This window comes from Aulonocara stuartgranti (genome assembly GCF_965226115.1).
Source record: "Aulonocara stuartgranti genome assembly, chromosome: 7".
Lineage (NCBI taxonomy): Eukaryota > Metazoa > Chordata > Actinopteri > Cichliformes > Cichlidae > Aulonocara > Aulonocara stuartgranti.
In genome coordinates this window covers 18327809-18446507 of record NC_138945.1, presented here as the reverse complement: position 1 = coordinate 18446507, position 118699 = coordinate 18327809, and the positions used below count along the sequence as shown (strand labels likewise).

At 40.6% G+C, this 118699-nt stretch overlaps 3 protein-coding genes and 1 long non-coding RNA gene across 12 annotated transcripts; 2 read left to right on the top strand and 2 right to left on the bottom strand.

Moving 5' to 3' along the window:
- Positions 1 to 10154: 10154 nt before the first annotated feature.
- On the top strand, positions 10155 to 15317 carry ptges (prostaglandin E synthase). Of its 3 annotated transcripts, none has more exons than XM_082540559.1 (4): positions 10155 to 10258; positions 13026 to 13217; positions 13348 to 13430; positions 14574 to 15317. In XM_082540559.1, exons 2-4 carry the CDS (start codon positions 13110 to 13112, stop codon positions 14821 to 14823), a joined length of 441 nt encoding a protein of 146 aa, XP_082396685.1. In that variant the 5' UTR covers positions 10155 to 10258; positions 13026 to 13109; the 3' UTR covers positions 14824 to 15317. The 3 variants fall into 3 exon arrangements, with proteins under 3 accessions (XP_082396685.1, XP_082396687.1, XP_082396686.1); XM_082540561.1 differs by having other exon boundaries at positions 10159 to 10258; positions 13170 to 13217; XM_082540560.1 differs by having other exon boundaries at positions 10163 to 10258; positions 13029 to 13217.
- A 3696-nt stretch (positions 15318 to 19013) lies between these two features.
- Positions 19014 to 98280, bottom strand: garnl3 (GTPase activating Rap/RanGAP domain like 3). Of its 7 annotated transcripts, XM_082542714.1 has the most exons (32): positions 97772 to 98280; positions 97504 to 97641; positions 69149 to 69218; positions 52681 to 52755; positions 50813 to 50912; positions 48702 to 48820; positions 46635 to 46699; positions 45743 to 45806; positions 45552 to 45578; positions 45130 to 45205; positions 43518 to 43616; positions 43306 to 43409; positions 40505 to 40613; positions 40292 to 40337; positions 40099 to 40205; positions 39890 to 40005; positions 39335 to 39457; positions 35127 to 35201; positions 34799 to 34913; positions 34643 to 34669; positions 34418 to 34522; positions 33531 to 33647; positions 31637 to 31794; positions 31273 to 31431; positions 30810 to 30876; positions 30428 to 30535; positions 29849 to 29967; positions 29340 to 29475; positions 27306 to 27365; positions 24293 to 24511; positions 22334 to 22454; positions 19014 to 22247 (listed from the first exon to the last, which is right to left on the bottom strand). In XM_082542714.1, the coding sequence occupies exons 2-32, from the start codon at positions 97599 to 97601 to the stop codon at positions 22082 to 22084; spliced, it is 3150 nt and encodes a 1049-aa protein (XP_082398840.1). In that variant the 5' UTR covers positions 97602 to 97641; positions 97772 to 98280; the 3' UTR covers positions 19014 to 22081. The 7 variants fall into 7 exon arrangements, with proteins under 7 accessions (XP_082398840.1, XP_082398839.1, XP_082398841.1 ...); XM_082542713.1 differs by having other exon boundaries at positions 97504 to 98279; XM_082542715.1 differs by having other exon boundaries at positions 39335 to 39439; positions 97504 to 98276.
- On the top strand, positions 40776 to 41478 carry LOC309711528. Its single transcript, XR_014278000.1, has 2 exons — positions 40776 to 41221; positions 41306 to 41478. It is a non-coding gene; the product is annotated as an uncharacterized lncRNA (long non-coding RNA).
- A 1857-nt stretch (positions 98281 to 100137) lies between the features above and the next one.
- On the bottom strand, positions 100138 to 115662 carry LOC309712106 (uncharacterized protein). Its single transcript, XM_082542707.1, has 4 exons — positions 115585 to 115662; positions 101405 to 101855; positions 100998 to 101280; positions 100138 to 100864 (listed from the first exon to the last, which is right to left on the bottom strand). Exons 2-4 carry the CDS (start codon positions 101737 to 101739, stop codon positions 100754 to 100756), a joined length of 729 nt encoding a protein of 242 aa, XP_082398833.1. The 5' UTR covers positions 101740 to 101855; positions 115585 to 115662; the 3' UTR covers positions 100138 to 100753.
- Positions 115663 to 118699: the final 3037 nt, after the last annotated feature.

The window sequence follows — 118699 nt, the reverse complement described above, 5'->3', positions numbered from 1 at the left end:
AGAACTTCTTGCTAGCAAGGGCAGTCTCCAGACTGAGAGACTCGCGCTGAGCACTGCCCCGGTCTTTATTTTGTACTTCTGTGTGTGTGTGTGTGTGTGTGTGTGTGTGTGTGTGTGTGTGTGTGTGTGTGTCCTGCTGATCAAAGGGTTATGAAAGCACAAAAGCTACATCCTTGGTCACAAAGAGGGTAGTCTCCCCCACCCTAGATGGTTCACCCTAGATAACACGGTGAGGAAGTCCAGCAGTTAAAACACTTAGACTAGAACAGACGTAGCTACGTTAATCCTACCATAAAACAATAAAACAAGGTACGAACTCTCATGCTCCTAGGATGTGGGGGTGAACACCCTAGAATGTTACAGACCTCCTAGGATGAGACATCCTTTCAATATGCCACCAACTATATACTTCTACATACAAATAATTACATGCAGCATTCTACCATATGCAAACTTATATCATTAAAAGATTATACTGACTACTAAGTACAATTTTCCATTGACAGGCTTAATAAAGAAACAAAAGAAAAAAAAACTCTAAATCTGTAAAAATGCTCACACACAAGGATTGGAGTGAAAACGAGTGAAAAAGCAGCCAGTGTCGTCCGTCCGTCCGTCCCCCCCCCCCCCCCCCCCCCCCCCACGTCTGGCTCCTTGAGGCAAAATATAAAGAAATGAGGGTGGTTCAAGACTTTTGCATTACTGTGAAGCAGGCTACACCGATAAGGCATAACATTATGACCAATGACAGGTGAAGTGAATAACACTCATTATCTCTTCATCATGGCACCTTTTAGTAGGGTCAAGGACCAACAAGGACCTAATTTTCAACTTCCTTATTCAGAAGGACAGTCGAATGAGGAAGTCGTTTTCATGGTTCTGTTAAAGGTACATCACATGTTAAATGTTTGGATGTGCTTGCATGAGTGCGTTCCCTCCCTACCAGCACATACCCTCTAATAATCACATTATCTACATTTTAAATTTGTACAAAAATGGACATTAAAACCTAATTTGCTCATTGACAAAGCACGGCTCTTTCTGCTGCTTTAAGTATTAATGCTAAGCTAACCTAAACAGATCAAGCTTGGAGTGGCATCAACCTTCCTATCGTCCATCCATCCATCCATCCTAGCTGTCAGACCTTCTTACTATAAGGAAGCGAATTTTCCAAATCTTTTGCTTTGTAAAGATTTATGTTTGCTAAACAGAGGTTTATGCAAAAAAAATGCATTGAATGATGAGCAGTGAAGTTTCCATGCTTTTTAAGGGATGAACCAGTGATGGATTTCAAATGTAGCCACTTGGGATTGTGCCAAAATAATTACTTAAATGTGTCATTATTAGATTAAAATATCAAAACATTAAATTATTTAATGGTTTCTGTGTTGCAGTGCATCATAAATCTATTTAATCTAATCTAAACCTCACCCTTCAAAGTCAGGGGGCGGGGCTAACTCCAGGGTGGTCCAAGCCATTGCATTTTCTTTTTTCATTTTTTTTAAATACACATTTTCCCCAGTGTTTCTAGTTGTTTCTCAGTTCCAAGTACACAGAGTTTGTATTTGTGTACAAATACTTCCTGCCTGGCAAGTTGAAGACTCCAGACTTCTGAGGATGGCAGGACGCAGCCCACACGTTGATAGCAGCATATTTGATAACTAGAGCTTGGCTTCACTGTGCACTTCACTACCTTTTCATGCTTATGATTAATAGCTCTAATAGAAATAACACATAATTGACTGTATTACTTGTGTTCTTTTAAAATGTATGTGCAATTTTAAAGGCAAGAACTCAGCTATAGAAGGCACATGAATGTAAAATTATTTTGAGAGCCCAAAAATGCTAGACTGATTGGGAAGAAGGTGGTAAAGAACTGTACACCAGTATATTAAATTTGATGAAGACTGTTCACACAGATCAGATTAAAAAAAAATAAAAAATTCTAGTAAACTTTTAACAAACAGCTGCCATCTAGAAGACAGATAATTTGATAATTTCTGGAGCAGGCTTGACAGCGCTCTTCAGGGTATCCATGCAGATACCCTCAGTGTGCTAGATCAGATGTTTCTGTTCTCGGTAAAATATTCTCATTTTCTTCCCTCCCTATGTTAATTTTAATTGAAAATATGTTTGATTATTTTTTTCAAATACGTATAACACAATTGAACATGGACAAACAAATGATTTAGTTCAAAGTATACTGACAGCACTGCAATGAGACTCCATGCAGTTTAAATTATTGGATGATTCACCTCACCGCATTAATGCAGTTATGGCGTTAACGCGGCACATCTCTGTTAGCAAGTTGGCGCGGATCGCCCCGTGCGTGGGGCTGCACGGCGCTAACGCATTGACGCCGTGCTGCCCCACACATGGGGCGATCCGCACTAACTCGCTAACAGAGATGTGCCGCGCTAATGCGGTTATGGCGTTAACATAATTTTAACGAGATTAACGCTGACAGCACCAAATATTTTTAAATAAACACATAATTTTACTAAATCTTCATTTAATTATGCCTTTAATAGATTACATCCAATTTTAAACAAGTTAAATAATTATTTACTTTATTCATTTAGACACTCTTGGCATGATCTTTATGGGATCAAACTCAAATGAGCTGGGGGCCACTGCTGGCACTGTCATCTCACTGGAGGGCCACTCTAGTGTTTGACTAAAAAAAACCCCAAAAGCTGCACTTACTTTGCAAATATAAATTACAAAAGAAATGGTTGCCTTAATTGTGGAAAAAGCTAACAAAGTAATTCAAGACCCAAATTGCATGAGATTTTTTTACATCAGTATATTTTAATGTGCTAAAACTATTGCAAATGCCACAGAAAAATGATGCATAGACTTTATTATTTTTGTTGTTTTTACCTTCTGCTGTATGCCAAAAAAATATAAGCATGAGAGAGAGACGAAAGAATCGCCCGTTTTAATTTTAGGAAGAGAGCTGCTCTTAAGTACGGAGGTGTGATGTCATCTCAAGTCCCGTACATATACTGAGCTCTGCCGACTCCAAGCCCAGACAGAGACGGAGCAAGAGGGAAACACGCCGGGCTGCTCCAAGGATATCACGCACATACTGATTCATGCAGATGGGAGAACCGACACACCGTATTCAGGTAAGAGCCAAAATGTGTTTTAGGGGGTTGCCTTGAGCACATATAGCTATACAAACACACAGAGCAGCATGTGCAGCATCCATCCTCATCACAGGAACACAACACTGGCATGATTCCTGCACTACGCGTGTGTCTGAACATGAATACACACAGAGCTTTGACATCATTACGGATGTGAAGGTTAAATTGAAGCTGGGATGCATTTCTTGAGACACCACATGTATTGATGAATAATTAAGTGTCCCGTAGGAGCAGTTGAATATAAACCAGTATCAGTACATTGACAAATGAGGACAGCAGAGGAGTCTTAAAGCCTGGCTTTAAAGAGGGTGGCCCCTGCTGTGTCCATTCACTGGGATGGGATGGGTGTGGCATGTAGCAGCAGACCACTTGTCCTCATCATAACAGGCATTTTTTTTTCACCCTTGGAACTAATGGCTCTCTGTGCACCACCCAGATTCTGCTGATGGAGCTTTGACAGTAGATTCGGGTGGTCTGGTACAGAAGAAAATTTCACTCGAGCATGGAAATATGAATGTCGACATTCATATCACGAACAGCCTGGGTCAGCTGCACAGATTTAGTTTATTTTTGGTTGTAAATTGTGTTGTTATTTTATAGAGTGCACAGAAACAACATGTTTTTCATTATATGAAAGCAGCAATGTAATGTAATTAGCCAGAATCACTCTTGTAGGAGTGCCCTGTGTTTTTTTCCCATAGCTATAAGGAAAAAACCTGGATCCTGCCTGGTTCATGCATGTATTTTTAATTCAGATTACGAACACTTGAGCGGTTACCCCATTTCTGCTGTCCTCACAGCACCCCTGTAGGTGTATATTTGTTTTTGCAGAACCTTCATGTTTTTCAGACATACAGTTATGTAAAAACAAAAATACAGCCTCTTACATTTCTAAGATTTTTACATATCAGGACATAAAAAAAATAATTTGGGCTTCATCAGGTTCTACAATTCCTCAAATATAACTTTAAACACTCTACAGTGTTGCTGCAGTTCATTGGGGTTTGTGGGTATTTGTTCATGCACAGTTCTCTTAAGGTGCCACCACAGCGTTTCAGTCAAGTTGAGGTCTGGACTTTGACTGAACCACTGCATGACTTAGAGTCTTTCTTTTTCAGCCATGTTGTAGATTTGCTGCTGTGTTTGCAGTCATTATGCTGTTGTTCTGTTGATCGAAGCTTTAGCTGTCAGACAGATGGCTTCACATTTGACTCTAGAATAATTTGGTACATAGAGGAGTTGATGAGCGACTCAGTGGCTGCAAAACAAGGCGAAATCATCACGCCTCCACCACCGTGCTTGACACTTGGGGTGTCCTGATATGCTGTGTTTGATTTTCATTAAGCGTGGAGCTGTGCATTACAGCCAAACACCTCCAGTGGACATTGTTCCAGAAGTCTTGTGGTTTATTCAGATGAAGCTTTACAAACTTGACCCATATTGACCCATCAGTCTTTTTCTATTAATATAGTCATAAACTTTAACATTTAAAATGCTAACCAAGCCCTGTAAAGTCAGAGATGTAGCTGTTGGTTTGTTGTTTTTTTTTACTTAATTTGAAGTTTCTCTGAGCATTGCATGTTCTGAACACTCCAGGGAAGATTGGCAGCTGTCTTAAATGTTTTCCACGTGTGAATAATCTTTCTAACTGTAGATGATAGACCTTAAAGTGTTTAGAAATAGTCTTTTAAGCCTTCCCAGATTAATGGGGAGACACAGATGCTTCTCCAAGATCATGGCTAATATCTTTCCTCCCTTGTGCTGTGTTAACACACATCTGAATGATTGGGACCAGCAAACTGCCAGATCTTCAGTTTATCAAACTTCATTTGATTATCAGCTTCTGGCTGTTACCTGTCCACTTGATCCCCATGGAAGCAGTCAGGGTGTAGGCCATTTTTATACACTGCTTCTGCCACTTGGTTTAGTTTTTGTTACGTAAATAATAAGGTGGTGTAATATGTCATCTGTTCTTGTTCATCAGAGGTTGCTTTTAAAGAGCCTGCTAAGGACCAGATTACTGGATTTTTATTTATATGGGATATAAAACATTACAACTGAAAGAGGCTGTACTTGTAACATAAATATAAACCAGAAACTGAGTCACATCTCCTTTTTTTTATCTGTTAGTTTTTGTCTTGATTTTCCTTTTTCCATTTCATATTTGTCTACTTTTGTATTTATCTTAGTCTCACAGAAATTATTTCATTGCTGATTGAGTGGTGTACAAAAAAAAAGAATATTTTGCCCCTAAACTTAAAATTATATTTTTATCTGCCGCTCGCTAACCTCTCATCCATTTCTCTCTTCACACATTTTTCAGATCTGCAGTGACAGCTCTGCTTAATCAAGTTAAAAGGCATCACACAGGAAGGCTTTCATTTATCAAATCATCAGTGTGAAGACGCCCTGTGGCCAAATCAAAGTGCCACCAGTTCGAAGAGCACGTCACCAGATGAACTGTTTCTTCTGAAATGAGTGCGATTTGCTGGAGAGAAAGAAGCTCACTGACTCATCTCTGTGTCTGACTTCTCTCTGTGAACTCTTCTTTTTTTCCCCCCTTTCCAAAAGCAACCGCAGTAAATATTTACATGCCGTGTCTGGCAGCTGTATGAGATGGAGAACACCAATTATGATTCTGGCTTTTTGCTTCGTGGTTAAGCCTTTCGAGCCTTGCAGGCAGGGTTGCATGTGAATCTGTTGTGTATCTGTGCGGTGCATGCAGCTTGACAAGTAGCTTCACTTTTGGTTTTACGTCATTTTTTGGCGAACCACCCTTTTTGCCACTTATCTATTTTTTTTCACTGCCTTTTATAGAAGAAAATACTGATTCACATTCTTGGGAAACAAGCATAGGGGTTTACAGTGACGCTGATGGTGTTTTACACTCATTAGCAGAAATTCGATACTCGAGAGCTCCTCTTCAGAAACATGACATAGAATAACTATTCAAATGTATTTAACACTGCAAATTCATTTTGCATTTTACCTGCATAATTTATGATGATGATAGTATTTATATTTTTATGCCAAAACCTGAACAAAAAAAATACACCGTGCACTTTGAAGGCAGAAAAAACACGGGAACCAAGACAAGGCATGGAAATGATTGATGTTGATACGTCTTAGGTCCTGTCTGCACCTGCCAAGTGTGTTGGTGAGTAAGTCACTATTTACCCTGAGACCTGCGTTCTTGTATAGAGTCACTGTGCATATCTGTGTAATCTGTCACCTCCACTGTTTGGAAACACCATGGGCTGTGCCATGTGTACGCATCTGGTTGACATGTGGACTGTGAGGGTGAGCAGGACTGGCCGCAGGGCTATGGAGCTCACCGCCTATCCGCAGATGCTCCAGGGAGACTACCATAGAGTGACGGGCCTCCACTACATGTCGTCCTTCTCTGATGCCGAGGACTGCTGCGACGACACCAGCTCAGGCAGCTCAATCACGCTGGACTGGCAGACACAAGGAACAGGCGGCTGACCCTCATCCAAGAAGTGTTATAATCCAAACATGTAAATAAACGTGGAGTCGTGCACAGAAAATGTGTATTTACAGTAAATGTGATGATGCTTCCTGTTTTCTTTCAAATCTATACTCTCAGACAAAAGGAAAAATATGATGTCCAAACATTTGTCTAAAATCTTAAAAGCAAATGAAGGTTTTACATGTTTTTAGTAATTAATACAGGTTTTAGACTAAGACTCCTTTAACATTAAGTTAGTGTTTACTTATTAGAGCACCAGAGATAATATAATAGCAACTCAATGTATTCAAATATGACAACGTGGTCAAGATGTCAGAATGGGTGAGAAGGGGAAAGATCAAAGTGACATTGAATGGCTGGTGAACCCAGAAGGGCTGGCTCTGAGTATTTCAGAAACAGGTGATTTACTGGGATTTTCCTGTCCCACCATCTCTTGGGTTTACAGAGAATCATCTGAAAAAGAGAGAATTCTGTAGCAGCAGACGAGCACACCGCTCCTGTCAGCTAACAGCAGCAAACTGAGCCTAGAGCTCACACAGCCTCACAAACGTAGGAAAATAAAAGACTGGGAAAAACATTGCTTGGCGTGATGGGTCTCCATTTCTTCTGCAACGTTCAGAATTTGGTGTGGCATGAAGACATGGATCCATATAGTCTTGTAGCAGCAGTTCAAGTGACTGAGCGTACCGATCTCCTGATGACTGCTTACAGAGAGATAACGCACCATGTCACGCAGATTCAGACAATCTGCTTCCTTGATGTATAGATATAGTAAATGGTACTTATATAGAGCTCTTGTCTAACATCCATAGAGACACAGTATGAAAAGATACAGTTATTTAAAAAAGTAACTCCCTAAGCATGCAATATTTAATTATAAAGTATTAGAGAACAAAGTAAAACAGTAAAAGTAGCTCCAAACACACTTAAGTGCAGTATTAATTCATTAAAAAACAAAACAAAACAAAAAACTTGTCTATGTAAAATGATGACTAATCATGGTGTTGAGCAACTAGGCTACGAACAGAGGGCACAGCTGGATTGCATCAGAAATGTTCTGTTGTAACCTCTGATGGCGTATTTTGCTAGCAGTCCTACAGGAAGTAATTATCTTTAAAAAGTTCATAGCATGTTTTTTTTTTTTTTGAAGGAGTCACATAACATGACTCAGTTTCAGATCATTCTGTGGAGTACACTCTTTCAAAAGAGTTGAACCAGAGCCATCCATAATTGAGTGAAAAAAGTAATTGGTGGGGGTGAGGACAGGCAGGGACAGTTTTAAATATAAAGCTGTTGGTGTTGGATATATCGGAAAAAATTAATTGCATTTATTGTGTGATAGATGAATGCTAACAAGTTTAAATATCTCAATAAATCTTTATAAACAGTGGACCTATTATGCCCCCAAATCTCCACCCCCCTGTGTCAGCTGCAAAACAGACAAAAAACAAACTAAAAACCAGCAAAAAACGATTTAAACATAAAAAACAAAATCACAAAGAAAGAACAATGCAGTATCCACATCTCCACCACAGAGTAAAACAGTGCAATGTGGATTATTAAACATTAGGTCTCTCATTCAAGTCTCTGTTAGTAGCCTACAGCGGCCCCCAACACCCGGGCCGTTTGGTACGGGGCCGTGAGAGTTGAGGTTCGGGTGTGAAATTTATGGTTTTCAGGGTTTTTATCGTTAACTCATTTTCCCTGGGTCTTTTCCCGTGTTGTAGTTGTGTGTCTTATTTTGAAAGAAATATTTACGCGTTACCATAGCGACCGGAGAGCATTAAGGGGCAGAGAGGAGGACGTTACTCTCAATGTTGTTGGCGCATTTAAGGAGGACGCTGCTAATTAAGTTACACTGTAAATATAACAATAAACACAAATTCACTAAGTACCAATACAGTTTTTGTCTTGGTCGTATCATTTTATGTTGTTGTATTTATCCGCGACACCTTAAAGACATGAAAATATTGTCTGACATTAAACCGTCCGTGATGCAAAAAAGGTTGGGGACCGCTGTGTTAGTACATGAGTTAATAACTTGATCAACAAATCGATTTACTCTGCCTTATAGAAACCTGCTCACAGCAGGATGATTATGTTAGCTTAAATGAATCAACACCCCCAAATCATAATAACTATCAGAATCCTCAAAGCATAGGCTGAGGACGTGGTGTGGCAGCAATTTTCCACACCAGGCTATTAATCAACCAAAGACCAAGACAGACATAACTCATTTGAAAGCCTGATGCTTAGTCTTGTCCACCCTAGCTAGAAAACACAAAAACCAGTCTTATTTGTTATTATCTATCGTCCACCTGGGACTTACACAGAGTTTCTGTCTGATTTCTCAGACTTTTTATCTGATTTAGTGCTCAGCTCAGAAAATAAATAATTATTGTGGAAAATTTTAACATTCATGTAGATGCTAAAAATGACAGTCTCAACACACACTGTCAACACAGATGGTCGCCCCTCCCTGAGCCTGGTTCTGCCGGAGGTTTCTTCCTGTTAAAAAGGGAGTTTTTCCTTCCTATTGTCACCTAAGTGCTCGCTCATAGAAGGTCATATGGGTTTTTCTCTGTATGTATTATTATAGGGTCTACCTTACAGTATAAAACGCCTTGAGCTGAGTTTCGTTGTGATTTGGTGCTTTATAAATAAAACTGAATTGAATTAGAAGAAAACAGGGCCAAAAATATTGGACAAACTCCTGTAAATGGTTCCCATGAAGCTAATATCGGTGTGTCGTGTGTTTTGATCATTTCAGTAGTTTTTGTGTTGCTTTTTGGTTAATTTTTTTTGTTTTGTTTTGCCGTTGTTTAGCGACCCTTTGAGGTCATTTTATATCCATTTTTTAGGCATTTAGTCCCATTTTATGACAGTTTTCCATCCCTCTCATTGTGGTCTTTTGATTGATTCTCAGAGAAGAAGATTTGGCCCAGAGGTTTAGTTATTCACTCATTACACTAAAATAAAACAACAACAAAAAACCTCTGCCTCTTTCTGACTCCACACTGCTTTTGTTAGAAAAACTCAGTTCTGTTTGTTGTTAGGCGTTGTTTCTTAGTGTTTCAGTATGCAGAGCATTTTAAAGTACGTGGGTCTGGGAGGGGAGGCTGTGTAAATACAACAGTGATCAGTAGTGGGCATGGTTTTTTTTGTGGGTGCTAGGATCTAGCAGAAAATGAAAAACAGCAACAACAAAAGAGTGATTAGGAGGTAAGACTGTCTACATTAGCCTACTTATTTAGCTTAAAGCATGGTTGTTATGGGAACACTGCAACTAAAAAAAATATTATTTCATCACTTGTGTTTAGACATTAGTTTAGGGTTTATTCTTCTTCAGATACCGGCTTCTATTCAAGAAAACTAATAATACAATATAAGAGGATCAAGTAATCTAAAACTCAACATTTTGCTGACTAATAACAACTTTTGATTAATTCAGTACATGTTGTTTTGGCAGTGAACATAAAAGGAGGAAACGTGACACGCTTCAGCAGAGATCCACCCAGTCGTTATCCACACCTGAGGGAAATCAAGCCGGTGCACCAATCAAATCCTCCCATTCTCCCTGCAAAGCTCTCAGACCACAAGGACAAACTGTCTCAACGTAAGTAACAAGTAATTTTTCAAAGTTTAAGGGCGGGTAGAAAAGAGTGAGGCAACACATGAATCATGCAAATTAGAATCAAGTGCAGCAGATATCTGAAACAATCTTTCAAAAGTTAATAGGGGAGACCGGGGATAGTTGTAACGTGGGTCAGTTGTAACACTTCAAATTTCTCCAATCAGGGCTAAGTTTCAAATGATGTGACTCATCCTGTGCATGCCCAATTCAGTTCTGCTATCACATGTGAAAAATCAGCACATTTTGTCAAAAACAGACAATTTAACACCAAAAAAAGTAATTTGTATGCCAAAAAGTAAGTTTTTCTACTTTATTTCAATTTCTAATAGCATTATCTGCTTTGCAGTTAAAGTCATCAAACTTAAATTATGTTATTTGTATGTCTATGGGGATATATTCTGTGTAGGTCTTTAGTGCTAATGTTTTAGCCGTTGGCTGTAATGTTAGCTAGTTCATGGCTATAGGAGTCTGGGTCAGTTGTAACAGCAACAGTCTGGGTTAGTTGTAACAATAATGCAGATGTTACAACTTACCACACTATTACTTTAACTTATATTAAACAAGTTGGGGCAACGACATCAGCAGAGAGAGGTTCACTGGTCGCATTTGTATATGTGGTTAATGCCATTGGCAACACAATTCCTCCACTGTTTGTGTTCCCACACATACATTATGCAGACCTCTGTGTCAGAGATGGACCAGTAGGAAGTACTGGTAGTGGAAATAAATCAGGATGAGTGCAAGAAACAGATTTCCTCATCTTTCTGAAGCACTTTGCAAACCACACCAAGGTATGATAAAAAGTAATGGAATTGCGATGCTGGTGAACAACTACATTTTTTCAGCTTCATTGTTATGTTCAAAATTGGTGCAAGAGTTGTAGGTTATAATGCCCACTGAGCCAATGAGGCCAAACTCAAGGAAGACCAACCAAAATTAATGAAATATTCAGTTGCAGAAAATTCCATAATTTGTCTTTTTTGGGGGGTTGGAATATGTTCAAAAGCTAGATTTCTGCATTCTGTCACACACACACACAGCTACATAAATGGATGTAAGTGCATTCATGTGTTGAATAAACAAAGATTACATGTTAATATTTTGTTAGTACCCTTATTTCATTGTGTTACATTTCACCCCAGGATATGTTACAACTAACCCAGACTATGGGGTTAATTGTAACATTTCACTCTTTGTGTTTGAGACCATACCATGCAATGGGTAATTGTGCTGCAGAGAAAATAGCTGTACTATTTAATAGCAGAGACATGTAAATACTTTGCATTACATTTTGAATCCACTACCTTAAAAGAGCTCCAATTTACAGACAGAAATGTCAAAAATGTTACAACTATCCCCGGTCTCCCCTACAAGTGGCAAAAACGGTATGTCCAGCCAATGTTTAAAAAGAAAATAGCCACAGGAAATTTCAAAATCTGACCATTGTTTTCATCTAAGAAACAGCTGCAGAATTTCATCCACTGGATAAATTACAGAGCATTAACTCTGACTAAAAGTGGGTCAAATTTCTTAATCGAAAAACTTCGTCAGTGTTCCGTCTAATGATGTTACGGTAATTCTAGTTGCACAGTTTTGTGGAATTCCATTTTAAGCCTTTGACAGCACTGTGACGTATACAGCTAGGTTCAGACATTCACCAATGGCAATAGAGTTACTGTTTCAAAAACATTCATGTATTTGACACGTAAAATTTCCTTTACCCTTGATTCAGCTGCCTCATGCCCGCACCGAGTTCATGGCAGCCTATCCCACACACTGGGTGAGATATCAGATATACCGTGGACGGCCGGCATATTTACCTCCACAGCTGCTATAGAAACACAATTTAACCTGAAAAGCAGGTCTTTGAACAAGTTCAGGATTAAAACCTTCTTGCTGCAAAGCAACGTTTGCACCACAGTCTCTACTCCTATCAACTCCAACCAGTTGCGACAGATAGCCGCCCCTCCCTGAGCCTCGTTCTGCTGGAGGTTTCTTCCTGTTAAAAAGGTTTTTTCCTTCCCACTGTCACCAAGTGCTTGCTCATATTGTGGGTCATGTGATTGTTGGGGTTTTCTCTCATTATTATAGGGTCTTTATCCTACAAGGCAACTTTTGCTGTGGTTTGGTGTTATATGAATAAAATGAAGATGAACTGAACCACAGTGCTGCGAGGCTTCTCGTTATATTGGCTAACTCGTACTCATACCCCAAGTTGGGCCACACGTCTAATCTTCTGTGAGAATGAATAAGTTGGATTTTTTTTTTTCCATCATCACACTGCAACCTGCTATCACAAACACAGTTTTTAGACTCTGACACATTCATGCACATACATCAGGAGGGACTTAGGGTTGGGTGTCTTGCCCAAGGACACTTCAACATACAGACTGCAAGGAGCTGGGGATCAAACCTGACCCTCTAAATAGTTGCAAACCTGCTCTAAATTCTGGGGGAAAAAGGTAAAAATCATACGTGAACATGTCAAATTTTGGTATTTATCCTCCAAGATAACGGAAGGAGAAAACTATCAGGCTCAATTTGAATGATTAAATGTGCTACCTGTTTCCAAGCAGAAGAACAAAACGTACCTCCACCATCTGAACATGTTAAGTGTAGCCTCCAGGAAGCAATTCTGGAATTCACAGAAGTTGTGCATGAATGAGAGTGCTTTCATCATTACCGTGAGTGGGTGGAGGCAGTGCTACAAAACGGCCTGCCCTCATTCTCACTCTCCCTTTTATTTCAGCAGCACGCTGCAATCTCAGAGTCCTCCTTTAAGTGCTTTTTCCTCCCCTGCTCTCGCTGCAACTCTGCGTGGATTACAGCAGTCATGTTAAGAAACTCTGTTTTCTCCTGCTTTGTTTTCTACGGCGTGCTGCTGGTGTTAAAGATGTACGTAATAGCGGTCATAACGGGACAAATAAGACTGCGTAAAAAGGTGAGTGAGCTCCTGTATATGCAGCTTGAAGTTAAATGCTGTGTAAGTTTCTTTTCTTCCTGTTTGTTCTCTGGTGGAAAGCTTTTTTTTTTTTTTTTTATTGTTTGTTTTTTCGCTTCTTCCCTGAAAGGCTTTTGCCAACCCCGAGGACGCGCTGAGACACGGAGGTTTACAGTATCACAGAGCAGATCCATATGTGGAAAGATGCCGGAGGTGAGCGTGCAGACGGGGTATTTTTTGTAAGGCTAGACTGCTTGTGTTTAGGGGGATGGAGGGTCGCAGGAGGATGATTTAAAAAAAAAAAAAAAAAAAAAAGGAAAGGGGAAAAAAAGAGAAAGTTTTGGATTGGATTTAAAATCCAAAAACTTTTTGGATTTTAAATCCAAACAACAACAACAACAAATAAACTCCCTTGTATTTGCTGCTTATGGCAAGTATTAGTTATACTATGCATTCCCTTTGCATAGCTTTTACTTTTTGATTTAAAAAGGAATTCAGTACACTGCATGAAAACTGGTTCACTCAGGTAGATTTCAAATGCGCACAGCATTGAAGTACTCGAGTAAAATACCCTTGCATCATAAAATGAAAATTTTTCTACAGAACATGAATGACGTGCCGCAAGTTTTCTCCCGCGCAGATATCTGTCGCAAACCCGATAAAGTGTAGATTTATTTCCAGCGGATTTGTTCTCTTTTCTTGTGGGCTCCTCCTCCACTGATGGTTCAGTAGCTTGTAGCACTGTGTGCGACAGATTTGTTTAAACTTGTCAGAATATGATCTGAGACAGGGGAGAGCAGATGTTTTTCTTACTAGTAAACTTTCCCCTCTGTCTGTCCTGAAATGTTTTTTTTTCTTTTCTTTTTTTTTTTTCTCCTGAGAGCTTGTGGTGGGAATCAACTCTGCACCAGGGGGAAACACATTTAAAATTTCCATTAATAACTAATAAAAATGGCTGCAGCACGACGTATTCCATGTCCAACCTTAATCATGTCTTTTATGTGCCCTTTTTTGTTTGTTTTCTGGGCAAAAGGGGATTATGATGGCGAGTGTCCTAGAACAATATTGTTTAAAAAGCTGCTTCAAGTGGGTGGAGGGGAAACAGGAAAGAGGTGATTAGAGAAGGTTGCAGAGCCCTTGCTTTGGCTTGAGATAGTGCTAGTGTGGGTTAAATGCATATTATTTTAGTCACCCTGAATATAAATCTTCCAGGAATATCACAGGAAATCATTACCCCGTATCATAGTCACTCATGCGATGTAGTCACTTTACTGCATCATAGGTAGCTGAGTCACACAACTGTGGAAAACAGTTGTGTGTCAGCCTCCGTGTGCTGACTTCTGTCTTTCTTTTCAGAGCTCATATTAATGACATGGAGAACATCCTCCCTTTTCTCTTCTTGGGCGCCATCTACTCCATGACCGGACCTTCACTGTGGGTGGCACGGCTTCACTTCCTCGTCTTCTTCATCTGCCGTGTGCTGCACAGCGTTGCCTACCTGCTGGCCCTGCAAGCACCGACCCGGTCCGTGGCCTACACCTTAGCTCAGATTCCCTGTGTGTCCATGGCCGTACAGATCCTGATGGCAGTCAAATCATATGCCTAAAAACACTAATAAATCAAAAACAAAATAAATCCAGGAACAAGGGACTGAACTAACAGCTGTGATCTGAGACTCAAGACGGCTCATTATGTGTGACCTGTGTCAGAAAGTAGTGGGAGAAGGATTCCTGTTGCACTTCCTGTAAAGACAAGTGGAACTGCAATACAAGGTCTCTGATAACACCAGTGCTGGGTTTTGAGATTGATTATCAGTATTTTTTTTTCTTCTGTCTGTTCAACAACAGCATGATGGATCCTGGTATGATGATTGATATGCTGAAAGTTTAAATACACTTGATGCTCTTTGTGTGTGTGTGTGTGTGTGTGAGAAACGGGTTCAGAGTACACGCCTTGCAACAACCTTCTGAGGAATTTTCTAGCGTATAATTGTGTGTAAATGTATCTGTGAAGGCACTTGGTGAGTTTTGTAATTTATTCAATTTAATGTTTTTGAAAGGAAAACTTGTAGACAATAAAAACTATGCACATCTAAGCACACCCAGCCTCTACCTTCACTTTGTGCTAAATGAGTTGTTCTTTTAGATAGCCTTGTGCTGCAGAATTGGTATGTTCTGGGGATAGGGGGCCCCACTTTATGTGCGAGAGTGAGATGATCCAAAAGGCACCGGCAGAGTTCCAGCATTCCTTTGATTGTTATGTAAGACCTTCTGCTATGCTGTGCTCATTTTCCCTTTCTTTTTATTTTCACCCTGAGGCCAGGAGGGAGGTGCTGGAAGGCCATATAGAAATATTTACAGAAGGTGCCCAGTCATGCTTCCACACTGAGGAAAATGAAAGTTTGTGCGCCAACATAAAATGTTTTTCCATCAGTGATTACGCTTGATTTGGCTTTTCTCACTCTGGCGTGAAACCTTTTGCCCAATTCTCAGATGATGTAATTTCGTTTCCAGTGATTTTTTTTTTTTTTTTTTTCTTTCTCCAACCCAGTGATCATGACTAAGCTCGAACTTACAGGAGCTCAGGTGTTTTTGTGATTTAAACAAAATGACTGACAAGGTGGGAGGACGGGGAAAATCCTTGGCTTTTAATAACAGAGCATTAACAATATGTGTAATCTGGTTGAAACATAAAGCTGGCATGCCAGTGACAGGGGTGTGTCTGTATCCTTGCATGCGTCAGTGTTGTCATAGTCTCAACGTGCCCCCCCCAGCCCTCGAGGGTAAAAGGAAATGTGGTTCCTGACCTCCTACCTACACTTCTCACTGTAATACATAATTTCCCCTAGTGATCAATAAGGTATTCTGATTCTGAATAAGATCAGTGTGAAGTAAAATATTTTTCGTTTCCCATGCATGCTGTTTTTTTTTTAAACTTCTGGATTGGAGGAAAACTCTGACAAAAGCTCTGTTTTTGCTGCTGTTCGCTGTTAAGGGAGATCAGTTTACTTTGGACCAAACTTTCTTTTGTTTTAGAAGTGCAGGCTCTCCTGTGTGAGATTAAAAAACAAACTGGTCATTTTAGTAAAGCTACATAAATATTTACCCCCACCTTGTGGACACACAGAGCACTTCTCAGCCAGATCTTTTCAGCTTTCACTCTTCAACCAAATGGCGATCGTGGCTCAAAGAGTTGGCAGTTTGTCTTGTAACCGGAAGGTTGCTGGTTCCAAGGTTGCCGGACCCAACGACAGTCTCGATCGTTGTGTCCTTGGGCAAGACACTTCACCTGCCGCCTACTGGTGATGGCCAGAGGGGCTGATGGCGTGATATGGCAGCCTCGCTTCTGTCAGTCTGCCCCAGGGCCTCCACCAGTGTGTGAATGTGAGAGTGAATGAATAGTGGAATTGTAAAGCGCTTTGAGGGTCCCGAAAAGCGCTATATAAATGCAATCATTATTATTATTATTATTATTATAAATTTTTGACTTTGACTAGTAACAGTACATAGACACCTATTAGAGTTATTAAAATAATAGTTCACACCAGCTAAATAATTATCTAACACTTTTCTAACACCACAGAATCTAAACTTGTATAACTATGATGTTCCACTGTTCTGTGTCTTATTTCAGTTAAACTGATTTATTTAACTTTACATATTAATGTCAATATAGGCAACATGTGGGCCTGAAAGGGCCCAATGCATAGTAACTTAAAAAAACACCAGTACATGCAAACATAGTGTTAAAGCACACAAAACACAACGGAAGTTAAATAAAACACAACGGAAGGAGAAAAAACATTGCTCACAAAAAATGGGGATTTTGAGGAGACAATAATGTGACGGACCAGCTGCGGATGGGCAAGCTAACAGTAAACGGCTAATAGCAAACATCTATCTGCAGTATTATATGAACTATGTGATTAAAATACAATTATGTTTCACCTTTTTCTGAGTCACAGATGAATTGCACGCTTCTTTTAATCATGTCTCTGCTCAGTCCTTCGCATGTTTTGGTTTCTGTCACTGCTGCAGCTGTTCTGTCACATTAATGTCCCCCCGGAAACACTTCCGCTGTGTTTTGTGTTCTTTCATAGCGTTTTCCTGCTAGTGTTTTATGAGATTTTCTCTCAGATTCACTGTAGTCATAACCAAAAAATGCAGAGATTTTGGTCTGAGTGGGTATGACGGTATCACACAGCTGCTGCAGATTTGTCAGATGTGACTCCATGATATGAATCTCCCCTTTATGACATGGCATGCTCTCCTGTTGGAATCAGCCATCAGAAGATGGGTACCCTGTGGTTATAAAGGGTCGGTGTTTGACCTCCTAGGACCTGGTGTCTAGACGAAAATACTTAATTTTTCTCTACAAGGGCCTGATATTCACTTGTGAGGACATTATACTGCCACCGTTCTATCAGAATTTAAAACCAATGTCCTCATACGTGGATCTCATTTGTATCAGAAACAAAAATTAGGTAAATAAATAAATAAAAATCTGGTAATTTTTTGTTTTTACATTCCTCAGGTCCCAATCAACCCAAATAGCAAAGAAAATTTTAAAATGCATGCCATGAAAGAGTTTGGGTCTTAGGAGGTTAAACAAGGCTCAGTTGTTAGTGTGCCAAGAAAATATTCACCAAACCATTACAGTATCTGCAGCAGCTTGAACTGTTGATAGAAATCAGAATCCAGCTTACATGCTGTTTAGATCAAATTCTGACCTTATCATATGAATGATGCAGCAGAAATGTGAGACTTATTAGACCAGGGAATGTTTTTCTATTCTCCCATTATCCAGTTTTGCTAAGCCTGTGTGAACTGTGGCCTTGGTTTCTTGTTCTTTGCTGACAGATGTGGCACTCAGTCTGGTCTTCTGATGCTGTAGCCCATCTTCAAGGGCTAACATTGTGTGCATTTAGAAATTCTCTTCTGCATACCTTGGTATGACTTACTGTTGCCTTCCTATCATCTCCATGCTGTCTGGCCATTCTCCTCTGACCTCTAACATCAGCCGTAATCGCACAGAAAACTGCTGCTTACTGGATATTTTCTCTTTTCCCGACAATTCTCTGTAAACCCTAGAACTGGTTGTGCAGAAAAATCCCACCAGATCAGCAGTTTCTGAAATACTGAGAACAGTCCAGCACCAGGAGTCATGTCATTCCCATTCTAATGCTCAATTTGAACTTCAGCAGGTCAACTTGAATGCATTGAGGAGTTGCTACACCAGTTGAACAGGTGTATCTAATAAAGTGTTGTGTATGTATGATCCTACAAAAACTCTATGTAGGCTGTAGTAGAAAGGTGTCTGAATGCATAATAATGCATCCCACCCCGTTGATTTTGGGTCTGGTCAGCGAGTCTGTGCTGAGCCCCAAAACCACAAGGGCTGACGAAGCAACAGAAAGCAGCATTGGCCACGTTGTGATGGGCGTTGAAAAGGGCAAGTGAGTAAAAGGTGGTGTGATGCTAGTATTGGTGTTCTGCTGGGCTTTGGTAGTTGTGTGTACTTCGCAATGTACTACAAAGGTAAACATTTACATTGAACCTCATAATCAGATTATTGCTGGGTTAAAAATCCAAACAGAAAGAAATGCTCCATTTAAACAACTCAAGACTAAACAACCCCAGACCTATGACTCAGTCAGCTACAGAAAAGAGAGTTAAAGCAGAAATGTATGTTGGCATTTAACCTTAACATTACTTACATTGCTTTCAGCCTGCATATATCTATATCTATGTGTGTGTGTGTGTGTGTGTGTGTGTAAGCCAAAGAAACCACCCAACAGAAATTTCATAAATATTTATTACATATCAATGAACAAAATCAACTACTTTCACAGCAGTGGTCTACAGCACTTGTTTAAAATAACTGCTCAAATAATATGAATATTAATAATAATATAGTTCAGTTTCCTTTGAGGCCACATTTGATACACAAACATTTACAAGTATTACTTGGCATTAAAAACGATGGCGATACAATATTTTAAGACACTTGGTGTTTTTTTTGTCAATTTTCTGTCATTTTGATATCACAGAGAGGTTCAGCAACAGTCTAAACAGTAAATATAGATTCAAATACAAAACCCCCCAAAACAAACTAAAATACCAACCAAAACAAACAAAACAGTAAAAATGCCAAGGGGAGGTAGAAACTAAAGACAAAAATACAGAAGGAATCGTAACAACGCAAAGCGGGAGAAGCAGCATTCCCCGAGTCATCCACCCTCATTTAGACACTAAAGAAGAGTAAAAATCCATCCCGGTTCCTCCTCCTCTTTCTTCTTCTTCTTCCTCTACCCCTTTTTCTGAGTTACGTTTTGCTGTTAGAGGGATTCACGCAGAGGCAGGCAGGAGAACAGAGCAAAGGTGTGAAGAAATGAGAAAAGAAGAGGCTCATGCTCAATCTGAAGGCTGCTATGATGTGAAACAAGCATACAGAGATGCACTAACACCTACATCAGGCTAGTCACCTTTGCCAAACATTTCCCTTTGTATTACTGTCACTTTGATTAGCTTTTACATTGACACAAAGCACCATTTAACCTTTTCAGTGCTGTAATTAGGTGTTATAAAGTGGATTCTTACTAAAATTAAATGAGAAGTGTAGTTGACCCTTTGTGTTAGAACGGATTGTGAGATTCTGTATGAAACTTTTTCTAGATAAAGTAATCCTGATAAAGGTTATTAGTGTTGGAGGTGCATTTACATCACAAGTGGGGTGGATGGTACAGATGTGGAGGTTTCCCATGTTGAACCTGTGGTGGTTAAGTTTTGTCTCCCTCCTCTGGCTGTGACAGTAATTACACAAAGTTTGTTTGACCATGTTTGACCTTTTTTAAAACCATGCACTCTCACTTGCCAAGTTTCTGCTCTCAGAATTATTTTTATGATTGCTCTAACGCCCAAAGGTGCTCAAGCTGGGTTTAATCATGTGGAATGTCACCCTTTAGCTGATGTGGTGCATCCTTAGCTGTTTGGCATCCCAGACTGATGTAATAATAAGAGCCATTGTAGATACTGATGTTTCCCTGTTGTCAACTCTACAGTAACTGAGCATTAGTGGTTTTATTTTTAATGGATTGCTTTACTCTGTAATCTGAATGTGTGGAGTATAAAATGAGGAGACATTTAAAAGGCCGAGAGGGTTTAATGAAATGAAGGATTGTTTTTAGAGCATATGTAATATTAGAGACTTATCAGTCTCTTTTGAGCCCTCCAAATTTATGGACTAGATTTTTATCTGTATGACAATAACAAAAGATTTTCCAGATGGGCAGCCAATTAACAATCTGATCATAAACCTCTACACTCAGTAAGGAAAGGATATCTAAACTGTGAATTTAACCGTGTGCTGCAGTGAGTTATCCCCTAACCGATAACCCCAGCTGTAAATCAGTGTATTTCTGGACCTCGAGGTGAAAATCAGCAGGGCTTCTGGGCCTTGAAGTTCCAAATTAGACTCAGTGATTTAAACAGCGCTAGCATGGTTATGCTTTCCAAATATACTAATTGTATAAATACATTTAGTATTTTTTAATGAGATGTTTTGTTTTGCACTGTTAAAATTCTTAGTTTCATTTAGGCTTTAATTTTAGTTCAGTAAAAGTCTAATTTTTCCTAAAGATAAAACTATCTTTTAACTAAGTGCACATTTTACTCTACAAAATAAAATACTTTTTCATTCCACACACAGAAAAAGACAAAGTAAAAGTAATTCACACTTTTGGTTTTGTTTTTATCATCCCTCCTCTATCCATCTAGCCACCGTCTTGTTATAGATACTCCTGTACTTTTTTTTTCTTGTCTCAGTTTGTTGTTTCTTTACTTTGTTCGGAATTTGGTATCATGTTACAGATCGCACTGTTTCCAAAGAAGTGATTTCTTTGCTGCAAAAAACACAACACTTGCAAGTCATGCAAATTTAAGGTCAGGTCTTTGTTATGGGATAAAATGATTTGTGCATGTGCCTTTGAGATTTTGCCGCCAGCAAGTGAAATCACCCGAGCTGATTGCAGTCGTTGGTTACCACTGTAATCGAACATGGACTACAATCATGGCTGCTACTGACAGACACCAAAATCTGGTGGCTGTTGGACGTCTACTTGAATGGAGGACAGTGGCAGACGGCACTTGTGGGAGACTTCTTCCAGGTCTGTCTAACCTGTTTACGACAGATAAGGGGAACAATATGGGCGAAAATGTGCAGAGCATAAAATCAAAAATCATACTTTTACTAAATATGGGAATAAAATTGATTTTTATAATATATCTATAAATATGCATCACAAGCCAGACAGGCATATACGCCTGCATGTGTGCACTTTTGTGTATAAACAGATGTACACATATGCATATCATACAATACTTGAAAGTGGATCGGAAATAATCACATAATATACAACACATAAGCTCTTGCAACGTCAGAGGGAGTTGAGAATGCAGAGAGTTTTCTCATGCCTTGGTGCACAGATTTACATTCAGTTTGTGGTTTAGGATCAAACCGGCATCTCAAAGCTCTTGCAGAAGTCTGAATGCACCACGGCATCTTACGCAACCTCTTTGGGTTATCTGCTGCGGGGCGACACAAACAGCTGACACACGGCGGCTGAGGGGGGGCACTGCTCATGAAAAAAGTCACACACGCACACAAACATGACTTCAAACCTCCACTGCACCCATCTCGTCCGCTGAACGGGGGCTCAGAATCCCAGGGTATGTAGGAAAAAGCGCCAAGGTATCAGAGCTCAACAACAGAAAAAAACAAAAAAGAAAAGAAGACCAACCAAAACAACAGAGTAAAGGTGACAGTACAGAAGTGGGCGGGCAGAGAAGTGCACGATGGGATTGTCTTCACTTTAGGTCCAAGACATCTTCTTCGAAGGATGTGGAGAGGGAGAACGCACTGGTAAGGGGCGGGCTCTCTGGCTGCAGCACCGCCTTCTCTGGCTCCGCCTCCGAACTGGATGAACAGTGCAGCTGGACATCCTGATCCACTTCGCTGGACTGTGAGGCTAGCCTGTTGTGCACAGAAAGACTCATGTCTCAAGCTCAAGCTAGCATTAAGCAAACATCAAACGTGCAGCTGCTGTTCAGATTTATCACCTGTCGCTGTTTGTGGACGTCAGCGCTCGTACTTTGGGCTCGTCCTCTGTGTTCTTTTTGCTCATCTTTCTCTGTTTCACTGATCCGCTGTCTGATTTCCCACTTGGTTCCTCTGTCAAGCCTTTGTTGGTAGGAGACAATGGAAAATGCATTGGAAAACTCAGAAATATGCTTTTTTTTGCCTTCCTTCTGAGAGCAGGATGGTCGATATCCCATTTATAATTATGAGCTAGATGATTTCAAACCAAAAGTAGTAATTTTCTTGGATTTCATTTAATTTTTTAAACTTTTCAGTTTAATAAATCCAAAGTATATGAATATGAAATTTGAAAGTATTTGAAGGTGGGGACGGATAGAAATGGCTTCTTTAGACAAAAGAGTAAATGTTTCTCCATATGTTAAGCTAATGTTGCTGTAAGTTTACATTTAGTGTAAAAGTACCACATGACAGTGGGATGAATCTCCTCACACAACAGGAAGGCCAATAAGCACATTTTTCCAAATATCAAACTTTTGCTTTTTGCCTATGTTAAAAAAAACACCCAAAACAGGTCTACTTCAGAATTGGAAGGTACACATTGTTTGGGATCTTCTCCTACAAAGCCAAATGTGTAAAGCCATGTGGTGACTTCATATCTCAGATATAGTCTCTAATGCTACAGTCTCGCTGGCGAAAACAGTAGTTAGAGATGCTGCACAACCAAAATGAATGTAACTGTGTGATCTCTGTGGTTTTGAGTGCTGCTTTTAACCACAGTTCACGTCTTGAAAGCAACTTTGGTGCATCAAGATAGTCAGAAAACAGCAATAAGTCGAAGTCAGTCTGCTATCAGTTTGTGACTGAATAAGGTCAGCTTGGAAACTGTATGATACGATTAACTGTAAATCGTTGAAAATCACAAATGTGTCGCCAACTACATACACAGAAATGTAACATTTAACAGAAATTCACATTAACTATTTACATTCAGAATCCAGCAATTTAACTGCAAAATGACACAGGTGCTTTTATATAGGAATATAACCAGAATACAACCAGCTGGAAACCAGTTGAGGCAGGTCCGCTATTAAAAACACACACGTAGATGATGTGTCCAGACTGACTCACACTGATTACAACCTGTTGCCAATCTGTCTCCAGGGAACCTGTGCAATCACTGTGTGGTCAACTACAGGTTGTGGGTTTTGCATTCTTAACCTCTGGGTTACCAGTTGGTCAGTGCAACTACTTGTAATCGGCTGCTAAATTTCAAAATATTCAATGGACTCACTGGGCAACCACCAATTTTTAGTAGTTGCAAGGAGGTTTATATCATATCTTTGCTCTATTGTGACTGAGCCACTAAACTGCAATAGCATCTGAGACCAATACTGGAGAGTACTTCAAAGATTTTAGAATTAGCACAGTGATGTCTCCCAGAAAGTTGATTCTGTTTATCTGGACGTAGCCTTTCCACTGGGAGGCTGTGAGGTCACTTTCTTGATCACTGATCAACAGCTATTGATCAATGAACATGAACCACTCACAGGGAGTTGGGCAATGGCTGCCTGTCCTGCCTTAGACATCGAAGATACCACATATAATGTAATAACTGAAACAACACAACCAGAAATGAATAAATAAACAGATAAAAGATTCTTAATAGGAGCCTGTTGAGATTCTATATAGCTGTTCTTGCAAACCAAAATGTGTTTGTGGAATTAGCTTTTTTGAGGAAGATTTTAGAATGAAACACAGAGACGACAACTAGATCTAACTAAAAATAAAGGAATCTCTGTGTGTGTTTTTGACTGACTGTGATCACGTCATGTAGCTTTGCTGTTGCAAGTATGCTCAAATGTAGCCGTACCATGAAGGAGCAGGTATGTGAGGGATAATCCAAAACTGCACCAGTGGGCACTAGTTCCATAAAAACAACTTAAATTTCATATATGGTGCAAAATAATTTTTCCGTTTACCCAGCAGCTCCTTCCGTGTGCGACTGGCTATTTCTTTGATCTCCATGCGGGATAAGGAAAGCGAGTGTGTTGCAGAGATGAGGGGAGCTGGGGCCACCATGGTGGGGGCTGGTGTCGTCAGCACTTTGTTGACCAGAGGGGACTTCAGGGGTCTTTCGATGCTGCGGCCCACCAAGTTACACAGAGGGATCTTAAAAATGTGCTTGCATGTCGCTTCACCTAGGAGGAAGCCAGAGGAAGAGGTAGCAGTGAGGAAGAACAATTGTGGTAGATGACATGAGAGCACACAAAATGAAAACAAAAAAAGAAAGAAGGCTTGGCTTTAGTTCTTTAGAAATTCAAAAACATACCATATATTTTCAGATTTTACAACTAGCAATTGAACCTTTTATTTTTATCAATATTTCAACACTTTTGTATGGCAGTGCAATGAAAATTAAATACTTTATTTTTGACTATTTGGCTGCATAAGTTACCACTGGGAAGCTACTGCTTAGCTTAACGTAAAGATGATAAACAGAGGGAAAGAGCTGCCTGTGCTCTTGATTTTTTTTTGAAAATCTGTACAAAAACCCAGGTGGTAAAACATTAACATGTGACTACATTAGTGGTTTCCAAATTTCTACCTCTCATACAGTACTGTGCAAAGATTTTGAAGCATCCCACATTTCTTTGTGGTTTGCTTCTCAGGGCCAGATTGTCTTTCTTTAGTTCCACTTGACTCAAACCTTGGCATATTTCATCATGGTATGCATAGATTTCTTCAAACATTTCCCATTTCCTAGTAAAATATAAAGAAATGAGGGGCTGGCTCAAGCCTTTTGCACAGGCTATATATATTAGGATCACTAATATATGCACTATATATTAACTTGAACTAAATTTACAATACATCACACTCACATACATATCATCTGCAAGCATTTTCAGTGCAGCTTTAGGATACTCCAAAACTCTCACCTGACTCAAAGATTAGGCTTTTTTGAAATTCTGCTGTTGGGTATTATGAAACATACTCTTACCTCTGAGACTCTAATGCAGCGAACGGCATTACACGAGATGCACATTTGTAATCTTTACACTAAACACACTTGAAATAACCAGGGACTGGCGTCAGACATGTAAATATTGGCATCTATCTTGTATATAATCTCTAGAGGCATATTTCCGCCTTTCCGGTGCATTCAGGGACTCTCAAAGATTCAACTTATTAACATTGCTCTTGCATTCTGTGTGCCAGCCACTCCAACTCCAACATGTTGTCGATTTTGTAAAGGTATAATAAGAAATAATTTTATTTCACTGGAAATAAAAGTCTTTGAATGCACCAGTAAGGACCAGTAAAAAACAGATAATGACAGCAAAAGCAAAAGCTTACAAAACCTGAAAAAGCAAAGGTGACACAGCTTGATCAAGTCTTTAACTTTTGTATTTTCGTAGCGCAGTAAAACATCTATGACATCACATGTGGCATGCGTTGCAAAACAGTCAGCTGTAATATTAATTCTGTACATAATTAGGACTCTATGAATGCTGATACAACAGAATCAAACATCCACATTTAAATGAAGCCACTTTAAAGTGATTTATAGCGCTATTTATTGAAACAGCACGCAGTCTTAAAATTAATCTTCCTTACAACAGCGAGCTAATGTAACTGTTCAGTAGACATTTATAGCAGGCCATCTATTATTCAACAGAGACAACAAAGTCTGCTCGAGATGCATTGAATGGATGTTTGGAAGTTTTCAAGTGACACAATCTGCCCGCAAAGCTGCAGTGTGCCCACTGGCAGTGCCCAGCCATTCCACTTGGGAGCAGTGTTGGAGTTCAGAAACTGCACACTGCTCCGATGAGGCAGGCTGGTGATAGTGAATGAGAGTGAATCGAGGCAGAGACTATGCTGCAAAAAAAAAGGAAGGGTCTGTCTCATCTGAAATGTCAGCGGGTGAGAGGAGAGTTAAAGAGCCACTGTGAAAAACAAAGGGTCACTGCTGATGCTTGACAGGTACACTGTGTTAGTGCTGTTACAGATCAGCTCTCACTTGCCGCTGTGTCGTCCGACGGCAAAAGGAAATAGCCAAAGATGCGGCAAGGCATGCAAGTATTTGGAATATATAGTTGCAGAGATCAATATATTCCACATGCGTTTCTGGACCAGGGGAAGTGTCACACTCCTGCACACTGGCAAAAAAAAATCAAAAATCAAATAAACAGTTGTCAGGGATGTTTTTAGTACTAAACAGAGTCAAATTCATCAGAACAACGTGGCGTCTTTAAGCCAGTGGAGGTGGATGGTGGCTAGCAGCCACATCAGTGACATCTTGCTCGCATCACTGATGTGATTACGTCAGATGAAAACCTTCCCAAGGAGCAGATACGGCAGGCGCACAGGCAGTTAAGAGGATGGGATTTTTGTCAGCACCCTTCCACCTTTCTCCACCCCCCCACTCTCCAAACACCCCGCCCGACCACCCACCCACCATCAGACTGTAGCACCGCTGTTTGGACTACTTTGGATCGAAAAAGAGGGCTGACAAAAGTCTCCATGGCGACAGTGCAATCTGTAAATCATGCTGCAGCAGACGTGTCTTCTCCTTCCCTCTTTCCCTTTTCTTGCTCCTTTTTTGCACCCCCCAAAGCCTCCATAACCCCTCCCTTTCCGCTCACACTGCCTGCATACCTATTCTTCCTCCCCCCCTTCCTGGTAATTTCATAACTCTCTATCTTCATCACCTCTGCCTCACTTTTGTACTTTGAGCTCTAGCACCTTCCTTTCTCCCTTCTCATTCTCCCCTCGCGCTAATGCTTTAATTAGTCGGCAGACAGAAAGGGGGGTGAGTGGGGGTGGGGAAGACATAATGTTCACTTAACATTCAACCAACGTTCAAGTCAACATGCTGCTTCGGAGCAGACAGGGGTGATACACTCTGGGTGCACGTGCATGTTAGTAGGGCAGCGTTATGAGTGTTTTTATGGACAGAGGACAAGTTGTGGGAGAATCCTAAAGTACCTTCAGCATCCTTAGACATGTACAGGGAAAGCTTGGTACCATAGGGGATCCGTATAGAATCTGAACCAGGGATGAAGAAGAGGGTTACACAAACTGAACACACACACAGTAACATACATTTAGGAGCACACGCACACACCCACACACATACATAGTAGGTTCTCTATTATGCCTACATCTTCCAGTAATGCAGAATTATTTGCAAAAAAAAAAGAGAATTCCTTTAATAAAAATGACATACATAAGCAGAAATCCTGCACTTGACTAATTGCAGCAGCAACAGCCAGACCTTCCTCCCCGTTAGCTTTAATGGAACCTGTAAATACCCACTTCCATCAGGAAAAGACTGCCTGGATGGTGCAGCAGCAGCAGGAACACAAGCTTTTTATTTTTCCTAAGTCTCACTCTTTTCTGCAGTTCAGACTTACATGGAAACCTTTGTGTGTCTTTAACAGCTAGACTGCACTGTCCATCAGTCAGCTGACAGACAGTGAATGACAATCTTGTACAAGCTGTATTAATCTGGAGGAGATCAGGAACAGCAGGATGGGGAGGCGGTGGTGCTGGTGGGGGTGTGTGTATTAAATGGTCAAACATACAATGAAAGATGTCTGGGAGAGTGTGCGTGCTATATTGTAATTATATTGTAACTATAATTCGCAATCGAAAAGATCACAATGATGCTTTTAAATGTTCTTGTCCTTCAACTACAAATCACATTTAGCTAAGGTACAAGCTTTTTTTCCATACACCTCATACTACATATGGGTATAAAATCATATGATGCTTGAAAGTAAGGAACGTCGTATCTCAGTAAAAAGTTTGTCCCCTTGATCTCTTGGCAGTATGTCGATGAACGGGAGGCCATGTGGATGCCTGTTTTGAAAAAGGGTGTGTTCAAGGATCCTCCAAAATTCAAGAGTTCACTGCCTGGTGACAACCTTAAAACAAAAAAGGGATTCTCAAACTGTCAGGTCTGAGACAGAAACACTGGAGAGTGTGGTGGACAACCAGTGGGAAAATAAGGAGTGAAACTTTAGTAGAATAAGGAGGAAGGAAGGAATAAAAAGGCATACATTTTGGAGTTTTAACTATATTTCCACAGGTTTTGGAGCGTGATAAAGACCTCCCCCATGGGCATAATACACCAAAGAAAATATATGAATATATAAATAATTAACCGACAGGAAATTCTCTTTTTGTTTTTTCCCCAGTGGGTTTACAAATAAAGGGCAATGACAGAACCAGAATGTTTTAGGCCATTTTACACATTTCTTACACTTTAAGCCAAAGGTTTTCCAGATTTCTTTTATTTACAACAGCAACATTTCTATATCATATAGAAAAACTGAGATGTGTTGTTGAAACTGCACTCCTTTTTCTTATATTAAACTATTCCAGGGATTAAATGTGTAGTTAAAGTTCTTTACACTAACAGAAAGGGTTTCTGTCCGGCCCACTTAAGATCAAAGTGGGATGTATTTGGTTCACAATGTAAAATACATTTTTGACATCCCATCCCTGCCCTTCAACATAGATTAGCAAATTTAATCTAAAGCAAAGTTTCAGATTATGAGTAGGTCCTTGAACACACCAACAGGCAACATTTTTGTACCGGTTTTGGCTTGGTAACAAAGATAATTAAACAAAGGCACCTAAGTCTTTCTACCTCATGTTTAAGTGCCGCAAAAGTCATTTTTTAAGCATAAAATTTGTTGAATGAATGACTTTTTCCTCTGAAATAATTGTAAGAAAGAAGGTCGGTAATAAATAAAAGTAACCACATTTGTAAGTAAAATTAGGGGTTAAAGGGCCGTTGACAGGATACCTATTTGTCTACTGCTACTCTAAATACCCAGCAATGAGGACATTATAATGTTTCTCATAAAAAAAAAAGATGATGGCAGAAGTGATTAAAGAAAAACTTACTGTCACAGAAAACTGCAGGTTATCAACCTGAACTAACGTACACAAATGTTGCAGCGCTTGAAGCTAAGAGAGACTCCAAAGTCAAACATCCTGTGTGGGTCTTACCATCGCCGAGCGGCGAGGGGAACATGGGCATCTCATAGCCGGTGGGCGTCTGTGGGGAACTCTGGGAACTGGTGTCTCTCGAACTGCAGTTGGAGGCTGAGCTCACTGGAGCCGATGAAACGAAATAAATGTCTGACTGTGGGTGGAAAAAGCAGATGCAAGCAGAGAGGGAAATGAGAGGGAAATGATGGACGTGCAGAGAAGGCAGGAAAACAGAAAGGTTTGAAGCAGCAGGTGAAAAAGAAAGAACAAAGAATCAGAATGAATCATTGGATCTCAGGCGCACTGTTCTGTTTGCAATTATCGGAGTGTATAAATCATAGTTGTATTATTGCTTTTGCAGCCATGCAGATTACCAGCCTTATTTCCCACAGGGATAATAAAGATGGATTGAAATGAGAGCTCCCAGACATCTTCTTCTACAACTGAGTGAAGCCTGACAGTGAAACTAAATTCACAAACTTGAGGATTCTTGTTCAGTGGGTGTATATGTTGTCATTTATACAGACCCGCGAAGCAGCCAGCTGCAGCTCCGGGACCACTGCTGTGTACACAAGATTGCCATTGACCACTAGTCGAATCTCAATGGAGTCCGTGGTGAAGGCCAGGATGTAAGGAAATGCACAAACTGCAAAGACACCAGGAGGATAAGATCCAGCATACTATATCAAAAGGGTGTGATTACTTTTTTTAAATTATGAAAATTACTGTTTTATAGGCCAGTGGTGTGAGCTGATTTTAAATTGAAGATGTCCCACATGTTTTAATACATTTGTGCGATTACTCTGCACTGTTGGCTTTAGTGTCTATGTGCATATTAAAGCAGGACACATTACGGATGCACAGGAGGCCAGAGGGGCAGCATTTTGTTATGAGCAGTGCCAGGGTTACTGGTTTAACACCAGCTTTTTTTTTTAAATTTTCATCACCTTCTGTGTTAATAATAAAACGTACACAGAAACACACGCACAAGTAATCACTTGGGCCAGTCGGATGCTTGTGATTACACATGACGTTTCCATGGTGACACGAAGCTCAGCGGCAATGGGCAGGGTGGGGCCCCGAGAACTGTTGCCGTGGCAACCTACCAATAGCATTAGGCATCTGGTTCCAGCTGAAGTGGAAATCCGGGGTGTTGGACTGGATCATCGGTGTGGAGCCGTTAAACGGACAAACTTTCTTATAGTAACAAATATCTGCAAAAGACACACAGGATTCAGGTTAAAGGTATTTATGTTACACCACGATCGACAGCAGCCTTTTATTGTGAGTCGAAGAGGGCAGACAGCTTTTTGTCCTTTTATATAGCTGAAGCAGAGGGATAAAAAGCTCCCTCACTCTTAATATTCTGGAGCTGTCTCTGTGCAATTATTTTTATTCCAGTCGCAGAGGAAAAAGGCAGATAGCCGACATTACACAACATCTGAAATGTCTGGAGTCAAGAGAGGGATGGTGGTGGGGGGCACTCACAGTTGTAACACAACAGCAGACCTGCCTCCCCGTCTTCATACACATCAATGGCCGCTACAAAATTTACCTGCAGGCACAAAGAAGTCAGTTTAGTGAAATCAAAGACGGTTCAGAGGCGAAAGGTCAAATAGGAGACACTGTTTTTAACAAATAATGTCAGGTCAGCACCCTCAGGGCAATACAGAAGATACACTGCATGTCAGCTACAGATTTACTCTTCTCTAAATAGAAAGCAGAATGAGATGCTTTATTAAGGCAGCTGTTCATCCTACAGCCTGCTCATCCATTTCTCCCTGCTGAGAATGACAATGTTTGATTCACCCAAGCAGGCTGGTAATCAGCAGGTAAATAAAGCCGCTAACTAAAGGTTTCAGTCCCGTTTGGCTTCAATAAACATCACATAGAAATGCAAGAAAGCAAAGAGAAAGCCGCTAATATGTGTGTGTGTGCCTGTGTGCCTCACCCTGTTGGCCTCTGCGTGATGAAGCCGGTAGGCATCTCCAGTGCTCTCATTGATCAGGTCAAATTGATGTTTGTAGGCCACACAAATCATATTATCATTTTCCCCAGTTGGACCGTCCACCAGCGACATCACCACCGGCGGGTCGCACAGACAGATCTCCTAATGGGAGCGTGGTACACGTGGTTAACATTAGCACTCTTTACTTTTACACTCCTGTCTTCGTTCTTCTTTCACCCTCTTCTGTTTGATAGATAATTAGACTCTTTTTTAGCCCCCATTACATTTGGGTATTGAATACAATGTGCATGCTTGATTCATATGCTGTTTTTCCACCTTCTCTTTGCTCATGTGGACTTTGATTTACCCGTATGTACTGAAACTCCTCCACTGGAGAATCCGCTCCTGTGGCGACGGCGCTGAAACGCGGATGTTTCCTGGTGATGAGGAGGAGTTTGTTCCTGATGGCTGCTACTATCCTCAGCTCTGAGCCGTGGTGGGTGTTAATAGAGTACAAATGGCAACCTAAGACAAAGCGGATGAGAGGGGAGGCTGACAAAGAGATGGAAACTATAATGGATGTTTACTGCTGCAGGTGTCGTTCCCTGGCATCGTCCCGCAGATCAATGCATGCCGCTCAGACAGCTGGCATGACACCAGTGGATATAACACTGTGTGTGTATTTGTGTGTACACTGTAAAAAGGAGATTCATTAAGGTTGCACTTCAGAATTGATTAGATACTTGTTAACCTTGTAAACAACCTCATAAACATATTCAGATAATCCTTCAACAGGTCAGAAATGTAGATGTTTACTTCTTTAGGAACATTTGTACAGATGAACAATATTTACAGCTCAAAGACATTTTTTTATGTCTGTAAGCCAAAAGCTCAGGTTTCAATCTGCTCGAAAAGCTTGTTTTCCAAATTTTTCTACTTGTATTGAGCTGTTGTCAGCTTGGCATGGATTTCTTCATATGTCCATCTCAGGCCAGCACTGTGGCTTTGGCTGCGCCTAATATGATGAAGCACAGGCCTGTTCCAGAAAACAGAGTTTGCTAACCCTGAGATGAGGATTCCCTAATCCCTGGGCTATTCACAGACTCTATTCGCTGGCAGATTTTCTTTAACAAACCCAGAGTTTCTCTCTGACTCCTCCCCTAGGTTTGTGCCTAATGCAGCTGACTGAATCTCTCTTTCATTTCCACATTCATGCAATTGATAGCAAAACAATCAAATGTGTTAATTTGCAGAAGTTTATGTCGTTACAGATGCTAATTAGATTACTTGTTTACTTCAAGCTGTGCTGGTTACTTAAGCCACCACATTCTTCCACATTTATGGGGTGGCTGTGGCTCTGGAGCTACATTGGAGTGTGATAGTAAGCAACACCTGCCAGAGGCCAGTGGAGAAGTAGGTTCCCAAGTAGGAACTTCTTTATCTCCTGTTTATACCAACAGGAGCATGGCGAGATGCTATCAGTCGATCCAATCTGTCTTAAAATAGGTTTTAACGTTGATCTGAATGTAAGAGGTTTCATCACCAAATTAGCTCTTTTCCACAGTATGCCTTTTTTCCTGTCTCCCTCCCCTCACTCCCAACTGAACCTGGTTCTGCCGGAGGTTACTTCCTCTTAAAAGGGAGTTTTTCCTTCCCACTGTTGCCGAATGCTTGCTTACAGTGGGTTGCCTGATTATTGGGATTTTCTCTTGTGTTATTTTAGCATCTTGACCTTACAATTTAAAGCACCTTAAGGGGTAACAGACACACTAATCCACCACATGCTTAAGTTGCATTACCAGCAGGGGGAAATAATAGATTTAAAGCCGAGGAGTCGTGAATGACCAATGTATGAAGTACATTTCAGGCTCCTTTTATGCCAGAAACGATTAAGCTAGGTAGCTGATATGTATCAACATTTAAATGTCTTGGAAATGTCTCTTTAAATGTTTTTACATTTATTTTTATGATGGCTTGAATTTAAGCATGCATGTCTATTTCACACTAGAGCTGCTGTTGAAGGATGCTGACAAAAAGAGCAATTTTGTAGTCTCATATTATCCTCAAATAAACCTAAAGGTATTAACAGGGGGAAAAATTTATCACAGGTGTTCGGATGGGGAACTATCTGATGCTTTCAACTTCTGTCAAATTCAAGCAGATTTTTCTATCTTGCATAAGTGTATTTACCTTTTTCACTGTGAGGATTGTTTTGCATTCTGTGCAACTGTGTGCATATTCTTGCAGATCCTGTGCGTTACCTTTCGTTTTCTCCAGTTTGTTTTCCCGGCTGTCGCACTTGCCCCTGATTAGTTGCCTCTCCTCCAGGCCTTTCTTGATTGTGCTGAGTCTGAACACATAAAGCCGAGCATCCTTTCCTGGAAACAAAACAAAAAGCTCTTCTGTTTTTTTCTGCACGAAGGCTACCCTCAATTTGCTAGCTCTTATTTAGCATCCTCCCACGGCCATGCAATGGCGTGGTATTGCAGGAGGATTACTAGAAGGCTTCTTAAAGCTGGCGCACTCGCAGAAGCTTCATCAAAGCCCACACACAGTCGTGACAAATGCCTGCCATCGCATAATGACTATCAAACCTGGACGATCCCTACTTGCTTATCATCTGCAGATCAACCATTTACATTCTTTCACAGTTAAAGCAAACATCAGACAAGTCCAACTGCTGTTTGTTAGTACACAGCCACATCTCGGTTGAACTACTTGTGTGTCCTTTAAATCTTAGTCACCCTCTGTGTTTAATTTTATCTGTCTGCCTGTCTGGATATCTCTTAGTACTTTATAACCCCCTGCACTCTCACAGTCTATGTGGTTCTTCAGACAAACAGACACTCTTTTGTATACACATGCACACAGAACCCCTTTAGGGACTCGTTCTGTGCAGGTCAGCTTCCTTAAATCTCGGCGATGGATCGATGTTTTCACCGGACCAGTGGAGGTGGGCAAACGTGTACACACTAACGCACACAGGAAAAGACAGATGAAATGTAAGGCGAAGAAAAAGAACAAACATAAAGACAATCTGCTCCAAATAGTACTGTGAGTCAAAAAGAGGATTTCAAAGGATGACAGGAGATCTCTGATGTGCAGGGAGGCAGTGCTTAGCAGTATCCTCCCAGTGGTCTAAGCCTACCTTTGTCAGTGCGGGTGATAAGCAGGTCCTGAGGCTCGAGAACGTGCATCTGCTTCACCACCATGGTTCTGTCGAACACGTGCACTGGGGGAAGGCTCTGTGGCTCTGAAAGACAAGTCAAAAATCACATGATTAAAGAAAATTAAATTGAAAAATCCCCGCCCCAAGTAGGGATTAAAAAAAGAAAGAGCATTTAAATAAGAAAATATTGATTGTGTCACTCACCAATGCCTAACCCTGCTGGATCAGGGCCTGAAAGAGGGACAACATCATTACCATCATCATGTTAGCTGCTGCTCTCGACATTCTGCTGAGTATTGAACAATTATGCATGGGTGCTTTAATTTAGATGGCACAGGGCGTATTGATTAGTGACCTCACCATCGAGCAGCATGACCCCTGCTGCGTCTGTGGCAACCAGCACTGACTGACCCCAGGAGTCAGCGCACACGATATCATAGGGGAATGTGCTGCAGAACAACTGGGACTCCCATGGCTGCAACACACATATTGATACAGCGCACAATAGGATTAATATTCACTTGGTTTGATAGGACTACAAATAAATCATAAATTTAACCCCCCCGGGTTCATTAAGTGCTTTTTAAACATTTCAAACATGAAGTTGTTTTGTAACGGCAAAAAATTCAAAGGTTCTTTCAAGTATTAAGATCAAGGCGGTGAGACGCTTTAAAGATGTGAGCCTCACCTCTTTTCTGCACAAGCCTGTGGTGACGAGGCTAGTCGGCGCATCGCCTCTCACTATGGTCTTCAGCTTGAGGGCCTGGGGAAGAAACGGCATCAGATATGACACACGGCGTACACCTCTGAATTCTGCACTGATGGAAGTCTGAAGTCTTGCATCACCACAGTGTCTGACATCTGAAATCAAGATTTGCTCCCATGTAGCTAATGTTAGCATAAAATTAACGCTGTTGCCACGATGAGAAGGTGGCATTTTACCGCTGTGGTTGTTAGAGGTAACGATGATTTCTTTTATAAACAGAGTTATAGTTACTCTGTATTTTCCAACCTCAAATGAGGCAGGACAGAATGAAGAATAAAGTTCAGACCTACACAAATATAGACATTTTTTGAGATATTTCTGTTTCTTGAACTCTTTTCCCCATAAAGATGATCTGACGATCTACCCTGCATCATTAATGGCAAGTTTTGACGCCTTAGTAAATATCGATAAAGATGCGGTTCAATGACCATTAGAATAAATGGATTTCCCTAGGGTACCTGCATGAATAGAGACCATCCTCACTCATTTCTGATGCACATCCACTCATGTTGTTCAATGGGCAGGCTGAAATATGACATGAACCAATCAGAGGGTTGCTTCTAACAGGGTATCTAGTAGGGCTGCACGATTAATCGTTAGAAAATCGCGATCTCGATTCATACTTATGTGCGATCTCATTTCCAAATGACAACGATTTTTAAAAAAAAGATGACGATTGTACCGCATTTTGATCCGGGACGTAATCTGCATGAAAACAAGCGCTCACTCTTCCTGCTCAACAAATGACAAGGGCGGAGCCTTATACCACGTGATACAGAAGCTGTGCCGTGTGATGCAAAAATTGGCAGGGAAAAAACAACGGAGAGCACGTCAGGGATGACGAGAAAGTGACAGGAGAAAATCCGTCCCGGTCAACCACCCAAACATCAATAACGGGAACCTTATACAGCGCTTCCCTATACACGTCGAACTCCCGCAGGCACAAAGAAATTACGGAGGCTATCACTTATCACCTGACCAAAGATATGGCTCCCATCAACACTGTGCAAAACGAGGGATTTAGGAAAATGAACAACACCCTAGACAAACGCTACACATTGCCATTTCATGCAAAATCGCGCAGCCCTAGTATCTAGGGGTAAAGAGTTAAGTAGTTCTTTTTCAGCCACTGGGTTTGAGTTCTTTCAATAAACAGGATCAATCTATGTGCTACTAAAGGGGCATTTTTTAAACATATATTTTGATGTTATATGTGGCTATTATGAGGCCTTGATGAACTGGTATGTATTTTTCTATCTTTTGGGCTCCATCATGTAGCTGTAAACAGGTAGCTTGCCAATGAGCTAGCATCTATCACAGTCATTCTCTGTGGAGGAAATTGCATTTTACGGTATTTATCTGTTATTTAAATAACGCTTTCACACTCGTGGACCTTGCGCAAGATAAATGAGCCCTAACTTGCTGAAATACGCATGCTGTTTTCTATTACTGCTATTTGGACTGACATTGCTTGTTTTTCATGCTTATTTAGGTTCTGAGATCTGTGACGGCTCAAGAAGGTGACTGTACAAAAAGAAAAGTCATAATGCATCAAAGGTTAAAGCCGTTTCAGAATTCAAACACAGTTCGTACAAATGTGCAAGCTGCAACCATCTGACTGAAAGTGCCAATCCAAGCTGCACAAAGCATTACCATGCCTGCATAAACAGGCAATCTGGAGATGATGAGATCAATACAAACCACCACTGCGGTGGCTTAGCCATACAGCATACTAAAGCATCCTTCAGAACAGATCCATGAGAAATCATATTCAGATTTATGAGACATTAATGGGGAACATGACATCACTGTGTACGACGTGCACAACACAGTGACTGACCCCACTGTGAGTCAGTTTAGCTGACAAATGGCTTGTCCCTAAAATAACTGAACAATCAATGACCGAAGATGTTAGTCTTCCACTGTTTTAATGCTTTATAGAAGAGCACGTCGATACCTAAGCTTTGTATTTATAAGTCGAGAACAGTAGAAACGAGATAGAACAGTTACGTAAAGAAAAGGAAACAAGGACAACAAAGAGAAAAAGAGAGAATTACTAAGATTAATAAACAGCTGCTCGTTTAGAGTCGACTATAAATGGTTTTGACTTTAAAAACTAATTTCCTCCAACAGGTTTTTTCTACAGGGTACAGCTGTTATAACTAGTGTCTAGTTTTTAAGGCTCATATAGACTATTATAAAACAATGAGTGACGATGAAGGCATTATTAGTACTACTCAGTTCAAACCTTTGGACTTTGGATAGATTTTCAAGTTGATCAAAAAAAAAAGAAAGAACAAATTGTAGTAAAATTATTGATGTATTCGGTTTATGAGGGCAATTATTGATTTATTATAATTTAACTCATGCTGACAGTCACATTACTCTGAAACTGTATGAGTGATCACATCAAAAATACCCACTATCTCCCAGCCTCCCACAAAAAATGGTCATCCGGGTTCATTGCCATGTATGGTGCTTTGTAAGGTTTTTTCCCAGTATGATTATATCAGGTATATCAGCCACACAGTGACCTTCTTAGATTATTATTCCTTCTTTATCCTCCTGCAAGCAGGTGTTCAGTTCATTCAGCCTTTGAAACCCAATCAGTACAAAGAGCTTCCTCATTAATGACTGAGAGAGGGTAGTTTCTCCTGCAGTGGTAGGCAGCACTCATTACATCTGCATTTTTAGAGGGAAACAAAGAGAATAGAGCGAAATACACTAACCCATGCTAGGCAGTTTCATTTCTAAAGACCAGACTGAAGTGACTCGGGTACCTTTTCTGTTAAGTTTAGGATTATTGTTTGACTTCCCAGGCAACTCCGATTAGCATTTACTTTTCACTTGCCTTACAAATTATTACTTTTCTTCTTAAAACATCAAACAGAAGAAGCTGGTAACTGTGGAAGCACTTTTTTCTCTTATGAGTAGGACAAATTTTAACACCCTTTTTAATTTCTTTGAGTAGCTAAATCATTTAGAAAGTTTCCTGGAAATTACATCAAAAATACATGACCCATAAAGTAAATACGCCCCCACCAAAAAAGCCCAAATATGGAGAAATGGAGTGTATAGGGCTGTATAAAGCTCAATGATGTTTTTCAGCAATTTGTTCCTCTTTCTGAATTAAGCCTCTGATTACAGCTCAAGTCTGAAGTGTTCACTACAATAGAAGCTGATCAAAAAAAGGATTTTGTGAACAATAATCATGTAAAAAAAATACTATGACTTGTTCAAGGTCTGCAATGTCATTTCTACAACAGTATACCACGATTTCTATACTGTATATGGAGCTGAGCAATGGCTCTTTAGTCTTTCTGAACATCTTTCAAAGCTTTTCTTTGGACATTGGCAGCTTTTTCTCTCCTTTTCAGTTTTGTCCTTTTACCTGACTATTTTCAGACTACTTCTTCAGTGAATCTACAAAAATGTTAATGATAACACAGTCTGACAGGCATAAAATAGCATTTTTGCAACAACAAGGTGATTCCCAAATAACTATTAGCCAAACTCTTGGCATGGTGTGCAGTTTGTTCTTAAAACATCTGAGGAAACTGGATAAGTGGAGGACAAAAGAAGTGCCAGACCTAAAATCTATCTACAGCAGATACATCTCTTCAGGCCCTCCCTCTATTTATGTCAAATAACACAAGAACTGGACCACAAATCAGTGGCAACCGATGTATCCGCATTTGAAACTTTTGGTTCAATTCTGTACATGTGAATATGTACGCAGGAGGTCAGGGGAAATCCACATTAGTGAAACAGTGTGGGATCATCTTAACAGAGGAAAGGCAGCCGATGTCCAAATAAGAGCTCTGAATAGCTTTTAGCAAGCCTGGAGAACTGTTCCTGAGGACCGCCTGAGAGAGTTCAGACTGAAAGTAGTCATACCAAATATTGACTTTCAAGCTCATTAAATTTGTACAAACTATGTTTTTACCTTATATATGCTGTATTTCCATATATGTTTGCACATATTTCAATAAACTGTTGCACCTTTCTCCCATAGCAAAATGAATGAAAATGAGAGGTGGCTTAAGACTTGCACAGAATTGCTCTTTGGAGTTTCTCACAGAACACATGAGGCTATTTTACATGTCTTTGTGTGCTCAGTACTTAGTTACCTGCCCTATTCTGACAAACTCAGCCTGGCGTGCCTCCTCCTTCTTACGTGCCGACTTTGGAGACTCGGGCAACACATCGCTGAAGGACCGTCTGTTTAACATGTTCTGGGGAGAAAAGGGAACCTAAACATGGAACGCACAAAATGTGACACATGCGCGCACACACGCAGCCACACGGAGAGAGAAAAAGAAAAGCAACAAGGGTCTTAGAAGTGAAGTGAGAACAGCAAGAGTGAACAGTGCACTGCTTGAACTAAGCTGTATTAGGAGCAACAGTGAAAGGAGGGGAAAAAACAACAGATATAAGAACTAAAGTGATGTGAGGAGAGAGAGCCCTGCTGAGAAAGTCAGCATTGCAGCAGAATCCAGTGGAGTGTGGTGCAGTATGCGGAGGCTGCAGTGGAATACAGCAGAGGACAAATCAGCAGCGACTCCAGTCGCTGCAAGTGACTGAAGTGACAAGGAGGAGTCAGGAGGAGAAGAGTGGATTGATGGCAAAAAAAAGTACAACAACAGGTCTCTGCAGCAGAGTCGTGGACGGAAACGCTGCTGTACCTTGTGCAGGTCAGGCATGAGGTCTTGATAGAGCGAGCGGATCAGCATGTCGAGGGTCCGCTGACGCTTCTGGGCAAACGTCGGTGTCTCCAGTGTGGCTTTCTCTCCATTGATTACTGAAGGAAATGAGGGAAGATCAGTGTAAGGGAGACAGAGGGGACGCAAAGATGTCAGCATATCTGATGAACTTTTTTTGAACACTTTCATACATTTGACTAATAAAAAGTCCCTGAATTCTTGGTGATCGGTAAATACAGGCGGGGATGGGAGAGGGGGTCCAAACAGTGGAACGCTTTCCTCTGAGAAGATCTTTAACCTGCGGCAGAGAGCACACACATGAGATCGTAAAGAGCCGCAGATCAAGTAACTTCATCGACTCTTCTGTAAACCAAACACACTCACCTGTAACTGTCATTCTGGCTATTGTACCTAACTAATGCAAAAATATCTAGATGTGAAAGTAAAGGAAACAATTAAACCACATACAGTCAAACACATACAGTTCCACTGCTCTGATGTGGATGTGACTTCATTATCTCAAGCTGGTGTAAACATGGCTCATGTTGTTGGCTACCACTTAATCTCTGTGACAGTCGCTGTCCATGTGAAGGATACGGGTGAAGTGTGATCGGATCATAGACGGCTTGAAGGATGACGAGGCATCATCGCCTTCCTGGAATACTATGGTAACAATGTCATTTCCAATGTGCCTCTTTCTCTCCACCTGACAGAATAGATGAACAAGAGAGACACCGAGATAAGGAAAAACACGGCAAATTAACCTCGGCACCCTGCAATTTATGTGTCACAGGAATTATCTACCAATAATTGTTATTTTAATAAATGGCAATACAGAACTGCATGTACAGATGATGACCAATGCATTCTTTGACTTTGAAACATGGTAGTTATTGGGCAGGTTCTGGAGCTATAGAAACATTATTCCTATGATTTGCTAGGCCAAATCAGCAACCCAAATACTTTACCAGTGTCAGGGTCTTGGGACTGGGCGACCCAGGATCCCTGAGCAGTTATTTATTATTATTATTATTATTATTATTATTATTATTATTATTATTATTATTATTATTATATGTATTTTGGTGTTGCTGCTGCTCTTCTCCATGCTTGTAGATGTGTGTGTGTGTGTACGTCTGCGGGTATGCTTGGAGGATGGAGCTCAGCCACCTGCAGGCCTGAGGGGTGTGGCCCTGTGGAAGGACTGGCCACACCCGAAGCCACACACCTGCCGCTGATCAGGGCTCGTCGGGGGAGCTACTTAGGAGAGTCTTGGAGCTCCCACCGACGCAGGATCATTGCATGAGACTCCACGTTAGTCGTCCTGTTATTGAGTTAGTGTGTGTGCATGCCCGCAGTTGTATGTGTCCTGACGGCTGCGTCTTATGTTTCCCGCAGGAGCAGCGTGGAAGACACGAGAGCAGCGAGCACCGGGGGGTGCTGACACGGGAGCGGAGAGAGCACAGAAACACGGACTATTCACGGGGAGACACGACACTGGAGTCTGGGAGAACACGGGGATTTATTGTTACGTTGTTTCACTTTGTAAATAAACACTGTCTATACATAGAGCACCGCGCCTGGGTCCTCCTTCCCCACTCCTTCCACGGTGTGCCATGCCACACCGTGACAACCAGTGTTTTTGAGACCACACAAATGCATGCACTTTGTGTCATGCAGTGTGTTTGTCCTTAATTCACTGATCATCTATTAAAATTTACTGAGTTTCTTTTCTTCCAGGACTAAAACTAAGCCAAAATGTCAGATTTTAAACCTATACAATCATGTAAAAATGCCCAAAGTCTAGTCTGAAACTCTCGTGGTCCCATTACCAGTAAAAATATATTTCTTTCATATCAAACAATACAGAAGTATTGCTGTATATGATTAACACAACACCTTCACCAGTTAAAACAATCTGACTTTACATTACACCAACACTAAGGTGTGATATAGAGTGTGACTGGAGCTCTTCTCAGTCATGCACCCACATGCACTACAGGCACAGACTATTCCTTATTAATCACTGCCAGAGTGAATATCTCAAGATGTGTCAGATTTGCTAAGCAGCAGCCCTTTGAAGTCATACCTAAAACAACCTGGGATTACAGAAGGAGGCAACGATGCCCATTTCTTTTTATTCTTCTCCTCCTATACTAACAGGATTCTACTGCATTCATGCCACAGCACTCCCTTATGCATACATAACAACTGTATACATAAAGATACAGAAATAGACATTGAAAGGAGTACTGAACAACAGTGTTGTCAGTCTCCTGGTATTTTTGTCACTTTTGTATGATTGCAGTATTTAATGAGACGTGCTACAGACAGTAGCTGTGTATGGCTTCCCAGCCTTCAGAGTGCAATGTCAGGTTTATGTCACAGCTGCCTTAAGTGATTGAACTGGTCATTACCATTTTTCTTTTCTTTTATTTGTTTGTGTAATGGTTAATGCATCAGTTTGAGTAAGCTCTGTAATCAAAATTATATTTTTAATGCTAAACTATAATTATTGTTGTTATTGATGAATTTTGAAATGTACCGTTTTACATAAAAAACAGGTAAAATAGTATAGGAAATTATTGTTTTTTGATTAAGATGCCAAATTACAGTCAGTTACTTGCATTACTGAATGGAAACATGAGCTATTGTGGTTGAATTTAAAGCTTAACTAACTTCCAACTTCTGAGAGAAAGCCAGTGGGCTGGCTGAAATGGTGCATGGATTCAGTTTGTTAACTGTCTAATAAATAAAGGTGTTTTTGACAGATTTTTAAAATATTTGTGTTTTGTTGGTTTTATGACTGGTGGTCTAACACATATAAAGTCAGAGGTGGGGAAAGAGATCATTAAGACCCCAGCGCAGAATGGGGCAGGGTATCAGGAGCCATCAGCTGATGTTGGCTAAAAATCTAAAAAAGATATTTCACGGAAAACCACAATTTCAAGGTTTTACCAAAACTATTAGAATGATTCTTCTGAACATCATGAATGTTTGTACAAATGCTTATCTCATGTATCCATACTACAATATTTCATCTAGACCAGGGGGTGGGCAACTCCAGGCCTGCAGGTTTTAGATGTGTCCTTAAACCAACACAGCTGATTTAAATGGCTAAATTAGCTCCTTAACATGTCCTGAAGTTCTCCAGAGGCCTGGTAATGAAGTAATCATGTGATTCAGGTGTGTTGACCCAGGGTGATATCTAAAACCTGCAGGACACCGGCCCTCGAGGCCTGGAATTGCCCACCCCCTGATCTAGACCAATGATCCGGAGAGACATAGTGGCTGACTGTAAAAAAAACAACGATGTAAAAATATATGAAATCGAGAAAACACTAAAAGTGTTACAAAAAAACAGAGACCAAATGTGTACAACCACACTTGTAACGCACCTGCTGTTTGTTCTCTTTAGAGTAGGGTAACATCGTGGAGACGTGGAACATGAGCTCATGACCTTGATACACTGTGTAGATGGACTTAATTCCTGTAGTGTCATCTGCAGACAAAAACAGTATAACATAACACAGAGAAAAAAAAACCTTAATGGATGGCCTCCTTTTGAATGTGATGTTTTGTTATGTGACCAAACGGTGCACATTCTTACTCTTGGTGTCTAACCCTCCTCGGTAACCTGCCCATCCCTGCAGTGTAATGGTATCACCCAGCAGACTGAGAAACTTGTCGAAGTTCTCACTTCCCGTCTCTGCAACAACACAAGTCACTAAGCAGATATCGTCTATTGTGGTATGTAGTGTTTTTTATTTTAATTTGACATTTTGGAAAAAGTACACTTTTGGTGACCAGATCTACGCCACTCTTAAGTTTATATGCTAAGCTTAGTTTAGCTTAGCTTAACATGAAAACTGTAAACAAGGTGAAAAAGCTAGCTTGGTTAGTAACATTAATGAGGTTATAGAAAGTCTTGTCATCTTGCTAACTGTTTTAAGCCTATCCTTTAACAAGGCCATCAGAGCTTACTTTATGTTTTCTATATTTTTACATGCTATAGTGCCTTTTTTAAGAGCATTGCTATGCATGCAAGTTGCTATGATCAATACAACCGTTATATCCCAAATTTGAATAATATGTATGTATCAAGTCCATAGTAACTACATAAATTACTAAAAACTCTAATAAACTACAAAAAAATTGAAAATCGGTTTTGTTTTGCTTACGCATTTTTCTAGTTACAGAAATATCAAAGGTGTAGCCCTCGAAATTTTAAATGCAAAGAAAGTTGAATGAAATAGTTTTCAACCACAGGAAATTCATTCGGACTTCATAATTTCAGTTTTACATTTTTTATAAACTGCAACAAAAACAAAAATAGATATTAATGTGCAAAGAAACCCTGCATGTGCATCAAAATAAACTATACGGAAGAAGATTAGGACCACTGGAAAAAAAGTGGGCAAGTCTTTCTTTTTCTTCTTTTCCAGAATTCTGAGAAAAAATAATTCTGATGAAAAAGTCAGAATTCTAACTTTTTCATCAGAATTATTTTTTTCTCAGAAGTCTGACTTTAATGTCAAAAAAATACTTGCCCACTTTTTTTTTCTTTCGGTAGCCCTAATCCTCTTCTGTAAAACTATTTCCAACAGTGAAATCAAAGTTCTAAGTGTAAAAAAGGCACAAAGTCAAACATAACTTTCATTATCACTAGCGGATCTTAAAATGGCCCTGAAAAAAAAAAAAGAAAAATTCCTGCAAAAATGACATAATTTCTGGTTTTCGCAGTAAATCGCAGACGTGTTAGTTCATGCTGATAATGTGATGATGTTTATTCCAGCATAGGAAGTGCAATGGAAAGTTGATCAGATCCGCAAAGTGTGTGTCTGGATTTCTTCTGACACTATTTTGCAAACCCATTAGTAGAAGGAGACTGCGGCCAGGGACAAGTTGAATGCATGATATGTAAGTAAACTCCTCTGTTTTCATGTCAAAATGCCTCATCTTATTTGATTGTGGGTCTACCGGGATTTAAAAATAGTTACGCAAATGGAATTAAGGGCACTCCCATCGGCGTTTAAGGGCTAAACAAGCTAGCGCTAGTGACCAAAAATGATGATGCCCAAAGATGGCAGCAACCTAATTGTTCATATTAAGCTTCAACATGATAATACACTCATAAATGGTTGATGTCACAGTGACTGTCCTTTTTAATATACAGTCTTTAATTCGAACACTAAATAATAAATGAGCATAGCAGAATTTACCATTACTAAACATCTCGTCATCTGTGAGCTGTCCATCTTTGGCATACAGCACACCAAACTTAAAATTGACAGAACCCTAAAAGAAAATTGAGTTAGATTAGAGATTAACAATTCAAAATAAATTCTACGTTTTTTTTTTTAAAGAAATGTAAAATAACATGTAATAGATTAAACAAAAGATCCACAAAAGGTAACAAGAAAGGCTAAATACTGATGACCAAGAAAGAAAAATATTAATCTGCATAACACTTGAAAGAACAATTGTAGTTGTACACATGCAACCATTTCAGCATATAAAAGCATATAGACTCAAACATGCAGAACACTAGAAAAAAGAAAATCAAACTGCATTAATGACAGAAAATTCCAGGATTACTGCAGACATGCTAACTTATCCCATGAAAAACATATCATATTCATACCTCCTGTTCCTCCAACACCAACAGGTCCTGGGGAAAGAGGACACAACAACTGTCACTGACCAGCACTACAGCTAGAGATGACACAGCCTAAGGACATTATGAAGTTTAGATGTTGCTGATCCGGGTTGGCATGAAATGGGTCGGTGCTATATTTCATTAAGAGCCTGCCGTTGTGCTGGTGTCATTCTCACCTTCTGAATCTCTGGGTTGAGGATTTCCCTGGGGCCTTTCTCAAACCTGTCCATGTTCATTGCACTGTACAGGCAGAAGCAGGAGCGGCAGAAAAAGGAGGAGTGGAAGAAACAGAGATAAAAACCCCAAGTGTTTAGTGTTGACGAAAGACAAACAGCCCAAAGGTTAACACTCATTAAAACCTGATACAGGGGATTTCCCATCTAGCTTGAACCATTTGTATTCATTTAGAGTTTGTGCAGCAACTTAGCCTTGAGTAATTTAAAATCTCAAACCTTCTGTTTTCTACATATTTTAATATCTTGTTACCAGTCACTGATGCAGCGTTCAGGTCTCTCTTCTGTGGAACCAGCTCCCACTTTGGCTAGAGGACACGGACAGCCCCTTTACTTTTAAGATTAGGCTTAAAACTTTAACTTAGTTATGCGGCACTAGGCCTAGGCTGCTTGGAGCTTCCCATTATGCACTGATTGTTTTTTCTTCTCTCACATTTTTTTACTCTCTGTCTGTTTATAGACTGCTTTACATTTAATCATTAGTTCACGTCAAACTCCGGCTCTCTTCCACAGTGTGTATTTTCCCTGTCTTCCTCCCCCTCAACCATCTGCTGCAGGTTTCTGTTAAAAGGGAGTTTTTCCTTCCCACTGTCACCGAGTGCTTGCACATAGGGGGTCATCTGTTGGGGTTATTTCTCTACTGCTGTAGATCTTTACCTTGTATTGCTGTGATTTGATTTGAATGTTTCTTTTGTTCTAAGTTCAGTTAGATTGTGCAATGCAAATAATTACATCTGAACTGTAGAATGAGAAAACAACAATATAAAATCTCATTCATGCATTGGAAAGAGGGCATAAAGAGTAGTGACTACAAGGTCTGAGCTGCACGTCTCACCTTAGTATGGACTTGACTGATAGTGTTTTTGTTGGGCTGTAGGGAAGGGAAATCTTCAGAGTCCCCTGTGTGAACAAGAGTGACACAGATCAGTGATTATCATATTATAACATAGTGGGTTTTATACATCTGTTCATTTTGGAAATAATTAGTACATTTTTTGGTGTGTGTATTTAGAAATTCAGACCACAAAAGAGATTTTTCAACTACTCGCAGAATAATTACAGAGGACTTAAAAGATTAAACAGAAGCAATTCAAGAGAAGACAAAGTTGTTCTGTTCAACAACAACATCCTGTACCAGTTAGAGTCTGACAGAAACAAGATAAATCAATGTGATCAGGCAGCGGAGGTGCATCACCCTAATCAGGTTCCAGACGAGGCTGGAGGGCAAAATTAGATCCAAGCTATCTTGGTCATGAAACTGAATCACAGAACTAGATGCACACCATAATAATCATGCATCTCTCTCTAACACACACACACACACACACCTACACAAACGGTGACTCAAAAGTGGAGTAGCATAGTGCCTTAAAGACTATTTTTAAGGGACTTTGCACATTTTGTGCTTTTCCGTGTTTAGATCTGAGGAACAAAAAACACACCTCCCACAACTGTTTAATTAAGCAGAAAATGTCTGTGTTCAGGATTAATCTTTGCACCAGTGTGCTAAAACTTTTAATACCTGCACTTTTAGTTGGAGACTTTATATTTTATGGGAATTTAGACTCCACGACTGCCGCTACATTTATCTAACTTGCTTTAAAGATTAAGATTTTAAAGAGAATAAATGTTTGTGAATTATTCTTTAAGATTACACATGATGATTTTTTTGTTGATCATGTCATTGGGCTGCAGCTATTTGATGAAACTATTGAAAAGTATCTCAGCATTTATCGGTCCAACAGTGAGAAACTCCTTACAATACAATGAAATGCAGTCATGTCATATGATACAGTTTGCTGAAAATGCTTTCAATTAATGATACCTGCAAAAATATAAAACCTTATATATCATTTTACTCAGAAAAAAAAGTATTGCATATATCCTGAACAGTGTTGGGAAGGTTACTTTTAAAATGTATTCCACTACAGATTACAGAATACATGCCCCAAAATGTATTTTGTAACGTATTCCGTTACGTTACTCAATCAGAGTAACGTATTCTGAATACTTTGGATTACTTAATATATTATCAAGCTTTTTACAACTACATGAATGTACTATTGCTGTGTGATTTATTACTATTACTGAAGGTTATTCGCCATACTAATACCAACCAGATTTTTAAATCTTAATATAAAATGAGTAACAGTAGGTGGACATTAGGTAAGGCTGCACTTTTTGGATCGATCTCGTATAGAAAACTATTCCGCGTGTATATAAAACAGGCCCACAGCTCCAAAAGGGACCTCTGGCTAATACGTCAGTTCTGTGTCGGGCTCGTAGCCGAAAACTAGCTTTACTTTGTTGTCTGCGTCAACTTTGCCAGCGAGAGACAGAGAGAGGCGTTGAAAGGCTGCTGCAACGGAACTTATTGTTTCGGAGGAAAACACGAACACGGTGTAAAGTCGAGTCTTAATAGCTTGCTGGGCTACACTGTCCATGAGGCTACATTCTTTAGGGCTATGCCAATAACACTCTGCCTATTGCATTCATATTAAATAAGTTTTTGAACAATAATTTTTGAAAATATTTCGTCACGTCATTATTTGGGCCGCAAGTAGGGGTGACATGGGTCGAGAGATTGAGACACAGGCCTCTTAATGCGTGTTTTGTTTGGGTTTCCACCGGCGTGGAATTACCAAAAATAGAGAGGGGACAGCATGACATATGAAACAGGAAAAGACCGCCGTGTAATCCAGTTACTTCAACAAAGTAACTGTATTCTGAATACCACCTTTTTAAACGGTAACTGTAACGGACTACAGTTACTCATATTTTGTATTTTTAATACGTAACGGTGGTACATGTATTCTGTTACTCCCCAACACTCATCCTGAAGGTCTAAGAGATGTGACGCATTTAAAATTACTGCTGCTAGGTGCATAGACAGTGAACTCACCGTCTTTCTCCAGAGGATGGCTCGGTACTGGGGAACACGTTGGTTGTTCTGGTCCGAGAGGACCACCGATAGGTAGAAGGGATTCTTCTCTGCATCCGTGCCCACATAATTTTGGTGGACTATGGTGGACAGAGATCATTTACAGATATGATTAAGATTAAGAGATCAAGATTATTCAACTGATTAACTTATACAATAGTAAAATGGATATTAAATCAAAGCCCTGCCATAATTTTTACTCTAGATGCAGGAAAAAAATGATAAATTGAGCTGGAAATTTCTGCCTCCTATAACATTTTGGATTTGGTCCTTACATAAACAGCTAATCCTATACAACACAACACTCCAACAGCATCTGTAATCACTAATGGACAAATATCCAACCCATTCAATTTAAACAGAGGTACGAGATAAGGATAATCATCATCTCTTCTGGCACTTTTCATTGAACTTCTTGTCTCAGCCATAAGACAGACTGATGACATCATAGGTATAGCAACAAATTTACATAATCAAAAATTCAGTTTATATGCAGATAACATTCTTCTTTATTAACTAATCTGACAACTCACTTTCTGTCAGTCCACACTCTGATCAACTGCTTTGGAAAGTTCTATGGCTACTCAGTCCTCTGGTTGAAATCCAAGATTCTGCTTTTCAGCCATACACAGTGGGACGCTGGGACTTTGATTCATAAAATCCAAGAAGATTTTTGACAGATGGACAGAGTAAGCTATCTACTTGAACTGACCCATGTTATTCCACCTCCAGGCTGGTTCTCCTGGTGTTAAAGTTTTGATTAGTTTAAGTTAAAAATTTAGATTTTTCTGTCATAGTAGGGGCCCAGTCATCTCTCTGCTGTTTTATCTGTGTTTTTAGTCTTTTTGTTGTTGATGTTTTTTCATTTTTTGTCTTCCTTCCTGCCTTTTCTTTCATTAAATTCTCTTCTTTCATTCAAAACCTAGAGTTACACAGATCGCAGCAGAGTCTCTGCCTCTTTGGTTGACAGGGTAACATATCCAAACAATGCCAAACAGCCATCCAAACCCAATTAGATGCAGGTTCTCTGCTGCCTCTTTCTTCGTCCTCACCTCAGCTAATGCTTTCTTTTCCTGTGTGTGTGTGTGTCTCTTTTATTCTATTTGGTTATAAGCTCTGTTTATTCCTAATCGGTGATGTTTTTAAGCTTAAGGTAAGCAGTAACGTGAAGCTGCGTTCCAATTATTGGCTTACTACTGAGCCTCGTTCTTTTTGAGCAGCCTCAAGAATTATTGTCATATTTAATGGAGTATAACAGGGAAACAGACACAGAAAGATTTATTCTTATCAGTAAGATGTGTGCCACTGTGGGTGTTTCATCAAACAGGAAGCTTGTGTTAAAGTAGCTGGCCTCGAGTTCATAATGTGTTGTTTTGTGCGATGCAGTCGACTCTGCCCGGGCTGTGAGACACAGATGGCTCAGCTGCGGTCCAAAACAGGTCGAGCCAAATTTCTTGCGACGTGGCTCATTTTTAAACTGCCCGTGCCATAGTATGATTAGACCCTGGCCAGAAGAGGAAAAAGATGCCTCTTATTCTGTTATTCCATAGCTGATAGTTTTCCTGTCTTAACTTTCCTTCACAAATATCTCTGCTCTTTACCTCACCTCTCAGCTGATCTTCCTCACTAAACTCATTACAGGGAAGCCTCAGCAATGAGCTTTTAAGACTATGGAAGTAATGCAGAGTGGGAATAATGCGGGTGGAGAAATTATGAAAAAGGTGCAGGACAGGTGACCAATACAAATAATTCCTAACAGCTTCTCACAGTTGCTAGGTTGCTGCACAGTCTCATTTCAGAAGCTAAGGGTAAAATTTTAATTGTGCTATCTTGTGCAGCGTTGTCTGTCTAGTGATACTGTATGTCCTTAGTGAGCTTTCTCCTTGGGTGACGTATTGGGCTGGAGTGTAGTTAAGACTCTCAGTGGGGATATGGTTAGATGAATGAAAAGCGGTGCATGAGGACAAGGCTGATAACAAGCTTCCAAATATGGAGGCATTTCTTGATCTATGTCATGCTAGCTCTGTGCGTGAGTGTATTTTTTATACAGAGCACAGCAGAGAAGCACTGACCTTTTCCCAAAAAGTATTTAAAGAACCATCTGGTGTGGTACTCTGGATTCTCCAGATGGACATCGGTTCTCCTCCAGGTTCCTGGAGTGTAGTCCAAAGTCTGTTTCAAACACACACGCACACACGCACACACACACACAAACATATGCCACAATGTTATAATGATAGTCACAGCTTGAGTCACAGCAGTCTTCATTGTGGAAAACTGTTACACAATAAAACAGTACTGATTATATTACAGGGCAGGAAATCAGATACAGCAAAAGCAAGCTATAATGTAACTGTTTATTACTTGTATCATGGCTCTCAATTTAAAAATGTGGGAGGACTAAGGTTTGAGATTAAGAGAACCTTTGTCTTTGCGGATTGCATCACATCCTAAATAATACCAAAATGTTGGACAAAATCGAGGCAGTGAATCATAATAGGGCGGCCCCATGATAGAGATGCATTGTTGCTGCATTCTTGGAAATTGACTTAAAAAGGAAACAAAGATCAGCAAATGCAGGAGCTACTGTATTCGCAGTACTGGTCAGCGTTTGTTCTGCTCACTCAAGTTATCTCTTGTCATACATACAGCTGACAGAGGACAAATGCCATAGCCACAAATAATTTTATGTACATGTGCATGTATTTCTTCACATAAAAATCTTCCTGATGTTTCCACAACAAATGTTTCACAATTAAAGCCTTAATAAGAAATGGGATGGCTTAGTATAAAAGGAATTTAATTAAACACAGATAAAAAGAAATGTTGAGGCTGTGTAAACAGGATAAAGCACTAACTCAAAAGGGACTAAAATATGACTATAGTTGTCAAAAAAAGGAATGACGTATATGATCAGTTTAAGCAGGTGAGGTAAATAAAGACCTGCCACAAGCGAAAAAAAATGTTTAAATTTCATCTTTTTTTCCCCACAAAAAACCCCACTAGACAGACGAGATAAAAAAAAATTTGAAATCCCTGTACCCTCTGAAGGTAGCCTGCAGCTAACGGCAGCTTCAAAGTTGGAACGTTTGCTTGCTGTGCTCGAGCTGACATTGCAAATCAATCATCACATCAATATGACAGCTCTGACCAATTTGTCAGTTTGTTTTCATGGGCTCTCTGGCACAAAATAAGGTTTATGATAAATGTGGCAATTCTACTTCCTCAGGGGAGAAAAAAAGTGTTTGCTGTGCTCTGGCACCGCACTAACCCCTGTGCATATCACTATAAAATAATGGTGTGTCCACCAGGAGTGTGTAGATTGCTTGATGTGAACAATTTCAGCAGCTACAGAAAGCAAACTGGCCTGCATTTAACAAGAAAAAAAACCCAACTATGGGAGAAAAGCCAGAATTTATGAAACAGGCCTGTTTAATCATCCGTTATTCATCTTGTGACCCCTTAGATATATCTTTTTGACCTAATGGATGAGTCATAAACCCAAATTTGGGAACCACATGAAGAAGCAATTCGTAGCGGCAGCTACATGAGTCATGTTAAAGGGATACTTATTGTCCTCTCTGCTGAGCATTAGATAAGAAAATCAATACCACCTTTATATAACATCGTAATTAGGAGTTTTAGAGGACCTGGAAGGTATTTTTTGTAACTTTGGACAGAACCAGGAAATCAGTTTTCCCATACTTCCAGTCTTTATATTACTCTACTCTAGCCACCTCTTAAATTAGCTTTAATACTATTTAGTGAAAGAATGGCAAATGAAAAAGAGCTTAAAATATTATTTTATGAAATTTTCTGTCACCTTCAATCAGCTTGAGTTAAAACAGGCCCTCAAAACAATTACGGATCCAAAAATCAGCACAAGAAAACCTTGAGAGCCAGACTGAGACAAGAGGCTTGTGTGTGATATAGTGCGCACCTCGTCTGAGGAGCCATTCTCCACCCTGAAGCGTCCCGCCCTCTGAATGGCCCCATCTGCATCACTGGATATCAGCTGAGAGGAAGACAGAGACAGACATAGTGAGAGGGAGACATGGTCAAAATTAGACACCTGATAAACAGTGACTTGTGGCAGACAGTAATAAACCGACTATAAATACACCAGAGCCCGCTGCACTCACAGAAAAAAGAGGAACCGTGGTGAAACATCACCTCCATGTGACAACAGCAGCATTAGCAACCCCTTTCCATGAATATGTTACCAACTAACCCTCTTCACCCTTATTCACTCAAGTCTCCCTTCACTTTAGAAACAGTTTTTAACTTTTAAACTTTTCTCCTAATTTTCCTCAGGCACCCTCTACTTATCACCACAATTATCTGTCTCATGCTGACTCACCTCTTACTACTGCAGCACTAGAGAGGAGACATCATGAGATGAAATGGGAAAGTTAATAGTGCGGAGACTGAGTGAAACAAGAGAAGACAAAGCCTGAGAGCAGCTCAGCTATCCTGTCTAACTGTGTACAGCTTCCAAAACCGGTCCCATATTTGGGCAAATTTTGATGCTTAGTCACTCTCTTGCAAAGAGTTGCAGCTGATTTTTGTGCAAAGTCAGTGATTCCAAATATGACCTAGAATCATCATCACGTCACCATTTCAATTTAAGCATTTCAGACCTGAGGTGTAGTTATAGTGTGCACTCCTGTAAACAGCCCATGATTCTGTAACTTGTAGAACCACCTTTAGCAGCAATAATTTAACAGTTTCTCACATCGCTTTGGAGGAATTTTGTCCCACTCTTCTACACAACATTGCATCAGTTTATTGACGTTTTTCAGGCAACCATTCACCGCACGCTTAAGATCCCAACATCACATTTCATTTGGGTGGAGGTATAACAACCCAAATAATGACCTCTCCACCGCTGTGCTTGGCAGTTAGTGTGAGGTGTTTGTGGTGATATGCAGAAGTGTTGTGGTTCGTTCAGACGTACCATTGTGAACATGAGCTGTGCTGGATTTAGAGAGAAGAGGCTTCTTTCTAGCAACCTTTCTAAGCAGAACATACTAGTTCAGTCTTTTTCTAACTGAACTGTCATGAACTTTATCATTTAACATGCTAACTGAGTCTGAGATGTAGCTCTCCAGGTTTTTTGTAGTTTCTCTGAGCATTGCACAGGCTGATCTTGGGAGAATTTTCTGGGATGTCTTCTCCTTGGAAGATTATTGCACTGTGACAACACACATCTGAATGCTGCCACCAAATTTTTCGCTTTAATACAAGTGCTTAGGCCCTCCTAACTCCCTTGAACGCAGCACAGATGTGTAGGTTTTTCAGACGACTATAGCAGTAGACAGTAATTTGAGTCTTTTAAAGCATTTATAATGAGTCCATGAGTCTAGCAGGAAAGATGAATGGCCTGCGCAGGTCAAACAACAGTCAAATTGAACATTTCCACTAATCTCGATTAAACTAAGTCATTAAGCAATTGCTACTACACATCAAACTACACAAAATACACACTGAAAAATCCTTCACAATATCTTAAAGTAATATGGTGTTAATATAAGCCCATTACACTTGGCTTGCAGAATTGTTTTTGTTTGCAAATGTGTGTATGTGTCTTTCTATGATTATCTTTTATAAATGTGTATAAACAAATGCTGTGAAGTTATCTTTATAAAAGATCAAGAATATCAATAAGATCAATGATATATAAAGAAAAATAGTCAGTTTTGCTGTTTTTTTGACTACTTTCTTCTTGTCCGTGTGGACACATGTAAAACTCCTTTCAGTCTATTACTCTTCACCTCCTGATTCCTCTTTTAAACCCCCATTTCCATCATGGTAACTGATGCTCTGTTATCAGGCAACACATCAGAGACTCTTTCCTCCCATACTGCACTTCCTTTGACCTTTGCCCTTTGATCCTGTTGACTGCTGTGCTTTATTTTACTGTCCTCGTCAACAGAGGTCTCTGATCTGCCAATACATTAAAAAAAAAAAGACAGATCTGGCGTGGATGTGTATTCCTGCATGTGTTGTGATACATCCAGATGGCTAGAAATGGTTTGGAGAAGCCAAGCAAAAAGACGATGACAAGCTAGGTCCTGAGAGGTAAGGAGCAAATACAGAAAACTAATAAACAGCATCCAGTGTCGCTGACCTACAAAGTTAAAGAGTTCACAACTAATGCATGAAGCAGGAGGAAAGCAAGTGTAACAATCACCTATACACAACAAGATCATGGTCAAAAGCAGAATAAGACTATAAAGCAGGACTGTGCACTCGTTACCTCAGATAAAGCTCAAAGTAGAGTGTGATGCTGTAAGGGGTTATGAACAATGATAAACTAATAACCAACACAATATTCTGAGTGGCTGCCAAAGCCTGTGCAAAACCTGGACAAGGCACAATGCTGATCTGTATGAAGAGTGGGTGGTGTGCCCCACTTCAACAGCTCATTAGATCATGACGGCCAGTGCAATGATGAACAAGAGTGATGAGAGAGCATTTATCATGGAGAGAGAGAGACAGAGGGTTCAAGTCCACTCAAAACATTCCTGTGGGTAAGTGAGGATAAAAGGCAAGAGCTTTGCATCCTAAATAAAATCATTAATAACTGTCACTCTGACTTTATTGTTCACACTAAATTAAATCTGATATGGAGTACTGTAGCTGGGGTTTTGGTGCAAAGCTCTTAAATTAAATTTTGCAACTGGCTCTACATTGGGTTGGGTTGAAAATAGGCATTCGCATTGTAACAAGGCTAGTAAGGAAATTGTGGGTTTTATTTATATGCCATCCTCAGAGTTTTTGCCTATCGAGCATACAAGCCACTCTTCGGTATCTGTTACTTTGTGACATTAACTGTAAATTCACGTGTTTTGTGCATTGTATGCTGCAAAAGTCATTCGTGATAAAGGATGTCTTCATCTTTTTGGGCTTTCTTCAAATAACTGACTAATCTAAGTTTAATCTGAGCTGATTTAATAATAAACTTTATAAATGCTTCTGTAAGTGAGACCCTTGTATCCTTTGGTTTCAGTGATTGCTTATCCAAGTGGTATGCAAAACAATTTTAAAAATGCTGTTCTGACATGGTATGTGTACACAGTGGGGATGCCAACAGAATAAGTGAGGCAAGCAGTGTTTGCTAAAAACAGACATCATGTTTGCATTAGAGCTGGGCAACATGAGATTTTTTCATATCACGATGTTTTTTTCATTTCAGGCGATAACGATATCTATCACGATATAAGCCAAATAACTATATTTGTAAGATTTAAATGTGCCGTTGCTCACAAGTAAAATGTGAAATAATCAGCAGCTTGTTTTTAAATATTTATTTCCCATAATAAGTTCAACAGGGTAGATGTACTTAAGGAACATGAGACTTTTTCAGATAAATAAAGGCAAATATTGCAAACTACACAAAAGGCAGCCACTAAAGCGTTTAAGTTTCAAAATAGAACAAACAAAACAGACTAAATTGTCAATTCCACTTAGAAACAAAATATTAATTCTAAAAATAAATCTTAGTTTGTTTTACAGAAGAACAGACAAAACTGACTAACTTTTGTCAATATCAAATAAACTGAGAACTAAAAGGAAATTCTCAATCTCTCCTTGTTGTATAGCTTAGCTTTTCAAACAGTTTTAACAGTTACTTTAGTCTGACAAAAGCCGAATGACGAATTAGCGCTTCCAGTCAGAGACTGAGGCTACGTCCACACGTACACGGGTATTTTTGAAAACGGAGATTTTCCATTTTCGTTTTAAAAAATAATCCCGTCCACACATAAAGGCAGAAATGAAGGAAAACGCTGCTATGAACATGCCAAAGCAGCAGGTGGCGCTAGATTCCTAACCGTGCCTAAATGTTGGCCAATCAGAAGTCTAGAAGCCTCGGTGGGAAAAAGTAAACAAAGCTGGGGCATAGAAGCAGAACCGAGTCGTAAGTGTGGAGGGACAGTAACTGTGTGTATATGTAAGCATTTAAACACTGCAGAGAGTAGAATTAACAGTAACAGTATTGTAGAAATTCATTTCACCGAAACAATAACGTGGCGCAGTGTTACGCATGCACCAGTTTATTGTATTTCCAGACTTGCTTTCGGCACAATTTACAGTGCACGCTACTCTATTTTTGTCAGACTTGAAATAGCCGAAATACCTTCACACTACGGAACTTCTATGGCTCTTCCGTTTGACAATCTCTCCGGCATTGGAACCATCATCTGTTTTCTCTTCGGTCACGCTCGGTTGATTTTTCTAGTCGGCACACTCATTTCCTCCATTACGCGCTGGCTCCATTACCCGCTGGCTGCTTCCCAAACAAACACACGTGCGGCTTGGCACTTGTGCTGTACGTAACAAGTCACGCGACGTGACGCTGCGGCTGTGATTGGTTCGGCCCTGCGCTACTTAATTTGGATTGGCTGACCTTTTTTTTTTTTTTTTTTTGAGGACAAGAGCGGCGAGGTCTATCGCGATAGCTTAATTTCTCTATCGAGAAAAAGTTATATCGCGATACATATTGTTATCGTTCTATCGCCCAGCTCTAGTTTGCATCCATCGTGTAACGTCATGCCATCTTTTGGCCATACTTGACTATTGTCTCTGGAACCTAGCTTGACTACAAGCCTTTCACTCTGCTGTGTAGGTCATTTTCCTGGGCGCTGCTAGCAAGAGCAGAAGTCTTGCAAACTGAAACAAGGGAAGCAGTATTTTGGCTCTTTTTGTGAGCACATCAAGGATTTACCTGTGATCCTTAATGGAGGATTGTCAAGAGACTAACCACAGACAATTTTGTGAGTTGTACCTCCCTCAGCTTCCACTGTTCAGAGATCAGTTATGATACTGCATTCAGTACTATCTATAACTGTGTAGATGTATATGGAAACTCTAAACTGAGGTAGCTGTAACAAGAAAGCAATGAGAAAATGACACTATGATTAATATCTGAACGGAAACATCTGCTGTGTGGATTTAGGATGTTTTGCGAAGCAGTTTTTAACAACTCCTTTCGCATGCTTGGAAGCACCAGCATCATGACTCAGGTGATGGAGAGTAGGCTCCATATGTGAAGTCTACAAAAAGCATCTTCAGATTAAGCTCAACCGGAAAACAACAAGCGTCCCTGGCTAATATCTAGCTAGCTATTTACAACGCTTGCTAAAACACAATTTTAAAATCACAGTCACCCTAACCCTTAAGTGAAATAAATCTCAAACCAGTAAAAGCTATACGATCTTTTATTAAGGGCTCTGTCTGCAGGTGCTGGCAGTTGAACCAATTTAGCTCAACTGCAAGGTCATGATGAAAGATGCTAGTAAATTCTGATAACCACCACAGAAAGCAAACAGTTAACCTTGCATGAGTGGAAAATGAGTCCGTCTGTTTGCTGTAACTCAAAGAACTGAGACACCTTAAGTGTCAGACTCATTGCAAAAGAAATGGGAGACCTGTAAGTGTTATGTGCATTTATGCAGACTATACTGTAGGCTTGTTGAATTTGATTAAATTGGTGATTCAAAAAAGAATTCTAACAACATATTTGCAACATTTTTCTTATTAATATGACAGTGATTTCACTCCGCCCTAATGTGCACACAAGTACAGCACTATAGCTGCATTTACTTCCTTAGGTAAGTGTATATAATGGCATATTAAAATCAATACAGACCAAAGCATGTTTACTGCAGGTCTGAAGCTCTTCTTTGCAATAACTCATTTTGTTATAGAATAAACTGATGAAAATAAGATGTTCTCTCTTTTTATATGCATATTAAAAGGCATCAAAATTCCCTGCACATTTTCGCATGCCGGGGTATGGACCTGTACGTGCCCATGTTTATGGGTGAATGAATGAGCATTGCGACTCTGTTAACATCTGTATTTTGTATTCGAGTGCTGAAAATGGAAAGTAAATGTCGAAGCTGTAGGCCACCATCTTCCTCTATTTTTCGTGCCTCCTGCAACATTAACTGTCCAATCGCAAGATAATGGAGGGGAAACCAATGTAGCGTTCATACAGAGCAATGCACTACCTCCCTGGTGGATGTGTTTGTGTGTGTGGCTGGATGTGAAGAAAAAAGGAGAGAGACATTCAGTATTAATTGTGTTTTTAGGTAAGTGTTTGTGCTGCAGTGTGTGAATAGGCTTTCAGTTGTTGTGGGGTGAAAGAAAGAAAAATGTCAGAAGAAAAGAGAGATTAAGCTCTCTGGGGAGTCTGTGTGTGTGTTTTTGTGTGTTTCTGTGTGTGTCTATGTATTGTGTAGCCACTGCTTTTAAATCATGGAACAGAAGAGTGGCAAAGAAGAAAAAGCTGCATTCCAACGATACCCGGTGGGCTGGAGGAGGCAAAATGAGGGGCAACAGGGGAAAAGGGGGAGCCTGTTATGCTTCTACGCTTTAACAAACAACTCATAAAACACCTCGACACTGCTGGGAACAATACTGGAGACACAGGACCAAACCTATATACGGTGGGGGAAGTAATTATTTGATTCCCTGCTGAATTCCAAAGAAATGAACAGTCTTTAATTTTGATGGAAATTAAATTTTAATCGATGCCGAATACCAATCCAAAATGCAAAAAACAAAAACCACATTACATAAGAGTTAACAAAATTGATTTGCAAGTCAGTAACTGTATATAAAATTATAACTGTATATGTAAATAAGTATTGGATGACCAAGTAAAACATGACTTAATACTTGGCGGAGAAACCCTTGTTGGCGAGCACAACGATAAGACGTTTTTTGTAGCTGGTCACCAGGTTTGCAGACATCTCAGGAGGACCCACTTGTCTTTACAGAGGCTGCAGCTTGGCAACTTGAAGCTTCTGCTCCCTCCACAGATTTCTTACAGAACTGAGGTCTGGAGACCGACTAGGCAACTCCATGACCTTAATATGCTTCTTTGTTGCCTTGGTGGTATGTTTTTGGACACTGTCACACTGGAAGACCCATCCATGACCCATCTTCAGTGTCTGGCTGAGGGAAGGAGGTTCTGATCCAAGATTTCACAGTACACAGCATTTCTCCTCCTCCAACCACGGTAGGTTGATTTAATGCCTGAGAGCTTCATTTTGGTTTCATGTGACCACAGCGCTTTCTCCCAAGCCTTCTCTGAATCATTTAGATGTTCACTGGCAAACTTAAGGCAAGCCTCTATATGTGCCTTCTTGAGTAGGAGGATGTTGCAGGCACTGCAAGATATCAGTCCATTACAGTGTAGTGTGGTCACAATGGTCTTATTTGTGACTGCGGTCCCAACTGCCTTCAGATCATTAACAAGCTCCTCCGTTGTAGTTATGGACTGATCAATCACTTTCATCATGATCATCCTAATCCCAAAAGGAAGATCTTTCATTGAGCTCCAAATCGAAGGCGATTGATCATTTTATACTTCTTTCATTTCTGAATAATCAGGGCCAACTTAGATCAAATGCTTATTTTACTCAATGACAGGCAAATCAGTTTATAACTTTTACTCAATGTGTTTTTTCTCTCCAACAAAATGAAACTACCATAAAAATTAGAGACTGTTGATTTCTTTTAAAGTGACCAAACTTACTAATTCAACAAGGGATCAAATGATTATTTTCCCCACTACATAGAAGGGAAAAAACGTTAGAAGCCAAGAGAGGTGCATAATGACAACACAAAGTTGAGCGGTGAAAGAATAATGGATATCTCCACAATTCTTAATCTCATGAACTTAAGAGGCTTTGGAGGCTTTATGGATGAAGCACACTCACACTCCCTCTTACAGACACACTTAAACAGCTCACATTTTAGGGCACGACTTGAGCATTTCGCACGTACACAATCGAGCTCGTACCGGAGCCTCTGATTTCCCCCGAGGCCCACGGGACAAAAAAGAGATGCAGTGCAGAGAGACATGTGTGGGGGATGTTAAATCAATACTTTTGTGACTGCTGATAGATAATTGATCTCATCAGCGGGCCTGTTCATGCACACCCACAACCCTCCAGGAAAGCAGGAAACACAGAGGCGTAGTTCAGTAGAGCAGGAGAGGATGTGAAAGAGGGCGAGGAGGGAATAGCACGGGGAGGGAGAAAAAGGAGAGAGGCAGGTGCACACTCAGTGAGAAGATATAAAAAAAGACACTGAAAGAATTAAGATGGAGATTAGGAGTGGGAAAAGAGAGAAGCAGAAACTGCTAAAGAAAAGGACTGAGCGAAAAAACGGGAAGATTAAACAGAGTTCCTTGATTAAAAATAAGTCACTGAATGGGAAGAAGTTGTCAAAAGAATCATGGAAATTCAGTCTCTTCTTTTCACCTTCCTCTTGGTCTACGGTAATAAAACTCTTCATTGTGTTTTTTATTCAGATGAATTACAGATGCACAGTGGAAGGAGTTGAAGCACTATTAATTGCTCCCATATAATAAGTTATGTAACTTAAAATTGAAGCACTTCATTAGCTTGGATCAGCATAAAACCCTCCTTCTTCAATCAGACCAAATTCAGTCAGGAAATGCAAACTGAAGCTCACGAAAAAAACAAAAAAACATCAGCTGTACAAGCTGTTAGTCTGCAAAAGAAGCAAAATAATGTGGTACTGATATGACATTGAGCAAACTAAACTCTGCCATGCAATATTCCTGAAAGCTCTTAAGAAGGTGCCGATCTTCTAAAAAACACTGCTGGTAGTCTGATTCCTCTGACAGATATCCATTTTGTTCTTTTTTGTAATTATTGGTACACAGGATTAAGCTATAAGAGGCTACATAGAATTGTTAGCAGGAGAATTTTATTTTCACTTTCACTTTTTATGAAACATGAACGGGGTGCAGGGCAAAAGACACACTGTGAAGCCAGATTTTAGTAATAACTACATGCAAAGCAGTGTATAAACATATGGAGAGAATAACTTTTCAGTACATTATGGGAACTCTCCAGCAGCTTACACCTATTGGAGCATAGCTAAGGAAGGGTTCAGGGTCACCCGATCCATCTCGGACTATAAGCTTTATCAAAAAGTAAAAGCTTTAAGACTAATCTTTTACTTTTAAATATCCTAGGAACCATGAGTGTTGGTAACTGTTTGCCTCCCTCCTTATTTATGCGCCCCCCTCTTCTCCTGTGGTGCTGACTCAGGTGACTCAGCACAGAATACAAAAGCTGGGAGAACAACAGGCAGCCCCAGTGAGCCATTTTCAATGTTGTGAGTGACAGTGAGTGGCTGTGTGCAAAGGAAAATGTTTTGCTTTCTTTGGAATTTTATTTTGGGGTTTTCGATAGATGTAGTGGCTTCCCCTGGAGCCTATCCCATCTATCATGGGGTGAGAGGCAGCTTATACCCTAGATGGGTCACCAGTCTATTGCAGTGATATAACTTGTTGTGAACTTGCCTTATTTGACTATTTTCAACCGGATACTTTTAAGGTTTCCTCCCCTCATCCCGTGGCCATTCTGCAAAATGTAGCGATCAGTGATAGTTGTGATTTATTCAGTAAATATAAGCTAAACAAAAAAGGAAAAAAAACAGCACCCACCCACCTCTGCTCATTACTGACTTTTTAACTATTTCCATAACATGAATACCAGTAACATAACAGTCAAACGTGTGGATGAGTCACTTTGAGTCTGTACTCACGACCCAAATATCAGTCACACCTATCAAATTCAGATCAGATATCGGTCCAATCCTGACTCAACACGACAAAAGGATAATCTATGCAGCAAATCCATTTAATTCAAATCTGTGTTGTTCTAAGTTTACTACACTATGGGTCACCAGCAGTGCATTGATTTGGAAAGAAGGGAAAAAAAGGATCAGCACAACCACCCACGACATCAGGCTTCTTAGCCTGTCTTCAATAATTTGCATAACACAACACAACTGTGCTGGAACATTAAAAAAAAAGGCAATTTGTGGCTGTTTGATCTTTTCTCAACTTTCTGCAAAGAGCCCACAATTCAATTTAGCAATGCAACAAGTCACCCCTTTTAAAATGATTACGACTCGAGACGACCGAAGCCTGAAACACGTACGTGTGATTCTGGCTTAATGGATAAACACTTCAGTGTCTGCGTCACAAAAGCAAAACTACACACAGCATACATCTATTTGCTTTTATCTTAATTGCCACTTGTGGCCAAAGGGTCTTCTGCTCGGCCGAATTTATGCAGTTAATAAGCAGACGAACAGACGCGTCGCAAACAGTGTGATACACGCTGAGAGTGGGAATAAATGCAGTGTGACAGTGCAGTCAAAAGCCTCTGAGGCAATGACAGTAACACTGGTAGGCAGGTGGGAGCGGAGCCGTCTGCTCACCAGTCGCTGTGCAAGACTGACAGCTAACCTCTCAGCACACACACGCACCGATTCTGCCAGTAGTGCCAGTCTCATTTAATGTTGTGCACTGCGGCACATCAAATAGCACGAAGCTAAGGCAAATACAATGTCCGCACGCAGAAAAAATTACCATGAGAATGTGTGTCTGAAGGGTTTTATCCTATTCTTTTTTCCATTTGGCTCACCAGAGACTGCCAGCACCCACCTCACTGTCACCAACTCCATAATATTTGTTAAACTTAAATGTTTCAGATCATCAAACAAATTTAAGACAAGACAAGATTATTAAGGGAAAAAAGCAATTAGAGAAAAAGTAATTGCCCCCATGTTAAATCATGGGTTAACCATCATTGGCCGTTATTTTAGCCGTGATTTTTGGAAAGCTGGGTTCACAGAGACATCAATGGGAGAGTTCCAAGGAAAACATTCGGTGGAAAGCTCGAAGGTTTGCTTCCCGTTACATATGGAGTAAAAGTAACACAGGATTTCAGTCAGTCAAACATGGCGGTGGTAGTGTGATGGCCTGGGCTGGTTTGCTGCTTCAGGACCTGGACAACTAACAGAAAATTCTCAAGGAGAATATCTAACCATCAGTTCATGGCCTGAAACTCAAACTCACATGGGTTATGCAGCAGGACAATAGTCTGAAACACACCAACAAGTCCACCTCTGAATGGCTAAAAAACAAAACAGTTTGGGAGTTTTGGAGTCAGTTATTATTAATGCTTGAAAACCCTTAAATTTGTCTGAAATAAAACAACTCTGCAAAGAAGAATGGGTCAAAATTCCTCCACAGCGATGTAAAGACTGATTACCAGTTATCACAATTGCTGAAATTGTCATTTTTGCTCCCAAAACCCAATCAGGGTTTAGAAGGCAATTATTGTTTCACACTAAACCAAGTAGGTTTGGATAGTTTTTTTTTCCTTTGATAAATGAAATCATTTAAAAATAGCATTTTTTTAAATTTACTCGGGTTATCAGGTTAAGATTTGTTTCAGATCATCACCTGAAAGTGTGCAAATATGTCAAAACCCCCAATAAAAAATCAGGAAGGGAGCAAAAACCTTTTCACACACTGCAACGTCACAACTCTTGTCAGGTTTATTCCACACTGCATGTGATGCATGTCGGTGTGAGGCGGTGCACACACAGTGAAACTGAACTCATCAACCATGGTAACAGTAAACATGCACAGGAAATAAGAAAAAACAAACAAGGACCCCGTTTAATATGATGCTGATGTCCACCTTTAACAGCAGAGCACTCTAGTGACTCTTCGGTGTTTTCACCATCAAATGATTTTAACAGTACAAAGTGTCTTATAATGCAAGCAGGCTGAAATGAAACTGGATCCTATACATATCTCTATAGTGTCTTAGTTGTGTGTGCTCAAGAGTGAATCATATCATACATTGTAGGGAGCCCTGCTACCACTGCTTCCATGATGCCAAAAATAAAACAGACAGGGTGAGTCATGGCTCTGCTTATGCTGGTCTCTCTTATTAGGGAGTCCCTGCTTTGAATCAATATCTTCTAGTTGTGACATTTGAAAACATGTTCTTTAGTACTAAAAGAACTAAAATAAACCACCATCAAATCCGTGCCCCAAAAAGAAAGAATACGAAGAGTGAAGCCACTGGAGCCTATCCCAGCTGTCATAGGGGGAGAGGCAGGGTACACCTTGGACAGGTCACCAGTCTGTTGCAGGGCTAACACTAAGATACAGACAACTATCCTTACTCATATTCACACCTATGGACAATGTAGAATCATCACTTAACCCAACCCCGCTAACTGCACTGTACCCGGAGAGAACCCACGCAAACTCCACACAGAGTAATGATGCATATAGTGTAGTCACGTTTCCTTATGCAGCAAATGGTGAGATAATCGATAATTATGTCCATGCATGTGGGGTTTAGGGCCCATTCAAGCCAGTGTATTGAGAGTCTTATCAAAACTATGAATGCAGAAAAGTACCATTAGATTTTGATCCACCATTTGGAAAAAATGTAACTGGCAACAGCTTTGTTTTATCAATATGATAATGATCACAAACACACTGCCAATCCAGTAAAAACATATCTGAATAGAAAAACACAAAATGGAACACTATCTGTCATGGATTGGCTTCCCTAGATCCTGGACTTCAACATTGCTGAAGCAGTGTGGGATCATCTTGACAGAGAACACAGCAAAAACACTGCAACTCCCCAAACAAAGCTTTTTTATGCCTTAACTTCATCCTTCTTGTGCGTCATTGCAAGTGAGCCCCAAACTTAGTCTCTGCAGAAAGCTTTGACCTCAACGTTGTCATCTCTGCTGGACACTACTCTGCCCACATTAACATCACACCACCATAGGCGCCACAGGTGAAGCCACAGCATCACCATCACAGAGTGCTTGCAGCTCTGACAGCCCAGCAGACGTGCACTGAAGCATCTCAAAGATAGACATAAAATATGAGTTACATCATTTTAACAATCACACACATGACTGGTAATTATGTGACTTTTAGGACAATTGAATAATTCTTTGAAGGAAATGTCAGGACCTAATAACCTTCCAACACCACAATAGGGACACAAACAGACACAGAGCACATCAATTCAATGCTGTCAACACAAAGAGCTGTTTGTTGGCTAAAAGGCAACATAACCTGAATTACCACAGACTCGTTCCCGACCTTTGCACAAGCCTCCCCCAGAGACATACAGCCTTAAGCAGCATGAGTGCCAGACTTGACAAAAACACTTTCTGCTGTATGTTCACACACACGCAATTATATTTCTTCTCCCACAGAAAGCCAAGAGCTTAATTTCACTACGGAGTTGAGGCGCAAAAATATACCACAGGTAATGTAGTAATGTGGTTATACTCCCTGAGGTCCTTTGTGAATATAAAGGTGGTTTATCAAGCCCTGTATTTAATTTCCTTCTGCCCACTTCCTCGTTTCTTAACCATGCCATTTTGCCTTTTATCACACCTGAAATTGCCATGTGTTAATAACCGAATCATCCTGGATGAAATGATTATTTTGAAGTTTTATGTGAATTTGTTTGAGCACCAATAATTAGTTGAATTATGTAACCTGAAACCTGTAATAAATCTGTAATACACTATAATAGCATTAGAAAAGCACAAAGGTGGTTGTACTAAAGTTTATTATGATTAACATACACAGCCTATCCAGCTTCCTTCAGAGCATATGGATGAAGCTGTTAACCATTCTGTTAAACTAAACTTCAAAAGTAAATCTCTAGAAGTTAGACTTAGGGCATATTCTCATGGCAGTTAAACAAATGCATATTATGAATGTTTGTTTTTTTTGCTCAGACTCTGATGAGATGATCAACAGTACAATACTATAATTGCAAGCATCCAGTTAGCTTAGCTTAGCATGGAAATTGGCAGAATAGGCAAGCAGCTAGAGGGACTCTGTCCTTCTCATTGTGATGTTTCCAGGAAAGCGTGAACACCTGAGCAATTAGCCATTGCACCTGGCTAAGAAATTGTTCCGACACCTAACTCTATAATGAAAACTGTAGCTTTCACAAGAGATACACTGTGATGTTGCTTAGTAATCTTACGGCAGTGAGTAGATTTTTTTATACTATAGACCAATTATGTAAGACATTATTTAAACATTTGAGATCTCACATGTCAGGATTTGCAACTTTTTGGACTTTCATAACATGGTAATTATTTTAAGCATATGCTATTAAATCAATAAAATATTCAAAATAGTTGCAGCCAAGGGGTTTAAGTGGGTCAGAAAATCATTATTTCTTTTCTTGTTATCATTTTGTATGCATTTAAATGTCAATAAAGCTGCAGTTTCTGTATTTTAGCATTTGGCTAAATAACAAAACTAAAACGAGCAGAACTGCTTTGCATTGCTTTTTTTTTCTGTAGTGGCAGATGATTGCAAGTTCATTGTTTAAAATAGAGGTCCACAAGTATAAGAAAATTCAATTTTCATTTTATTTCACATGCCTGTAACAGATTGTGGATAGGAAGAAGAAGGGTTATCTTGTTGAGTTATATGGTTATTAATTCATATTGTGACGTAACCGTTATCATCATACTATAATAACTGCAGAGTATGCATGTCTGTAGGTTTATCCCCAAACTCCTCCTGATGACTGATTGGTACAATCTAAGATCCCAATATTTCTAACATCTACGTGGTTAAAATATTTACTTCAAATAAAAGTACTCTGTCTTTGTATCAGCATATAAAAACAATGGTTTATGAGTGTACACTCCTATTTTTATGTACATAAAATGAACATAGCGTTTGCACATTCATAGGCATGTTACATGTATAATTTAAAGCTTATGATAGGGTTTAATTTTCAAAAACAGGCAGGTTTTTATTTTCTATCTGACGCCCCTTTACAATTCCATGGCATGAACTGAAGGGGATAAAGGGTCACGATAGCTGGGAGATCGAGGAGAATCTTTCCAGGCATTTGCTTGCTACACTGAAAGAGCCATGCTCATGTAACCATACCAAGTTGATTCTGTTCATCTGGATGTAGTAGTGAAACTCCCAAATCTTGGGATCCCAAATCCCAAAAGGTTGATTCTGTTCAGATGAACGAATCAACCTTTTGGGATTTGGATGATTGAGCATGCATCAAGACATACCAAGTTTGATGCCGGCATGGGAAAAACTGCCCGTGGGATGGGTTTTTGCTAATATATCAAATGATCAACTGTGTTGCATTGGTCAAAGGGCTAATGTGAGGTTACTGAACTAAGTAGTCTGCAGTATCTGTGGTAAGGCTTACAGTAAAAACTAAACTGGACTAATGCAGAAGAAGGCTAGAAGTCATCAATTTGAGTTTAAGCTCTTTAGCATCACTTGTCAAATTCCACCTTTAATCTATCGTTAGATTTTATTATTGATTTTACAGTAGTTATCAATACAAAACCTGCCAGTATATTCTAGGATGTAGTTGGCTAAATTAAAAAAAGAGCTGTAAACTTCAGTCTCAGATGAGTCAAATACATCTCTGCCCACAGAGAAACTCAATCCATATTTTTAAAAAGGCTGTTTATAAATTACATTTAAATACGGAATCTACATATTTTGTTTTTCTACTATTAAATCCCTGATGCTAGGTCAGAGTCACTTTTTACCTTGCTTCGCATAGTGACGGTCCGAGCTAATGCTAGAGAAATCGATTTTAAGGTGTAGCAGAGGTAATGAAATGAGAGGACACCACTGACCCGCTGCAACAAGTCACTGAAGCTAGTGACCTCACCCTGTCTCACACTCACAGTTTCTGGATACTAGCCTCCACTCACACAACTTCACTGTCCATACTGTCTGTATGCTAGTGCTGATAGGCACAGTGCGGTTTCTCCTCATCACTAATCTGCTGAGCACGTGGTGCCCGACACTCATGGACAAACCCGCAATATGTCTCTGGTAGGAAGTACGATTGCTGCGTGAAAACCCTAGGACTTCCTGTCCCTCTGCGCTATCGGGAAGTACAGACTCAGCTCACAGTGGAGGGGCGTACGCTTACACACATGCTCCCCCAGGGCAACAATGACTCAACAGCTTAGTAATCAACCACAAAGACACACACTGTGCCGCAGCTTTACACCAGCAGCATCAAAACAAAACGAATTAAGTTTGGAGGCTGGTAGGCAAAAAGCATCCTGCATTGCTGTTGCAGAGCTCTTGCTCACAAACCGATCTGTCCCTATACTATCGTAAGATGTTTACCTTACACTTTAAAATCCCATTAGATTAATACACTGTGCTTTATTAATAAAAACAAAATTGAATTAAATGACTTTGAGTGGAGAACTGTTGTGATCCACACTGGTAAAGCACATCCCTGAACCACGCCCTGCATGTCATGACTCATCAGTCCCCCTCTATTGTCCATCCATGCCAACAGGGAGTGGGAAGGGAATGAGAAAGACAGAGAGAGCAAGACAGACAGAGAGAGAGAGAGAGAGAGGGAGGGGAGGTCATCAACAGAAGAATCAATGATGAGGATGAGAGGAAAGAAGAAAAAGAGATGCTCATGCTGAGAAACAAAAGAGAGCAACAAAGACGTGAGCGCACTGTGGGTGGGACTCACCAGCTCGACCGAACCATAGTGTTTCCTGCTGAAGTCTCCACGCCTGCATCCCAAGTCCTCTGAGGCAGAGCTGTAACACAGAGGAACGGTCAGACTCAGATGCATGTCCTATGTGCTCTCATCACATACGTATACAATGCATAAACTGTGACATCGTTCATACACAAGTGGCAGTTGCAGCATCTGTTTTTCTACAGTCTCTTTATCATAATATACATAGTATAGTATTACTAGAGAACACCTGTTTGTGTTTGCGTGTGACTCACCATTCTTCACATTCAAACAGTACATGGTTACAAGGCAATGCATGCAAAGAAGGCGTCTGCACAACTCGGTAACCTCTTTAGCTTCTGTTACTGAGCTGTGTTTTCCACCGATGAGGAAGACCAAAAAGAAAAAGAAGAGCTATCTGACTTGATTGGTAAAGTCCTACGAGGCCCCGTGAATGGAGAAGTTGGAGACCACAGGTAACCCTAACCCTGCTAACTCTTTCCACATGCACGTCCTGCTTATTTTCCTCTGCTAACACCTATGTTTGGGTGCGCTGATACAATGATCCTGCCCATCAATGTGCTTAAATTTCCAGCTATTTCATCACACCGTGAGATATTTTGGCTTATTTATGCATATCTATGGTCTCAGGTATGTACTTTTACTGCTTTAAATATTTATTGAATGACAACTGCATTTGAAACACTCACTTTTCAGCTACATGCTTTGAGGACAGGCAGTAGTGAATCACACTACAAGAATAAGTCATTGGAGCCACCTGAGGCTACTGGTACTCATCACTTAACCGCTTAATGCATCGTGTCCTCCATACTCACAAGCCACCAGTCAGTCTTGTGTCACATATAAACAATTTCAAGTTGGCTTTATCAAAGTATTAAGTATTTATCAATGCATTATAACACACCACGAGCTGGCTCCTCTCACACTACTATCTCACTTTTCATCTAAGCACCACCTGGATAATTGTAGGAAAATCAGGGTGACTAGGTCAGTGGAGCTGCCAGAGGATAGAGCCATTTAATTATTCATAGTTGCCTATTACTTCTTTTATGCACTATGCTCACTAAAGGACTATAATATCATTTATTAAGTATTTACTATACACTCACCAGCTACTTCCACTGCTTATTAATGGATTTAGGCATGAAACATGGTCAGGACAACCTGCTTAAGTTCAAACTGAGTATCAGAATAGGAGGGGAAAAAGGTGATTTAAGTGACTTTGAAAGGTGACACTAACTCAAACTAAGGTATGCAGAATAGCATCTCTGACTGCATAACACGATCAACCATTAAGCAGATGGGGCACAGTAGCAGAAGACCACTGTCAACAACAGAAGTGTAAACAACATGATATCCCGCTCTGTATCAAAGGTTCAGGCTGGTGCTGGTGGTTTAATGGTTTGGAGGATAGTTGCATCCCATCCCTTTGTCCCAGCATGATAACACACCATGTCACAAAGCTCAGATCATCTCAATCTACAGTGGGGCAAAAAAGTATTTAGTCAGCCACCGATTGTGCAAGTTCCCCCACTTAAAATGATGACAGAGGTCAGTAATTTGCACCAGAGGTACACTTCAACTGTGAGAGACAGAATGTGAAAAAAAAAATCCATGAATTCACATGGTAGGATTTGTAAAGAATTTATTTTAGGTGGGGGAACTTGCACAATCGGTGGCTGACTAAATACTTTTTTGCCCCACTGTAGTTACCTGAGCATGACAGTAAGTTAATTATACTCAAAGAACCCCCACAATCACCAGATCTCAGTCTAATAGAGCAACTTTGGGATGTAATGCAATGGGAGGTTGGCATCATGGATGCACAGCTGACAAATGTTCAATAACTGTATGATGCTGCTGAGCCATCATGTACCAAAATCTCTGATGGATGTTTCCAGCACCATGTTGTATCTGTGCCTTGAAGATTTAAGGTAGTTCTCACGGCGAGTGGCCAGTGAGTGTCTAAAGAAAAAAAAAAATCAAATCCATATTTTCCACTTGTTGCCACTCCTTCAACATGAGTATGGGTAAGTAATCATCTTCTGCTTGTATTCACATTGGATTACTAGTAAATGTGAACTGTGTACTGTAATATGGGAATTCTATGTGGGGCTGTCTGTGCTTTTATATTATTTGCCCTTTCCAAATTTACCATTTTAACTACTGCTTCTTGCCCTTTGCACAGGATATTGTTTAGAGGTAGGATCAAAAGTTCCGAGGGGAATAACAGAAACTGGGGTGGCGGGTGAAAGCAATGAAGAGGGCAGGGGTACAAAGGTGAGACTCTTAGAGTTCAGGCGGGAGTCAGCGAAAAGGTTGCCATGACCCAAAGGGCACTTCTTTCCATTTTCAGTTATCCTACTTGTCCTTTTGGTCATTGGCATTAAATTCATATTGCGTCTTTCCTTCTTATGGTTTTCTTTTCTTTTCTCTGTCTGTTTCTCAGTATGGTGTGGCTGCCAGCAGCACAGTGACTGACCCGGGAGCTGTGTCCAACTCACTTCTGATTGAGATGGGGGTCCTGATTGAATTAGGCTCGAGTGATAGATGGAGATTGGTGTGGAGAGATGACTGCTGGTGATACACACTCGCACAGAGTTGACACAGGGACAGATTCAAACCAGTGCGCGCGCACACACACACACACACGCACGCACGCACGCACGCACGCACACGTAAAAGTTAAAAAAAATACTAATACAAAAAATTTAAGTGTTTCTCCAATATGAATAACCTTATCTGGTCCTAAAAGCATTATAATGGAGACATAAAGTAGTATTGCACAGAAGGGACAGAAAATAAGGAGCTGTTTTCTCTCTGGTTTAAGGAAAAATAAAATGATGACAAATTGAAAACACTAAAACATGCACAAGCGTAAGTTCTCCAATTTTCATTCTAGTTGAGATATAGATGAAAAGAGCAATAGCAAAAGAGATCTGAGTCACTAAGCTTATCACAGCATAGCTCGGACTCGCAGCTATAACATATTTAACACGTACACTGCACTTTCATGAATGTCATCATTTAACACTGAGAGGAAGTAAACAAGTGGATTTCTTTCCTCTCAGTGGTAAGTAAATTACAGTGAAAGCTGGTCAGTCATTCAAGTGTTTTTGTGATTATAAATGTCAGGTTTGACACTCGGTGCTCCACACAAAAGACCGAATATTTTTTTCCGTCCCTACAAAAACTTTGCTAAGAGACTCTCAGTATGACAGCACTGAATTGCCCTACAGTACTGCTGATACACCCATGTATCACTGCTTATTTTTAGTCATGACAATCGTGTTATTATCGATCCAACGTTATCCATGTAGAAGATATTCTTAGTAGCAATTTAAAAAGCCTCAAATCTTAAAGATGAATTGAAAAGACAAAGCGAGCCCAGTAGAATTCTAAAACGATCAATTAATTTGTCTATTCACAGCAGGCAGTGTTCTCAAAGTTCCCTTTGTGACGCTTTATTTCTTTGGAATGCTAAATGTCATAAGAATCTAGTTAAATCCCATTAGCAATAAAACCATTTATGAAGCAATGGCACTGCCAAATAGATGTGCAGTGCAATTCGTCATGCCGTGCAGTGTCATTCCCTTCCTCAAATGTTAATCAGAGAAGTTCCAGAAAGAAGAGAAGAGTGGCAGAAACAATGCCTCTCTGTCTATAGAATTTTATAAGATTAGACTGAACATAGAGAGCTGGATAGATGGATGCTGCTACAGTACCAGTTCATGCTCACATATGAGACATGTTTTTCTTTACAAGCATACGCACTGAGTACACACGGATCTGGGCAAATATCTCACAACTTGCAGTAACACTACAGATATAACTCTTGGGGAGGAAGTTTGTGTGGAGTTAAAGTTATTCGGCTGTCACGCAGCAACTGTGTGAAAACTGAAGTTGCATGTTCTCATCGGTACAGTATGCTAGCTGGTGCTTCAGGACAAATTGTTCAAACACAAGCACAAGTGTGTGTGACCTATCACAGAACTGCTTAAATCTTTAAAGGCTTTCATGATTTTATACATTTAACTTATGAGATTAGGATTAGAAGGCAAGGGGTAATCCATCTTCTGATAACCAATCACATTTGAACGGGATCATACTGGGTGCAGTAAACAATCCACAATAAGGAAAAAACATAAAGATTGCAATTGCCAAATTATTATTTCCACTGTGGGGGGAAATAATTATTTGATCCCCTGGCGAATTTATAAGATTTCTCACTTCCAGAGATAAGAAGTCTCTAATATTTATGATAGTTTCATTTTAATGGATAGAAAGTGTTTTATTTTGTTTTTTCTGGATGTTTGGTTGATATTCTGACTGGCTTTGTACACGTGTCACACAGATTACAACCAAACCTGCACAACACTGGAATGGGCTAAAAGACACTCACGAAGAGGCTTGGCGAGAACTTAACAGCTATTGACGCGATTATTCAAAAATGAAAGAAGTATAAAATGATCAATTGCCTTTAAATTGGAGATCAATGCAAGATCTCGCCTTTTGGGACGAGGATGATCATGATAAAGGTGATGGATCAATCCAAAACTACACAGCAGGAGCTTGTTAATGATTTGAAGGGACTAGAGACAGTCACCAGGAACATCACTGGGAACACACTACGCTGAAACCAAAAGAATTGATAGAGTTTCTGTAAAGAGGAGTGGGCTAAAATCCCTCCAGGGATGTCTGCAAACCTGGTGACAGACTACCAGAAGAATCTTACAGCTGTGAACAAGGATTTCTCTACTAAGTTCTGGCATCAAAACCATATATAGTCTCACGATGCTGCTGCCTTTTATTAGTTTTTCAAAAGTCATCTGCATAGAAAACAATGGTACAGGAAGTCCTCACCTAGAGATCCACCGGCGACACCAGAAGCCCCAAAATATTAGCCATTGTTCCTGAAAGCTAACTCAACCGATTAGCTGATGGGTGCTCAGCTTGATTCAGTGAATAACAGTGTGCTATTAACTGTACACCTTCCACATTTTGAATATCTTGTGTTACTGTGTATCATGTACCACGATTGCCTATTATGACCCCCATGTTTAGCCTCCTCTTCCTTTTTGGCCAACACCCTCTATTTCCCTTTTACCTCCATTTAACTCCTCACTCTGTGGTAAGGTTTATTTGTCTCTGCAGACAAGCTAAAGGGAGATGTAGGGCTGTTAATACATAATGCCCACTCAGGCTTAAAGGTTGCATTTGTGTGTGTGTGTGTGTGTGTGTGTGTGTGTGTGTGTGTGTGTGTGTGTGTGTGTGTGTGTGTGTGTGTACTACAGGATGTATCCATCATCGTCTCCTTACACTCTCCCATCCCTCATTCTTGCCTCTTCTACAGAGATGCGATTAAGAAAGTGGTCCAGCACAACAATACCTTCAACTATATGTGCCGTGGGTTTTTCTGCCCATAATGGGAGTTGCTGCCCTTCACTGTACCTCTGAGAGAGAGGGTCATGAAAGGGACTCTATCTTGGAGGAAGGTGATTAGGTGAAATTACCTCAACCATCTCCTTAATGAGAACCACTGCATCTCCCACTGAAGCTCATTTTGTTCATTTTATTAGTTTGGTGCTTCCAATGACGATTCTCATATTTTAAGTTAGGGCTGAACTGTGCGAAAGATGCATGTACAAGTGGTTCTGCATGCAGAGTAATCAAATCTTTACAACTGATATTTTTTGACTTATTTTGATTTGTTTATTTTTTTCAAAATCTCATAACCTCCATAATGCTCAAAGGGAAAAACATTGTTGCCAGACCGAGACTACATCTTCGTATGTTCTGGAAAACACTTGTAAAATGAAAGGTATTTTAACACATGTGTGAGGTGTAGCCGGTTACTTGTTTGTGCTCAATGTGGTTTCAGTCAGACCAAACAGATAAGCAACATTCATGCTGTGCTAACAAACTATTAGAGAGGTGGAACAAGCTGCGGGAGTGAAGTGCCCTGAATGTGATGAGGAACATGTACCTGTCAGAGAACAGAGCTGCAGGAGTGTAACACAGACAGGATTTCAAGTATATTCCAATTTATACACATACTCACTGGCAAAATATAAGGTACACCTGTTTAACTGATTGTTAATATAGCTATTCTTTCAGCCAATCACATGGGAGCAACTCAGTACATATAAACATGTAGACATAGCAAAGGACGACCTGTTGAAATTCAAACAGAAGAAGCAGAAGAATGAAAAAAAAGGAGATTTGAATGTGGCTTCAAGGTTGCCAGTTCTACATCCTGTACAATCCTGTGAGCAGCAGTTCTCTGGGTAAAAATGCCTTATTGACCATAGGAGTCAAAGGAGAATGACCAAACTGCCTTAAGTCGATAACGAACCAATACTAACTCAACCACTGGCTACATCCAAGGTATGCAGAAAAGCATCCCAACATGTCGAATCTTGAAGTAGATGGGCTGCAGAAGGAGAAGATCATACCAGGTGCCACTCCTATCAGCTAAGAACAGGAAACTGAGGTTATGGTTCATGTGGGGTCACCAAAATTGGACAACAGAAGAAAAAAGGAAAAGGAAAAAGGCTGCAGGGCCTGATTAGTATCGAGTTGTGCTGCAACATTCACATGGTAGGATCAGAATCAGTTGTAAACAACAGGAATGCATGGCTCCATTCTGCCTTCTATAGCAAAGGTTGAGGTTGGTGCTGGTGGTGTTATAGTGTGGGGAATAGTTTCTTGGCACACTTTAAACCCCACTCTTATACACCACATCCTATCCGAGTATTGCTGCTAACCATGTCTGTCCCTTTATGACTACAGTGTACAGATCTTCTCGTGGGTGCTTCCTGCAGGATAATGTGCGACGTCACAAAGCTCAAATCATCTCACACTGCCTTCCTGTACATGACAGTCTGTTCACTTTACTCAAACTGCCTCCATAGTCACCAGATCACATTCTAATAGAACGTGTTGGAACAGGAGATCAAATCATGGATGTACAGCCAAGAAATCTGGAGCAACTGTGTGATGCCATCATGTCAGTCATGATCATGTATAAGGAATGTTTCGAGCACATAGAATTAAGGAAGTTTGGTAACTAAAAGGTGTCCAACTAAGGTGTACTGGTAAAGTGTATCCGGTAAGGTAACCAGTGAGTGTATTTATATATTTCATAACAACATTAACTCTGAAATCAATATAGATAGTTAATCTATATACCATCCCCCCACCCCTACTGTCTGTGCCTGTAATGCAGTGTACTAAAAGTGTGTACATGATGAACTTTACATCTGCTTCACATCACCTTGTTTGCATCAGAGCAGCTAGTCCACTTTCAGGCTTGTATGACTGGCTGTAAGCCCATCAAGCTACCTCACTCTCCTGACATGGTGTGTCATTACATGGTTTTGAGATATAGCACAGCTGAAATTATAGTCCTGCATTTGAAGCCACCCATATGTTTAGACATCATAGCTTGAACTCTGCACCACAGCAGTCCAGACAATCACTTTCCAGCAGCATAATGGCTGTTAGCCAAAGCAAAATGACTTTGAAAGCTCAGAGCAAAGAGAAATCGCTTCGAAACGAACAAGGTAAGATGGATATTCATTACTCAAGTGCTGCCCTCAGTAATGCAGTACAGGAGAGGTTGGAAATTGTGGTTTCTGTCACAAGACAATGGACAGCAGCCTTTGAAATGGAGTGAAATGTAGAGTACACCCATCACACGAAACCTCCAACTGCTCCACGAGACTAAACCAGTCATTTTTTCCTATTACATTAAGCACTGTGTGACTCTTTAATCACAACAAAATGGGATTTGTTTATGAGAGAAAAAGATGCCAACAGGAGCAGGAACAATGCCAAACAAAAGACTTTTGGGGCCGACATAAAATATCCATTAGCTGGTACACAATTCAGAAATAATGTTACTTTTTGAAGGCTTTCCGACACAGGCTGTCTAACAACACATGAAGAAAAACTATAAATATTAGGAATTACTGCAAAAATATGATGTTATACTACCAACTGGAAGACTATTTTTGGGTAGTATGAGAAATTCCTTAAACTAATTTGTCAATTAAGCATTCACTATCCCAATTATAATTTCTTATTGTGCACTCCAGGATGTGATATAGAAAATTTGCATGTAAATATCAAAGTGAAGTTACTGACAGAGCTGCATAGCACACTACAGTATATGTATGCAAAGTAACTGCTACTCATTAACTTTTCTATAAGGACTTATGAATTATTCCCAATAAAACTAAGTCACAATTTGCAAGAGTGATCACTGAAAGCTAAGATGATGCAGAAATCACACAAAATGGGGCAAAAAAAAAAAAAAAAAAAAAAATCCAGATCAGCGATGTTAGAAATCATTTTAAGAATGGACATTTCACAGTCATCTTCACACAAACGCTGCAGTATGCTGCTGGCACCTCAGAGTATTTCCTATACACCCAGTCTCTGTGTTCAGCTGTCACTGCAGCCCAAAGCTTTCCCTTTTAAGCTGCTAAAAGAGCCGCAGCGGTGGCATTTCCCATCTGTAAAAAAGAAGAAGAAGAAGAAGAAGAAGAAGCTGGAAATGAGCTTCCACACAGTAAGCAGCCTTGGACTACATCTAAACTCAGCTGCTCAGCTTAAGCCAGATGCCTGCCTTCTGTGTGTCTCACATATGTTATACTGACACAAAGCCAGAATGCCGAATGCACCTCCACACCTTGAACTGAAAAGCAGGTTATGAATAATTCACATTTTTCCATGCACATAGCGCCTGTGATGTCTGTTCTCTCGGGCAAAAATGAAAGAAAATAAATGAACCAATTTGGTTTGCTTCTGTTTGTTTTTAATTTTTTAAAACTAACGACAGTAATTCGTTAATTAAAAGCTGTACGTTGAGAAGCTTTTTACTTCCAGACTGGAGACTTGTGGATTCAGCGGCGCTTTTAGTTAACAGAAGTAAACGAGCAAAGACCGATAAATCATGCACCTCACACGTAAAGTAGCCAGAACTCGACCAAAACCTGTCAGTTAGTGCACAAACAAGTCGCGGATCTAGCAGGTGCCAATGCGCACCGACAAATGGTGACAACGCTGGAAGACACCAGAGCAGGTGTTTCCAGCCTAATTTGCGTTCAGCTGCGTAAAATATGCGAGTGCTGGAGGAGATACGATAGCATGCAATCAACAGATGAGTGAGCGGCATTCACACAGGTATGAGTGGGATTTAGGTTGTTTTTTTGTTTTGTTGTTTTTTTTTTTTTTACCGCTGATTGAAAGTCAACAGTTTGTTAGAGGATGGATCCACACTGCTCATGTCCCCATGCGATGTTAGTCCAGCGGACAAGGCGACAGCAAACGGCAAACGGACGTCTTCCTCCACTCCTAACCCGCTAAGAGCGCTTGGTCATCACTGCGGCGCAAACTCCGACAACTGCTGACCAAAAAACAAAAAAGCCCCACGACTGGTATTCCAACTGCTTTTTTTTTTTTTTTTTTTGCAGCTCTTCTTTCAGAGCCAAAAAACTGTTCACTGCGTGATAGTGAAGCGGAACGGATCTGCCATAGGAGCTGTGCGTTTACTGTGTGGTCGCCCTCGCTCTCTCCCTCTCTTTCTCTTCCCCCTTCTCTCTCTCTCTTACACATAGACTCTTCATCAATGGTGCATTTCAAGTGGACACAATTTGTTGCTTGAGGCTCTGCAGCAAAAAGCACCATTCAGAGCGGCTTATTCTTCTCCAGGTTGATGCCGCTGTTACCTCACTGTCAATTATGCCGTGCGCCAAGCTTCTCGGTATCCCGCAAAGTGATGTTCAAGATGCATGACTTCAGGCTGAGGCTCACTTAAGAAAAAAAAATGTGGAGGGAAATTAAATTTTCGATCTCTTAAGTATCACTCCTGGTACGTAGCAGGAAATGGTCTCCAGTGTAGCTTTAGTCAGCTTAAACATGTAAATTGGAAATGTTTGGCTGCCATTACTTCCTCAAAAGTCACAGGCTCGGAAGTTTTAACTTAAAGATTCATTATTGAAAGAGTTGATGTTACTGCATCTCACTGGTTGTCTATAAATGACGAACAGTTTTGGATTGCCAGGTTGTGAAAAATACCGCTGTTGTTGCCAGTTGTAGTAAAAGATCCTGCCAAGTATTTTTCGACAACCTGGCTACTAAAATGATATTATTAATAATGGATAGAGGCCGATTTATAAAGTATTGGTAAATGAGTGAAAACATTAAAAGAGATTTTTCTCTTTCGCTCTATAAGTCAATCACTAGTGCACAACATGCTCTGGGGGACTCACAGAAATCTGGCCATAGACCAGGTATGGTATACCCCAGTGTAAGTAATGAGGGTCTAACTCCACATTCTTTATTTTGCATGAACAAGCACTGGATTAAATCTTTTTTTTTTTTTTTTTTAAATGAATGTGATGCTGTGAAGATTAACTGGTTACAGAACAAAGAAACTGTGTTGTGGCTAGGTGCAAGACCCAGCTGATTTGAGTAAACCAGACCAGTGACATCTCAGTTAGCTACAGCTGGATCCATCAGTTTTTACACTTAACAAAAGTATTGAATTAAGTGTTTGGGAATTATCAACATTTTCTTCTATACAACTCAAATTTCAGACAAAGGAGAATGGACTAGACTTAACAAAAAAACAAGACATTTATTGTGGCTGATAACATACATGAACAAAACAGGGAAACCAAATTAATCGAAGAACAAATCATGAAAAACCTAAACTGGGAAAACTAAATACTGTTAAATACTTGGAAATACCATGGAGACATGAGGGAGTGTAAACGGATGCACCGACAAGGAACTGAGGGAGACAGAGACAAAATATATACACTGAGAGAAAACAAGGAAAGTGGAAATGCATGGGAACACAGCTGGAATGAATAGGCATAAGAGATGGGGAAAGCAAAACTAAACACACTAAACACTGGACGATAGACTGTCAAAATAAAACACAGACTCAGACACCAGGGCCAGAAGGAAGGAACGTACATAGGAACAAGACAGTCTGGGGAGACATAGGGAGGAGACACAAAGAGACATGGAAACATGGAAACAGTTAAGGGAGACGAGACACGGAGGGAGGGAGAGAGGAGAGACATGACGGGTTGGGGAGATCACACATTGATGCACATGACAGACAGGAGAGACATGGAATGAAAAACAAGGAGGGGGACACAAACAGGAACGGGAGATAAAATTCAAAGACACACACACAGGGCGACGTAAACACAGATGACGTGACGGACTCACAAGCGGCACAGGGGTGAGACAAACACACACGAGGAACCTCAGACAAACCATAAACTGGGAATACCAGAAAACTCAAACATAGAAAGAACTAGACTCGAGGCTAAACTATAAAACCTGAACTTAAACCATGATTGTAATACAGAGGGTCACAAAAACACAAAGTCAAACTCAAAAGACCCAGCACCCTGACAGCGATGGTACCAGTGGAACCAACTGCTGTTTATTGATGATTTTGACTGCTGGTCTAAGCAGTAGCAGGATGAATTGTGAAGCAGACGGGGCTGTACTCTCTAATCTGCAAACAATGCATCTACAAATTGTGGAATCCTTTCAGAATAGTCTGTGAAGGTTTTCAGTCATCCAGGTCATTGTAATCTAAGGAGCTTGGAAAGAAAAGTGACTGGACTTGTTTAAGTTTCTTCATTGTGACGGCCAGTGGGCTGGCCTTGTGTTTTTCTTTTTCTTTTTCCTTTTCCTGTTTCTTGCAGGTAGGTGGAGCTGACCCAATTATTGATGCAGCACACCTGAGAGGCCAGTCCCAGTGTATATAAAGACACCTTGACTGAACCAGGGTGGCTGGCTTTTGGCTCCCTCTGGCACGTGTTATGTTTATTTGGAAGTTTCCGTTATGGCTGTTATGTCCTTTAACTTGTGTTTAAGTTGCTTTACCTTATTTTCATTAAATGTGTCTTACAGTCTTTAAAAGCCTGTGTGTGGTCTCCCATTTGTTTGTCACTTCCTATGAGTGGGAGTTTTTCCTTCCCACTCTTGATTCTTGGGGTTTTCTCTGTATTATTGTACGCTTTTAGCTTAGTTTATGCTGTTGCATTTGTGGCACTATTTAAATAAAAATATATTCAATGGGTGAACAGAGGAAAATTACAAAAATTGCATCATTATCCTTTTTTAAAGATAACAATAACTTTGGATCTGGTCCACTATTTTAACAGATGAATGTTGTAATCGGAAACAGGAAGGAAGGAAAATACTTCTCAGGTCAGTACATGGATGGCGCACAAAAAGTAAGCAATAATGACACCAGAAACATGTGAAGATGGATTTTAAATCTTATTTCTGAGCTCTCTCGCGTTTTTCCCTTTAAACACACAGACACAGCGGGTGAAATGTGATCTTTAGTATATATGATACCTTCACAATAGCGCAGCTACAGCCTGTGTCTCAAGCTCAGCCTACACACACACACACACACACACACACACAACATGAAAGACTGCAGGAATGCTCGGCTCAGGCTACATGGCACTCAGCTGCTCATCAATTTTTAATCAGCAGAAACCCCCCTCTGTGACATGCCATGCTACAGGAAAACACCTAAAGCTACCAACACACATGGCATTTTGTCTTGTTCGTTCTCTGGATGTGATAACCTTTATAAATAGCTCATGTTGAAATGCAGCTGTAATCTGCCACAGCCTGAAGCTTCAAAAACAAAATAAAAGAAGGAAAAAAAACCCTTTTAAACAAGACTGGAGTTCGTGTATGTAGTTTTCTGAGGTCAGGATTGAGTTACAATGAGCCAACCTGAGATAGCTCAACACCCCTAAGCTCTAATTAGAGCCCAGGGGCCAATAACTCGCACAAAGAGGCAGTCATACAAGTTACATAAACACAGCTCTGTCACACCCTCCCACTGTCACACCATATCGTGCACTGGCGTCCGTGGCCTTTGCATAAAGGGTTTATTCTTTTAACCGATGCTTATGAAGTTATTCTTTAACAAGGGAAGTGAGAACAGGGATAGACTTCCTCTTCGCAGATCAGTCTGCTAATACGGCAGAGGGGGGTGGGGTTGGAGGGCGGGCATCCTGAATGCATAACAAAACGGGCTGAGAAGAAACACTACAGTAAGTGTAATGTAACAACAGCCTGCTTGAGGTGATGAATATAATGCACAGCTTACGTACAAAGTTAAATAATACAGGACATGAATCCACCAAAATATTGCCTTTATTTTAGTTTGTGCAGTTCTAATAAGTTTGACACAGCCTGCACTCTTTTAGGCCGCTTGCTTCTAGTCTTCAGGAAGAGTTCTGCTTGAAGGATATTCAAAGCTCTTCTTTGGATCTCAGCTGCCTTTTATTCCATTCTTTGTAAAGGTGACACCACACTGCTTCAATAATGTTGCGATGCAGGCTCTGGGATGGGGCCGATCCATAACTGATAGTGTCCCACTCTATGATGTTCTATTCAGGTATGCTTTTACTTCTTTTGGGATCATTGTTATGCTGAAAAATCAAGGTGTTGCCAATAAGATGCTTTCTAGACAGTATTGCACGTTGGATCAGACAGGAACATACCATCCTGTAGTGTTCATATTTCCATCAGCTTTGCAAGAGCTCCAACACCACTGGCTGAAATGCAGCCCCACACCATGACCGTGGTCTACAGATGGCTGCAGACAATCACTGTTGTACCTTTCTCCTGACTGTCAACTCAATGTTGATGATCAAAAATGTATTTGATTGCCTATTGTCACTGATTTTCAGTCCAGTTCTTGTGTAACTTGGCAAGCCTCAGCCTTTTCTATCTTTTCTACCCTTCTATTGAGACAATTTCTGATGAGGTTTCTATGAATAGTAGATGAATCAACAGGTCATTTACTAAAGTCCCTAAAGACAAAATTTAAAATGGTCAGTGTTAAATGGCTTTGCAGTCAGTTTGAAAGGTTGCCTCCTACCTGCAAGGCAAACTGTCCAATTCATTTGCAACTGGAAATTGATTAGCATGAGCAAAGAAAATTAAACATAATTACTGGACTATTTTTTTTCTAGCTTCAAAGAGTTGCTGCAATATTTAAATTATAGCTGCTTTATGTTGCAGAGCTTCAATTTAAAAAAAAAATCTACTAAGCTTTGTCTTCAGGACTTCAGCAGAAAGTTAAAAATCAATGTTTAGAATTTGTTTTTTAACTCTTGTATGTGTGCAGGACGCGGCAGTAGTGGACTTTCTCAGGCTCTTTGTTCCCCAGACGACTGGAACTTTAAAGATCAGATTGTATATGTAGGCGTAAGCATTACAGTGTGTGGATTTACAGTCCATGTGTCAATGCCAGTAAGGCTGAGGTGCAGAGGTACACTGATTGTTTATTCACTTGCAGGGTGAGCCACGGCAGTTGAAGCACATGAAGCTAGCTACAAGGTGGGGATCAAGAGCTCTTGACTCAATAGTGCGATAATCCCTTTGAGCTCCACCACCCTCTCTCTGGACAGCTGCCACTCAGGCCCTGCAGTCTCACGATCTAAGCCACGGCACTTTTCCCACACATAGGATAAACAAGGCTTGTCTGAAAGTGTATAATATACAGTGATGGCTACATCACATGAAATCCAGTGGGAGTATCTTCTATAAATAAATTGGTATGGATGAAAATGAGCGAAAAATGTAAACACTGCAGACAATAATATGCAAAAGTGGACGACATGCACAGTGGGGTTATTATCTGTCATGTACGCGACATGCAAATGAAAACACCTGCCGTGATGTCACTTCTTTGATGAGCCGCTGCTTGTGGATAATGTGTAACCTGCAAGAGGAACCAGTCATTAAAGATGGCTCCATTTGATAGTGCTGTGTGATGCTGCAGAATTTGGAATACATCCGATACCAAGTAAATACAGTACTGCCAATACCAATACACAAGTTGCCTTTGTCAGTTTAAAGTAAGGGAGAGCAGTGTGTCATGATTTATGAGTTGATCATAAATTTGCAAGTCATCAGCACATTTTAATGTCCATCACATCACAGTGATTTATACTTTCCACAATAATTAGAACACGCAACAAAACACACCTTCCAGTTTTTCACCTATTCTAAAAGTGCGTTATTTTTTTTGAAAACCTGGAATGTAAATGTGCCCGTTTTTCAAACACTTTGGATAAGCTTCTATTGTTAGAATATGACTGGCTGTGAAAAAAACAAAAACTAGGCGATACAGGTAAGTAAGTAAGTAAATAAAACTTTATTTATATAGCAACTTTCTAGATAAAAGATCACAAAGTGCTTCACACAAGGATAACAAACAAAACAGACCACAGTTAACAAAATGCAATTCTAAAAAGATGAGTTTTTAGTTGGTTTTTGAAAGAAGCTACTGAGTCCAGAGATCTTATGCTCAGTGGGAGAGAGTTCCACAGGTGACACGTAGACGTTTTTCATAGTGAAAAATGTTTTTTTTTTTCCACAAAGTATCAATCCTATCATGCTAGTATCAATCCAGTACCAATGTTAGCATCAATACTATCGATATTTGGATCGTTCTGCCCACCTCTATTCCCTTTCATTATTGCAAGTTTGAGCGATTATAATGATTTCCACACTGGAAGAGGAGCTTGAACTAGCTTGGACTGTGCAGGTTTTTATCAATGGTGTAAATGAACTACTGTAAATGCTTTTCCAAAAGTTGATTCTGTTCATCTGGACGTAGCGTTTTGTGGGAGAAACGTTTCATCACTCATCCAAGATGGCAAAAGATGTACCCTTAGGCCCCCTCCTCGATTCAGAGATGGTCTTTCCCTTTTCACGTAATTGGCCTCCTTGACTCCGCGCTCAAACCAGCTTTCCTCCCTGTCCAAGATGTGCACATCCTCATCCTTGGAAGAGTGTCCACTGGCCTGTAGGTGTAAATAGACTGCAGAGTCCTGGCCTGACGAGGTGGCTCTTCTGTGTCTCGTTGGGTCTCGTTTCAGGGGCTCATAAGTATTTTCATCACTGAGTAGTGACAAAATTTTCTCATGATAGTCTTTCTGTTTTAGCAATACTGTGCACCTAGCCTTGTCTGCCGGAAGGATGATGTTGTTGTCATCACTAAGTGATGTGAGTGCCTTCCTCTCCTTCATGGTGATATTGGATGCTGGGGGCTTTGCATTGCTGAGACAGGCCGAAACTTTCGTCCGCAGTTGCCCTGCTTACACTTCTGCAATATTGTTGTTACGAATTGCTGTTTCTGTGGCTGTGATCAGCTCCACTAGGGGGATTTGTCTCGGTGTGACAGCAAAATTCAACCCTTTAGCAATTGATCAGTGGTCTTTGATCAGTGGGTTTTGGTCAGTGGTTGTTGATCAATGGTCATGAGAATTTGCATAATTAAGATTAAGGAACTGACCTCCCAGTGGGCTGGTTTCAGTAATTATGCAAATGTACTGTTTATAAGATTTGGGGAAACCTGCAGTCAGCTGAGACTGAAGAAGTCACTTGGATGAGTGACGAAACGTTTCTCCCACAAAACGCTACATCAAGATGAACAGAATCAACTTTCTGGAGATTTACTTACCTGGATGATTGAGAATGCATCAAGATACTGTAAATGCTTGCTACTTATAGTCCAGCTTCACCATCAGGTTTGTGTATTGTGCATATTGCTGCACAACATTTACATTACAGTTACAGTTGCTTAGGTACCTATCAGAGAAGGAAGCATGTCAAAATGCAGTGACTTTAGGACAATGAAAGAGTCGTTCCCTAACTGAGATTATGAGTTCCAGTAGCCCACTATATTTATATTTCCCCTTTCATAAATTTTTCCAATGCTTCACACACACACACACACACACACACACACACACACACACACACACACACACACACACACACACACACACGATTTGGATTCAGGCCTTGGCTTCTCTGTTCTTAGTGCATCTCAAATGCCAGCCGGTCACCATGTGGCCTCAGTGAAATGCCACTATGTCAGGCTGTGTCGATTGATGATGGCAGTCATGTTGTTAAATGTAATCAGGTGAATTAACCTTTTGCCTGTGACGCTCAGACCGGTCCTGGACACCTCTGTGCCCTTGGCACTTTAGCTACATGTGCATGTGAATGTCTGCTTTTGTATTTTTTTGTTTAATGCCAAAACTGTGTTTCAGACCAGTTCACTACCAAATAACACTGGCACTAACAACAAGAGCCAAAAGCTTTATTACCCTCAGATTTATGGGAAAATGTATAGAAACACCACTCGAAAAAGAGAGAACATAACTGCTTGACAAAATGCAGAGGGCTGGCCCACAAGAAACATATCGTTATTAAAAAGTGCCATATCCACAGTTAAAAACTTACAATAGAGAAATAATATTAACTATATAAATAAAGTACTACAGAGAAATGAGAATTCCTATGTCTTCAAACATGTAATGTACCCACGCTTACAGTATGACCGTTTCAAGCAACAGGAGTCAATGCAAGAGAGCAAAATATAATAGACTATGCCCAGTATCCAAAGTGACAGATTTAGTGACAGCTGATATTGGAACCCCTTTGATTTCCTAGTTTATAATCACTGAATCTAATATGTTTCCCTTTGTAACAAAAATATGTCTCTATTACCATAAACACTGTTAGGAATTTGAACCTTGAAATCAAAGAAAAACATCTTATTCTATAATTTCCTTATTGGATATTTGTTGTTGCTTTTAGGCTCATGAGAGGTATGGAGCTCCTGACACACCGTGTAGATGAGTGCACTGCTTGAATGCAGAACAGACATGAGATAAATTCAGCTTTTTTCACGAAAATAAACCCGGTGAAGTTGATGCCTGATATGAAACCCTGGGCGGACTCCTCCTGGTGTCCTCACAGATATCACTGCTTTTTAATGTACACCCTCCTCCTAGTGGAGAGACGTGATATCAAACATGCTGCTCAACGTGAATTTGAACTCATCTTCACATAATGTGAGCAGTTATAAAATCTCACATTGTGAGAGGTGTGTGCCTGTCTGTGACTCTGAATTCTTCAATCCTTCTCTTTTCAGCCTATATCATGCAGCCATATGGTCCCACTGTTTTTACAGGGAGAGTCTGCCCTCTTGTGGTTTTAGCTTTTATCACAGTTGAATGAGAAGGAAAACTGCACAATCACCAAGTATTAGTTCTTGGTGGCACGAATTCTGTGAGATGTAGGAAATATTATTAGCAAGTCCGCAGATATTGCAGCTGCACATTACTGCTGTGTTACTACATCCCAAAGGAGTTGTGATAGACTCGAATCGGAGACAGAAACCACTGAAGTCCACTTAACTCTTTGTCATGTTCATAAGAGCCATTTCAGACAACTTACATCATCATACTGCAGGCAACCTTTGGAAGATGCGCACGGTCAGCTGCAATATTCAAATAAGCTTTGGCCTTTAAAGTAAACTGAGTGGGAACAGCAACTGTTTACACAAGCCAGGTTGGGTCCATGAATTCATGCTGTTGAAGCCAAATTTTCTGAGCCTACCATCTTCAGCCTCAGCAGAAACTGAGTTTGATCTGACTGTCTGTTTGCTGTGTCTTAGAGAGCCTGTGTCCACTGTAGTTTCACATTTCTGTTTTTGGTTGACAACAATGGAGCCCAACATCATTTTCTTCTGTTCATGTGAGGTGTTTTGCATTCTGACATAATCTGTGGTTTCACAGCTGTTGTGTCCGATTCACACATTATTCTCTGAACCATGCACAACTACTGCTCGTTTGCAACATGAGGATTAAACTCCAGAAACGGTCTTGCTTGGAGATCAGCAGTTTCAAGAACACTAAAGCCACGATCAAAGTCACTGAGTTTACATTTTGTCCCCACCCTGATGTTTGTCTTTCTGAGAATACATGACTTCTGACTTTAATCTTGAACTTTTTAATCAGAATATAGCATCAAGTCAATTAAACTCGTAGGATTTGTGGATTAGTTTCAGCTGCTTTGGTGTTAATGAAATTAACAACAGGTGCAATAGAGCAGCAACAATGAGACAACAAATTGTGCTGAAAGCACAGGTAGAGGTGGAGGCCACTGACATTTTTTTCCTCCTCATCTTTTCTGACTGTTTTGTCACTAGTTTTTCATTTGACTAGGGTCAGTATCATTACTGGTAGCGATACCTGGATCCTACAGAGGTTGCAGGAAGTAGTCCAACACCTCCAGGATGGCACATCAATATGCACCATTGCCAGAAGGTTTGCTGTGTCCCCCGACACAGTCTAGAAAACATGGAGGAGATTCTAGGAAGCAGACAGACAGGGCTGTAGAAGTTCCAAACCCATCAGCAGACTGGTATCTACTCCTTTGTGCAAGGATGAACAGCGTGAGCTCAGCCAGACCTACAAAGTGACCTCCAGCATTACACTGGTGTGAATGTCTCTGACCAAACAATCAGAAACTTCATGAGTGTGGCCTGAGGGCATTCGCCATAGAATACCAGAATTGGCAGGTGGCAGCCTGAGCTTTTCACAGATGAGAGCAGGTTTGCCCCGATGCTACCTGTAACACCATTCAGCACGGCTGGTTTGGTGGCTGGTCAGTGATGGTGTAGGGAGGCATATCCATGGAGGGACACACAGCATGTCCTGATGTTGTCAGGAAACTACTGAGCACCATTTTTCATACCATTAATTTTCATTTTTATTAAATGGCATCATTTCATTTGTGACGCATTACCCAGTCCCCAATAGTGTAGATATCCAGCATGTTTTTTAGATTGAGATCTGATATGTTTTCAAAGTGTTCCTTTCATTTTTTTTTTAGCATTGCACATTTGCATGTACTTGATTTCATAGTTTAGTGAGGCTGCAACGACTCATCACAGTAATCGATGACGCCTGCGTATAAACATTTGTACTCAGTTTCTTGTTATCAGAATTAACTATATTAACTTGAGTCTCTTAACTTTCCAACTAATGCAAACATCACACCAAAGGTCATTTTAAAAAATGTGGTTACCAGACAAAAAAAGTATGAAAGCCTAATTTTCTTATTTTTCAACAGGTTATCTCAATTTAAAAGCATTAAACAGTCCCACTTACTTTAACCTCCTCTTGCCTTGGGCCATATCATTGCTGTCTCAACTTCCTCAAAGGGTGTTCCCACACTAAAATGCAACAGTATATCATTTCCGTTCCTCATTTGAAAAAGAAAACCGGTTATGACACATGAGGTGCTAAAGCCTAAAATTTCTCAGAGGGGGTCTTAAAGACTCTGTGTCGGACATCTCGGCAACAATAGTGATGCACTGTTGGGAAAATGCATCTGTGAGTATGCACCTGTGTTTGTGTAAACCAACATGCATGCTTTCTTTATCCAAAACAACACAGGAGAAATAGCATCATGCAATGCAATCTGTACGCAACTGCAGTATGAGACCTATAGTGGGGTGGAGTGGGGGGTTTGCGACAACTCCTTTGAGCAGTTTTCTGAAATACAAGCTCAAATTTAAGCGAGTTTATTTCAGCTTTGCCTTCACAACCTCTGCATGCCCTTATTTTTCTACAAGTGCATTTAAACTGCACTTCCAACTCCTTCTTTCTTACATGTCTTGTTCTGTTGCTCACCCGCTAACCAAGAAGTGGTTTTGGCTGGCCTCCTAAAAAACCGCAGGGTAAAAATGTCCAACAGTAACCCTTCACACGCTCCATTTCTCACACCATCTCTCCTGGATAACTTTTTAAGGATGACCACGATACAGCTGGTGGGTGAGAAACAGCATATGTTGTATACTCACAGCTTTTCTATATGTGCAGACTTCCTTTCAACTTTCAAACATTTACTTTCACTTTGAAAGTGACCTTGCTATAAAGGCAGTTTGTAATAGTTTGCGAAAAAAAATAAAACGCTCCCCAGATTATGAGTCTTGTGTGCATGTGGCTTGCGGCTGAGCTTGAGGTGGCCACATCTCAACCAATACCCGGCTTTAAGTACAACTCGCTCTATGCTTGGTCTTATTCCGGCCAACTATAATGGGAAATGTTTTCCACTCCAAGCTTTCCTGGAACAGTGCACAGTGCATTTTAATGTGTAGGTATGTGTCTAAAAAACCCTAAATGGAAGCAGATGTTTTAGTCAAAAGAATAAAAGTTTACATGGGGTTGTAATCAAGTGAGGGACTTTTCTTTCGTTTTCAGCTTCTTCTTTTTTTTCTTCTTCGTAGTAATTTGAGTCTATTTTACTGTCAAAATGAGCCTGGTGCGCTGCATCGTGCGCATGGCTGAACTGAGCTGGCTTGTGCTGAGCTATGCAGCCACATATGGGAGCGATTACAGTCCAGTGTTTATCAGACCTTGCTGAGAGACCGACTGTGTGGCTGAGCAGAGCAGAACCAGCCGTGTGCACATGATTTCAGTTCCCAGCCTACAACCTTGTAGGGGAAATCAGACAAGTAATACAATACAGCAAAACAGCGTGCGATTGGCACTCCTGGGAGCAGAAACTGAAATAACTGGTTAGTTTACCAGTTGGATAATTCATTTATAGGAAATGTATGCACGGTCATTTCCATACTATAGTTAAAAAACAGGGAAGGTGCCAAAATTCAATCCTCAAAGTGTGTTGACAGATCTGCTGCATATGTGAGAACAGTTGTAAAAAGCTGCTCGTGTCTCCAGAGGGAGCTGTGTGAACTTGGAAATGTAATATAAAAAAACAACAAAAACAAATCAAGGGATGTGGATTCACCCATGAGTGAAAGCAACTGTAAAATTGTTTTAGAAAAAAAAGTACGTATATATAATTTTACATGTCAAAACACGTCTTATTGTCATGCAAGTATTTCCAAATGTTTGGAGCCATGCCTGATTTCTTTATATTTTGCAGGAAAATGGGAAAAAGGTGCACTGACTTATTGAAACATATGCAAGAATTTATGGGAATGCAGTATATAAAGGCCAAAACAGAGTCTGTACATCATGCTGATAACGATTTCAACCAAAAGTCATTTTTACTCAATTTTGTGTGTAATTTGACACATCTCAGGCTTTTCTTTCTGTTTCCTTTACTTAAAAATGGCTTCTAGACGGCTAAGCATATGTCAAAGTATTTTGTGATGAAGCTACAGTGAACAATAGATTGATCAACTGAAAGCCCAGACACATCTCTCAGACACCTGTCAAACACTGTTATCAGTGGTGCTTCTTGTAGATTCAACTGCAGAAATGGGAAAAATTGTGTGTTTTTGTGACAGACGTCTGCTAACAAAGTGCTTAAAGATATGACTTAAAACTGGTTCTTTGCCTAGTTGTCAAAAAGCACAACATAGTCCATCCCCTGGATTTTTATACTCATTCATCAGTCAGTGTTACGTGATTTAAAAAGAAAACAAACATTTCCCTGAAGATAAACAGTTCCAAGAAGTCGACTGACAATGCATGAAAAAACAACCAATGTCTAAAGAAAAACTTTGAGAGACTGAGATAAAGACTGGAAAACTATTGCTTAAGACCTCTTTAAAAATGACAAGAAAATCTCCTTGGAAGCAAAGTATGAAGAAATTAAGGGTGGCTCAACACTTTTGCACAATACTGTAGAGTGTAAATATGAAACCTTTGCATATGGGTAAGAAGGAAGTATGTTTAGCTGAACTCTAAGATACACTCCCTATCTGTTAGTAAATGTATCTGCAGCAGTTAATTTGCATTGGGAGTAATGTTTTGATGAACCTGAAGAACGTATGAAATAAGAACCTTTATTGCACTCTTGCAAACTGGCTGTAAATGTAAAATTTCAACCATATTAAGATAACAACTTGAAATGATCACACTGGATTCCTTTCGCATTTTAAATACGTCTCTTATTAAATTTGTCAACATTAGTTTCCTCCATTAACCACAAACACCTTAGGTTAAACAGGATTTTGGATATTTTCTTTAGCTGCTAGCTTTCTGGACATGTGATGAAAATAGAGGAAAGGAGCCAATGACAGAGGAGGTGTCTGATCAAAAGGTCAACAAAATGACTTTGACCCACAGATTAAGAAACCACAGGCTACTTACTGTTTAAAACCACAATCAACATTGCTTTGTTTTAAAAATCTGTGACAATAAAGGCCCATTAAACCGCGAAAGGTTAAGAGACTGAACCTAAACAAACCATAAACATGGCTCTGTCACATGACTCTGACAGATAGATCGGGTGAATGATAATATCGGTGTATTAAAGGTTTATGTCAGAATTAAATGCTCTTCTTTATTTATTTTAGAAAACTGAACATAGTGGTTTCCCAGGGATCTGGGAGCAAGCTGGGGAGTGGGACATCTGGGCATCTCTGCATAGAGACGCGCCCTGGACCTCAAACTGAGAACAAGGAGACCATATTTAAAATGTTGTTGTGAGTCATTAAAAACAAAATCATCGGCTTTAGTTGTTTGATTTGCAGGACATAAACAATCCTAGTTACAGTTAACCTTTAATGCATTAAATTCCAACTGTCTACACCGCTCCTGCGCTCATCTTTCAATGCAAACACATACTGTGCCGAACAAGGTTTACATCTGTGCGAGAGAACGTCCACAGTATGCAAAGCAGAGGAGTACCTTAAGTCAGCAAAAATGTCAAATGGTCCACCCAACCAGCCTCCCCCTCCTCCTGCTGGGTGCGTTATGACAGACTGTAAAGCAGGGGGAGACCCACAACCTACAGGAAAGCAACTAACATTTGAAGTGTGTGTTCTTCATTTGCATTGAGCTTTGAAGCCTACTATAAAAAGTTCACCAGGAAACCACAAAAGGACAAACCCAAATATATGTTTCCTTCTTTTTTTTCTTCTTAAAGATACATATGCTCACCACTCCCACTCCAGTTCAGTTACGAAGCGCACGGAGAGCAGCGGATTTCGGCTTCTCCTAGATTCGGTCTTTAGGCAATGTGATGCGCAGCAAGCTACGGCAACCCCCCACCCCCACTCCCCACACACACACACACACACACACACACACACACACACACACACACACACACACACAAAACACTGTGGGTTTGGCAACAGGCAAGGTTAATGACGACACTGACAGCACTTCAAAGCGCGTGTGCTCGAATAACCACTCAAGTGAGAAGTTCAAGGCAAGTGAGGATGAAAGCGCGTGCGACTAACATTGTGTAAGAGTTTCACAGCTCACAGGCCACCACAGAGATCTACTGTATTTGCACAGGTGAAGTTGGTACTGCACTGTTAGTCTAATGAGTGAATAGAGGCATACACAGGCAGATAAGCCAACAGAAAAGTGATTGATGAACAGCACAAAACAACTAACCCATGCTCTGAAAACCTAATCTTCCCCTGCCTATAATGCAAACAGACTTCTTATCTTGAACTGGTCTGTGTTACAAAATTAAACCATAGTAATCTATTTTTTTTACTCACATGTTGTTCTCTGTTGGTCTCTGTTAGTCTCCCTTGCAGTAACATGCAGCTACCACTTAAATAAACTATAGCTTCTTGATGAGGGATTGATAAGTGAAACCCCCCCCAAAACATTCTACACAGCGAAGTTTCCCCTGAGTTTTTGATTCAGGCTTCATCAGGGGACGTCTTCTTCCCTGTGGCCTCTTTGTTTTTCATCTTTGTGCTTACTACTAGCAATGAGTGCTCACATAGTTCTCTTTGTCTCTCTTGCACTATTTCCTGAAGTTGCGATTGTTCTGCCAGTTCGTGGTCAGAGTCGAGCCAGCTCTTTCTTGGCTCCTTGAAGTGACACCTAGCCTAATCTCGCTGAGGCACAATTAGCCAATGCTGGTGGGGAGTGCTCTGAGACAAACCAGAGCCAAGAGTTTAGTGACAGGCGGACTTGACAAACAGACGTGTTGCGATTGTTTTGGAAAACAATGGAAAACGACTGTAATTAGGTAAGGATTTGTTATTCCTGGAGGATATCCAGACTCTCCCTCTGTCAGGCTCAAAGCTCCAGGGCAAAGACAATGCTTTCTATGTACTTGCTTTGAGTGTATGCACAAGCATAATTAACCTCATATTTCTTAAAACATACTCCAGAGATTAGCAGAGCATTTCTAGAACACTGCCAGTCTCAGGCTGGATCCAAACAGATTCAGCAGAACTGGAGATAGTCTTTGTTTCCCTTCTTTTTTTCAGAGAAGCACCCTTTCTGTGAAAACCTGGTACCCGTGTTGTCCGGGAGTCTATGCCAGCTAACACTGGATGAACAGGGCACACCTTAAACAGCCCACCAGTCTATCACTGGGCTTCACGTCCACAGTTTGCACATATGTCCAAGTTAGTTTAACCAGTTCGACTAACTAGCAACGCCCCAACCAGTCACAGGAGATTGCCCAGACCTTCATGATGACACATGACAGTGCTAAGAACTGCAAAGGTACAAGACCCAATGATGCTTTTAAAATCTTCCTTCGTAAATATTGACTGGCAGGAAGTCCTCGAGGCTACAGCTTCAAAATTCCTCCAAAGGCTATAAGTCAGCAGACTTGGGTTCCCAAATTAGTTACTGTACATTTCATTGCTGAACTGGAGAATTGAGAGCATTATGCTTATAGCCAATGTAGGCTTGAGCCACAAGGCACAGAGGTCCATGATAGGCTATGGAGCCTAGATAGACCAGAGTGTAAAATTGGCTGACTTCCCCTTCAGAGTCCAGACACCTTCAGACATGTGCACAACTGTACTTGATGCACAGAAATACACACACCAGCTGAACCACCTGCATCCCTCACCGAATAAATCGAGAGCAGCAGAGGAAAATGGCCCTGTAATTGGTTTCAGTGGTCCATCTAAGTATTGCAGCTACATGCTGTCAGTGAGAATATCCGCCAACTGGTGTTCCGCTGACTTTGTTAGATAAGGCTTAGTCATGATGAAGCAGTGTCCAGATCACAGTTGGAAATATTAATGGGATGTGGCATGTTTATACCAGAGTGTATTAACTCCAGCAGCTTAGCACCGATCACGACAGCTTTACACCGTTAACTGAGCTTTTGGACTTGTTGTGAAATGACGACACGATTGACTGACCATTTGTAGCAGAACATCGTGGGGACTTTCATGCTTTCAGACATTTGATAAATGTCACATTGAAATTTGGGAAATTACGATCTTCATCTTTCATCGCTTTTTTTTCTCCCGCTTTTCAGATTTATGGGCCAAGCAACGAATGAATCAACTGAGAAAATAATAACAAGATCAAATGATCACAACAGAATCATTAGCTGGTGCCCTAAGGAACTCCTTTCAAATGCTGCAAGATGTTTCCCACTGTCTGCAGCACGAAGGAGAAAATGTCTAGATAATGCTGCTTCATAATAGAGTTTGCTAACATACATATAGAACAACTCAGCCAGTTTGTGTGAGAGAGCGCAAGCCCGATCCTGCCTGTGACAGCATGTTTCTAACGTACAGCATGTGTGCTTAAGAAGTGGTCACAATGTGTCACATCTGTACGGTCAGATGTGACACTCTGCACTGCCTCTCTGCAGTGCAATGAATTATACACAGACTTCTCAGCAGAAGCCTCTCACTTGAGTGTCTTCCATATCCACCCCTCCACCTCTCAGTACAGCAGAGAATCTATTTCCCCACGCAGTCCCACTTTAGGCCTGCCTCTGATTGATTGTCTGTTAAACTGCTAGTGTCTGAGAGACAGAGTGCCAGGAAGCTTTACAGTGTGACTCTGGGTCCAGCGCAGAACAGCATAGAAATGGAAGAAACTCATTCACTGCACGAGATAGGTCTGGCTCATTAGAAGGGATGTGTAATTTGAATGTAAGTGGACACAAAACTAGCCAAATTACAACCCACATATGCACGCTGTGTGCAAAACATGGCTCTGTTGCCATAAGTCAGACGTGCAGTCAGATATTTAGCCATCTCCCTGACAGAAGTCTCACCATCAATAGACACACTGGGACAAAGTTATAAGCCATAAGAGCAATGAAGCGAGATCTGTGAGTAATCTTGCACTTGTGTACACCTCCACAGCTCGTCTGAAATGGCAGGAAATCGGAGTGAAGGTAGGAGTAGTCAAGATGATATGACCACAGTGATAAAACATGATTCCTAACAATTCATCATTAATATGGAAATCAATCATAGGAATCCCTTTTTAAATATGTATATTTATTTGCATTTCCAAGCCTCGCATTGTGGTAGATAATGGAAAATCAAACACAGATCAAACGGGGGATTCATTAAATGTTAATATCAGTCTGTGCTCTGTCTCTAGGAAAACGAACAGACGAGTTTTTAATGAACAAAAATGTGACTTGGCTCAATATTGCACAGACACAGCACTGTGACTGAGTACCTGCAGGATATACTGCCACACTATTGGACCTAAAAGCTCAGAATTGTGAGCCTTCCATTTATATATAAATATGCGTTTTGCTTTATACACCAAACAATTAACAGAGAAAGTTACCTTAGTTAAAACGACCACCTAACAGATCTGCTGTCACAAGTTCTCAACAAACACTCCCTGGCATGGAAGTATAGTCAACAAAAAAGCGATTATGTAAAGAGGAAGGAACTGGTGTGACATCAGTAAAGTGAGTCTTTTAAGTAAAACTGCAGCTTAGTTGCCCTGACCAAGGTACCCAAACCATTTGATGAATGATGTTGCAGCAGATAAACCACAGTAGGAGGTTGCCACAGGAAGCCACATGTTCAAGCACCAGCGGGAGGTTAAACCCAGCTGTACCACACAGCCAAGTCATATTAGCTCCGCAGCCTGTGGTCTATTTGTCACCAAGGCCCTCCCCGCCTTCACCTGTTTGGATGTCTGAACTCACAGGTGCCTCCTGGCATAACACTACCGCATGTGATCAAATACCTGCTACGTGGATTTGTTTGTATTCTACAATGCATGTTGGTGGGCTGCACGATCAGCACCTGAATCGGGCTCTAAAATCACCAAAGACCGCGTCCTGCAGCTGGGCAGCTCTGTCAATAATGCAGAGTCAGGCGCAGACAAAAAGAGCCCGTGCGTAACGCATCCTTCCACGGTCCGATAAGAAACGTGAACGCACGGTGCTGAGATGGAAACGATATGATGGCCCCCAAAATGCATCTTTTCATTTGAAACAGAGGTTAAAACCTGTCATGTTTATGAATGTACGGTCTTTTTGGATCAACAATGCTTGTTTTTCCTTTCTCGGGGAATCCCTCTGCTCATCAATTCGCGCGCACACGCCAGATCCCGGTTAAATCCCCGATCCACAAGGTGAAACATAGATCAGAAACTAAGTGCTAGCTCTTGTCACGAGAGTGCAGCTCCAGTGGGATACTCTGGCCATTTCTTTTTGATCGCCCTCATGTCCCAGACAGAAATAAAATCGCCCACCGTTAAGAAAAAATAGAAAAGAGGACCTACCTGGAAATCTCGAAGCTGCAACCCTTCCGAAGGAGCAAGGCTCTTTTCCGCATGATGCCTTTGTCTTTCCCAAGATACACATTTTTTTCTGAATTCATGGGTGCTGGGCAAACAGGTAGACTCGGGGAAACCGCGGCGCTTAAGAGAAAAAAAAAGAAAATGTCCAATATCGAGCAATGGACTGCGAGAGGCGGAAGAGAGAGAGAGAGAGCGAGGGGGGAAAGGGAAAAACGGGGTAGAAAAAAGGCTCTGTTGACGCTCAGTTCACCTCAGTGGAGCAAGGAAAGTGGGCTTGCAGACTTTCCTCTCCTCAGGCTAGACAAAAGACTGCCTGCTGAACGCTTTCAGAGATGCATGTTGCCGGGGCTGGTTTCACTTCATGCGCGCTTATTGGAGCAGGCTGTAGCGGGGCTGCTGCAGTCGTCACCCTGAGCGGACTGCGCTGAGGAGTCTCCGTCGCTCCAGAGATCCCGATCCTGTTATCCACTAATGTGGAGCTCACAGCGCTCCTTCAGCTTCAGCCCAGCACTGAGTGGCTGCTCGTCAGTGACCTCATAAAACCCGACGGAGAGAGCGAGAAAGAGGGAGAGAGAGTAAAGAGTGAGCGAGAATTGAGTCAAATGAAGTTATTTGCGCGTGAGAAAGGAAGATAAATTGATGAAGTGAGAGTTGAACCGCGAACGTGATTTATACTCGTGTTGTATCTTAGTAAAGGAAAACTGAGAGCACTCTCCACCAAACATGTAGGAGACTGATGTGCTGAGTTTTAGACTGGCTCAGTAACACATGTTCGTGAATTTACTGCACAAGGGCATAAACATTTGATGGTTGCCAGCAGCACAGATTTGTTTTTGTTTTGTTTTTTCAAACATGTGCAGACAAAGGTTTTATCTGCTGGTTTGATTTTCTTCTTTTTAATAGTTTTTTTGTTTTTCACTAATAAGTTTTATAAATAAAAATGTCTTCAATGGCTTAAACTCATTGATGGGTTTAAGGGTGGGCAACTTGAGTTTTGCTGTTAAGATGCATCTGTGGGAGATGTACATGATGTGCCTGATTTTGTACATGATTCCTAACAAACATAAGCATAAGAAACAAATGTGTTAAACTTGGAGTAAGAGCGCTAATATGTTCTGGTCTGTAGCAGCTATAGGTTGACTGAAGAACAGCAGTCACTTCAAGAATGAACATTTGTTCTTAGTGAGAGTGAGGGCACTTTCACATAGAACCTGCATGTTCTATGTGAAATTGTGGACATTTCACTCAACCTAACTATTGAGGGCACACAGGAGTTATTTGGAAGTTTATTGTCTTGTGCATATGTGGTAGATGCTAGCAGCTCTGACAACAAGACACTATTTAATACCCTGAGAATGACAGCAGACTGGTCCCGCTGTGCTTTTGTTTCTGCTGTTGTCTAAATTAGACTTGCGATAAAGCAGTCATAAAAAAAAATCTGTCAAAACAATACTAATGCATCTGTTTTGTTGAAAAGAGCAGTGCCGTTTGTGAAAGAAAAGATCACAGAATCTGAAACTAAAAGTTAGAATATGAATGTATGATTTAATACCTAGGTATTGAAACATACCCCTGATCATTTTAATACATGCTGTCACATGCATCTGTCCAATCATCCATCCCGACACTAATTGGGTTCCAGGTCGCCCTGACAACAGTCAATGCTGGGACATCCTTCTCCCTGGCCACCTCCAGCAGCTCTTCTAAAGCAACACCAAGGCAGAACCAAGCCAAGCAAAGCAGAGTAATCTATCCAGCATGTCCCAAAGGCTCCTCCTGGTAGAACATGCCTGGGACACCTCTCCTAGGTGGCACCCATCCAATAAAATGCCCAAACCACCTCCTCTGGCTTCTTTCAGTGTGGAGGAGTAGAGGCTGTCCTCAGAGCTCCTCCCTAATGACCGAGCTCCTTACCCCATCTGTAAGGCTGCGGCAACTGGACTTACAATTGTATTACTTTTATCTCATATTTGCCAGTGTTAGTAATATACTTTGATTTTCACTTTTATTACTCATCCTTACTGATGTTGCTATTAATGTATTTTGCATTATCCTGTAATTGCGACCACAGCTGCTGATGAGCAAACAAGATTAAGTAAACATTACATATACACACACACACACACACGTATGTATGTATATATATATATATATATATATAATACACACAGTTTTTCTCAAATGCTAAAACACATGTCACAAACGTTACCACCAGGTCCCCCAATGTCCAAACACAACACCCTTCTCTAAAGCTACATAAACACAACCACACCTTCCCACTGCAAAACTCAAACTCCCACACCAAGAGAGCAGCTCGAAGTTGTCAAAACTGTAAACACCATACACAGCATTACACACTACAGCAAAACAATTGAAAACACAATGCTCAATTTGTGAGAAGGTTCTTTGGTTCATAACTGCCAATGCATATTTTTATAAACTGTACAGTAACGGATCGTCATAGAACCCTGCAGAGGATTAGGCATTTAGATTTGTGAGTTTCACATGAAGACTATAAATCTATAAAAACATCCTGCATGTACATACACTACTGTAACACAACTCAATGCAAAAACAGAATCTATCACACACACAACAGTACTCTCGGAAACATGATCAGGGTGTGAAGTCTTTTTTTATTGTCTACACGGTCTTTTTACAGTATTACACACAGTCACTGTGCGGCATCATGTCGCCGAGCTGCATTGGGCCACATCACCTCATCCACATCACAGGCTATATTGTCCCTTGCTAGGCACCGCGGGAAAAACGCCCTGGAATGGCGAATCCATCCCTGGAAGGCCTCCACTGGGATGTCAGCACAGGCCAGCTCCATTGCCCGTACGAGGTTCTCTCTTGTGTATGGCTGTCTGTCATACACCTTCCATCTCCATGATGAGAAGAACTCCTCTATAGGGTTCAGGAAAGGGGAGTAGGGTGGCAGACAGACGTTTAAAAAGTGGTCACTGTTGGTGGTGAACCACTCTCTGATTTGGTGTGTTTTGTGGAAGCGGACGTTGTCCCAAATGATCACATACATGTGATGTGCTAGCCTAGGATGGTGTTGTTGACGGTCCAGGAGGATGTCTTTTAGCTCCTCTAGGAAGGTGAGGAGACGTTGGGTGTTGTAAGACCCAAGGACAGCATGCCGGTGGACAAGCCCCTCCGTACCCATAGCTGCACAAAGAGTAATATTACCCCCCCGTTGGCCAGGAACCTCAGTGATGGCTCTTTAGCCAATGATGTTACGGCCTCTTCGCCTTCGTTTCTGGAGGTTGAAGCCAGCCTCATCCAGGAAGAGGTACTCATGGGGTCTGGCCATCGCGTCCAACTGCATTATCCTCTGTGAACATGGAAAAGCGTACAGGTGTTCAGAACGGTCAATCAGGTAGCACAGTATTGTCCAGAAGTAATGTAGGCCACTAAGCAACACAGTATCTCCACTAACTGTACTGTGGACATGGATGTATACGTACTTGCACATACTCGTAACGTTGTTCTATGTGTCGCGCAGAGTTGCGCTCAAAGGGAACCCTGTAGACCTGTTTCATCCTCATCTGTTGGCGCCGGAGAACTCGGTCTATTGTGGACACGCTGACAGCATCAATGTTCTCAAAGTTTACATTATCTGCAATGACTTTGTCTCTGATCTCTCGGAGTCTAATGCAGTTGTTCTCACGGACCATATCTGCAATGAGGGTTTCTTGTGCCGCTGTGAATATGGCAACCCTCCCACCTCTATGTGGCATTCTTTCAGCTCTAAAGAAAGAAACATGTGTTGTCAATTGACTGATTTATATGTAAAACTACATGTAAAGTAACAGACCACTTTCACAGGCCTGTAAAACTGTAGTGTGACAAAGAAAGCTATAGCGTACTATACCTGTTGTGTTGTCCAAATGCCTTGATAATGGTGGCCACGGTGAACCTACTCAGGTTTGGATGTACTCTTCGTCCCGCTTCAGCCAATGTCATGCCATGGACAATGACATGATCAATTACTGTTGCTCGCATATCATCTGTTATGATGGTGCGAGGTTGTCTTCTTCTCCCACCTGGACCTTCTCCCCTCTCTTGTTGGCCTCCTTCTCTTCCTCCTCTACTCCAAACTCCTCTTCTTCTTCTTAGGCCTCCACCTCTTCCTCCTCTGATCTCAACCCCTCTTCCTCTTTGGCCTGCAGCTCTTCTCCTTCCGCACGCTCGAATGCCTTCATCCATTGTGATTGTTTGGCATCTTCACCAAACTATGCTTTTATAGGTGGGGTCACATCATTAGCAACAGGTGTCTTCAATTTTGAGTCGTTGTGTGTAGTGACTGACGCCAGGTGTGTTCCCTGTGTTCAAAGATTGGTGACTGTGGCAAGCATTTTGCATCACATGGGCTTTCATTTGAGAATATGAGCAGAGTTGTTTTGCAACATGTGTTTTAGCAAGGAAAAATGTGTTTAGACTACTGGTCATTTGGGTTACAGGATTGGCTTTTGTGTTTTAACATTTGAGAAAAACTGTAATCTTGTGCTTTAGATTATTGTTCCTGTCTAACGATCACATTTTATCAACTTCTTTGGCACATTTTTAGAAGCATTTTAAAATTCACAGAACTGAAGCTGTATTTAAGAAAAGAAAAAAACTTTGTGTATCGAAGCCCAGCCCTGTAGATAACATGGAAAAGGCTACAAAGGTAATTCATCCAAAAGCTTTCTGGTTGTATTCTTTTCTTTGGTCCAGTTCTTTCATGAAGGTTCAAGTTGTCAAAACAATAAGTGGAAATTGTCACAAATTGAGCTTTTTAAAAAAAAGTTAGTTACTTAGTTACTTTTTAAAAACATGATTTACAACCTGAAGAGGTGATAAAGCGATAGATCTTTCAACCCAATTCTACTTTTTCTACATAATCCATCATACAAAATGTAATCAAATGGAAAAGTATCTTTTTAAAACTTGTTTTATTAGTTTTAATCTTTTAACTTTATGCATCAAGCAAAAATTAAGTTATATGCAACATTCTCTGACTGGAAGAAATTTGTTTAATATTTAAACCTATTTTCTGCACATTCCAGCACATAAATATATTTTTTTTTGTGTTTACACTCTTTCAAATAGATGCAAGTAAAACACAGCAGAAAATAAATAAAGTCAAAGACTCAGCCGTCCTGTTGCTCTATTTTCACCTGTAAAGCAGGAGTCAGGTAGGCGGAGGTTTACCCTGGTGCAGGTGTGCCGCAGTGGTCAGTGGAAGAATCCACGAGTTTCTCTGTGAGTTTCCCATTACATCGTTGTGCACTCGGTGCTTGCTTGGAAGTTTAGGGGGTTTTTTTCGCTGTAAAAAGAAGTTTTCTTCCCACGCACAATGGACGCTAATGTTTTTGTCACTTTTTTATGGAATCAAACTCAAAGTAAGGTCAGTACTTCCACGCTTTAAACGCTGCACGCTCATACTCTCTCCTGCACTCGATATATTATCCATTGTTGATCTGCACACAGCTGTTGTCACGAACGTCACACTCACTTACGTCACTGTCATGAGGCATTCTCGCAAAAAAAAATCATGGTTTTAGTAACGCAGTAATGCAGCGTTCCTACGGGAAAGTAACGGTAATCTAATTACCGTTTTTGCAATAGTAATCCCTTACTTTACTCGTTACTTGAAAAAAGTAATCGGATTACAGTAACGTGTTAAAAAGTAACGCGTTACTGCCCATCTCTGGTCCTGACCAAATCAGGTGCCACTCACTCAAATCGCTCCCAGCTGCCTGAGTAAATTCCTCCTTGATGCCCAAAATCAAATGATCCACAAAGAACACAGAGTAGGAGAGGAGAAGACGGAAGAAGGTCTCTGCAGTCAGCAAGAACCAGCAGTCAGAAAGTAACTAAAACTTCTGACCTGGTGCAAAAACCCAGAGAGAATGAACAAGAGATTAAGTACTTTTGGCATGTCTCTCTTTTCAAAAGTCAGAGACTATAAACCAGACAGAATCCAGGCCCAGAAGAAGCAACCTAAAAATTTTCATGTGGTCTCCAAAAAAGATCTCATGCCATTCAATACAGAGCGGGGAAACTGGTGGTTTTTAAGGCAGGAGGAGAAGGTGGCAGCCTAGTTTAACTATGAAAACAAGGAAAGACCTGACTTCCATGAATAAAAGGACAATATTATTGCCTGATTAAAATTTTAATACATAGCTCTTGAAACAGAGTTTCTGGAGAATTACCAGTAATAGAAATCAAGTCTCTGAGAGCGGAGAGGTCAAATCAAAATCAGGGATTTGCATTGCATGAAACACAAGGTGGAAGAAAAAGATGTGAGCTTGAAGAGACCTCAGGAACTGCTACAGGACAGCAGAGAGAAAAAGAGAAGAGCTGCAAACATCCAAGTGATCGTTTTAGTGCACGTTGGTCACTCTCCTAATTCTAAAATCTTTAGTTGCTATTTCACAAGATGAGTAAAATCTCAATCTATGACATCATTGGTCACTGGCCTTTATCCAGAAACCTCACATTCGACACCCTGCTGGTACACCTGCCAAGTCTGAAGCTGATTGGTTGACCGGCTGTAGAGAAAGAAAAAGAACAGATGGACACAGACACATACAGAGATTTCAGAAGTTATTGGAGCGATGACTCGGTGGATTAGCAGCTTGTTCTTGTGTCACATTCGGTCTGCAGCAGACGAATTAATGAATGTATGTTTGCTTTTTGTCTTTCCAGAATCTTGCCCAACTGTCCAGCGAGCAGAAGGCCAAGACAAAAAAGGCAACCAAAGAGGCTGAAAAGATGACAAATTCTTCTTGCACCCTCTCAGCCATCTTCCTCTATCCAGTATTACCTTTTAGTTTTCCTTCTAACCGCACCTGCCACTTTCATAACCTTTTACCCTCCTAGCCTTTCCTTCAGGACCTTAACCTCTATGTTCTCTGATACTCTTATTTCTCTTCAATCTTACTACCAACCCCCCAAAAAGAACACATCCATTTATCCCCCGCCCCTCCACCTCTGCCTTTTACCTCTTCAGCCATACCACTTTCCCCATTCAGCCACCCCACCAAACCCTACTAACCCCCTTCACAGCTCTTTATGTAAGAACTGATGTGAAACATAATGCAATTGCAATACTAGAGAAAAAAAAGATGCTGTTGTAAAACAGTTATTAAGAATTAGAACCCAAATGGATCTATTACAGACATCTTAAAAAGGATGTCTGCATAAAAGTGGAAAATGAAATCAGGAAAGCTAAAATGAAGCATAGGAAAAATGCATTAGAGCAGTGGACCTCTTGGAGCCACCTAGGAAAGTTTAAAATAATGGCCTTGTTGAATCAATCTGCAAAGGAAACAAAACTAATCTATTTTGTGCTTAAAAAGGTCTGAGTTCACTGATAATGTCTCCACGCATAAATGTATATCTCCGAATGTGTCACAGCCCTATTGGGAGGGCGAGAACAAGGAAGGGAGCTGGCCCTGATGCTGTCTGTAGGTGTACGCTGTGCTGTTGTGGGTCAGATTAATACAATTTGTCTGAACATTTGCAGATTTGTTCCAAGCTTGGCCAGAAACAGACCTAGAAAATTCTGGACTTCTTGAGAAAGCTGCTGTCTACTGAAAATCTTCTGCGCTGTTGTCTTGTCCTCAGAATGTGAAGTCAGAGCGTGGTTATGCTCTGTCTTTTTAAAATGAGGTCACGGTGACATCCAAACAAACAAGCAAACAAAAACAAAACATCAATTTTAAGAAAAGTAACGATAAACCAAATCATAGATTGATAAATAATGAGGATATTTGAACTGTTGACATATAATAATAATAATACGGACTGTGTTTGAGTTCACACAAAGTCTGTAGCGTTTCCTAACAGCTGTATATGCAGTCTACTTCAAATTTAGAAGGTATGCTGTGAACCCACGTAAGGCCAATGTCAGTTATTTGTCAAGTCATCTGAATGAAGCATGGACTTATAACATTAGTATTAGCACTCACCTCGCTACTACTAATAAGCAGCTCAAGCTAAAAGCAAATTAATTTACCCGTGCTTCACCTGTCCATCAGATTTCATGAAATTCAGCCCTGTGGCATTTGTGTAACGTTTCCTGACTGACAGAGAAATGACACTGAACACAAACCTCCATGGTGAATGAAATACACACAACTGCAAGTAATGGCACATTATACCTACTTCCTCTGATAATGTTACGTCTTAGCTGATATTGAAAAACTCATCTCTTTTTCAATACCAACCGACATTATGTCATGTGGCCTGACTGAAGGGTTGTAAAACTGACCAGGTAAAAACAGAGAAATCCACTTGTGATGAGATATTTTGAGCAGTAGAGGAATTTTTTTTACTAATCAGCTGCTGTATGCAATTCCCCAAAGGATTAGTTCATTTATCCAGCCATCTGTCTTTTATTTTATTAAGTTGTCAATGTTTATTCATGAAAAATAATCTGTGAGCAAGTATTTTTGTCGTTTTAAATGTAAAAAGTAAGAACTACGGGTCATAAATAGCAGCCGATAACTACAATCATTCAGTTTAACTTTTCATCTGGAAGACATTACATTATAACTGGAAATGGAGAAGTACAGTCACCTGTTGGCTGCATGGTTCACTTTCTTATTCCAGTAAAAGGAAAAGTAAGCTGAATCCCCACGAAAATATGTACACACACACACACACACACACACACACACACACACACACACACACACACACACACACACACACAGCATGTCCAATTTGTCAACCCACTGTTTAGATGGGGAATTCTCACAACGTGACTCACAGCTGCGTTCAAAGAAAGACTCGTCCATGTTTGTGTGATCGGAAGGGGCTTCAGTTTTGTTACTCAAACCTTCTGAGTTACTGTGAATCAGTAGTTTTCCTATTTAAAGGTGGTAAGAGACACCTTTAAATAGCTCATTTGTTGGTGTTTGTGGTATTCTGCAGACTGTGACCTTACAAAGACGTTTTGTTATCGTAGGAAGATATAAAATTCCATGTCCAATTGGACCCCTAATGTTACGCTGTCGAATAGACTGTTGAGTCGATAAAATGCAAACATTCAAGGTGAATGTTTGCATTCAGATGTGAGGGAGAGAGAGATTACGCCGTCTGTAAGTGGTTCATTTTTGTGTTTACTGAACAGGTGCAGATAACGCTGCGAGGAACAGAAAGTCATCAGCTCTGCAGCAGGATGTAACGAAAATCTAAACATGTTTTGGCCTTTTCCAAATCCTGTGCTGCTGTGGACCACAGCGAGGAATAAAAATAAGGAAAGTAGTTTTTAAAAAAGAAGCTTAAGTCGTATTTTTTAAAGTAGGTTTGCTTACCTGTGCTTTATGACAAACTGCTTGTTGGCTGTTTCAGACACACTGAGATTAGCATTTGTTTGAATAAATATCAATGGCCTCTTGAAGTCCAGTAGTAGTTCTACTTTTTGCCTCTTACTCCTGTGGGAAAGATCTGACTGCGTAGTAATAAATCCCTCTGTAAAGTGCATTCACATTTTAGCTCTTAACAGTTATTTGAAGTCCGACAGGTATAGCACACTGACCTTTGCAGAGCTTTTGTTGTTGTTATTAAAGACAGAAAATCAAAAAAGACTCAAGGCACTGAAGGGATTTCCTAACAAAGCTAACCCCTGGCTTCTATTGTTTCCCGCATGCCAAGGTTTCTGACCCAAATTCAGGACTACAAGGCAGATGAAATGGTCTGAATGCCAGTTTAAACAGAAACAATGTGAAAAGAATATCACCTTAATCAACACAGACAATACATGAGTCACTGGGAGCATGGCTTATGAGCTGTAGTCAGCCTTCGGCTCGGATTATGGCTCCTTCTCTACAACCAGACAAACCACTGACCTCTACAGTCATTCCAATCATACAATGGCAACGTAATTCTGAAAGTAGCCTTGATTAGTCAGCAAGAGACAGAGTGCTTCAACAACAGGAATAGAATATGTAACTGTAATAGCAAGGCTGAAGGGCCCAAAAGCAGGCATAAGCATATGCACACCTTCAATAGACAGATGCAGACAGGAAACAAAAGGAAGACAGCATTGTATCTACACACAGAGAGCTAATCAAGGGAAACATACAGGTGCAGACGATCAAGCTAATGAGACAACGTACCAGAGTCTCAACAGTACTGTATTTGTCAGGATCTTTGTTATCCATAGTAATATCTACATTTAGTTTTGTCTGAACGGTTAGGTAAAAGGAAAAGGTTTCTGTCGATTCCATTAATTACATTTGTGTAGTTGAAATAAATAATTTCTGATATCCCCTCCTATTGCTTCTAATGTTGTAATGCAGTGATTGAGAGAGAAAAGTGCAATCTGGCAACATGAATATTGGACCCGCGTCCATATTTCTTTACCTTGTGCCTCAGCTGCCTGTATATTGACTAATTCATCGTGTCTTGCTGACTTGAGCAATAAAGAAACCAGGGGTGGGGGTTGCTGCAACGTGTTGCCAAAGCACAACAGAGGTGAGTCTATCAATGACACAGAGTCCAGTGCCAGCAGAAACAGCATCCCGAACCTAAACTGCCATGTGGTGAAATCAAGCAGAACGATGCCAAAACTGGCATCATTGCCAGGGTTTAAGAGGCTAGGTGGCTGCATGGTGGTTGGCAGCAGGGACACGTCGGCAGCCTGTCGTCCCCCAGAGGAGACTCATTGAGCAATGTGGAGAGATGAGATGAGGAGGAACAAACAAATGTCTGAGCACCACGCTTTATATGCGAAAGAGAGGCTGTTATTTAACACCGAATCTGACTTTAATGACTCCATCACGCTTTGAATCTTGAACAGAAGGATGTATTGTGGGATTGTTTTCAACAGTTTCGACATGTGACCCCCCTCGAAATTAAATAATGGAGCTACTGTGACCCCAATGACCTCTGTGCAATCCATAAAAGATGTGAAATGTAACGCTGACGATCACCATTATGCCACTATGCGAGGCGTTGCATGTCACCTTTTCTCTATAGTTGCACTTTCCTGTAAAAAAAGGGGGGTCAAAAGCGAGTTTTTCCTTCCCATTGTAGTCAAGGGGTTTGCTCATTGGGGGTTTCTCTGTGTTATTGTAGGGTCTTTACCTTACATTATAAAGCACAATATAAAGCACCTTGTGGTACGCTAAATAACTAATCTGTTTAAGTTAATTACAGTTGTATGCACATTTACTATGATATCTGTTTTGAATCCAGTTTTGCAGAGACAGCACACAAACTACAGGGCAGAAGTTATCATCTTACCCCAAAGTTATATGCATCCAAAAACGTAAAAGCATTCACACATCAGCCATGGCTTATGAAAGCAAGTCAGTCGGAGACTAGTTTCCACTAGAAACTAACACGGACACAGCAGATCTGATAAACAGTACGCATGCATCTTCATTCTGCATGTTTACGGCATAATTAAATGTGTCAAATAATAATATTTTCCAATCTGGAGAAGAGAATTGTCCTCCAGAGCATAACAGTAATTGTGCCTCTCTCATTCCAATTGGGTGCTATGTGAAAATTGCCTTTCCACCGGAGCTGAGATGATGGTACTTTCATAATGAAACAACAAATGATAATGCGACATAACAAAATGTCACATTTTGAATGGACAAATGTCTTAAAATGTATTTATTTTCTTTTTCCTAACAATTAAACATATTCCGTGTTATTACATAACAATAGCATCTCACTGGTGTTACCTTTAACCTTTGCCAGTATTATTCTTCAGTCTCACGTGGTTACAGTGTAACGATAAAGCAACAAATTTGGAGATGATCTTTTATTTCAGTGGGCATGGCAGCTCAAAGCAGGGCCTTTTGTGAGTGAGTCAGAGTCAAAATCCAACATGATAATGGCGTTTATAACGAAGGGACAAATTTTCCTCCCCCAGCAGAGCAATATCCCAGCCACACGGCATCAACTGTTGTAAAACATCCCAACACTCTAATGCCAGACACCACGAACAACTCTAAAGGTTCGTTAGGTTCTTTGGGTCGACCGTGGCTCAGGGGGTTGGGAATCGCATCTGTAACCGGAAGGTCGCCGGTTCGATCCCTGGGCTCTCTGTCCTGGTTGTTGTGTCCTTGGGCAAGACACTTTACCCTACTTGCCTACTGGTGTTGGCCAGAGGGGCCGATGGCGCGATATGGCAGCCTCGCTTCTGTCAGTATGCCCCCGGGGCAGCTGTGGCTACAACTGTAGCTTTCCTCCACCAGTGTATGAATGTGAGAGTGAATGAATAGTGGCATTGTAAAGCGCTTTGGGTGCCTAGAAAAAAAGCGCTATATAAATCCAATCCATTATTATTATTCTGTTCATGCCCTAATTTGTTAAAAATATTCAAATGTCCTAGTACAGTCTTGTTATTTCTCATTTACTGGTTAAACTGGTCACAGAAACAGGAAATAAAACCCAGCACTGGATAGACTATCCTTCTGGGATTAGCATTTGCTAGTGTTTTGCTTGTGGACATGCCTGTGGATCAAGGGGAAAGCATGGATGTGTAGTCAGTGATATACAGTGGGGCAAAAAAGTATTTAGTCAGAATCAGAATCAGAAAGGGTTTTATTGCCAAATGTTGAGCAGGTTTACAACATTAGGAAATTGCTGCGGTGCTTCAGTGCAAACATACTGTCATAAAAATATAAAAGTCAGCCACCGATTGTGCAAGTTCCCCCACCTAAAATGATGACAGAGGTCAGTAATTTGCACCAGAGGTACACTTCAACTGTGAGAGACAGAATGTGAAAAAAAAATCCATGAATCCACATGGTAGGATTTGTAAAGAATTTATTCATAAATCAGGGTGGAAAATAAGTATTTGGTCAATAACAAAAATACAACTCAGTACTTTGTAACATAACCTTTGTTGGCAATAACAGAGGTAAAACGTTTACTATAGGTCTTTACCAGGTTTGCACACACAGTAGCTGGTATTTTGGCCCATTCCTCCATGCAGATCTTCTCGAGAGCAGTGATGTTTTGGGGCTGTCGCCGAGCAACACGGACTTTCAACTCCCGCCACAGATTTTCTATGGGGTTGAGGTCTGGAGACTGGCTAGGCCACTCCAGGACTTTCAAATGCTTCTTACGGAGCCACTCCTTTGTTGCCCGGGCGGTGTGTTTTGGATCATTGTCATGTTGGAAGACCCAGCCTCGTTTCATCTTCAAAGTTCTCACTGATGGAAGGAGGTTTTGGCTCAAATCTCACGATACATGGCCCCATTCATTCTGTCCTTAACACGGATCAGTCGTCCTGTCCCCTTGGCAGAAAAACAGCCCCATAGCATGATGTTTCCACCCCCATGCTTCACAGTAGGTATGGTGTTCTTGGGATGCAACTCAGTATTCTTCTTCCTCCAAACACGACGAGTTGAGTTTATACCAAAAAGTTCTACTGTGGTGTCATCTGACCACATGACATTCTCCCAATCCTCTGCTGTATCATCCATGTGCTCTCTGGCAAACTTCAGACGGGCCTGGACATGCACTGGCTTCAGCAGCGGAACACGTCTGGCACTGCGGGATTTGATTCCCTGCCGTTGTAGTGTGTTACTGATGGTGACCTTTGTTACTTTGGTCCCAGCTCTCTGCAGGTCATTCACCAGGTCCCCCCGTGTGGTTCTGGGATCTTTGCTCACCATTCTCATGATCATTTTGACCCCACGGGATGAGATCTTGCGTGGAGCCCCAGATCGAGGGAGATTATCAGTGGTCTTGTATGTCTTCCATTTTCTGATGATTGCTCCCACAGTTGATTTTTTCACACCAAGCTGCTTGCCTATTGTAGATTCACTCTTCCCAGTCTGGTGCAGGTCTACAATACTTTTCCTGGTGTCCTTCGAAAGCTCTTTGGTCTTGGCCATGGCGGAGTTTGGAGTCTGACTGTTTGAGGCTGTGGACAGGTGTCTTTTATACAGATGATGAGTTCAAACAGGTGCCATTCATACAGGTAACGAGTGGGGGACAGAAAAGCTTCTTACAGAAGACGTTACAGGTCTGTGAGAGCCAGAGATTTTCCTTGTTTGAGGTGACCAAATACTTATTTTCCACCCTGATTTACGAATAAATTCTTTACAAATCCTACCATGTGAATTCATGGATTTTTTTTTCACATTCTGTCTCTCACAGTTGAAGTGTACCTCTGGTGCAAATTACTGACCTCTGTCATCATTTTAAGTGGGGGAACTTGCACAATCGGTGGCTGACTAAATACTTTTTTGCCCCACTGTATTACTTTAGGTTTGTTAGAAAAACACCTGAAGGACTCCAGTTTAACTGGTGTAACTCCAGTGTATGTGTGGAGGGTACCCACATGTTTTCACTGAGCCCCGTGTTCATCCTGCGATGATATATTTGACACTTTGAAGGCCAAAGTGGATCTTTCGATGCTTACGGATCCATACAGGGAGTGCAGAATTATTAGGCAAATGAGTATTTTGTCCACATCATCCTCTTCATGCATGTTGTCTTACTCCAAGCTGTATAGGCTCGAAAGCCTACTACCAATTAAGCATATTAGATGACGTGCATCTCTGTAATGAGAAGGGGCGTGGTCTAATGACATCAACACCCTTAAATCAGGTGTGCATAATTATTAGGCAACGTCCTTTCCTTTGGCAAAATGGGTCAAAAGAAGGACTTGACAGGCTCAGAAAAGTCAAAAATAGTGAGATATCTTGCAGAGGGATGCAGCAGTGTCAAAATTGCAAAGCTTCTGAAGCGTGATCATCGAACAATCAAGCGTTTCATTCAAAATAATCAACAGGGTCGCAAGAAGCGTGTGGAAAAACCAAGGCGCAAAATAACTGCCCATGAACTGAGAAAAGTCAAGCGTGCAGCTGCCAAGATGCCACTTGCCACCAGTTTGGCCATATTTCAGAGCTGCAACATCACTGGAGTGCCCAAAAGCACAAGGTGTGCAATACTCAGAGACATGGCCAAGGTAAGAAAGGCTGAAAGACGACCACCACTGAACAAGACACACAAGCTGAAACGTCAAGACTGGGCCAAGAAATATCTCAAGACTGGTTTTTCTAAGGTTTTATGGACTGATGAAATGAGAGTGAGTCTTGATGGGCCAGATGGATGGGCCCGTGGCTGGATTGGTAAAGGGCAGAGAGCTCCAGTCCGACTCAGACGCCAGCAAGGTGGAGGTGGAGTACTGGTTTGGGCTGGTATCATCAAAGATGAGCTTGTGGGGCCTTTTCGGGTTGAGGATGGAGTCAAGCTCAACTCCCAGTCCTACTGCCAGTTTCTGGAAGACACCTTCTTCAAGCAGTGGTACAGGAAGAAGTCTGCATCCTTCAAGAAAAACATAATTTTCATGCAGGACAATGCTCCATCACACGCGTCCAAGTACTCCACAGCGTGGCTGGCAAGAAAGGGTATAAAAGAAGAAAAACTAATGACATGGCCACCTCGTTCACCTGATCTGAACCCCATTGAGAACCTGTGGTCCATCATCAAATGTGAGATTTACAAGGAGGGAAAACAGTACACCTCTCTGAACAGTGTCTGGGAGGCTGTGGTTGCTGCTGCACGCAATGTTGATGGTGAACAGATCAAAACACTGACAGAATCCATGGATGGCAGGCTTTTGAGTGTCCTTGCAAAGAAAGGTGGCTATATTGGTCGCTGATTTGTTTTTGTTTTGTTTTTGAATGTCAGAAATGTATATTTGTGAATGTGGAGATGTTATATTGGTTTCACTGGTAAAAATAAATAATTGAAATGGGTATATATTTGTTTTTTGTTAAGTTGCCTAATAATTATGCACAGTAATAGTCACCTGCACACACAGATATCCCCCTAAAATAGCTAAAACTAAAAACAAACTAAAAACTACTTCCAAAAACATTCAGCTTTGATATTAATGAGTTTTTTTGGGTTCATTGAGAACATGGTTGTTGTTCAATAATAAAATTATTCCTCAAAAATACAACTTGCCTAATAATTCTGCACTCCCTGTATAACTTCAGGGTTCTGCCTCAGAAATACGAAAGTGAGGCTGTAGATTCTTAATTTATCAGTTTTCATTTAAGAGGCAAAGTCTATCTACTGTTTCGTTAAAAGCATTTTTATGTACGGTAGTTGACTTGAATAAAAAGCAATATTCATGTTTTCTTAAGGGAATAGACAGATATGCCCAGGAAGTAATCAAGCCAAACACAGAAGTAATGCACACCAACAAAGAACAGGGACTCTTAAATATAAAGCTCAAATCAAGTATCCTTGAACAAGCTACTCACTTCACAAATTGGGGCTCATGCTTGAGAGAGCACAACTGCAGTGACAGTGATGTGCAAACAAGAACTGCTAAAGCATCAAGCACTTTTCCTGAGGTCACCTACCAAAGTGTTGGATTGTGGACATGTTGTCTGGTTTATCCTCAACTCTTCTAACTTCCTAAAGACTTGCCAAAAAACGTCTAACTCGGATACCCTACGTCTAAATGACAACGAATGTCTATGACAAAAGCAACCTCTCATTCCACACATCATAATTAAGCATCTTTTATTCATTTTAGTGAGTCATGCCTGTTCAGTTCAAAAATATGGCGGGGGGGGGAATATATTTTTTAACATTTAAAGGGTATTCACATTTAAAGTGTGAAAAAAGTGTGAAAAGGCGCGACCTCTTTTTGCAGACTAAGCTAAAGTGCCGCTCTTTATCAGTCCTTAAAATGTAAAAAAGGAACAGAAACCTTGCAAAAAGCCCTAATCATTATTCAAATCAATTCAGAGGAGACTCTCAGCTAAAGATCAATTGACAGCGTGTGCGTCTGCATGTAGCCGAGGATGAACAGATGCAGGGGTTTCGTTGGGGTTGACTGCCCTCACTCAGGCCACAGGGAGAAAGACATCAAGGGCACTGTTACTGCAGGAAGGGACAACCTTTTATTTACTTCTTTGCTTCTCCCTCCCTTGCCTGATTAAAAGATCGCACAGCCAATCAGAGAAATGACTTTGCAGATGGAAATCATGATAACAAAGGAAACTGAGGAACTCTGAAGAGCAAATGTTATTAGGTGCTGCACTTGTTCATCAGCTACAAAATCAAATAAAAGAAACATCTCCTACACCTTTACGCTTCCTGCGGCAACTGATTACACTGATAAATGCATAACGTAGGAGCAAAATCTGAGCAATCACAGAGACAGGCGCATTAAAGTGTCTGAATACTGATGTCCTGCAGTAATTTGCTATGAAATCACAGCTCAAGCCATCATTTCATAATTGCTGAGCCACTGACAGAGCTGTTTCTGCTTTCAAAAGCCATTAACAGTTGAAGGATGAAAAGTCTAAACATCAAAATGTCAAAATCCTCCTTCAGCTAAGGAGAGGGGGGGAAATTACTCTCTGCCAGGTATTTCTGACCCCATGTGAAACAAACAAAACCTAGTCTGAATGTCTTTTCTCTTCCAGCTGTGTCGAGGGTATGTGAATGGCTATAGCACAAAGATGTTTGTAGAATAGCCATTAGCATCCTTTTGTCTGAACACGGTGATCCCACATCCCCAAACCAGAATTAAAATGAATGGATTGATTAATATTCCATGGATTAAAGATGAAGGCTGCTTCGACTTCTGAATTGTAATGTTTTCATACATGCGTTTAATCTCAGTCGTCACAGGGAGATAGAAAAAACCCCTCTCTGCTCACGAATACATTCATGTATTAATTGGCAGGCTGTCAGTCACCTTCTCATCGCTCTCCTACAAATTCTCTCACAGCTGCACGTACTTTGCCGGCTAGTCATCTTGAATGTGCTTCAGTTTTTTTGTTTTTTTTCCCAGAGTGCTACTTCGTTTTGACGCTAATCCGTAAACCTCTCTGCTACTCCACTCCTTCTTTCTTTCTCTGGATTTCTGTGCTCTCTTATCGCTACCCTCGTACTTTGTAGCATAAATTATCTGAGAGTGAAAGTACAGCACTGCATTTAGGTAGTTTACTTACATGAATTTAGTTTGCTACGGACTTTAATATTATATGTAAAACCATATACATTACTAAAACATAACAAGTAAACTGATAAAGACTAAAATGAGTATTTCCTAACCTTTTCTATTCATGGTTTCCATAATAAAGCCTCTTCTTTCTGTCTAGTCAGAAAGTCAGATCATAAAAAGATTTGTCAAACTAGCCAGTACATTTTTGCAAAAAAGAAAGAAAGAAAGTCAAAGAAAAAGGACAAAACGAAATTATATGATCATTTGCAATTGTAAACAATGGCGGATGTAATGGCAGATGCTAATGCTGGCTGAGATATTTCAGTGAAGTTGATCGCTAAGGTCTTAGACACACGGGCCTGGAAGATGGTTATCTGACCCGTCACAAGCACCGTTAAATGGACCAATGAATAAGTGGTCCCTGAAGTTTGCTGGCTGTGGTTGCCACACTAAAAACTTCCCTACCAATCACTACCAAGCTATTCAATTAGCTTGCAAGTGTTAGCCAAAAACTAATCTTTCCCCGAGCATTAGCAAGCAACCTCCAGCAACCAGTTGGCAAACTTTTTCCCTAGCGACTGGCGGCTGCCAGACAGTTGCCAACGATTCCCTAGGTCTCTTTTATGGGGCCTAAACTCATTTAATTTTATTATATTTTTTCTTATTGCCATGATATAATAAACAATATTATGATCTGTGAGTGCGGAATATGTTATTAACAGTTTATCTTCCAAGAAACATGAATATTTGCAGTTTATTGATAATATATGTGATAAACCTATAATCAGCGAAGTTGTAAGCTTTTCTGCTTCAATTTTAACTTCCATCTCCAAGTATTACACAGAATTAAATCAACACCTATAAGACAGAGTCAAGAAAAATTCAATATTAAGCCTTCAAAGTGTGGATTTATCATAATACTGTTCTATTCGATTAGGTGCAGGTGTCCAAGCCTCTTTTATCTACTCAAGTGTCAATAAAAGCCCAAGCCCCCATCTGCAACAGGGCAGACAAAGGGACAGAGTAATTACAGCCCGGTGGTCTGTGATCACTGATGTCGACCTAATGGCCATGTGAGCGTGTGAGTGCGAATGTTAACATTTGCCCACTTAAATATGTGTTTTCCTTGTGCTAAGCTGAGAAAATACAATGCAAGGTCTCAGTATGCTTTCTTCAGTGTGGCTGGTTTTGACATTAAGGTTTGTAAAAAAAGAAATGTCAGCAGAAACATTAACACACAGCACTGCACTATATGTATTCAATGAACTGATGTAAAGAAATGGGTCTTTGTAATTTACTTGAGTTTATCCTGAAGAACGAGTGCTTAGTTGACTCACTGCAGATCCTGAGTAAACTCTGACTGCTTTCTGTGTGCCTATTACAGTGTTAGCTTATTACTGAAGGAGGCACACTCAAACGCACAAACAAATACAGAAACTCACAAACACCAAGTCCTTGGTAGGAAGCCAGAAAGTCTTCTTTCTTTCTTTCTTTCTTTCTTTCTTTCTTTCTTTCTTTCTTTCTTTCTTTCTTTCTTTCTTTCTTTTCCTTTTTTTTAAAAACAACACTTAGCTCACAGGTTGGGGTCACCAAGAGTAGCAGTGTTTAATGGGGCAGATGGTGCTACTCAACGTTCCTTAAAATATTCTAATTCAAGGCTTATCTGAAATTGAGATGAGGGTGAGTGTCATTACTTTAATGGTCAAAGGACAATGGACAAATCTAATTTTTCATGGTTTCTTATTTCTCCTAAATACAAACTTACACTGAATAACTGAATTATTATTATTGGTATTGTTTTTGTCTTATTTTAGTCATTTGTTTATTCAAGTTTTACAATTTCTGAAGCTAAACTTATCCTCCACTTCTCAAACGACTTTTAAGAGGTTTGGCCACTTGCTGTGTGATAGGCAATTATGTCAGCTAATGTGAATCACTAAGCGGAGCCTCATGAACATGACTTAAGCATTGCCCTGTTTTGGAGCATTTTAAATTCAATTCTCTTACTTCCCAGATGTCTGTCAGTCGCTTTTGCCACTAATTAAGTAGGCCTGTCTGTGTCTGGCCAACACACCCATGCATTATTTGTCTACCAAGTTTGCTAGCATTAGCTTATAACTTAGCGCTCCACCCTCATGTCATTTGTCATTCCTAGCTCAAAAAAAGATAAAGATAAAGAGAGATAGACACTGTGGATGTCGTCATCAGTTTTATGCAGTCTATGACTGTCCCTTATTGTTGAGACAGTTTTCTATCAAATGACATTCACAGTGATTCGAGTTGTACTTCATGCTTTGCTCCAAGTTGCAATCGTAATGTCAGGATAATTATTCCATCACATTTTTATCACGAGTAAGTGGACATGCTAATCTTAGCATTAGCTGCTTAAAGATATAGCCGACTGGAGCAAGGTTTTAGTCCTGGGTAAAAACATAATGTCCTAAATCAGCCAGCCATTATGCTTTTTAGCAAATGTTACTTGAATAGCTGAAAATGTTGCCTTTGCTGAAGGCTGTTGGATCAATACACATTCAGTGTATTTAGAGCAGAAAGGTGTGCGGATTAAAACACTGCCAGTTATCATGTTAATAAATGAAGCATAATATTAGCAGTACTTTCTGGACAGCAGTGAAGGTTAAGAGTAACGAGCTGCAGATATTTTGGGTTACAAGCATTAGTCACTGGACGTGCCCTTTACATGAAAAAGCCTCATCAGCAGATGTTAAGTGAGCTGCTGTGTATATGCAGAGGAAGTCCCTCTGATGGAAACATAGATTACTAATTGAATGAATACATGCAGCTCTGTATCGTGTGTCTGCCAGCTTTACTTACGATGTTTTGATGGTGTAGTGTGAGTCTGCCTGTGCACGCAGGGCACAGTTACATAGCGTGATCAAAGTATTATTCTCACCTGTACACAACAAGCCATACAAGACGAAATTCATGCAAATCACTTGCTTCTCTTCAGCGTCCCTGGCCTTTGGTGGCTTTCTGTGACCTTAGGAGGATTGGAGGAACAGATGTCAATTATTCATAATGTGTCTGTGTCACAGCATCCTGTCAGATATTGGATTAGGATTGTCTAATGCATCCGTGCAATAACCACATCTTTCCTGTTAAATGTCGCTCATTGTCTGGATTATTGGATATAAGAAACATCAATTTCTCTCGGCATTCAGTTGCATGTGGCGACGCAGCTGGAGGCACACTGTTATATTTGTTTGT

Coding starts and splice junctions, on each gene's coding strand:
- garnl3 (XM_082542714.1), bottom strand. CDS start 97,601: ATGAATTCAGAAAAAAATGTGTATCTTGGGAAAGACAAAGGCATCATG. Junction 31,432..31,636: donor AGGAGTTTCAGTACATACGG/GTAAATCAAAGT, acceptor CGCTCCCATTAG/GAGATCTGTCTGTGCGACCC. Junction 22,455..24,292: donor CACACGGAAGGAGCTGCTGG/GTAAACGGAAAA, acceptor CTACCAACAAAG/GCTTGACAGAGGAACCAAGT.
- LOC309712106 (XM_082542707.1), bottom strand. CDS start 101,739: ATGGATGAAGGCATTCGAGCGTGCGGAAGGAGAAGAGCTGCAGGCCAA. Junction 101,281..101,404: donor GCATTTGGACAACACAACAG/GTATAGTACGCT, acceptor TTCTTTCTTTAG/AGCTGAAAGAATGCCACATA. Junction 100,865..100,997: donor AACGTTACGAGTATGTGCAA/GTACGTATACAT, acceptor CCATGTTCACAG/AGGATAATGCAGTTGGACGC.
- ptges (XM_082540559.1), top strand. CDS start 13,110: ATGTTAAGAAACTCTGTTTTCTCCTGCTTTGTTTTCTACGGCGTGCTG. Junction 13,218..13,347: donor AAATAAGACTGCGTAAAAAG/GTGAGTGAGCTC, acceptor CTTCCCTGAAAG/GCTTTTGCCAACCCCGAGGA. Junction 13,431..14,573: donor TATGTGGAAAGATGCCGGAG/GTGAGCGTGCAG, acceptor CTTTCTTTTCAG/AGCTCATATTAATGACATGG.